This window comes from Hyalella azteca, unplaced genomic scaffold (genome assembly GCF_000764305.2).
Source record: "Hyalella azteca isolate HAZT.00-mixed unplaced genomic scaffold, Hazt_2.0.2 contig9787, whole genome shotgun sequence".
NCBI lineage: Eukaryota > Metazoa > Arthropoda > Malacostraca > Amphipoda > Hyalellidae > Hyalella > Hyalella azteca.
The window spans coordinates 1-103,628 of record NW_025939847.1 but is presented as its reverse complement, the minus strand read 5'-3'; the positions used below and the strand labels follow the sequence as shown (position 1 = coordinate 103,628).

Here is a 103,628-nt window from a genome sequence, read left to right as displayed (position 1 = left end):
ACTGTTTCATCTGCACTGTCTGATAACACTCCACTTATTATTGAGTCGGCATCGTTTTCCTCCATGGAGTGGGTGTTTGCCACTAGTCCTGGGGCTATGGCAGCATGCTTGCTTGTTGCAGTCAGGCATAGATCTGGCGCTGATTTTTTCTTTATGTTGGGAGTGGCAGTAGGAAAAGCCATCCTTCTTTTTCGCGATTGGCTTGGTTCGTTCTTGCTTGTCGATGATGGTAATGGTGTAGGCGTTTTTCTGCTGCTTCCGCGCCTTCCAATAGTGGCGGAGTCTTTGGGTCTCCCTTCTGCGGAAGGGTTGTCATTTTCATGACGACCCTCCATTTAGGAGGTATCCTCTCTTGTCTTCTGGGTGGCGGTTTAGATTCACTTCTCAAGGGTATAAGAGACAAAAGTTTTCAGTTAGTTAAATTTAACGAACACACACCGTTTGCGCGTTTGGAAGCCGGCAGATTTGGTCTCAATAGAATTAGCACCACCTTTCACTGTGAACTCTCGATTGAAACTGACGTCTGGCCAGCTGTGAGGACTGAGACTGAGTCAGCACTCAGCATCACTCTCATTGTTGGAACCTAATGAGGGCAAGAACCCTTCAAAGTTTGCATCTTCATCATGGTGCATATTCAACTGCGCCTCTTGATCTTGAACAGTTGTTCTCACTATTGTCTCAGAACCTAGCCACAAATCAGAGCCTTCACAATCCACAGTGTTAAGGTTGTTACATGTCCCATTCGTTAACTGGGTCTGTGAGTCAGAATGGATGCTCTGGTTTGCTGCATGTTTTATCGCTAAGCCTGACGGGCCGGACATGAGTATTGACTGACTCTGAGACATGTCTGAGTCTGCATCGTCATCAGTCGATCCAGATGAATGGCTATTACTTTTTTTTCTACGTTTCCCCTTCCCCATCTTCCTATTCCTAAGTTAAGTGAAAGTAACCTACAAACTATCGAATCAGATACAAGATTGATTAGTTTAAAGAGAGCTACTCACGTACGTCCGTCTTCGACGAAGTCCGTTTTTTCAACTTCAGGAGTTAAACTTCACTTTAGCTGGTCGTACCATGGCATCCGCCGGCTCAACGCCTCGGAGCGGGACAGTACGGCATTTTCAAAGTTCGAGAAAGATGACGTAGCAGCAGGCCGAAGACGGCTACCGTCACGGGAGCTCAGCACAAGGTACCTCTTGCCTCAACGGTTTGAACAGAACTCCCGACCCAAACACGCGGCAAACAGGCCAAAGTCGCCAAAGTCAACATTACCTGAAAATCTAGTTTCGGACATAATAGTAATAATCCGGGCCGAAAAACACAAAAAAATACTCACACAAATTCATGCATATATCAATAATAATATCATCAACCAAAACTATGTATCAGATGCATCATATCACTTATATTACAATTTTTGTAAGTGTTATTTTCAATTTAATTTCATTTAATTTTCAATCCAGTGAGTCAAATGAAATTGAAATTAATAGCCTAACACAACTAGCGACGGAGTACTTGATAGAAATCGAACCAAAGTAATTGAATGCCTCCCTAGTCTACATCAATTTGCTGAACAAATCATTTTTCAAGAACACGATCAAATGATAGAGGAGACTTAGATATATATTATACCTTAGAATATATAAAAAGTTACTGAGCATGTTACTACAATCTTAAACGAACACAAGCGATAGCTGCTTGTGAACACGATCAAACGATAGTATCTTGAATATATTACAGCTTAGAATATATAAAAATTCACTGAGCATATTACTGACATCTCAAACTGTACACAAGCGATATCTGCTTGTGAACACGATCAAACGAAGGGAACTTGAATATATTATATATTATACATTATAATATACAAAAAGTTACTGAGTATATTACTTGCATCTTAAATAAACACATGCGATATCTGCTTGTAACACGATCAAACGATGAGAGACTTAAATATATAATACCTTAGAATATACAAATATTAACGGAGAATATAACTATAATCTTAAACTGAACACAAGTGATATCTGCTGGTGAAAATGGTCAAACAATAGGAGACTCGGATATTACTGAATAGGAATATGAATAGGATATGACAAATAGACTAGGATATGCACTTATGCAAGGTGGCCCAGGGGTTAAAGTTCAGAGTACTAGAATTGGCGCAGAGAGGCGCGGGTTCGATCCCAGGTCTGTGCGACAGTTTCTGGTCAGAATCGGCGTGTGATCTCGAACTCGCGTTGCGAGTTCGAGACCACAAAATGCGGTGAGTGTTCTGCAATGTTATGAATCGGCGACAGGCCTACAGCCTACTAAACGCTGAAACCGCTATTATTATTATTAGGTTTTACCACAGAACATATAATCATTAACTGAACATATTACTATAATATTAAACTGAACACAAGCGATATCGGCTTTCGAACACGATAAAACGATAGGAGTCTTAGATATGTATTACACATTTGAATGTACAAAAAATTACTGAGCATATTACTGTAATTTTAAACTGATTACAAGCGATATCTGCTTGTGAACACGATCAAACAATAGGAGACATATATGTTATATCTTAGAATGTTAAAGCATCCACATTTCTTAAGTCCGACCACTCTAAAGTAGAAATTGTTGTATTCGCTGTCTGTATTCGATTAACGAGTCGTCTATCTGCTGAGATTTATTTATGCCATTGCTCCAGTAATTTGGTGAGAACTCATTAGTACTTGGTATAGATGTGATTCATGATTTAGTTGTATTTGGAATATGAATTGAGACGCTATGTAAAGGTGTTCATTAGAGGATTTTTTTAATTCTTTCAGAAACTGGTAAATAAGTACTAAGGCATCAGCCCACCATTCTCAACATAGCATATAGAAAAATTTACTAAGCATAATACTATAATCTTGAAAACAACATTAGTGATATCTGCTTGTAAACACGATCAAACGACAGGAAATATCAATATATTACATCATATAATATCCTAAAATTTACTGAGCATATTACTATGAGCATAAACTGAACACGAGGAATATCTGCAGGCTTCCGAAAACGAGCATACGATAGGAGACTTACATATATTATCCCATAGAGCATACATAATCCTAAATTGAACATAAGCCATATCTGCTTGTGAACACGATCAAACAATAGGAAACTTGAATAAATTATGTCTTAAATATAGTATGTTTAAGCATCCTCATTTCTTTAGGCCACCCTGGACCACTCTGGAGGTCGAGGACCACTCTGGAGTATAAAGCTTTCTTGTATCCCCCAACTAATTTACGAGTCGTCTGTCAGCTGAGATTTATTCACGCCATAGCTCCAGAAATGGGTAGAATTCATTAGTAATTGGTTCATAAATGATTCATGATTTCCTTGTATTTGAAATATGAATTAAGGCGTTATGTAAATGCGTTCATTGTAGGAATTTTTTAATTATTTCAGAAAGCGGCAAATAAGTACTAAACCACGAAACCGCGTTTTCAATACTGTACCCCGCGAATACCTTAGAATATACAAAAAGTTACTGAGCATACTACTATAATCTTAAACAGAAAACAAGCAATATCTGCTTGTGAAAACGATCAAACAATAGGAGGCTTGAATATATTATATCTTAGAATGTTAAAGCATCCTCATTTCTTTAGGCCGACCACTCTAGACTAGAAGCGTTCTTGTATTCGCCAACTCATTACTACGAGTCGTCTGTCAGCTGGGATTTATTTATGCCATAGCTCCAGTTATTTGGTGAGAACTCATTAGGAATTGGTTTATATATGATTCATGATTTACTTGTATTCGGAATATGAATTAAGGCATTATGTAAATGTGTTCATTATAAGATTTTTGAATTATTTTCGAATCCGGTTACTAAGTAATAAACCACGAAACCGTGTTTTCAATACTATACCCCGCAAACCTCAAACCTAAGGAATCAACCCACAATTCTTTACACGGAATATAGAAAAAATTACTCAGCATAATACCATAATCTTAAGCACAACACAAGCGATATCTGCTTGTGAACGCGATCAACGATAGGAAACTTAACTATATTATACCATAGAATATCCAGGAATTTACTGAGCATTTTACTATAAGCATACACTGAACACAAGAGACATTTGCTTCAGAACACGAGCAGGCGACGGTAAACTTAGATGTATTATACATTAGAGTATACATAAGGTTAAACTAAACACAAGCGATATCTTCTTGTGATCACGGTTGAACGATAGGAGAATTATACATATTATACTTTAGAACATACAAAAGGTTACTGAGAATACTAATATAATCTTGAACTGAACACAAGCGATATCTGCTTGTGAACACGATCAAACGTCAGGAAACTTTAATATATTATACCATAGAATATACAAAAATATCCCAAGCATATTATTCTGATTTTGAACTGAACACATGCGATATCTGCTTGTGAAAGCGATCTAACGATAGGAGACTTATATACATCATACCTAAGAATATAAAAAAAATTTACTGATCATATTATAATAATCTTGAACTGAACACAAGAGATATCTGCTTATGAACACTGTCGCGTTTATAAAATAAGTATTATCGCGAAAGTACAGAAAAAGAAAGCTTCTCGCCAACTCCGATGATTTTTCCTGCGAGTCGGAAACAGAACCGACGCTAACATTCAAAACTGAACGTGCTCTACCGCAGGAGAACGCTGCAGCTTTTCGTGCCATATTTTGTGACGAAATTTTTGTTTTTTGTGTAAAAAATTATACAAATTTTACCTAAAACTCTTGTACTTGACATCCAGTAGGAACGAGAACATTTATTTGTGAGATTAGCTAAAATGTGTTGGATTAAAGCGAAAGCTTGTGGGTGACTGTGGCAGCCATTTGCAAAACGCGAATCTAAGCTTGTCTGAGCCTGGCGGAATTCAAGTGTAAAAAACAGTGCCTGATTGTTCTGTACTACGAGATTATCATTTATTTCGGTCAAATTAATTAGCTAACAGTTTATCTGCCTGATTCATCATACTCGCCTGACATGTTTTTCCCTTAGTTGAGTTGGAGCCTGCTTGATCAGGTCATCAATTAGTTATGAGTGTCCGAGGCAGATTTGTGCAGCTGATATTAATTATTTCAAATGGCTTATTTAACTAATTTGGGTTTAATTAACTCGCCATTTAATTTAGCTGTGTTTAATGATCTCGCCGTTTAATTTAGCTTTAACATACTGATTCTGAGTGACTCATGTTTCTCTAAGAGGAGTTTGAATCTCCTTGATTGAATGATGAATCATCCAAGTGGTCTGAGTGCCAATGAAGCACATAATGTGTAGTAGACCATAATTCAATAAGTATTAGTTGCATAAATCCAGTCTGAATAGCTAGTATGAATTATGTTCGAATTTTCAGTAAAATGACTGGGAAGTAAAATTGAAGGATTCCAGAATTTTAAATTGCTTGTCTTGATATCTTGTATTTTACAACGTATGACGAACTCTGTGTTTTTTGCGCATGTATTGAAAAATAAAAAGAAAATGTTCAGTAGTTAAGCGCAAATTTTTGGCAACCCCAGAGCAACGTGAATAATCAGTGTTTGACTAGGGCGTATTTTCATTGCAAGATGTAATACAGCGGCTAGTTTCGTGTTCAATTTTAAGCCAACCTGTGGCCAGTATGGAACTCCATATTACTAGGATTTAAAATATCTTAAGAAACTGATTTGCTTTGGAGCATGGTATGTTTAGAACTAGCCTGCACTGCTAGTTATCACGGCGTTTACCACCTTTGGTGCCTTAGATTTCACCTTATTCGGCTAATATGAGTACCGAGAATGTTCCGGCTCACGTTTATTGTTATCAAGACTTGTCTCACCTGTCTTCATGTTTAGATTTCAAGCGATGAGAATTTTTGAATCAAGCTGTGGAATGCTCACCTTTCTTATATATGAGAGGTGGCGAAATTTTCAATTTATATTAAAATTGATTTCGGGTGGAAGCAAAATAGTAAACCATGTCATTTGAACTTCCATAGTAATAAATCTAATATCTGATTTCATTTCTATTTGGACTATTTCTAATTAAATTCTGATTGTGCAGGATTTACGGTGGTTTTAAGAACGTTCATGAAGTATCAACCTTTCCTTGGACATTACACAATTTACCCCCGCCGTTAGGTGCCTATAGACCGCCTCTATATCCTGGAGACCCGGGCTAAGCATGACAAACACAATCAAAAAATAGGAGACTTAAATATATTATACCTTGGAATATACAAAAGTTACTGAGCATATTACCAAGATCTTAAACTGAACACATGCGATATCTGCTTGTGAAAACGATCAATTGATAAGAGACTTAAATATATTATACCTCAGAATATACAAAAAGTTACTGAGCATATTACAAATGTTCTTAAACTAAACACAAGCGATACCTGATTATGAACACGATCAAACAATAGGAGACTTGAATATATTATATATTAGAATTTTATGCATCCTCATTTCTTCAGGCCGACTAATCTGGAGTAGAAGCTTTTGTGTATTCGCAAACTCATTTACGATTCGTCTGCCAGCAGAGTTTTATTTATGCAATAGCTGAATTAAACTGGTGAAAACTCATTATTAATTGGTTTGTAAATGAATCATGATTTACTTGTATTTGGAATATGAATTAAGGCATTATGTAAATGTGTTTATTGTAGGATTTTTAATTTGTTTCAGTAACCGGTAAATAAGTACTAAACCACGAAACCGCGTTTTCATTACTGTACCCCGCAAACCTCGAACCTAAGGAATCAACCCACAATTCTTTACATGGAATATAGAAAAGTTATAGAGCATAATACCATAATCTTAAATACAACACTAGCGATATCTGATTTGAATGCGCTCAAACGATAGGAAAATTAAATATATTATACCATGCAATATCCAGGAATATACTGGGCATATGACTATAAGCATAAACTGAACACATGGGACATTTGTTCCTGAACACGAGAAAACGACGGAAAACTTACATGTATTAAACGTTACAATATACGTAAGCTTAAACTAAACACAAGCGATATCTGCTTGTGATCACGATTAAACGATAGAAGTATTAAATATATTATACCTTAGAACATACAAAAAAGTTAATGAGAATATTAATATAATCTTGAACTGAACACATGCGATATCTGCTTGTGAAAGCGACCAAACGACAGAAATTTTAAATATATTATACCATAGAATATACACAAATTTACTGAGCATATTATTATAATTTTAAACTGAACACATGCGAAATCTGCTTGTGAACACGATCAAACGACAGCAGACTAATATATGTTATACCTTAGTATATAAAAAATTACTGAGCATATTACTATAATCTTGAACTGAACACAAGCGATATCTGCTTGTTAACACTATCAAATAATAGGAGACTTGAATATATTTTACCTTAGAATTATAAAGCATCCTCATTTCTTTAGGCCGACTAATCTGGAATAGAAGCTTTCATGTATTCGCCAATTCATTTACGATTCGTCTGTCAGCAGGCCTTTTTTTATGCAATAGCTCCAGTAATTTGGTGAGAACTCATTATTAATTGGTTTATTCATGATTTACTTGTATTTGGAATATGAATTAAGACATTATGTATATGTGTTTATTGTGGGATTTTTAATTGTTTCAGAAACCGGTAAATAAGTACTAAACCACGAAACAGCGTTTTAATTACTGTACCCCGCAAACCTCAAACCTAAGGAATCAACCCACAATTCTTTACATATAATATAGAAAAAGTTACAGATCATAATACCATAATCTAAAACACAACACAAGCGATATCTTCTTATGAACGCACTCAAACGATAGGAAATTTAGATATATTATACCATAGAATATTGAGGAATATACTGAGCATATTACCATAAGCATAAACTGAACACAAGGGACATTTGCTTCTGAACACGAGCAAACGAAGGGAAACTTACATGTATTATACGTTACAGTAAACGTAAACATAAACTGAACACAAGCGATATCTGCTAGTGATCACGGTTCAGCGGTAGGAGTATTAAATATATTATACCTTAGAACATACAGGGTGCGGCGTGGGAACTTACTCTTTTAAAAAAATCACAAAGTAAAAAGTATTAAAGATAGCGTTTTAATTCTTTCTTTTTTACAAAGAGCTACATTTAAAGTTTCGTTGGGTTTACTTACAAGTTTAATTCTTGAATATTACATCTTGTAGGTCCATATTGCGCATGGCGCCACCTTCCTAGGACTAATGGCCGCCACGTGGCGCGCAATTCAAATAAGTAAGTTCCCGCGCCGCACCCTGTACAAAAGAGTTACTGAAAATATTAATATAATCTTGAACTGAACACAAGCAATATCTGCTTGTTAACACGATCAAACGACAGGAAACCTAAATATATTATACCATAAAATTTACATAAATTTACTGATCATATTATTATAATTTTGAACTGAACACATGCGTTATCTGCTTGTGAACGCAATCAAACGATGGGAGACTGGACATTATACCTAATAATGTACAAATTAATTTATATTAAATTATATTAAATAATAAATATTATAAATTATATTAATTTATATTATATTATATTAAACGATGGACATTATACCTAATAATGTACAAATTAATTTATATTAAATTATATTAAATAATAAATATTATAAATTATATTAATTTATATTATATTATATTAAACGATGGACATTATACCTAATAATGTACAAAAATTTACTGAGCATATTATTATAATCTTGTACTGCTTGTGAACACGATCAAAAGATAGGAGACTCAAATATATTATACCTTAGAATATACAAAAAGTTACTGAGCATATTACTAAGATCTTAACTGAACACAAGCAATATCTACTTGTGAACACGATCAAACAATAGGAGGCTTGAATATGTGTATCTTAGAATGTTAAAGCATCCTCATTTCTTTAGGCCGACTAATCTGGAGCAGAAGTTTTCATGTATTCGCCAACTCATTTAACATTCGTCTGTCAGCAGAGTTTTATTCATGCAATAGCTCCAGTAATTTGGTGAGAACTCATTATTAATTGGTTTATGTATGATTCATGATTTACTTGTATTTGAAATATGAATTAAGGCATTATGTGAATGTGTTCGTTGTAGGATTTTTTTTATTGTTTCAGTGTTACGGGACCACCTTTAGATATAATTTCATAGACAGTTAGGCTATGGGTTTCGTCATTTTGCTTTTTGAGTCAACTATTACGTCACCTCGTGTAGATCCGTCATGTAACTTGTCAAATTGCTAAGTTATCCACCACAGAGGTTAGTGCTTGCATTGTTTATCGTGTTCATCTTCAGTGTTGATATAGTGGTGGCCTTTCTCGTGATATTGTATATTGTTATTTATGTTGTTTATTATTTATGTGTGCTATATTCATTTGTTAGGTTGCGTTCATTCAAGTCCTTAGTTTGTATTTATTTGTGTTTTTTCAGCAGGGCTCCGATCCTAGGATATGATAAGGTCATAAGGAAATAATAGGCAAGGGCCAGAAAGAGACACGGTTTATAGTTTTATATTTTTTGTTTTCATGGATTTATCTTTTATTTATTATAGTTCTTTATTCCTCATTTTTTTATTCATCCTTTATTCTCGATCATTGGCCAAGTGTTCGGGGTCAGAGAATGCTTATTTATTGATTAGTCCCCAACATCAGAAACCGGTAAATAAATACTAAACCACGAAATCGCGTTTTCATTACTGTACCCCGCAAACCTCGAACCTAAGGAATCAACCCACAATTCTTTACATGGAATATAGAAAAAGTAACAGAGAATAATATAATACTGCCATAATCATAAACACAACTCAAGAGATATCTGCTTGTAAACACGCTCAAATGATAGGAAACCTAAATATATTATACCAAAGAATATCCAGGAATATACTGAGCATATTACTATACCTATAAGCATAAACTGAACACAAGCGATATCTGCTTTTGATAAAGAATAAACGATAGGATAAATAAATATATTATACCTTAGATTCATGCAAAAAAGTTACTGAGAATATTCATATAATCTTGAACTGAACACAAGCGATATCTGCTTCTGATTACGATCAAACGACAGGAGACTTAAATATATTATACTTCAGAATTTACAAAAATTTACTGAGCATATAATTATAACTTTAAACTAAACACATGCGATATCTGCTCGTGAACGCGATCAAATGATAGGAGACTTATTTACATTATAACTAAGAATATACAAAAATTTACTGTCATATTACTATGATCTTAAACAGAACACATGCGATATCTGCTTGTGAACGCGATCAAACGACAGGAGACTAATATATATTAAACCTTAAATTTGTAATAAAAAATAATTTACTGAGCATATTACAATAATTTTGAACTGAAAACAAGCGATATCTGCTTGTGAACACGATCAAACGATAGTAGACAAACATATATTATACCTTAGAATATACAAAAAGTTATTGACCATATTACTAATATCTTAAACTGAAAACAAGCAATATCTTCTTGTGAACACTGTCAAACAATAGGAGACTTGAATATATTATATCTTAGAATGTTAAAGCATCCTCATTTCTTTAGGCCGACTGATCTGGAGTAGAAGCTTTCGTGTATTCGCCAACTCATTTACGATTCGTCGGTCAGCAGAGTTTTATTCATGCAATAGCTCCAGTAATTTGGTGAGAACTCATTATTAATTTGTTTATATATGATTCATGATTTACTTTTATTTGGAATATGAAATATGGCATAATGTAAATGTATTCATTGTAGGATTTTTCGAATTGTTTCAGAAACCGGTAAATAAGTACTAAACCACGAAACCGCGTTTTCAATACTGTACCCCGCAAACCTCGAACCTAAGGAATCAACCCACACTTCTTTACATGGAATATAGGAAATTTCACAGGCTGTAAATTACCACAAACTATGATATTAAGCTCTACCTGAGGATCGGATTGCGTTGACTAAGGTAGTGAGGGATAAGTAAGACACATCAGTCCAGATAACGTATCTTGTATATGGGGTGGTAATACAAGTTGCGATACAGAGGAATAAGCTAAGGAGAGCAATAAGCTCTCCGACCGTAAGGTCGGAGAACTCTACCGACACGCTACATCGCGGAGTGCTCATCAGCTACTGGGGGGTTTGCTTAAGGTTTCTAGACTTTTTATTAGCTCCGCTTCCGCCCACTACTGAGGTCTTGATCGCGTGATCTATCACGTGTCTATCAGATGTTGACTCGTGGACTCAATAACTAACTAGATCTGTTGGTAAACAATTAGGACTTGTTTCCGCGACCTACTCTCGGACAAAGATGAGCAAGTTCGCCTCTTCAAAGCTCTTTCGAACGTGTCATTGCGACGACGACTAAGGATGATCGACGGAGAAATACTGACTTGGAGCAATGTGCGCTTACATCTATTACGACAAGGGAGTACTGAGGAGAGGAACCAGGCTCGACGTAGACTGAGTCAGCGCACTTGGGGTCCCAAAGAAGAATTGATGGACTTTGCCTCCGATTGCTGTAGCTTAGCGCGCAAGGCGTGGCCGGGCGACAGAAGAGGGGCAGAGGCGATGACGATTGACGCTTTTGTTGGGGGACTCCCCCCGGAACTTAGAGATAGGGCAGAGCAGCGAGACTCAGCCGACCTCTGGGAGCTAATTCAATATGTCACCGACCAGTATGAGAAAATGTGCACGAGGTGGAGAAATTTGAAGCCGACTGAGGATACCACTCGGTTCTCAAGAGTCGAACCTGCAGCATTTCAGCAGAAACCTGCCGAAGTCCCTTACGGGGGAAATTCGATTTGTCAGTCGTGTGGCAGACAAGGTCACTTGGCTCGAGATTGCAGAAGGACGGCACGTAATCACGAAAATAGCGCGCAGGGACGACGTCCCTCGAACAATGTGGGGTCCTGTTTCAGATGCGGGGAACCAGGAAACTTCGCACGACAGTGCAATGCTCCCCCACCACATCGTGACTCGTCCAATCCAGAACTGAGAAGGCTCGGACATAGTCCCGCTGCAGGGGGAGGCCGTCAAAAGAAGTTGGTTGAGGCTACTCCAGAATCGTCTGTCACAAGCGGAATTTCTCCGATGGAAACAATGCAAGACCCACCGCTTTTGACCCGTGAGGCTATCACTGAAATTATAGTAGAAGTCGTCCGTCAACAAATAAAGACTCACTTGGGGCAAGAGGCCTCCAACTCCGAGGAACCAAAAACTTTGGCGCCTGACGAAGTGTCTAGCCAGATTGAGGTTTCATGTCCCTTAGTGGGCAAGACGTGTCCTGTATCGTCGACACTGGCGCGATGGTATCATTAATGCCGCCGTCGGTCTACCAGTCCCTGCGCGATGGGCTGCCCAGACTAGAGCCTTGAAGTGTTCGTCTCTACGGCGTGTCCGGGGAAGCGGTAGTGACACAGGGGGTTTTGCGTGACATTGTCACAAAATATGGCACCGGCACGTGCTAGGCTGACTGGTACGTCATCGAGGGACGCCGTGAAACTCTTCTCGGAATGAACGCCCTCAACGCACTGGGGTTGGTGATTAACGTGGGGGCCAAGTCCGTGAAAGTTAGAACAGACCTTCTGCCCCTCAAGGAAAGCAATAGAAAAGGGAAAACTGAGGAAGAAAACGGCGGAAGGAGGAAAGGTTTCTCGCTAGGATCAGCCGAAACCTCGGGAAGATGGCGGAGGCGTGTCTGCAAAAAAGGGTCGTAGCAACGGTGAACCCGATGGACGTGGAGGTGATAGAGGCGGAGAAGAACCCGGTGGATGTGGAGGTGATGGAGGTGGAGAAGAACCCGGTTGATGTGGAGGTGATGAAGGTGGAGAATCTTGGCGAGCCAGTTTCTTAAGGCCCTTGGGTACTGCTCCCTATTGATTGCCCTAAAGAAACCGCGAGTGTGGGAACGCAAACCGACCCTTCGAGTTTCCCGTTAATGTTCGGGTTCCCCTCAATCCCTAAGGAATGCCCCAAACTAAGTGAAGAAGAGAAAGCCCGGCAGAGGCAGCGCACCGCAAACTTAGCAGCTAGAGGACGACGAGAACAGAGAATCCAAACTCCTCAAAGTAGCGTGCTGCAAGCGGTTTCGGATAGGATCCGGAATCGCGTTCTTTATCAAGCGTGGACGCTTGACGCTTGAGTGGGGAGCCATGTGACGGAATACATATTATGTGATATTTTTTTAGGAGTACTGTATGATCACGTGTTATTTTGACAATGTTCTTTTGGTAGATTAATGACTCAATGTGATTGCATATATTTTTATGACTAGAATATGGAATCTCGTTACTGTGATATTATTTTCTATGACTAATGAATGTGTAAGCATATTTTTATTTCGTGACTGAAACAAGGAATCTCCTTTGTTGTGATATCATCTGTCTGTAGCGTTGCGTGCCATCGTCTGCTTGACGCCATGCGTCGTCTGCATGCTAGCCCTGACACGTTTAGACTTACTCTATGAAATGTTAATGGTAAAATATTACTTGACCTAAGATTAAGTCGCTTTAATGTGCCATTATTTTGTCAAAGGACGCGATATTTTTTGCCATAATCGTAATGATATACTGTTATACTGTACGAGGATAAGTGTTGTTAATAGACGATACAATCATTAAGTAAAGATGGTTACGGCGCCATCTTGCGTAAGGAAGCTAGACATCTTAGAGGTAGATGTTTAAAAGTGAATTATGACTTATAGTCATGTTGCCGAAAGGATAAACTTTTTATTAATATGAATTTATTAGGTGATAATACCTCTTATGGTATTTGACAATGCTTAGTTAATGTTCAATTGTCTAGTCTATTGACGAACTGGTATCGACTCACGCGCTCGCGAGTTAATTATCCGCGAGATTTATTCTATCATGTATCGACTTTCACTTATCATTATTTGACCAAAAGGTTATATTATGATTCTATTTTATGGTAATATACTATATTATTTATATTTTTTGCATATAGAGGAATTTAGTAGCCCATTTTTTTGTACATTGTAGACGGGGAGTTAAGGCAAGCTCATTTTGACTGAGTTACCCCCTCGTTGTGTGCGCTCAGAAGTTGTGTGTGCTCAGTGTTACTGGGTTGGGGTGACACGGTTTCGACTCGAAATAGGCAGAGCCAAATTTGGGCTTGCTAGAATAAACTCCACCTCAGTTCTGGGCATAACTCTTAATGAGTTCCACTAATAGGCTAATAACGGCATAGGTGGAGTTTTTGGATAGTTCCAGATTTTGGCTGAGTTGGGCGGTTAACAGCCGTTCAATTTGCACCCTCGTGGTAGAGGTTAATGACCTCTGCGCTCGAGCAAATTGTCAGCCGCTTATTGGAGGCTCGTACTCTTGAATAGTCGTGCTTTTGAGGCGTAACTGCCACCCCGGTTCTGTGTTCTTGGCAGTGTATTAGGGTTAGAACCCCTAGTCTCTGCGGCTGGTCGTTGGCTTCTTGGTGCGGTTAGTTCCCGTATCATTTGCTATCCGTTTGTTGATTTGGCAGTGTATTAGGGCTAGAACCCCTAGTCTCTGCGGATGGTCGTTGGCATCTTGGTGCGGTTAGTTCTCGTATAATTTGCTATCCGTTCTGTGATTTGGCGGTGTATTAGGGCTATAATCCCTAGTCTCTGCGGCTGGTCGTTGGCATCTTGGTGCGGTTAGTTCCCGTATCATTTGCTATCCGTTGGTGATTTGGCAGTGTATTAGGGCTAGAACCCCCAGTCTCTGAGGCTGGTCGTTGTTATCTTGGTGCGGTTAGTTCCCACATCATTTGCTATCCGTTTGGTGATTTGGCAGTGTATTAGGGCTAGAACCCCTACTGCTGCTGGTCGTTGGCATCTCGGTGCGGTTAGTTCCCGTACCATTTGCTATCCATTTTGTCATTCTCAGCTGTGTATTGGAGCTCATACTGTGTAGTTTCTCGGCTGTTTGTACTCCTGGAGTGTCAAGCCTTCTTCAATGAACTTTTGGTCTAAGAAGGATAATAAATTGTGCGCCTCGTATGAAGAAACTTGTAATTTGCCCGAAGATTACCAGTATACTACGGAAAGTTCCTTGTGTTTATTCTTCCTCTCTCCAACGCAAGGGAATTTAGAGCCGGACCAAAGAGCGACTCTTTAGCCCTTGTGTTTTTAAGATCAGTGCGAAAGTCTACACTAAGTCGGCACGCTACCCGTAAATATTTCAACTTCGCGGCGTTGTTTCCGGTTACACACGGGACGTCCATGTCTGACGACGCTCTAACGATGGGGGGCTTGACTAATGTATCATATCTTTTGAAATGTAAAAAATTCCGTATATAAAAATTGCGTCTGTATACAGACGACCGAACGATGAGGACTTCAACATTATATTACACCATATAGAAGAGAAATATACTACCGATATTACTATCACACACAGAATACAAACTATGTCTACGTCTGAAGACGAACAAAGGATCGGCGTACCATATAATACGAAAAAAGTAATTGAACAACCCAGCGTCTCATACTGATCAAAAGCGATAGCTACGCATGATGCCGAACAAGGAATGAAAGAATCAAGTAATAATCATATCATATATCCAAGAAATAACCATTGAACATAATATCGTGACAAACTGAACACGAGCACTGCCTATGTCTGTAAAGAATAACAAACAATGGAGGACTCATGTAAGATATCACAGAGCACAACAGGAAGAAAAATTAACATCATATCATCATGAACTGAACACAAATAATGTGCGTTTATAAGTTACTTTTTAAAGACAACACTTCTGAAGAATACAGTGTCTTGGATGTTACACATGAACAATTAATTTCTAATTTTATTTTCAAATATTAAAAAAGGTACTTTTACAGAACTTTTTTTAATATATAAAAGTTTTGTAAATTTTCAAAATTATTTATTCTGTCAACTGATTCATGCATTGTGTCTGACTTGATGCAAGTGTGCAAAATTTCAGATCGATTGGACAGGTACAAGTGTGTCAAATTTGGATTATAAGATTTGTTACAGACAAAATTATTTAATTTTTTTAATATATAATTTTTTTATTTATAAATTTATTTATTCTGTCAATTGATTCATGCATTGTCTCCAATTTTAAACATGTGTGTAAAATTTCAGATCGATTGGACAAGTAGAAGTGTGTCAAATATTGATTATAAGATTTGCAGCAGACAAAATTATTTTTACATTTTTAATATTGGAAAAAAAATTCTATTTCTAAAATTGTTTATTCTGTCAATTGATTCATGCATTGTCTCCAATTTTACGCAATTGTGCAAAATTTCAGATCCATTGAACAGGTTGAAGTGTGTTAAATATCGATTATGAGATTTGTAGCAGACAAACAAACAAACAAGTTGAAACAACAAGAAGCAAAGTTAAAGAGAAGTCAGAAGTGTTGTAAAAATAACAAAGCCCCAAAGACGATGAGGACTCTAGTATCATACCTATGAACAGTGCATATTGCCTGCACATATGCAGCAACACGGCCTGTGGATGCAATGTCCCTCGATTTTGCCAAAGCATTTGACAGTGTTCTGCATGAGCGGCTGTTGCGTAATGTGAAGTCTTTGGGAATTGAGGGAAACGTACTACAACGTACAAACGTTTCAGAGGAATTACCATTAAGACTAATATAAGTTCTGCCTTCTTACGGTACTCTGTTTTGCAGAGCACGTCATGTGAAGATGGACTGAAAATAAGAAGCACAGTAAGATTAAGAAAATCTGTGTATTTCATTCACCTAACCATCTGCGGCCTCTGGCAATGAGGCCATTTTAATCAATAGTGGATAGCAAATGAGGAGGAGGGGAAATAACACAAATTAATCCATATCAAATCCATATCAAATGTCCGATTACATGTTTATTAAGATTTTTATATAGCTATTTGACTCCATGCGTATCTCGCTTTAACACTGCTGTTTTACTCCAGCATAAGTCATACCATTTCCTGAGCGGTACAATTTTTTAGTAAATGGTGTTGCAACGCAAGGCGGTACTAATCAATGGTCGTCTGACAGAAGTTGAAAAATCAGCCAGTTTTATCTTCCCTCTCAACTTCCCTCTCACTAATTTAATCAATAATTTCTTTCGATATGAGTAAATTTAATTACTCTGGTCAGTCTGGTTTATTTGCCTATTTGCATGGTAATAACTTCACACCTACTTAATCAAACTTTATTTAAATTTCACGAAATAAGACTCAAGTTCAGAGAGTTGAAAAAAGAGGAACTTAAATAGAATAATATGCATTTACAAATTATTTTTTTTATGACAACCCTTTTAAAGGGGCCGTGTCTCCGATGTTACACGTGTACAATGAATTTCTTATATTGTGTTTGTAGGTATGTCAATGATATCTTCGATGTCGTTCGAGACGAAGAACAACTGAGGAATCTACGAATGACCTTCGAAATAAATTCTGGCTTGGAGTTTACCTATGAGCTCGGACAATATCTTACATTATCTTTTTTAGATATTCATCGTCCAAGCTAAAAATAATTCAATCGTAAGCAATGTATACCAGAAATCGGCAAATGTCGGGAGAGTCCTGAACGCCTCCAGCGAACGCCCAGAGCGCTACATAAGAAGCGCAATTCATGCTCTCATCCAACGAGCTCTCAAAACCTGCTCATCTGAAGATGACTTAAATACGGAGTTGGGAAATTGCAAAAGAATCTTAGTCTATAATGGATTTACCAATAGAACAGTCGACGCAAAAATCTCAAACTTCGATCGAACCAAAACTGACTAAACAAAGAACCAGAGTCTAAACGCGATCGTCACAACCATCTACTACAAGAATCACATGACCAGCGGTTGTAGAGGAGATGAACGAATCCTCCAATCCAACGTTCACAACAACATCGTGAGCGTGAATAACAATAAAATTAAACTACTGATCTATTATAAAAACAAGAAACTACAGAATCCTTTTATGACCAATAACCCCTGCAAAAAAGCGGGAGTTTTCCAAGAGACCAATGTAGTCTATAAGTTTTCCTGCATTAGAGAAGGTTGTTGACTTCTCCCTAATATGGAATGGACTACATCGGGCTCACAACTACGACATTAAGCCGACGTTTCACGTGCGTGACACCTTCAGCCTGGTGGAGCAAGAAACCACCTGATGGAAGCTCACATCACTCGTACTGTACTGGAAGAATACGCCAGCGTCGTCATGCGATGCCCCGACGCCAACCGACTCACGATAGTTGATGCCCTCATCATTGGATGGGACTCCAGCCATCAACCTACAAACTACTGGATTTGTCAGAACCTTGAGACTGTTTTCGGATTAATTTTTGGTCTTTTGATTTATGTTCATCTTAATATTTTCATGACTAGGCATTATATCTAACCAATTCTGTTTTTAGTAGCATCCTATTTACAAGGTTTTGTACCTATGTCGATCCAAATGTCATCAATCGATGCATCTTTAAACTCGATAATAAATGATTGACACATTCGAAACCTCGTTAACGAAATAAAAATGTCGATCGGTACCCTTATTTTCGATTTACCAGTGCGAAAGAATCATATTATTCGATATACTGAAAAAAAAACTATTTAAAAAATTGCCAATAGCCAAATTCTTCACTGAAACCTACGTAAAGGAACATATTCTGCCAACCTATCTATACCATTTTTCATACATTACTTTTTATACTAACTAAGAAACAAAAAATTTCCTGTTTTATGCAACGGCAAGCGATATTTTATATGGAAATTTTTTCGATTGTTGGTAAGTGCGTGACTGATAGAACAAACAGATGTTACAGACTCATTTTACCCAACGAAGATTTCTGGCAACATTTTGGCCTTGTCCGTAGTTTTCGTATATTGGTGTTGTGGAAGGTGAGATACTTTTGTCCTTTTTATCAAATAAAAGTAGTCTAGGCACATTATTTTGAGGATTTATTTTGTTAAAATATTATAAATAATCTTTTATTTTTATCAGTTAGAATAATTTCTGTGCAGTAACGTGCTGTACTAATGCAATATTTATTTGTGATGCCAGTTTCGCGTTATTCTTGCTGTATGTGGTGGATAATAATTAGGTATGCTGCTTGACAAAGGGTTTGTTTCCCGTCGTACATTATGCATTTTGTGGTTTGGAATTGTAAATTCAAATGTTTTATTTTAAAAGACTAAGGACTTGCTCCCAGACTCCCAATTATGAATACCTATTTCAAGTTGGAAACTGCCAAGAAATTGCAAGAATTTATGGGAGTGCGTTGCTTGCTGACACAAATGACATCCTAGGCCAGTGGTTCCCAAACTTTTTCAGGCTGGCGCCCCCTTTGGCTCCCCAGTGAATTTCTAGCGCCCCCCACAGACATAGGCCACGCCACTTTCTTGAAAGTTAGTACGCTGCAATTTTAAAAGATATATGTTAAACACAAATGTGTATTTCACAAATAGAACCCCATTTAGTGAACCAATATGTTTTTCAGCTGTTTTAACTGTTTCACCACTAGAAGCCAACCAAAGATGTTGCAGGCAAATTTATGGCCGGACTCGTGGCCGGTCTTACAACCAATCTCCAAATTCAATTAGCAAGTAATATCTCCCAAACTAATGGACGCAGCTCTTAAGAAAACTTGGAAGTTTGGAACATGTATTCATCAGAACCTAACAGTGATGTTTAGCTTGTAAATTTTTTTAAATTTCGCCTTCATTCGTGAATTGGGGTAAACGCGGTATATACCGATATCGTAGGTAATTCCGTCACCTCTCCAGCTTTTCCTTTATATTAAGCTTTGTTTTAGTTCCATGCGTTTGTTGATGGTTGAAACTTGAAATGGTGACGTCATGCATTTGCGAGTCAAAATACTGCCAAAACACTAGGTCTTGGCCATCTAGTGGGAAAATATGGATTTGGTAGGTTTCCATTCTAAAGGCTTTTTAATAAATATGGCAACATTTTGTGACGTTTCATCGTTGCTGACGCGTAGTGAAGTGTTTTGAGTCATGTGAAGGCAACAGAACTTACGTAACGCATACGTTTTTTTTCTAGTTTTTCATTTCTCGATGCGTCCTTAATGTGTCGGAATATACCGCGTTTACCCACGATGATGACGATGATGGACGAACGCGATGATGATGATGAAGACGATGATGCCTGCGCATATATTGCAAAACAGGCCGAAATTAGCATTGATCAAAGAATTTCTTCCAAACTATTGAACTGATTTGATTTTGAACAAAATTACATTCCCAATATTCCATTCCATTGATGACTAGGCCTACTAAGCGGTGATTTTTTAGCTTATAAATTTTTCTTATTTTACCTTCGTTTGGGAGCTTTTCTTTCATTTCACCATCATTCTTCAAAATTCACCATCACGGTGTCACTGCCCGGCGCCCTTATTGCCGGGTAATTTGTCACTTAATTCGCGGTGATCAAGAAATTTCTTCTAAACTACAGAACAGATTTCAATGAAACTTTGTATATAAATACATAACCACTCGATGGTGATGTTTAGCTTGTGACAATTTTTCTATTTTGATTTTGTTTGTGAGTTACTATGCAGATAAAGTAGGAACGACCGACTCTTCTACCGGCCGGTTTAACCAAAATCCTTATACATACAGCCGTATAACTTGCAAATGAAGGCAAAAAGAACAAATTGTAAACCTCACCATTGCTGAGGTTAGGTATTTGAATACAAAGTTTTGTTCAAATCTGTTCAGTAGTTTCTTGATTACAGATTATTTCTCAAAGTTTCTTGATTACTGCGAATTTAAGCACGGATTGCTGATTTAATCACAAATGAAGGTGAACTTCAAAAAAAAACTTGTGAGCAAAGGCACAATCGAAAAATTTTTCACGAGCTAAACATTACCGCTTGCCCTTAGTAGTTAGGACTGTAAATTCAAAATTTTGTTCAAATCTGTTTGGTAGTTTGGAATAAATTACTTGATCACTGTGAATTTTGGCCCGTATTGCCATATAACTATGGCAAAAACAACGATGACAAAATTCAAACAATTTTCACAAGCAAAACATTATTTTAGGTCCTAATGAATACGTGTACCAAGTTTCATCGAGTTGAGTTCATTAGTTTGAGAGATATTCCTTGATCATTGAATTTGGAAATAGGCCATGAGACCGGCCACAAGTTTGGCTGTTAATTTGTCTGAGACATAAACCCAGCCTCCCAGGAGAGGTTAAAAAACAGATCTGGGTGAAAAAACCATCGCTTGCAGTCATGTGCTGCATGTGTTGTGTACAAATCATCAAACTAACGTTCGAACTTCTGACATTGACTTCTGACTACCTCTCCACTATCGCCCCCCTACCGCCCTTTTCTTCCTTATCACCCCCCAAAATCTTTCCACTGCCCCTAGGGGGGTGATATTGTCCACTTTGGGAACCACTGTCCTAGGCCTACCTAGGTAGCTAGCTGGGACCTGACTGACTTGGAGACTAAATTGACTATGCCTCACACTTTTGATCATGAGTGTTATCATGATATGTGATATTTTACAAGCCATTAGGTTGTTCAGTAAGGCAGATGATAGTGGCTAACCTATTAATATTCTTCAATTCTCACTTCTTAATGTTGAGTCTTTGAAGAATAAAAATTTTCAATAACGAACAAATTTATTATCCTTTGAAAAGTGAGGAAACCTAAAAATGTTATATACCTATACTTATTTGGATTTTGAAAACTAGTTAGCCTAAGTATGATAAATTTTTAATCTTCAGTGAAGACTTGAAGTTTAGAAAGCGAGTAGGGCTTAGACCAAAATTTTCCAATCCTGCTGAGTGCAGTGCATCTCGTAGACCCAAGAGACTGGTATATTGGGCAAAGTTTTCTGAGAAGCATGGTTTAGATTGTTGATTTTGTAGGGTGAATGCACCATATTCTGACACTGTGGGTAATTTTGACACCCCTCAACTTTTTCCTTTACCTATAGGGTAAATGTGGTATATTCTGACACTTTGAGCCCGTTTCCAACACGATTACTGAGTGTTGGAAAGGCGAACTCCAGCCTCAAACATGCAGAAGACAATTAGAAATAAGGACATAGCAAAAAAATGAATGGCTATAAAAAATACACCGTACGCGCAACCCAAGTTCTGGTTACTTTACGTTACTCTAAAACACCGCACTACGTGCCAGCAACGATGAAACTTCACAAAATGTTGCCATATTTATTTAAAAGCCTTTAGAATGCAAACCTAATCAATCCATATATTCTGACACTGTGATTTGTGAGACTAATTCTGGCTGCGCTTCAAACTCTACTAATTTGTAATGCCAACACTCTTGTGTTCGAATTCCGATTGCTGTGTGAGCTGTATTGGAATATGACACAGCTAGGAATTAGAACAGTATTGAATATTGAACACTACTTAATTAGGCTTTTAATTAAGAGCTATTGAGCTTTTAATTAAGAAAATTATAATTTTTGCACACAGCTTGGAAGAGCTGTGTGTGTCTAATTTCAAGCTGTGTCAGAATTAGTTTTTGTGTCTAAAACCGTCTCTTAACTTGATCATCAATTAATTTTTTTATCACTTGGAATCAGCAAATACAAGTATACTTAAGGGATTCCTTATATATTCAGATGTATTTAAGTCTCAAACCATAATATTCTTTCTACACAAACAGTTTATCACTATTTGGTAGAGCAAGGTCAACTATCAACTTTGACACATTTTTTTGATGTTCTCACTGGGTGACGTGCACTCTCTCTTTGGATCTCAACATTTTCCTGCCAGATGGCCCAGACCTAGTGTTTTGGCAATAGTATGGCGCGCAAAAGTATGACGTCACTTTCAACCATCAATGAATGCATGGAACTAAGAAAAAGCTTAATATAAAGAAAAAAAGTCAAGAAGTGTCGGAATTACCCACGATGTTGGAATGTACCGCATTTACCCTATTAGGAATCCTTTGAGTATACTTGTATTTGCTGATACTTGTATTACCATTTACCATTACTGATACTTGTTGTAAGTGGTAAATAAATTAATAGATGATTGATTTAATAGACAGTTTTAGACACATGAAAACTAATTCTGACACAGGGTGTCCGAATCACGATTTTTGAAGCAGTCGGAATTAGTCTAAAAAGATGCATATAGTCACACAATGTCGGAATACAGCGATTTTGTAAATTAGAATTTTAAAGGCTTTTAAATAAATATGGCACATAGGTGCGACACTTTTTTTACAGGGTGCATACTGGTCATAGAAAACCTGGAAAGTCATGGAATTTGATTTTTCATTTTCCAGGCCTGGAAAGTCATGGGATTTCATTTCAGGTTTTGGAAAGTCATGGAATTTGCAAATAAATGAAGAAGAAAGGAAGTGTTTTTGTTTTTCTGTGCTGCGTGTGTTAACCCATTAATGCCAAGTGGTTCCAGAGAAAAATGGATGCATCATAAAATTGTCAAATCAAATAAATCTACAAGTGGATGTGTAGGTTTCATACACATCTTGTACATGTTCTGGCAAAGTTTGGTTCTGCTGCACTGACTACTTTTTTTTAAATACCGGTATGCACCCTGTTTTTAGAATGTTTATTTTTAATTTCCTCGTTTACTTGAAATTTCAATTAATTTTTTATGTATGATAATGCTGGTATCCACGATATTTTACTGGTCTACTTAGAGGACTCAAAAATGAACTTAAGCCAGTCCAAGAGATACTCTAGTTTGCCACTGTGCATGAATTGAACTAAAACGCCTGTAAATCTGGCCAATTTCACCCATTCCCATGGCTTTTTTTCAATTTCTTCGGTGAAAATAAGATAAATGGCCTATTTTCACCTCCAATTTGGAAATGATAGTATTTAACCCTGATTTAAGAATTTCTGGCCAATATTCCAAGTAGGCACTCTGGCATAAAACTTGATAGAAGTGAATAAAGTATTTGCCTGACTTGATATGATACTAAATAAAACTTGCTAGCTGGATGATTACTGTTATATAGTACATAGTGGCCTGTGGCAAATGGGTTTTTTGTTGAGCTCTTGGATCCTTCCCCAAGACTAATTAAGTCACTTTGAATAAAATATTTAGGCTTCTGAATTGCTTGGAAAACTATGGCATGCTAATAGGCCTTTCCAAGGGTATTGAATTTCCAGCTTTCTCTATTACACTCCCACTGAATGTCAAGCAAGTCTTAGAGGGAATGTATATACAACCCTTGGCAAAAATTGATGAAATCACCGGCCTTGGAGGATGTTCATTCAGTTGTTCGATTTTGTAGAAAAAAAGCAGATCACAGACATGACACAAAACTAAAGTCATTTCAAATGGCAACTTTCTGGCTTTAAGAAACACTATAAGAAATCAAGAAAAAAAATTGTGCAGTCAGTTACAGTTATTTTTTTAGACCAAGCAGAGGGAAAAAAATATGGAATCCTCAATTCTGAGGGAAACCTAATGAGTGACAAACAGTACTCTTCATCAATCTGCCACCAACTTTCTCTGATTGCTGTTGCCAGATCAGCTTTGCAGGATGGAACCTTGGCATGGACCATTTTCTTCAACTTCACAAAAGATTTTCTAGTGGATTGAGATCCAGACGATTTGCATGCCATGACATTGACCTTATGTGTCTTTTTTCAAGGAATGTTTTCAGTTTTTGCTCTATGACAAGATGCATTATCATCTTGTAAAATGATTTCATCATCCCCAAGCATCTTTTTAATTTATGGGATAAGAAAAGTGTCCAAATTATCAATGTAAACTTGTGCATTTATTGAAGATGTAATGTAATGACAGCCATCTTCCCAGTGCCTTTACCTGACATGCAGCCCCATATAATCAATGACTGTGGAAAGTTGCATGTTCTCTTAAGGCAGTCATATCTATAAATCTCATTGAAACAGCACCAAATGAAAGTTCCAGCATCATCACCTTGCCCAATGCAGATTCAAGATTCATCACTGAATATGACTTTCATCCAGTCATCCACAGTTCATGATTGCTTTTCCTTAGCCCATTGTAACCTTGTTTTTTTCTGTTTTTGTGTTAATGATGGCATTCGTTTAGCTTTTCTGTTTGTAAATCATATTTCTGTTAGGCAGTTTCTTACAGTTTGGTCACAGACATTATTAACTCCAGTTTCCTCCCATTTGTTCCTCATTTATTTTGTTGTGCATTTTCGGTTTTTGAGACATACAGTGGGGGGAAATAAATATTCGTACACTTGAAAAATCGTATTTTAATGTATGTAAGTACACAAACTTAACAGGAAAAGTGATTTAAATTATGTTGCAGAAATCTTCCTAGGAGCACCTGATCGTCTTTGGTTTTCAACGCTGTCACGGGTCTTGAAGCGTCCAATGAACGAAGCAACTGTACTAAAAGGAACATTCAAGTGGCTAGCAATCTTCCTATAACTTTCTCCTTCCTCCCAACGCGATAGAATTAGTTGTTTGTGTGGCGGTATTCGAAGATTCAAATTAAGAAAAGGTCCCCAACAAACATTGAGAATCTTAAGGTGGTGTGCCAAGAAGAATGGTATAAAATACCAGTCAGCATCTGCAAATCATTGGTCGAGACATATAGAAATAGACTGGTGTCTGTTGAGCTGAATAAAGGGTATTCAACCAAGTATTAAATTAAAATAATGCGGATTTATTGTTTTGTACGAATACTTTTTTCACCCCGAAAAGTGAACATGTTGCATTGTTTTTTGTTGCATTGAGATTTAATTTCTTTTGATAGTATTTTTGAATACTATGCGTCTCTATACATAATTTAAATCACTTTTACTGTTAAGTTTGTGTACTTACATACATTAAAATACGATTTTTCAAGTGTACGAATATTTATTTCCCCCCACTTTATTGCTTTAGGTTTTCTGTCTTGATGCTTTGATGTCTTCCTTGGTCTACCAGTATGTTTGCCTTTAACAACCTTCCCATATTGTTTGTATTTGGTCCAGATTTTAGACACAGCTGACTGTGAACGATATTTTTTGCAACATTGCGTGATGATTTACCCTCTTTTAAGAGTTTGAAAATCCTCTCCTTTGTTTCAATTGAAATCTCTTGTTTTGGAGCCATGATTCATGTCAGTCCACTTGGTGCAGCAGCTCTCCAAGGTGTGATCACTCCTTTGTAGATGCAGACTAACGAGCTGTTCTAATTTGATGCAGGTGTTAGTTTTGGGGATGAAAATTTACAGGGTGATTCCATAATTTTTTCCTCAGAATTGAGTGATTCCATATTTTTTTTCCGTCCGCTTGGTCTAAAAAAATAACCATTACTGACCACAATTTTTTTTTTCTAGATTTCTTATAGTGTTTCTTAAAGCCAGAAAGTTGCCATTTGAAATTTCTTGTAATTTTGTGTCATGTCTGTGATCTCCTTTTTTTCTACTAAGTTAAACAACTGAATGATTGCCATGATTTTTGCCAAGGGTTGTATTGCTTCAGTTATCTCCTTTCAATGTGTGTGCCTGTTCATTTATAATTTCCTCCTTTCAAATCACATCCTGTCAGGCACTTGCCTGATAATCAATGAAGATTAGGCAAAATTGTTCATTATCACATGCAATACATGGAGACTGCCTGTAGAGATAATTAGTTAGAATTTCCTAGTATACCTATTCTGTGTGTAGATAGGGTTACAACCTGAATGTAGTTGAATATCCTTAATAATCCCAAATAATTGTCCAATTTTCTTGAAGTGTGAAGAAGTAGATCAATTTTAGTAAATTTTTCTCTATGGATTCATTTCAGTCAAGGAATTCAGTTATTATTATACAACAGGAAGCTGTAGGAACTTATTATACAACAGTTATTTTATTGGGGGTGAAAAATATAAAATTTAATTTCTCCATTATTCAGGTTATATATACTTGTTATCAATTTAATGCAAGAGGATCTAACTGACCTTCAAAAAAATGAGTTATGAAAAATTAAGGCATAAAAAACTTCAAAATATTAATTTTTGCTAATTAGCTAGTATGGAATCAAAATATCCATATATGTAGCTATGTAAGTTAATCCAACTGATCAATATATCAATTTATTTTTAACTTGTGTAATATGAACTAATGGGTGCTTTGTATTGTTGCAGAAAGGCATCATGGGGCGGAGACCTGCAAGATGGTGAGTTTAACACTGATCTTGGTGTGCTGCTGGTTTGAGGCTCTTTTAATTAAATCTTTAATGTTTTGTTGTGTAAAATATGATTAAATTTAATGTATGATATTTGATATGACATTATCAATCAAGATGCTTTAGTTTATTGAAAATAGATTTTCTATCAAATTGAAGTACACTCTTCACAATCTGGTTTTAAACTCTGAAATAATTGAGATTCTTATGAACAGGCTAATGCTTTTGATTGTCATATGAAGTTAACTTGTCTTTTATTCAAGTTTCTTATTCCCATTCTTATTGTCTTTCAGCTATCGCTACTGCAAGAACAAGCCGTACCCCAAAAGTCGGTTCTGTCGTGGTGTGCCTGACCCCAAAATTAGGATTTTTGACTTGGGCCGCAAGAAAGCTGACGTCACTGAGTTCCCGCTCTGTGTCCATCTTGTGTCGGATGAATATGAACAGCTGAGCTCAGAAGCTCTTGAGGCTGCTCGTATCTGTGCCAACAAGGTAATTTTTTTTTGTTGATGTAGATACATTTTGAACATTTCTATTTGTTCTTGAAATTTGGGTGCTATTTCATATTTTACTTTTTAAGAACTTTGCTAATGATAACTAGTAAAATTTCTCTTTAAAATAGAGTTCTGAGTGGCTGCAGGCAAACTTTTAACTTTGAATGTCATTTCAGTATTTGGTGAAGTACACCGGCAAAGATCAGTTCCACATCAGGATTAGAGTCCACCCCTTCCACGTGATCCGCATCAACAAGATGTTATCGTGCGCTGGGGCTGATAGGTGAGTACTTGTCTCTGTAGTGCTGCATTTCTATTTTATTTTTGATACTGTGATTTTAGTGTCAAAATTCGATGGTAACAAAAATCTATCCCAAGAATTTTTCGATTTTTAACCTAATTATAGAACAATTAGTTCCGAAGCCGAACTAATTAAAATAAAGTTGTTTTGATTTTACGAGACGAGTGATGTTGCAGGCTCCAGACTGGAATGAGAGGCGCTTTTGGCAAGCCGCAGGGCACAGTTGCTCGTGTCAACATCGGACAGCCCATCATCAGCGTGCGCTCCTACGATAAACATAAGGCTCATGTTGTCGAGGCTCTCAGGAGGGCCAAGTTCAAGTTCCCCGGCCGTCAAAAGGTGAACAAATCAATTCCTTAATTAAACGTGCGTAAAAGTTGCCGTGATATATGAAGTGTTTTTTCGAGATTAAACGTGTCTTTTACGGTAATATGCTGTCATATCAAAGTCTTAAATGAGATTGAAATCACGCTGTATTTGCGTTTGTAATTAAGTGTGATTCCAAAATTTGCCAGGCAACGTTATTTTAATTTGAGCAGTTGGCTGTTACCAAATATGCTTCTGATTTGCAGGTATTTTCTCCATTTTAGCACCAATTGCCGGCAATGTTGTCGATTTTGATTCAACCCAAGATTGGCTACTTGTATGCCAAATGCAATAGATTATAAAGAGGGAAATCTTGAATATTTATTGTTGATGTAAATTTTGCAGATTTTCGTTTCTGGGAAGTGGGGCTTCACGAAGTACGAACGCCCCGACTACGAGAAGATGCTAGCGTCAGGCCATATCAAGTCTGATGGTGTCAATGTCAAGTATATCCCTGAGCACGGTCCACTAATTAAGTGGAAGCGTACGCAGCTCCAGCTTGCTGGCATGGCCTAATGTGCATCCGCGGAAATTTCTGAATAAAGATCACCCGCGCCGTAATGTGTTATCCTTGTGTTCCGTAGTTGTAATCAATTTTTTTTTCTACCAAACGAAACTTGTTTATAGTTTTCATGGGAATGAACTATATGCAGCCAAGCATATTAGCTCGTGTAATATTCATGTGCATATGACCAACTTGACTCTAATCCACGACTAATTACGGTTTCTGTGCTGGAGGTAGAATTAATGCGGCGGCAAACGCGCTCGACGAATCTCGAACCCTACTGGTATATAATACTTTAATCCAAAATATGCTTATCACGACAGCACGCATATCACGCTCTGGCAATAGCTTGACCTTGACAATAAGATGTTGAAGGTCTTACGGTCCCTGCTCATTGGTCAATAGCTTTAATAAGCGCGTGGTGTTGCAAAAGACTGCTTTGTTTGTTGGATTTTTTTTCGGGTACACTGCTTGGCCGTCCTGTCAGAAACTGTCACCTGCTCGCGAAGCTGTTTATCGAGGGTGTGTCGACCGACGAAGGCAGAATATTCCAAGAGTTGATAATTCGTTACGAAAGACGTACGTATCGATAAGGTTACCTCGTACCGGCCTGTGCTGAAGGCAGAGGAGGTGCAGTGCTGTTAGGCTTGGGTCGCCTACCAAAGACCACCACTGCCCTGGATATAATGGACCATCATGATTCCTGCCTTCCGGAACGTAGCCTTCAACACTGCAAGCCGTCCGTATCTAGGCCGTGGGTCGAACCAGCCCTCGGTCGAAGGACGATATATTTTGGAACAGAACTATGCTATATGAAACCTAACCTCAGATGCGGTGAACGTAAAATTACGTAATTTAACGATGCCCGAAAGTCGTATTCGATCCGGGGCCTGATGGTGCACGGCAGGTGGTGGTCAAGACCGGAAGAGGACAAAGCCGAGTAGTGCACGGCTGATTGGTGGATATCCGGAGAGATCCAAGGCGTTCGATTCAGGGCTTATTGGTGCACAAAATTTGTGTTGCACGGCTGCGCTCCCTTAGGCTTTAGAAGTATGGCAAGATGGTGAGGAGTTTGGTGGCTCGTCTCTGAACGCCTTCAATGTCAGCACGTTGTGAAGCCGTTACCAGGCTGAATGTCCGTATTCGAGTGCGGGCTTCATAAGAACTGCACAGGTGAACAAGCAGATTTGCGTCGAGAAAGTCAAAACCGCGCCGTATCACCCCTACTACCTAGTTTGCCCTAATCGTCGACTTTGACACCTGATCGTCAAACTTTAAGTTGCTACCTAGCAAGACCCCTAGAAGTAGAACCTTTTCGACTTCGTTCTCCGTAAGCTGTACCGTGTACGACTTTCCATTGTATTCTGCTTCTGATTTCTTATTGCCTAATTTCAGAACGTGACATTTTCCGGGATGAAATCTGAGTAACGATTTAACATAACATAGTGATGTCGGCGCTAAAGAGTAGATCTGATGTGGCCTGTTGCCGATTCTTGTACTTTTCGTGACTTGTTCACAGAAGATCTAAAATGGTGTCATAGTTTGCAATAGCTACTAGACATCCACCGGGTTCGATATGGTGCTAGGCAATTCACGCGTTCATACTCAGCAGAGCGCCAACGATGTAATCAGGTAGGTCGGTGATTCGAAGCGAGAAGAAATGTTATTGTGTGGACAAGTTGCAGCGCAGTTATTTAGTTTATAGCCGTGACCCCTGTTGTTGGTTCTTGTTTCAAATTCTAGTAGTCCTTCGGGACCTTGTATAAATCATGAGTATACTTGTATACTACAATGAGGTCCCCACGCAGACGTCGATAACTGAGGCTTGAAAGCTTCATAATCTTTCTTCATAAGACTTGCCCTTCATGCTTGGGATTATCCTCGTAGCACGTCTTTGAACATTCTCTTATAAATTTTTGTCCTTTTAAAATCTGGGTGGCCACACAACGTTTCCAAACTTTAGATTCAGGCGCACGACAGCAACAAACACTTCTTTATCGCTTCTGCATCTAGGAATTTGTAAGAGTGTCTGATTAGACCAAGAAGTTTGTTAGATGTATTAGCTTTCGTTTCAACATGCTTAGAAAATTTCAGCTCTTTGTCGACATAAACTCCGGGATCTTTTTCCACACTAGACTTTTCAATCCTGACTCTCGTAATCATGTCTTCTCATACTGTAATCTTGCTGCTGTTCATTGTTCTTCCCAACTCCCAAGGTGAAGTACTTAACACCTGTCGGCATTAAACCGCAGCTGCCACGAATTGTCTTGACCACTCCTGCATTTTGTGAATAAAGTTCTGCAGCGTTTGAACAGCATCTCCTCTAAATTTGGGCATACACCTTCGTGTCATCGGCGAAGAGTTTGGTCGTATTTGTGCATTAGTTCGTCAGATCATTGATAAAAACGATTAAATGTACACCTTGTAAAAACGGTTAAATTTGAAAATTTTACATAAAAAATATCGGACTATATTAGGTTTAGGGTTAAGAAAAATCTATAAAGGAGCAGTCATTTATTGCTGCTACTTAAAAGACCAATTATTTTTCTACTTAAATTACAATGTTTAAGGTAGTGATTCGAGCGCAGTGAAACATGGCTTTCGTCTCAGTTGTGGATGTGGTCTAAACTAAATGAATCTACTCTTTATAAATTGCAACCTTGATTGAAACAAATCATTATAACTTATAAGAATAGGCACATGAATCAAACCTAATTAATCCATGTCATATTCTAAATTAGATTAAACTTATCGAAATGCTCATATCAAGGAATAGATTTGTATTTCAAATATTTCACTTTTAGTTAAATTTAAAATATTTTTATTAAGTCTGTACCAGAGACTCACTATATGAGCGATCGATTTCGAGCCTTTTACCGTCCACAACCGAGCGATAGTGGACTCATCAAAGACTCACTCTATTTATATATAAATTGAGGGAGTCAGTACGCTATTTCGTTTCAATTAGCATGAAAATTTGGAAGTCTGAATACGTTTTCAAGTAAGTTTTTTTTTATGTAGACCTCGTGACTTGTGATTCCTTAAAAAGGCTGAAATTGTTCATTATCACTCCTCGGAAAATATTTACCCAGTCCCAGGTACTTCCTGATCCTGGTTAGAATTTGTGCTTTGGAAAATATTTCGCAATAGTGCACAGAGTCGCTGTCAGCTGTGTAGAAAGTTTTATTGTTTAGCTTATGACAAGTTTAATCATTATGCTTGGTGCAAATTGAAATTCCAGATCCAAGAACTATTATTGCAGTCTTGCAGGAATGCTTGGAATTTGGAATGGTAGGGTAAACGCGGTATATTCCGACATCGTAGGTAATTCCGTCACCTCTCCAGCTTTTCCTTTATATTAAGCTTTGTTTTAGTTCCATGAGTTCATTGATGGTTGAAATGGTGACGTCATACATTTGCGTGTTGAAATACTGCAAAAACACTAGGTCTTGGCCATCTAGTGGGAAAATATTGAGATCCAAAGAGAGACAATGCATGCCACGTGGTGAGANCTGACGTCCCACTAATTATACAAAAAAAGATCAGTAGTGGAACAGTGAAAATATTGATATATTTCCCCACATGTAGCGTGGGGAACATTGCGAGCGTTATAAGCACTGTTAGAAAATGGAAACAGCACAACAAATTGTCAGAGACAATAAAGGTATATATAATAGTAAGATTACGAAGAGGCACGGTTATATTGGCAGATATCTTCACTGCCTGAAATTCTCTACTTATCTAACGATGGTTATGAGATATTGGATTGCTACGGTATCATTATGACAAGCAGGGGCTGTCTCTTATACACATCTAGATGTGTATAAGAGACAGGTGTAGTGAAGTGTTTTGAGAGTCATGTGAAGGCAACAGAACTTACGTAACGCATACGGTTTTTTTTATAGTTTTTCATTTCTCGATGCGTCCTTAATGTGTCGGAATATACCGCGTTTACCCTACCTATTGTTTTTTTAAGTTAAATTTTAAGGAATCATGGCTCCAAAACAAGAGATTTCAATTGAAACAAAGGAAAGGATTATCAAACTCTTAAAAGAGAGTAAATCATCACGCAATGTTGCAAAAGATATCGGTTGTTCAGTCAGCTGTGTCTAAAATCTGGACCAAATGCAAACAATATGGGAAGGTTGTTAAAGGTAAACGTTAAAGCTGAGAGTAACAAAATGGATAGTAAATGATATGGGAACTAGCCGCAACAAGATGCCACAGAGACTAGGGGTTCTAGCTCTAGTACACTGCCAACTGCCAAGAATCACAAAATGGACAGCAAACAGTACGAGAACTAACTGCTGTTCTCGCTGTGTGGTTTAATAAACCGCACCAATATGCCAAGTGCCAACAACCAGCCGCAGAGACTAGGGGTTCTAGCCCTAATGCACTGCAAACTGAGTGCAAAGAATCAAAGATGCACAGCAAATGGTACAGGAACTAACCTCACCAAGATGCCAACAATCAACTGCAGAGACTAGGGGTTCTAGCCAGGATGGAATTCTAATATTGACGGTTCATATATTATTCCCGATACACCTACACCAGTTTTTCGATACATTATTTGAGGCAAAAAGATGAACTTCTTATAGGCTTAAAACACGTATGGGTATGCTAATTGGTAAGTTTCTATAAGGTAATTCACTGGAAATGTTGCGTGCCAGCAAGGCTGCAGGCGCAGCTTTCACTCAACAATTAAAATTATACAAAGTATTAGTTCGTTAAAGATTTGTCTCTTAATATGACTACAAAGAAGTAAACTTGATAAAGTAATTACAGCTACCGTGACTACGCTGTCAAGCAGACTTTTTGATGATGCATACACTAAACACGCAATTCATGGGAGCGAGAGTGCGAGACTACATAGAACAACAAAACAAGGCGCCCGGCATGCAATTGCAAAAACAAATGACGATCGCGGCAGTGGTGGCACGAATCATAATGTTAATATAGTCAATGCAAGAGAATGATTAATTATGATATTTCTGATAGAGATTTGAAATATTTTCGGAAGCCTAAAACTATAACAAATTATTTCGTTACTTTGACATGGTTGATTTCAAAATAAATATTTTAATGCAAATTCATGAAAAACATTTAAAATAAATTGAATAATGTTTGAAATTATTTGAACATGGTTTGACTTATGGGAGCTGGGGTGGGAGAGGGAAAAATGTAGAAAAATGGAATGAAGCACATAAAAGAAAAACAATGGGGAAAATTGAAAGTCAGGGCTCTAGAGCCACTAGATAATTTTGTTATGTATTGAATGAAATGTGTCTTGATAATGTAGCATGATTTACAAAAGTTAAAAATTTATACATTTTCAAATTAGCCCCTTTTTTCTGCCATTTTCTATCAATTTCACATTTTCTTTCATTGATTTAAAAAAATCATATGAGCAAATTGTTTTTTATTTGTTCTTTTACGTATGTGTGTGAAATTTCAGAGAGACTGGATGATAAAGTTTTCCCATCCTCTTAAATCAAACCTCAGATAATTTACTCTCGGCTTTATTTCCTTTCTAATTATTTTTAGGTAAGAAATATTTTTAGGTTAAATTTTTGTTTGAGGTCATTGATTATTATTTATTTATGTAAGTTATATTCTTCTATTTAGGTCTGATGCTCCATTTTCTCAAGTGTATATATAGGTATTCATGTAGCTTCATTAAGTGAATAAATTTTTGTGATTAGATATAAAATGATTTTTTTGGACAGTGTTTGTAAGAAGAAAAGTTGCTGTCAACATGAAAAGCTTTACATTACATTCAACTAGAAATAATGACCTTATTTGTAGACCCTTAATGTAATATTTTTGGCTAGTGCCTTTCAACCTTTTTTTTCTAAGTAGCCTACTAATGATTTATCTTTTATCTATGTTTTATCATGCCACTTAACATGTATCAGTGATTGACCTAATTAATTATTTGAAATATTTCATTTTAGTCACCCATGGGAGACAGTGTCTGAGGCTGTATGGCGGAAGTACCCAAATCCTCACAAGCCCGAAATAATGGGGACAGACATTCTTGACAGACAAATTGATTCTGGAGTTCTTCGTTCACAGCGTCTCATTGCATCTCGCTTTGGTCTGCCAGTTTGGTCCAGAAAGGTAAGCCCCTATATTTCTGGATTCCAGATCTTTTTATTTTTACTTTAATTACTCTCATTTGGAAGCTGAGCCTCAACAATCAAGCTGTAATAAACAATTCTTTGAAAATGACAAAAATTCAGAGGTTGCATAACAAAATAACCTCTTAGAAAACATTCAAAATCTTTAGGTAATATTCCACAAACTGTAGAATCTATCAAACAGTTAAAAAATACAACTCAGGACTCACTGCAGTGAGTGACAGAGAGTGCATTTTATTGTTGACAAAAATGTGAAGTCACGGACAGACAGACAGATGGACAGACAGACATGGCGAGCACAATAGTGCATTTATTCCATGAATGAGAAAATACGCTAAAAATACTTTATATTTCGTTATTATAACTGCTAAACTAACATTTGATAACTAAGTTACTTTAATTTTCACTGCTCATCAACTAATAATTCAATCCTGTTCATGTCTAGACAATCTGTATTTTGTCCCTTGTAATTTGTGAATTGACTTCTTTATAAATTGATGATGAATTTTGTTCTTTTACTTATTATTTTATCATTAAAATTGCATCTAAATTTAATACAATTTCCACCTGAATTATTGATTACTGTTTATGCTTTTACAATGTTTCAGCTACTTATGTTGACATTGTTTGCCCAAGTACCGGTACCTGTTATTTATTATTATTCCTGGCTGCACTCAGGAAGGATCACAAGCACATGAAAAGCCAAAGAACATAGAAAATAAAGCAGTTTTTTGGTCACAACGTTGCACTAATTACTACCTATTACTGCAAGCCAACTTCCTGTGTCTCTTTCCAGCTTGCGCTCAGAATCTGTATTGACGGACCTAAACCTATTCTTCATAACTGCTCATACTGAATAAAAACGCTAGTGATATCCATGTAGATTTCACTAAATGCTAATAAAGGCATCAAATGTATTATTGGATTCAGCTATTGATACAACAGATCAAAAATGAGGATCATTCACTGAAGCATTGAGATGTGAAACCTGGCCAATAAAAGTACATTCTTATGAAATGAACAGGAACTTGAATATTACTTTTTTTTCATGAAGACTTTAATTGGTTTTCTATTACAACATTCTTGCTTAGTTTGGTTCTATTTATAGTACCTAAAAGGAAAAACTGCTTGTTTCCTATTTGCTAATGAGTTAGGTATTTTTTTAGATTAGGTTCACCGTTCACCCAAATTTGTTGTCTTCTAAATCAAGTTTGAGCTTTGTTTTGTAGATCTTGGGCACTGAGGACATATGCTATGGCTTCGAAACATCAGAAGTAAACCCTGGGAAGCAGATGATGTCCTGTACTACTAAAAATGTGAGTGCTCTTATCTACTATTTCTGAGTGCTTATATATACTTCTTATATCATGTACTTCAGATATGCTCTATTGAGTTTTTCTATGAGATTTATTTTACTGAAATTTTTAAATTTGTAATTGTAGATCCTATTTTTGATGACCAATAGCTTAAGCAATTGGATAATAATTCATAATTTTTGTATCATTCAGTTGACATTCACTAATAATTCATACTTTTTGTATTTAATAATACATACTTTTTTGTATCATTCAGTTGACATTTAGCCACACGGTGACGATGTTGGAGCGCATGGTATACAGAGCTGCCCCTCCAGCCCCTGGCAGCACCCAGCCCCGCACTGTGATGGAGCAAGAGTTCACCGTGACAGTGCATGGCATCCCACTTGCCAGCTACCTCGAGGACACCATACTTGGCAGCTTGGCTAGAAACGCATTCAAGGTAGACTATTATGCATTGAGGATATTGTGTGTGATATCAAACAGTAAGCTAATAGCTCTGCATGTAATTTTATTACATTTTTGAACTCCCTCAACTACTGTCCTTGATGACATGCATGTAATGATTCTGCGCAACCTCGGAGACACACTGCTGGTGGTGCTTGGTTAAACTAGCTATTCAATTTGTCTGCAGGGTCGTGAAGCAATGGAATGGACAATAGATAACATCAAGAAGGGTTGGCCCAGCTCTGCTTCAACGACTCAAGAAACTTCCTGTAGTGAGATCAATGCCAGCAAAGTATTCAACTTGGCCATGGTAGATGAAATGTCAGACATAGCCAAGAAATCTGTGGATGAATTCAGCGAGTTGGCAATCAAATCTGTGGATGAGCTCAGTGGCAAAGCTCTCAAATCTGTGGATGAGCTTAGTGGCAAAGCTCTCAAATCTGTGGACGAGTTCAGTGGCAAAGCTCTCAAATCTGTGGACGAGTTCAGTGGCAAAGCTCTCAAATCTGTGGACGAGTTCAGTGGCAAAGCTCTCAAATCTGTGGATGAGTTCAGTGGTAAAGCGCTGAAGTCAGTGAGGCATGAACGTCATTTTGATGAACTTTTTAATTTATTTTTATGATTTGAAGCCATTACTTAGGTAGGTAATTTGTTATTATTAGATTCAAATTATCTTGATGGCTGATGATTGAGGGAAGTTATGCTTTCAGGTATTAACAGTATTGGCGAATTACCAATTTGATATTCTTCATCTAAACTATTCTAAAGTAACAGTTATTGAAACTGTTTTGGGGGATATACTTGATATGAGGATATACTTAATTTGGGGATATACCAAACTGTATTTGTGGGATATGTTTTGGGGGATATACTGTATTTGGGGGATATTCTTAATTTTTGTGTATAATTTTTTCATTGGTCAGATTATTTCGGAATTCGGTACGATTAGCTTCCAGTAATTGTTGCAATTGAGGTCTAGTTTGTAAAATTATATGCTGAACACTTAAGACTCCTCTCTGGGCGTATACGTGATGTTCGCGACCGTTTCAATGCAATTCATTAAGTTTGTAGTACCGTATATGTGCTGGTCGAAATTGTACTTTGCTGTAAGATATTTCTGTGCTGGCAGTTGTGACTGGTGCTGTTTCTGTGAGATTTTTGAGTTGCCTGACACTCGACGTGCCATTCCTTAAACATGAACCTAAGGTAGTGTGAACTAAGAAAATAAAGGAGCTGGCTCTCCTTGCTAGGTTCATGCCGAGGATAATTTTGAATCGTACAAATTATGTCTACCTAAGAGGAGGCTTACGGCATCAAGCTTGTATTTATTATATTTTTTATAGACATGATTTCCTCCATCAATTAACGTCAACTTCAAGAACTCGATTGTGAAAATCCTTGATTGCTAAACCAATTCAAATACCTTGATAGAATGTGCATATTTTAACTCAATATTTATGAGCACAATGTATATTTTATGTTTAACTATAATGATCTAAATGGTTTTAATGTAAATTCCTTGATATGAACCTGTCACCTTCATGTTTTGTCGTTTCTTCAAAGCATCTTCACTCCACCTGCAAAGACTATACTTGAGTATTGTGCAACTCCTAAAATGGCATCACTAAACTCCCTTTCCAACGCTTCGCCTATTTTGATTGCAAAATTGGGCTAAACCTGAGCTCGTCAGTCTCAGTTCTCGTCCGTGCAATGTAAAGCCAGTGGTTTTTGGTCAGGGTTTAAGTCTTCCAGAAGTGTACCTAAGTTTCCCTGCCCATTGACACACCATCTATCGCTTGTATTTTCCCCACAAAATATTTGTTTAGCATTCCTAAGCTGTAATCTGAACTGCCATATCACTAACACTACAAGTGGGGCGTGCATGACGTAATTTGTTGATAAGAAATGTTCAAGAGGCGTTCAATTGATTGTAAACGGTCAGTTCAACTTGGTCTTACCGTCAAACTTTGAATAGAGTTTTCAGTCTGAAGAGACATTTTCTTTTTAACAATTCGAACTAATTACCTATTCACATTTGATTCATACCTTGACCAGGTCATGTATGTACCAGCATTTAATTTCACATGCATTTGTTGTTAGGGTATATTTAATCCAGTACTATCAAGAAGGTTGTTTTGTTTCTGAAATCGTGGGATAATTTTATTCGTGTACGGAAGTGAGAATCTTATGTGAATAATGTGGCAATTGACGTGTGTCCTAGTGAGGCTATGAATTTGTATCGCTAAGTATGTTCAGCGCTGCAACGCGCACCTCAATTATTTGTACTATAAAACAACTAACCGCTTTACGAATCCGCGCGTATAATAATTACTGGTTATTTCATGGCTTTCAGATTACGTGAATATAGCTAATGTATATATAAATTATGCATCGATATGCAGTTTTAAAACCCATATCGCAGAAAGTCCGAGACTGCTAGAATAGGTGTCCATGACATTGTACGACATCAGGGCGTGGGTTGTAAACTAGCTACCGCGAGTAAAGTAGTTGGCAGTTTAGATGTAACATTCTGCCCACTGTCGACTGGCAGTAATTCGGCGATAAGCAAACGAGCGCAGCATCAGGGCATGAAAAGACTTGTTATTTGTAACAGATATTGCGGAGTCTTTGACATCAATTATTCATAGTGAGAGCTTAAACTAAGAAATGTTCGATCATTTCTTTGATATAGACCTTAAATCGAAAGATTGATAAATGGGTAAGTTCTATCAACAATAAACTCTGTTGCACCTTTTGAACAGATTGATTACATGACGGCAAGGAATGCACCGTTTTTGTTGACACACGAGTATTAATTTAATACCTGCGAAGGTCATTAGTACCAGCAGTTGGAATTAGTTATGAACCTGACGAAAGTGGGAAGTAATAATTCCGTAATGCTACCATGTGCAACCAATGACTTGACTCATGAAGCTATACGGAGCAACGAATGAAACCGTTCACTACAGGCGATGTAAGCTCTTTCCTTCTGGTTTTGCTAATTATTAATTTAATACTGAAGATGCAGCACCACTTGTGTGCATGGAGTTCAGAAGCTTTATAACATTTTCTGAGGCATCGATAAAATTTCTTATACTTAACTGACGTCCCACTAATTATACAAAAAAAGATCAGTAGTGGAACAGTGAAAATATTGATATATTTCCCCACATGTAGCGTGGGGAACATTGCGAGCGTTATAAGCACTGTTAGAAAATGGAAACAGCACAACAAATTGTCAGAGACAATAAAGGTATATATAATAGTAAGATTACGAAGAGGCACGGTTATATTGGCAGATATCTTCACTGCCTGAAATTCTCTACTTATCTAACGATGGTTATGAGATATTGGATTGCTACGGTATCATTATGACAAGCAGGGGCGGTCTAGACTCTTGATGTAAAGTCGCGGATTTTTTATTCAAAGTTGCACCATAGAACCAGCCCGCAGGAATAATTTGATCTGTTATTGCTTACTGTGCTCGTCTTTCATATCGTGCGCACGTAGTTCAGCTACATACACATCGAAAGCGGTTCGTATCGTAGAGCGACTTAAGTGCTTGTAGGCAGTCTGCAATGGCGGGACTTCAGTCACGAGAAGTTGTAGCAGCGATAAAGAGGCTATTCATTAATAGGGTACGAAACTTTTCATTCAACTTCCCACGTGTCGCTGTAATAGATATTTCCACCAGCTGGCTAATTTAGTATTGAGAAGAAACGATCTCGCTTGCATGAACTGTGCTCCACATACGGTGAGAGGATCCAGGCAGCATCTCGGCTCCTTTGATAAATATACTGGAAAATACTTCAGGGCTGAATCCGAATGCTGAATGGATTATAATCTAGAATTAAGGCTAATTTGCTCGGGAAAACATTCCATATATCAAGGATATTGCAGCGAAGGGAAACATCGGATACAAGTGAGACCTTAGTATTTAAGTCGATTATGCCTTAATAAGGAACTTCGAGAAACATTTGAAGTGTAAATATGAAGAGTAATTCCAACGAAAAGTAACCAAGATATACGCTAATGTCAAGTGATGAAGCATTAGAACATTGAAAATTCTTCAGAGCGTTGAAACTTTACTAAGAAATTAAAACTACCCGCAGAGCTGAAAACATGACTTTTTCTCCACAAATAAATATTCAAAATAAGGCCTTATTGCGACACAGTTACATGTTAAATCGTTATCATAAAAAGTTGATCTCGTTACAATGGTTGCACGTCCAATAAGGAACTACATAAGCACATCAAGATGCAACACAGCCCTTACAATATGAGATTCGGTTCGAGACGGAAAAGTTCATCCTCACTTCCTGTATTGAAGATCGACTTCATCGTAAAAAACATGCCAAGTGTTCTTTAATCGTTTACACTGTCCGGCAAGTAACTTCGAGTGAAGGTGAAAGTAGCACGTAAGTAAATTTAGCTGTGACAATTCATAAGAATGCATTACATTATTAATCGGATCCAGAATTTGATGAATGGCAGAGAACTATTAAATATTAAAGCAGCGGTTGTTGCACAAAAACAATGTGCCAAGCCACCAACGCCGAGAAGTACGTTTTTATTGCAGAATAGTAATCCTGATATGGATCATTGAAGATTTTAAATAAATATTTGAAAAAATAAAATTTGTGAAGCTTTGAACACGAAAACAATGCAAAACATTACATTAGTCTATTTTCAGCATTGTAGTTGTACGTCAATATTCACGAAACTGCGAGACAACGTATTAGAAGATAAAAACGTTCTCCACGACAGATCTGTGAGAATAAACTTTCCAACTTACTAACCCTCGGAGGGTCACTATTTTAACTTTTTACCAGCAAATATTTTTTGTCGGTTCTAAGAGTTCAAGTGGCATTGTTTATAAGAATGAACTAACAACCGCTCTTGTCTAAAACTAAGCAATACTGCTGTCGAGGATGGTTACATTGTAATGGATGTCGGACTCGTGTTAGCGCGCACAGCAATCCCAAGCCGAACTCTAATGCATTTAGATATGAATTGCATGAGGCCTCCTAAGAAGACAGAAAGCGGTAGTCAACATACAAGGAATCAATGTAAACATAAAACAATACATTTTTAGACAATTGATTATGGGCAATAAATTATTGGCGACAACAGAGAAACACGACCAAGGAGCACGCAGAGTAGAGGGTATAAAAATAAAAACGTCTTCTAGATCTACACCTACTAACTACTACAACAGTCATGATAGGCGTTAAATAACTACTTGATATTAGACAATAAATATATTACGGGCTAAGATAATGGAAATATAAGAGTTCAGCAAATAACAGATTGCTAACAAAATTAGCACACGAAGAGCTGGTAAATATTTCAAGCAAGATCCTCACAAATATAACAATAAGAAGTAAATCCAGCGAGTCAAAAACACATATTAAAGCATATATTATTTTTGTTAACGTCACGTGGTATTTACAAATACTTTTAATATCATATTTATTTATATTTTCGTCACGTATTTCTTAAATAGTCACGTTAAGAAAACACTGAAGGAATATGCACAGCTTGCAGGAATAAATAGCTCGGACAAACCTTCAGTTTGAACCGAAGCGTCACTTACAAATGGTGGCAGGCAACCAAACTAAAGTCGACAATTACTAAGAAAACCTGGCAATAATGATAATTGTTCATGGCGTACATGTATAGATGAACCTAACGAAGCAAGTGAAAATGGCGTAAAGCGATAAAAAATAGACAAGGTCTAAAATATAAGCTGAAGATAATAAAAGAACGACAACACGGCAGACACCAAACCTAAATAACAGACTAAGCTAAGATACAAATTTTGTAGACGCTTCAGATGGTCTATACATAAGACTAACACCGTATAGACATAAATTAGGTGAGCAAGAAGCCAAATAGTTTACAGAGATTCTCGTGATATGTCTACAGCAACATCGATATCGCCATAAAAAGCCTTCATGTTGAAAATACAGAATATTAGTGAAACCGCAAAATGAAGACCATATTTGTGCATCCTAAACTACGGTTTCGGCCTACGACGCTTCACCAACAGTCAGTCAAAGAAACAGAAAGCAATGGCAATAAAAACATGCTTCTATGTCGTCTTCTAAGTGAAGCCAAAATTGCTCATTGAACCGAGCGATGAAATTTTTAACGCGACATTCAAGGCAACTGGTTGATGTGATGAAAATGCCAAGAAATTTAAGCCATTCAGTCACTAGATTCTTTATTGCAACTGGAATGCTGCTGAGTAATCCAGAGGACGGTGAACTCTTGCGTGAACCTGATATTCACTTTAAAGAATAGAGACAAAGTACCACCGAGACACGAGTGCAGCATAGCAGGAGTATCTTTAGTACAAACTAATTGAGTGTACACCTACATGATGTTGAGCTTAACTTCCTCGTACTTAGACTATAGAATCAGCAAGATAAATGTGAAAAAAAAACTACTTTCAACTTAAACCTTTACAACGTACATCAGAATTCTTCAAGGAACTAACTCATTCACCTGGAACATTGGTATATAATGCAGTTAACTATGAATAACATGCGGTTAGTTCGCAATTATGCGTATATTGCTAACGAATGAAACGTCACATAGAAGTTTACCAACATTTATATAACCGAGATAAGGTAAGATGAGAAAAAATCGGTGGCAGGCACAATACCGAACAACGCCCATGGAGTAAAATAAGATCCACTTGCGAGCAGTGAAACCAGCTGGGGAGCAGAAGCATTAAGATCAGACGCAGCTGGTGGTGTTGGCGTCGGTCTCGTGCTTGGCCAGCAGGGATGAAAACGACCGCTTGCCCGAGGGCCGTGGCAGTCGCGCAATGGCGGTGAACAGGCGTTGCTGGCAGGTGCTGGCGGGCAACCGCGTCAGGAACTGCGCTGCGGTGGTCGTACACTCCAGGGACAGCAGCTCACACTCGTAGAGCTTCAGGACTCCTGCAGCAGATGTGCACAAGTCAGTGGGGCGAGCCAAATAAAGTTAAGTGAAGGCGGAGAAGGGCTACGGTAGTGAAGTTTAGGCAAAACCGGGCACCAGAGCTACCGTAGTGATGTGTAGGCAGAACAGAGCTACTGTAGTGATGTGTAAGCAGAACAGAGCTACTGTAGTGAAGTATAGGCAGAACAGAGCTACTGTATTGAAGTGTAGGCAGAACAGAGCTACTGTATTGAAGTGTAGGCAGAACAGAGCTACTGTATTGAAGTGTAGGCAGAACAGAGCTACTGTAGTGATGTGTAAGCAGAACAGAGCTACTGTAGTGAAGTATAGGCAGAACAGAGCTACTGTAGTGAAGTATAGGCAGAACAGAGCTACTGTAGTGAAGTGTAGGCAGAACAGAGCTACTGTATTGAAGTGTAGGCAGAAGAGAGCTACTGTATTGAAGTGTAGGCAGAACAGAGCTACTGTATTGATGTGTAAGCAGAACAGAGCTACTATAGTGAAGTGTAGGCAGAACAGAGCTACTGTATTGAAGTGTAGGCAGAACAGAACTACTGTAGTGAAGTGTAGGCAGAACAGAGCTACTGTATTGAAGTGTAGGCAGAACAGAACTACTGTAGTGAAGTGTAGGCAGAACAGAGCTACTGTAGTGAAGTGTAGGCAGAACAGAGCCACTGTAGTGAAGTGTAGGCAGAACAGAGCTACTGTAGTGAAGTGTAGGTAAAATAGGGCTGGCTACTGATACAGAAATTTGACATTCCAGTTGGGCTAGACGGCAATCACCCATAAAATAAACAATTAAACTGCACCAATTTGAAAACATGACTACTAAACTTGCCACTTGTGATAGTGAATAATGACACGTGAACTCAACACTATAATAGTTGTGTCGAATTGAAGACTCATGACCTAGACAAGCTGATAGCAATATTGAGTAAAGCTAAGTGAACCAGACACGCTAGTTGTTAGTGAGTTATGACATGTAAACTAGACATGTTGGACACTCGATAAGTGAACCAGACACGCTAGTTGCTAGTGAGTGATGACATGTGAACTAGACATGTTGTAGACTTGATAAGTGAACCAGACACGCTAACGCCGTACTTGCAGCCCCGCCACCGCCGATCACATCAGTGGAGACCTCACTCCCCCGCCCCTACCGCTCAGCTCAACAAACAACAACAACAACCATGACATGTGAACTAGACATGTTGTAGACGTGATAAGTAAACCAGACACGCTAGTCGCGCTGGTGACGTCATCTCACCACAGGCGGCGCGGAAGAAAAACTCGTCGCCGTCGCGGATGAAGACGTCCCAGATGCGGGAGGCGGCGTCCAGGGGCAGGGAGCGAGTGAAGAGCGACAGCACCCAGTCCAGCAGGTACAAGTCCGGCGTCACCTGCAACCATACCAGCTTCTCGTCATGTATTATGGCACAAACGATATAACATCAATTTTCCCGGATTTTGTAAACCTGCACGAATGCATAACTATCTACAAGAAATGTGCACTAAATTCGAACACAATTGAAATACTCATGTTAAAAAAATATCGTGAAAATGGAGGTAGATGATGAAATAATATAGGTTTAAAAATTACTTTTTAAAGACAACACTTCTAAAGAATCCAGTTTCTCCAATGTTAAAGATACACAATGAACTTCTCATTTTATTTTCGAATATTAAAAAAAATTATTGTTCAATTTTTTTAATTTATAAAAAAAAATTTCAAAATTATTTATTCTGTCAATTGATTCATGCATTGCCTCCGACTTCACACAAGTGTGCAAAAGTTCAGATCAATTGGACAGGTAAAAGTGTGTCAAATATCAGTTATAAGATTTGTAGCTGACAAAATTATTTTTTAAATTTTTTTAAAATTGAATTTTTTTTTTATTTTTAAAATCATCTAATTTGTCATTGGATTCTTGCATTGTCTCCAACTTTACGCAAGTGTGCAAAATTTCAGATCGCTAGGATAAGTAAAAGTGTGTTAAATTTCGATTATAAGATTTGTAGCAGACAAACAGACAAACAAGAAGTGAAGTTAAAGAGAAGTGTTGTAAAAAATTAAATATTATGTCAATTCAACGTGTTACTGTGACATCTCCCAAGACGACTCTCTACGTAGATCACTCTCCTCAGCATCTTCAATGCTCAATGATCAGTAGCTCAGTCCTCTAATGCTATAAATACGACATCTTCCAAAATACAAATAATCACTCGCGCAAAAATGGCAAGTGCCATTGTGCAATAATTATTTCGCGAATTGTGCAACAAAAATATGAAACATAATCTGTGGTGCGACAAAAATGTAACAAATAATTCTATGTAAAAAAAATATCAAGCAGCAGTCAGTAAGGCTAAATCTCAAGACCGGGATTTCGAATGGAACGTGCAAATAAAGTAGGGACGCGTCAAAAGGAGAAATTGTGACGTGTCAAAAAGAGAAGTAGTGACGTGTCAAAAAGAGAAATAGTGAAGTGTCAAAGAGAAATAGTGGCATTTCATGAGGAATTTAATGCAGCAGGTCATAATGACTGCACGGCAGCTGTCAGCAGCAGCGCCAGAGAAGACAAAACGCCAGAGTCTGCCGTCAGAACTTCAGAACTGAGTGTTGAGTAGCTCAAAATCAAGGCCGTCAGTATAACAGTAGCAGTGGTACCGTAGACAGTTTGTATGAGCTTCACAAAGACGTTAATCTGCATCGAAGGCACAATCTTAGGTTCTTTGGAATTATTAAGCCTCTTTTGTAGCTCAGATTGCAGAGCTGAACCATCGAGCCGGAAGAGTTCGGTGCCAGATTATTGGTTCTCAGAGCGGTAGTGTGGCATTGGTGGTCTCGGTTTGATGCGCCAGACAAACTGTTGAAACTGTTTGACAAACTGTCACGGAAGTGATTTTGTCCGGCACTCAACTCGGGAAATTTCATGTGAAGGCATGTGAAGTTTCTCTGGCAAATGGTGAAGAGGAAATACCGGCAAGTTATCATGCTATATATCCAGTAGCAGATGGCATTCAGTTATCGTTTGATTTTAATTGAGTGTCATCAACCATGATGTCATTAGTCTCCTTACATCACCTTCTGTCATGCCACTGTGGTGGATATCACTCTATATAAGCTCTTCAAGCTGACCACCAGTCAGTCATAGGCAGGCACAGCCAGTCATAGACTGGCTATGGACCAGTCATAGAACAGAAGTCATAGCTGCAGTCATTCGCAGCTAACCCTAGACGCGTCAACTAGGGCTATCGACTAAGGCACTCGCTACCATCTCGTAGTGTCATTAACTTTACCTTCTCAGTTATATTGTATAAAACTCATCGTGCCTTATCCTGTGATCCTATATATAATAATATATACTAAACAAGTACGTACACATTTCATCATTCATCCCTGCCTCATTTGTAATGTGGACGATAAATAAGAACTCTGTAACCCTCAGGAAAGAACTATATTATAAGATGATCTGGACTGATCAATCTATCAAAGCAATATCAGGTCTTCGCTGTAAAATGGCGACCAGACATATATGTAATCAACTTGTAATCAACTCGTTCAAAGCCCTGGCGAGCATTTCGTCTAGCTGTGTTAGGATAGCAGTTTTGTTGAATATCAGTGGGTCTGGGACATTCTTGCAGTACGTGCAGTAGTCAGAAGGACCTGACAGTCGTCATATTATAGCAGGAGGTCGCTGTGTGTACGGCGCATGTGACCTATCCTCACTTTACACGTGCCACTCTCATTCGTTGGTCGATGATGTATGTTTCACAACTGTGCCCTGTCATAAATATATCTGAGCTTGGTTTTTCTCGCGTTAAATTTAGGGTAATGTAACCGGAATGCGAATTTCCGTCTCAACGATATCTGATGAAGCAGCGCCCATTGCCGCCATGAACATCCTGTCTGTGGTTTACTCATACTTACATATCTAAGTAATCAGAGCCCAGCGGCGTGTCACAGACAATAACTCGCCACGTATTACTGCCACCAAATTAACACGCACATCACACTCAGCCATAGAAGATCACCTGGAGTTTCTGGAGGTGGGCATGGAGAACGGGCAGCAGGGAGGCGACGAGGCTGCTGTGCGTGCGGTAGTACGCCAGCATCTGCTGGCATATGTCATTATTAGAATGCTTTATTCAACCTCTTCATTTACATTCTATTTACTGACTTTGGTAGGCCATTGGGTTTGGCAGACTTCACAACGAATCCATAAGCATACCATTAAATGTTAAGAATTACTACACACTAGAGTCTGCCTTTAGCTATTAATTTTCAAACTAGCGCTATGTATGTAGTAGTAATAGTCCAAAATCATCTACATTAACGATCAACATGTCAACGATTCAGCTAATTAAATATTTTAAATTTCGTTATTGTGGTTGTACGTGAAGGTGATGTTGTCTGGCTATCAAGCATTTGCATGACGATTGCATTAGTAAATACATAACATGTATGACATCAAAAACGCACTTCTTTTAAAGCTCATGTTTCGTAGTCTTTTTTTTAAAGATTTTTTAATAATAATTGAGAAATGGGTTACATCACAAATCATATCACATATAAATAAGTATAAATAAATGAAGCGACCATAAAAAGCAGCATTGATAATTTGATTAATAAATAACCAACAAAATTATAGAATCGGAAGCGTATTATGTAGATATTGGAAACTAAATGCAAATGAATTCACTTTTTTCTCGTGGAGAGAGAAGAAGGCCTGGAGCAACGGCTTGCTGAGGAGGTTCGCGAAGGCGATGAAGGCGTCACTCTCGGGCATGTTGAGCAGCAGCGTCGCCGCCAGGAAGCTCATGCCCTGCACGTACCCGATGTCGGGACGACACCTCACGTAGCTCTGCAGCACGCGGTCCAAGCTCGCGTGGTATGGCCCTCCCTGACAACACAAGCACTATAGTCAGACCACTTCTGACGAGGTATCAAGTCTTAATTTTAATGTGACAAGCAACAGAGTAAAGCCGAATTTTAGATCAACACAGAGCTATGGAACTATTTGGGATGATCTTAGTTGTATTTATAAGCAAACTAAGGCAGGATACAAGTTAATTGGAATAACAGCGTACATGTAATTCTTTTCTGAGTTTGTTGCTTTATAGGATGCTAGTAAGTCAAATCTTTTCTTTAACATGAGAAAAACTTGAAACAGTATATTTTTATCACCTGCTGAAAGATCCCAAGCTGTGGAAATGTACGTGAAACATCAAGGGAGATGCAGTCAGCACTCTGAGCCACCTGTAACCAACTGGTGCCAGCCAAGCCACAGCTGTTATCACTGCTGCTAGCATTGCTGTAGCCGCTGTCCTCGTGGTCTTGAAAACAATCGGCACAATCATCAGTTATTCGGCAACGCACCAGAGGAGAGGGCGGCACGACGTGAGGCTCAAACGGGCCTGATAAAACATGGAACTGAGAAGCCGCCATGGAAGAGCTTGTGCCGGTGGTCGTGTATTGAGACACAGCTGAGGTATCGCTGGGGCCAGAAGTGACGTGGTATTGAGGTACCACTGATGACTCATTGATACCAGGCGTAATGTGGTACTGAGGTCCCATTGAGACCTCGCTGGTGCCAGGCGCTATACGATACTGAGGCATGAATGTCTGACAAGGAGATCTCCTCCAGCCAGCCACCTCCCGGTGGTCTGGGACGCAGCAATGATTGACCTGATGACCCACCGACACACCTGAGCTTGCCGACAACCTGCTCACTTCTCGCTGTAAATGCTCTTCATTGCTTCTGTAGACAATGTACATCAGAATTAAAGGGAGCTCAAAATCCTAACACGACCCACTTTTATAAAAACCAAAGGCATTAGAGAATAAATAACAGCAAAAAAATAACACGAGCACAAAAGAACCACAATTCACACTTTGTTGACAAGCTTAGAGGGCAAAATGCATATGATGGAAAAGGGATAAATTAATACAAGTATACTAGACTAGGTACATTGAAGAAGAAAAGGTATGGCATATCAAACTAACCTTTCTTGCAGCAATTCATAGAGATGAGGGGACACATTGAGGGCATTACCGATAGCCAGGCTCCAAACCTTGCCTCTGATGCTAGGGGGCAGCCCCTGCCACCACAACTCTCTGCATTTTTTAGTGTCTCGCTTGGCCGCAAAATCAGGTAGTATTTCATCAGTCCAGACGGCAGCAGCTTCTGCCATTTGCGCTTCCTGCTGTAGTTTGAGGTGCTGTAGACGTTGATGCTGTTGTTGCATGTGCATCTCTTTACGTCTGCTCTGCTGTAACAGCTGTTGGTGCTGCTGTTCGTGCATGATTCGCTCTTGGTCACTCTTGGCTGGCAGATGTGCAGGGCGGGACTCCATGATGAGACCTGCCGTGCCTGCCAGAGGCTGGCTTGTGACGAGGCTCTGCAATCAGAAAGCAAGTAAGTTTGGCTGAAAATGAATGCAGGATAAATTGAACTCGTTTGAAGACATCTTGGAGTTAGCTAGTGCTAAGATGAAATATTTCAAGTTACCACACATGGTAAACCAACTGCAAAAGGATCAAACTCAACTTAATTCTTTACATAATGAGCGTGAGAAGTAGCCAAGTTAGCACAAAAATACTTCCATTTCACTTCAATATGTCAGGTTATTTGTGAGCTACACTGGCATATTGTACCTGCTCCTGTGAAGAGGATAAATATATTGTTGCGATTTCTTCTGAGATTTGTTCTACTTTAGAATGGATTATATTTCTGAATGTGTTGTAAAATTGTCTTCAATTCAAAATTTGATTCAACTCACAACTGGTTACAATTTAAAGTAAAGTCAACTTGAAAATTGATGCCTACTTTAAAATTTTTTTATTTTACACAACTTTAATATTATGATTATTTGGATGACAGGAAAAACAATAATTAATAATAGCCATGAGTGGAAATATATAGATTCTTCAAGAGCATTTGCACATGACATGACTGGAAAATATAACTCAACATCAAATTTCATTCAACTCGTACTGAAAATCATGCAATGAATAATTGAAACCATCTACTCAATTATAAGTGAATATAAATGAAGAATAGCTAGCAAAAATTCCTTACCTTCTGTGAATTTTTAAAGCCTAACTTTTCTAGTAGCCACCAGCCTGATGAATTTTTATTATTTGCCTCATGTGACGGTGAGGTGTTGACAGAGGAGTTAGCATCACTCTTTACACCGTTAGCATGGCCTGATTTACCAGCATCATACACTCTCCAAGGAGAGTTGGGAGTAGACCTTGTAGAAGAAGGAGCGTTTTTGCTCAGTGTGGAATATGATGCGGATCTTTGGCTGTCACACAATTTAGGGTTTCTAGAGTAAGTAGAGGCTTCACTTGTGTTCTGGGCAGTCGATTTGCCATTGTTCACAGAAGAGCCAGCAACTTTTGTAGTTGAAGGAGTTTGATGAGGAACAGTACACTTCTCAATAGAAGATGAATTTTGCACTTTAGTAGCTTGGGAGACTGGAGTTGACTCAATAAGCTTATCTCCATCACAGTCTTGCTTTCTCCAAGTGAATAGTTGCCTGTGAATATGAGAAGAATTAACAATAAGATCTAAAAAATACGTCACTAATGGATTTAAAGTGGTAGCTTGCTAAAATGAAAGCAAACAAACAATGGAAACAAAGAGTGTAGGCATTAAAAACCTGGCTATAAGATTCAATATCAATGTACATTGAAATCACCTTGAAATGAAGTTGGCAAATCCATGCTTTTCTTCAACTGATGAATCTGCTACACTTCCCTCAGACCCAAACATTGATGTGTGCTGCATTTTAGAGCGGATTTCACTCCTGAGTATTTGTGCATCTGAAGTGCTTGACAAACTTCTTGATCTTGAGAGGAGGACATCCTTCTGGGTTTTATTGCCTGTTGGTTCAAATAATTTGGAAGAAGACTCAGGCTTTGCATTGAAGAAGGGCTTTTCAAAACTCCTGGAACTCGAATCTTTCCACCCATATCCTCTTTTCATCAAGCTCTTGGATTTCTGCCCTAGCTGTGCATGTGAAATGCCGACCTTGAAACTTGTATTACCATCAATATCTGTGATACATGGTGAGCTTTCATTGCCAGATTTTTGAAAATTTTTATGGCCAGCAGGAAGTTTATCCGTGTTCTTGATTTTTTGTGACTCTAAAGCAGAACTCTTGAACATATAATCAGAGTAACTATCAAAATGAGCAAGTAAGTTGGCTTGGATATTCGTCTGCTCATCTATGCATTGATTTTGAAGATCAAATGCTTCAGTCAATTTTTTTGATTCAGTTGAAGGTTCATTGAAATTAAAAGACTCAGAATTGGAAGAAGAAGATAGGAGGTCACCAGCACAGATTTGAGAATCATCTGATTCTTCAATTGGAAAACACTTGCTTGAGGCACTGAAGGAATGAGAAGACTGCATCTCAAAATCATTTCGTGATGACTTATCATATTCTGATGTTATTGGATCAGAATCAATACCATTTCCAGAGTATGAACCTGCTTGAAAACTACTGGACTTGTTGAAGATTTCCTGGTTATTTTGTAACAAAGATGCATGGCTAGGCCCCATTCCTGGACACTCTGCAACACTTAGTTGATCAACTTGTGTTTCCAAATCAAAACTCAGATGAGCATCATCAAGCAACTTCACTTCAGGTTCTTCTTTGGTTAGCCTTGGAGAGTCCAACTCAGATACAGGATTCTCTATGATAGAAAAATCTGTACTAGACCTTGAATGTGGCTTTCCATCAGTCTTCCTTCCATCTGGTTTGGGTTGCAAATCAGGTGCATTGTTGACAGTGCAAGATTTGTACTTTCCTGCATTGGATGCCAAGCTTCGAGATGAAATCTTAATGCATGAAAGCACCTGACGAGAAGTTCCACTAGCGCTGTTACCAAGGCCATGCTGTGATGGACCATTGTGGCAGGGAGATGCTGCAGTTGCGTCATCTGTATCATCATTTGCAGTAATTTCATCAGCGTGAGTGCTGAGCTGCTCATACCTGCCACTCATATCCGAGGGGAGTCAGAGCAACACGCGCACTACAAATGAATGAACAATATAGTCTAGCCTAGGCACCTCCATGGCTATGTTTTTTGTAGCAATATCTGCAATGAAAATTTGGTAAATTTAAATGTCAAGTAACACATCAAGTTAAATACAAGATCAAATTTAGAAAAATCGCTCTAGGTTAAATTTTATACATTTCATTCATTAAAATTTCTATGATGTGATGCAGGTGCACTTAAATAGCAATTCAAGTTATGGTGATAGTGTAAATAATATTTCTTTCCTAAAATAAATTTCTAGCAATATAAGTAAAGAAATGTACCGTAAAATGGGGTTACTTTGACTCCTGGGGTAACTTTGACCAATTTTCATTTTTTTAACAAAAACCCCCAAAACTCATAAAATATTTGACATAGAAAAATTTTGTCAATGGCCATTAAAGGCCTAATACTGAGGCTATATAACACAATAGAAAGATGTAAACAGTTTGCATATCTAATAGGTTAAAAAAATTTTAAATGTGACCCATGAAAAAGAGCTATTATTTAAAGCCTGTTGGAATACCCCCTCCAATTTTTTTAGTTTTTGGTAAAATAACTCCAGGTTTTGATGCATTGTATTAGAACTCTTCTAGTTCCATATGCAAATTTTAGGAAAGTGTCATAGTTTGCAAATGGGGGGTCCCGCCCCCCAATGGGGGAACTTTGACCACCTATAATGGCAGCCATGATGGGTAACATTGACCGGCTTGGAAATTAAGTTAAAATTACCATAGGTATACCTATATAACATATTTTATGTTTGATACACCTATTAATGTTTTTTCTTTATGTTTCAGACTCTACAGAGTCTTATATATGGTAATTTTAACTCCAAGCCGGTCAATGTTACCCCATCACAGCTGCCATTAGGAGGTCACATTTTGCCCATTGGGAGGCAGTGCCCCTAATTAGCAAACTATGACACTTTCCTAAAATTTGTCATGTGCATATGTAACTAGAAGAGTTCTACTACAATGCACCAAAACTTGGAGTTATTTTACCAAAAAATATAATTGATTTAACCACCCAGTCAAAGAAACCCCAAGAGCTGGGGTAACAAAGACCATCACTTTTTTTGAAATTACATCAAAACTATGAGAGGTAAGAGCCAGCAATTTAGTATAATTGAAGCTAGATTATAGACCTGTATTTTGCATGTTTCAATTCAAGTTTAACTCATCTAGTAAAAAAATGACATCATTTAAAAAAAAAGTGGTCAAAGTTACCGTCAACCGGGGCTACTCGGGACAGTTTTGAGCTTTTTTTTGTTAATAACTGTTAATAACTTCTTATGATGAAACATTTCATAAACAAGTTTAGGCTCATTTTATAGCTCTTTGCAAGGGCTATCGAATGGCATTGTAAAAAAAATTTCATATGCTATTCGCAAGGTGCCAGAAGCAAAAAAAAGAGTGTCCCGAGTAGCCCCGTCGAACGGGGCTACTCAGGACACTTGCAATCAAACTTCATTTTAAAATATTTGAAGCATGCAGAGTGTACTCATCCATTACTAACAATACTCTGAAATCCTCCTCTTTCATTGTAGATGATGTAGAGGTAGAATGAATAACATTTTCTGTGATTTTTACTTGTTTTTCCATTATTGATATGATATTACCATAAACATTAATTACCCTCAACTGGGGTGACTTGGGCGTAGGGTCGTAAACGAGGTCATAAATGCCTGAGTGACTTTGGCCATCGTTTATGACCCCGCTTTTGTTTGCAAAACAAAATAAAAAATGCGGCCGAAGTCACCCCAGTTGAGGGTACCATATTATTGATGCGATATTACTGTATTATTGATGCAATATTACCGTATCCATGAACATGCCATTGAGCATTTACAACAACCTTGTACACTGCAAGCTTCATGTCAGCAGCCTTATAGCATTTCTTCTGTATATCTGTAAGCTTACAGGACAGCTTGTAATTTCACACCATTTTAATTGGGTTAAGTGAATTTACTATAAAAAATATAACTCAGTACTCACTGCAGTGAGTGACAGAGCGCACATTTTCTCGTGGACGAAAACTCGAGGTCACGGACGGACGGACAGATGGATGGACATGACGAGCACAATAGTGCATTTTTTCCATAAATGAGAAAATGCGCTGATAAGATAGTGAAAAACATACCTGAAACAGGAAGGAATGTTTTAGTGACAACCATCATATGTTTTGGAGAAATAAATCATAGTTTAGGTCAATTACTTTTCATTCTATGATTCCTGGTGCACAATTCTAAATATGACATTCTATGCACAATATTGTGATGACCGATGATGCACTAATTTTTCGATATATGAACTTTTTTTCGCTCAGCAAGGTAAATGTAATTAATATTCGTTGTTTTTAATCAATTTTTTTCTTAACTGGAGCCTTTGCTAATTGAGGTTCTACGGTAAATGCGCTTTTGGGGGTGTCCCGAATAGCCCTGAGGGGGGTTGTCCCGAGTAGCCCCGCAGTGCGGAAATGACCGCCATTTTTTTTTTTTAATGAGATTGGCAAAATCTGTCAATTACGTTTTCAAGCCGACACCTGGGTGCAACTTTTATGTGAGTAAAATTTTTTAATATGGTGAATATTTTTTTTCCTACAGACATTAGCAGAAGTAACTTTTCAAAGCTAGTGAATGTAGTATTTTTGAACTTCCTTTATACTACATAGATAGGAAAAATGTTGAAGTTTACGCCACTATATTTAGTTTTGCAATATTCCAATTAGTTTTGCTACTAAAACAGTTTTACGCCATGTCCAAGGACTGTCCCGAGTTACCTTGCCCGTCCCAAGTAGCCCCGGTTGATGGTACCCCATTTTACGGTATCAATTTTGAAAAATCATGATCAAATTTTGTTCTTTCAAACAATATTCAAAATTCATAATTATCGAAGCTGGAAATTGGTGGATGTGACTGTGTGTGAGCAAGAATAAATAAACATTTGAATTTTGTGATTACTGTGGCATTGCCTATAGTTTGGCAGAGTGTTGCTGAAGGTGCTGCAACTAATAGTGGGGCTCATTTATATGCATGGCTCATTTTGAAACATGGGAAAAGGACTGGGTGAGTATGCTTGAAATTTGAACAATACAATCCACATGAAGAAAGCATGGGAAGTAATGATCACATGTGGAGGTGTGGACACATCAGGTCAGACTTCTGCATCTGTCAGTCAGATAGCTTGTAGTCCAATTTCCACAAAGTAAAAATAGCACACTACTCAGAAGGCTGAATATATATAATTAAAAAATAAAAAGCATTTTCTATGACATCTGAAGGGCCAAAAATATAAAAGCATCCCAAAACAGGTGTTTTGTTATTTGGTAAGGTACTAGGTATTCTAATAATTTTCTTCCATGATCAGGGTTGGCAATGATTAAATCAAAATGATTAAATCATGTGATTAAATCACATGATTTTTTTATAAAAAATCATGATTTTTTTTTATTTTTTCGATTTTTTTCTATTTTTTCATATATTAAAATATATTGAGTGGCAGTCTTTAATTTATATTGAGGTATTGTTATTCATGGTTTTGTATAAATGTACTATAAATGACAAATTGGTATATTAACTTGTTGCCTTTAGTGTGTATTAGGTTCCAATAAATGGTATGTTTTTGGTACAGAGGCATCAAGTGTGCAATACATTGTACATAGCTAGCAGCTTAACTAATTCTTATGAGGCTATAAGTAGTCTTTAACTATTTGACTATTTGTTATATATTGATTACAATATACAATTTAAATGTGTTAGCTAGCTTATACTTAGTCGGTGTGTATAGAGGGTAGAGTCTGATAGATTTTTAGGACATAAAACTAGTGGATCTATTGATAGTGCTGTGCACTGTGCTATCAGCTACCTATCTGTTATGTGACTCTTCAATGTTTAGAAGATTTGCATTCCTGAAGTGTTTTAGTATATTGAAGCCAGTTAAATGGTCAATATTTAGCTTATTACCTTGCTCCATACAAACTTTACAAAGCTAATGAATAGACATAGTACCAATAATTGTTTACCCAAAAATTCCTAAGTGGTAAACACCTCCTTGGCCTGTTGGCCATTATTGAAGGCAATAAGTGCCCTTTTTAGCCATACATTATGATCCATATACTGTTATTGTTAGTAGGCTAATTGCAACATAAAAAATAACACATCAAAAAGACAAAAAAGTTAAAAAAAATCAAAAAATCAAATAAATAAAAGAAATCATTAAAAAATAAAAAAAATCATTGATTTTTGATTTTTTTGATTTTTTTAAAAAAATCACCAACCCTGTCCATGATTCATCTTTACTTCCTTCTTGCCATCCACATCCCTTCTCTTGGCTTCCACAAGCTGCCTAAATGTATTCAGCATCTCCTATCATAGCCACTAATAATCATTCCTATGACCAACCATTACAATCCACTCCTCACATGTTTGGTTCACCCATTCCCCATACCACTCCTCTCACTCCTTCACTCATCTTCCACTCTCTCATTTGACTAGTAATGTACTGTCATGAGCTCCTTTGGTCCTTCCCATCTTGTCACTCATCAAATACTCAATAAACACCCTCATGCAAACTGGGTATGTCAATTCACCCCTCTTGTCATATCTCCACCCAAGCCAAGTACCGGTATGTCCCAGTCCCACCTCAGCAGTCATTATACATTCATGCCTTAGCATCTTGGCAACAATTATAAAAAGAAGTGGATTCAGGAGCAAGTTTAATAAGTGACAAAGCTACATTATTAGGGCACAATATTTTGTGCAACAATTTTTTTGCAAACTGTAGCCTAGTAAAGAGGAACTGTAGGTTAAATATAGAAATAAAGAAATATTCAATTTACATTTGACTTATTCCCACTATATAATCTAAATATTTTTTTTATGCTTTGATACTCATTACCTATATCCCTCTGGTTCTATCTACATATTAACAAATAATATCCTAAAAATCATGTTTGTAATAAATAATAATAAAAGTTCATTTAGATGAATAGCTCATTTAACAGAGTAACTCATTGAGAGGAAACAAGAAAAAATTTCTTGCTAAAAAACCCACATAGGTATCTAATCTAATACTCAGACCATCATGGAAAATGTTTATATTGAGTAACTTGGCTGTGAACTGTGAAGGTTGTAGCTTTATAAAATTATAAGGGCATATCACAGAGGCTCATGCCACATGTAAACTCTGTTAATCAAAACGTTGCTTCAACATCATTCCAGACAATTGACTTCCATATAATAATTCAGCTGGTATAGTAACCCACAAATTTTGTATAGTTGGTACTTGGTTAATGATGTTTATTTCTTAGGTTCTTCAGTTGTTTACCAGTTATCCTCACCTGCCATTAAATCAATTAATGAGAGGCTCATCAGGCAATTATTCTATTTAACAATTCGAGATCTAATCCCATATTAGTTGTCACACCCATGCCCTAACTTGCGCCACACATGAGATCATTATGCTACTAATTGAAGGTCCAGGCCATCCAGCCTGGAGCTTCTTTTGACTTAGCAGCCAAGGCAAGACTCACAAGAGAGAAGAACTTTGCAAAGCAACTAAATAAAACACAATCTCCTGTAGGCAGGGTCATGACTGAGGCTAGGGAAGGCTTGGTAAAGTGATATAAGAATAGCACTCCTCACAAAAGGCAGTCCCTACTTACATAAAGTCATAAACTAGTCATTCCTGAAATCAGTGAATCTATCAAAACTGCATATAGAGTGCTCTTCTTTCCATTAATCAAAGCACTCAGTTGAGACTGTTGAGTGAGGGAAAGAATTTAAATTTTGATTGTTAGTTCCCAACTTCCCACACATCACAAATGTTAGTCAGTTAGTGTTAATTTTGTTTACAGTAGTTGAATTTTTTTTATTAGCTTAGCAAAGAAATGATTATTAGATTGATTTTAAAACATGTGACGAGTAGAGGAACAAGGCTAGAGCTTCAACTATTGCTGACTGAGTCAACAGTGGGATGTGGTCCTCTCCTAGAAAATTTTTCAAGTTGGGGATTACATTAAGTGCTGCAAGTTTATTTAGTATTTAAGCACGGTCTGCACGCAGCACGGCCTGCACGGGCAGCTGTATGATTGGTATACAATCAAGATTCAAGAATGATGAGGTGGTGAACAGTTTCTACTTCACCACACAGGTGCAGAGTGGGTTTGGGGCTAAGCCAAAGCGAGCCAAGTGTGATCGAACAGCAGCATGACCTGTACGTACAATAGAAGTTCAAGAAGAGACTCTAGCCAGCTGGCTCCTGGCTCAGCTACAATAGAGTACTGATCTGTTCTGTTCTGTTCTTCGATGGATTATCGGAGTGCTGCGCCTTGGACGATTCACTCCGGAAGCAGCTGTTTGTTAACGAGGGTCAAAGCGGTGGGTTGAACTGATGAAGTTTTCAATGGCTCTGCAGGTCTGAGGCCAGGTAGGGCTGCTGGTGATATCTCCTTCCAGAAGGGTTTCAAGACTGAGTACAAGTATCCCCTGGGAGTTTATCTGACGTCGCAGTTGGGAGCGGGCTTCAGCGTACTCTGTGCAGACTATGAGATAGTGATGTGCTGTTTCTGGCACTTGGCACGAAGGGCAGAGTGGTGATGGGGCTTGGCGAATCTGGAAGAGAGATTTGTTTAGTGGAGCCGTGCCGAGTCGTAGTCGGGCGAAGAGAGTCTCGGATCTGCGAGTCTGCAGCATGCGATGAGCCCACGGTTGAACTGATGGCTTGCTCATTCCCAGAGCAAACTGTCCGCGGATTGATGTCCACTTCAATTGCCAAAATTTCCAGATGCTACGGTGTACCACTGACTTCAGCTCAGAGAAGTCGAATGGAACTTGCGCTGTCTGGTCTGCTGAAGCTGCTGCCTGCTTGGCCGCTTTGTCTGCTGCCTCGTTTCCCTGCAGACCAGCATGACTTGGCACCCACTGCAAGTGAACTGCTCCTGTTGGCAACTGAAGAAGGTGTGCTTGAATGGCAGCCACGAGGTGAGTGTAGCTGCTGGGAAATGCTTGCTGGAGAAGCTGCAGAGATGAACGGCTATCCGTGCAAATAACAGCAGGCAGTGTACGGTTGGCGGATAAGTATTTCAAGGCTTGGAGGATGCCATAAAGTTCGGCTGCAACGATTGTGTGGCAGGGGTCAAGGCGCCATCCTCTGATATGAGACAAGGATGGGATTACCATTCCCGAGCCTACAGATTGTGTGGGTCCAGTTGATACGGAGCCGTCGGTGAAGATGAGGCAAAACCCCGGGAATCGAGTGGCGCAGATGTCGCTGAAGATAGCTGTTGCTGCTCCATCCACCTCTTGATAGGACCGATTTGAGAAGTCTAGATGTATCACTGGAGTAAGGGCACTCCATGGTGGGAGGTCTGTGATGAGTGGAGAAGGCAAGGAGGCCGGAAGGGCTATATGGAGTCTGGTGAAGATATCCAGAGCTCGTGATAGAAGCGGTAATTTGTGGAGACGGGTGCGAAATGGTGCTATGCGGAGGTATCGGTCCCGGTGGTAGAGGGTGTGCACCGGGTGTCGGCTCAGAAGCTGCAGGTAAAACAAGGCTATGCTGCGACTTCGGTGAATTTCTGGTGGAAGCAACCCTGCTTCGCAATATAGCGAGGGCAGTGGGGTAGATCTCCATGAACCAACGATCAGGCGTGCTGCAGTTGAGTGGATTACATCCAGTCTTGATAGAAGAGTTGGCGATGCTGATGAGTAGATAGAGAGTCCGTAGTCTGTGTACCCTCTGATGTAGGTCTGGTAAAAGCGCAAGAGAGTCATTCGTGAGCCACCAAAGTTGGTCCCGCTCAGGACCTTCAGTATATTCAGACGTTTCTGGCAGCGGGTCAGAAGGCTGTTTATATGCTCCTTCCAAGTCAGAGTAGGAGCATCCAGGGTAAGCCCCAGAAGACGATGGTGACGGGTCATTCGGATGGGTATGTCTGCAATGTGTAGGAGCGGGAGAGGTTGGACATTTCGTTTTCGTGTAAATATTTGGAAAGCTGATTTGGCAGGATTTAGTGTCAGCGACCAGCTGTTCACCCAGGCTACAAATACGTCTATGGCCTGCTGCAGCCTAAGTCCCGCCTCGGTTACAGTGTCAGCCACCACGTACATTGTGATGTCATCCGCGTATACTGCAGTGTTTACGCCCGGGAAAGAGGGGATGTCACTGAGAAGCACATTGAAAAGAAGTGGAGATAGGATGGATCCCTGCGGTACTCCAGATGTAGTGTAATGCAGTGAGGATAGGCATCCGGCGACTGCTACCCGAAAGGAACGTCCTGTCAGGAATGCCCGTATCCATCGCAACATGCGGCCCCTAACTTCATTCTGTGCTAGCTTGTAGAGGATGCCTTCGTGTGATGCTCCGTCAAATGCGCCCTTAACCCATTAATGACGAGAATTATTTACTGAATTTTTTGGGGGTTCCTTGTTAGAATATTATCATTTGTGATGGTAATAAACAAAAAATATGTTCATATATTTATTTTTCGTTGTATGTGAAAAAATATAGCTTGGTTCCATATGGAACCGCTCGGCATTAACGTAACGTTTCTTCAAACAACACTTTTTCTGATAGTAAATCAAGCAAGGTTATTCATAATGGATAATACGTAATATACGTATTCATAATGGACAATACTGATGATGAACCAATCATGGCAGAATACAATTTAATTTTTTGCATAGAATGCTTCCATTCATTCAAAATGAATAGGAAGGTTGCCCATTTTACGAATGTTTGTGGGTGCGTTGTCAACGTTGTTTACGAAGCACTGCATTTGCAGTGCATCTGATGTCTCTTTGCTGGCCAATATTGTTGATTGTTGTATTGCACTTCATCAAGGATCGAAGTAGAAGGGTGCACTATAGACCCTGATTGTTTTATTTAGGGTCTCCTGCATTATTGCATTTCCTAACTGATATTTTTGAAAATTTATTGCAATAGCCATTCTTTTTTTCAAAAGTTTTTTGAGAAGCCAAATGAAACCAGAATAGATATCACATATAATATGTTGGCTTGGGACCAATAGTATCATGTTTGTATCACTGGTCCCACTGGTCCCTTGTGTATCAGCTGCATATTCCTTTGCAGCCATCTCCCGGGAGAGAACTCTAGATGCAACACGAGAGGAGATTGCCATGGCCTTTTGGTAAAAAGGACAACGAGGAGAGGATGCTGGATGCGGGCCCTTACATGAAGCGCAGCATGGGTTGTCGGCATTGCAGTTCTGCACGACATGGTCAGGGGAGGAGCAACGGGCGCAAACTGCTAGTCTTCGACAGGAGATGGAACCGTGGCCAAATCTTTGGCAACCGTAGCAGCGGGGCGGGAGAAGCAAGGTAGGAGTGTACTTTAAGTGAGACATTATGGAAGAATACCTTGTCTGGTACTGCCGAGGAGCATTCTATTGCTATGCGCATCGCTTGAAAACTGCTGTTGTTTGGATCTGCAACTACATGGCTTGGGAATAGCTTTTTAACCGAGAGGATTTTATTTGCATTTTGATTAGCTGGGAGGGAAAGCTCGGCTAGGAGATCATCTGCGGTGTAGCTCAGAAGGTATTTGTCCTCTATATCTGTGAAGTCGAATATTAGGTACTTCCCCTTGGAACATGGGTGGCTCTTTAAGGATACGAATTTTGTATTTAATTCCGTTGTGTTCATAACAGTGATCTGAGTTGGTAAACTCTTTTACTTTGTTGGCCAATACTTCCCCTGTGATTAGGGTGCCCTTCAAATTTCGGCTACGGCTGTCGGGTTTGATGAACTGTAGTGCTGGCAAGCTTTTGGAGATTTGGGCGTAGAAGTTGAACGGTAGGGCCTTTTTATCTTCTCGTAGCAGAAGAAAAGTGGTAGAGGAGTGACTGGCCGGCAGTGTTTCATGCTGGGTGGGGTTGTTTGAGCTTGAGGTAGGTTCTGAAGAAGTTACCGAAAGAACAAGTTTGGTATAACCGTGAAGTCTGGGCTTCTTGATCTTGGCAGGTCTTCCTATCACTGGTGAGTCGGAAGGGGAGCCGGCAAAATCAGAGATGTCCATCACTGCTTCGGCGAAGATGTCTTCTGTCAGGCCAGGGCCTGACGATGATTCAGCCATACTTTTCACCTTTGAGTGTTCTTCACAGTTCACGCTAATTCGGTAATCCCTAGTAAATATAGAATTTGCACTGTGTTTCAGATTTGACTACAGCACCGTGAACTTTGGATGTTGAGCGTAAGCACCATACGTCTTGCCAGTTGCCACCATGAACATACAAACCTTCTCCGATAAAATTCTCCTTTTACAGCACAAAATTATCCGGGACGTTAACTGTCTTTCTACTTGATCTAACTAGTCATCAATAAAAAAAAATGGAACAAAATTTATTTTACAATATTTTGTATTGTGTATTTTCAAAATTTGTGTATTGTATTACCTGGACCTGGAAATTTATTCCGAGTTGGAGACTAGCGAAGCATTTCTAAACTTGAGAGGTTAGACCGAAAATTCAAACAGGATTTGTCAATTGGTATTCATAAATTTAATTTAAATACTGCTATGAAATTGGAGCAGTGAGTTGCATGTTCGAGACAATCAACGAGCTGTGAAAATTTTGCGTTGTTCAAAATAGGCGACAAGCCAAATCAACGACCTGTTGGGATTAAGAGCAGGCGCTTGAGAACCTATTAAATTTTTTTGCATTTCAAACTTGTTAATTTCGAGCTTCCGTAGCTGGAATGTTGTTCAAACCGATTAAAAATAAAGTGAATAAAGTCGCTAGTCTTGCCATCACAGCACAACCTAAAAAATGATGTGGTTGGGTACCTATTAAGTGTAAAGCATTGTAATTAATCAAGTGTAAAACATCGTAATTAAATAATTAAGTGTAAAGCATCATACCGGGCTAATGATCATTTATCATTGTCGGGCTCTGAAGGGACTATCATCAAATATTTATATAAATGGACGTTGTAAAGACCATGATTAAAGAATTCCCTTTGGCTATATTCATTACTGATGATATTCTTCATTATTCAACATCCTTCAACTTAGAAATATTAATTAATTTAGCTAAAAGAACTAGAGTGGACGAAGGGAAATGAAAGACAAATGCACTGGAATAAGATTATTGATAACAATAAGATGTGTAATATATTACGAACAATGGTAGCTATAAAATACAACGCACGACGGTATACTTATGAGAAAAATTCAGTAATTGGAGATGATGTTCTTTTGTGATACGATGAATTTTTCAATTGTTTTCTGGATAATTAAAAGTTAACTAATAGAATAGTTTTCTAGTAACGAAAAAGTTTACTAATAGACTAGGTAACTAGTAACGAAAGAGTTTACTAGAACGCTCGAAGGTGACGTTATACTAGCACACCTAACGTCGCTATACAAGCAACTATACATCGCTATACAAGCAACTATACATCAAATTAATATTTGTGCACTTCGAGTATTGTTTGTTGTATAAATAAAAAATACAATTCCTATAATAGTATTAAGCTCTTAATTTTTAATCAAGCCTGTTTTTCAAATTTTACTAAATTAAATTTAAGTACGCAATTTGACAGTTAGAAATCTTGTGCGCATTAGAAACGAAAGAAAAAATTCTTCAATGATATTCTAATTTTTTTATTATGAATATAAGAAATAAATATTCTGGAATTCGATGAATCGCAAAATATTTCGAAATCTGTCCAGTGAAATGGAAATTGGAAAACGACAGCAGCTATCGAATCACCATAATTTTGTGGATAAATAGAATTAAAAACACTAAATAAACTTAAAAATGCATTATTGAAGTATTGAAAATCAATTCATACAAAATTTTGCAATTACTGCATCTCCATTGAAGATTTTAATTAAAAAAAAAAATTGTGATCAACAATACAAATAATAATGCTGATATCAACGTGTCATCAGTGCGGCAGCATTTTTAAGCCTTTAACAAATTATTAAATTACAATAAGCGTCAATAAATGAAACGAGTGTTTAAACCTGAATATATCAACTTAACTACTCATTTAAATATCAATTCTAAATAAAGGTCTGAATAAAATTTTGATGTGCAGGTGACGTCAAGCGTGTGTGAATTAAACTATTCGCTCTCACTACACAGATAATTAACCCAGGTATACAGCTATATGCTATAACAATATACACTTATTAAGAACTGAGTACACCGAAGACAACTATATATACTAAAAAAATTAACATATACTGTCAAGGAACCCGCGGTCGTAAGTTCATTGACTTAACACACTGAAAGCTGTTTCCGGTTGCCCTTATTGAAGAAAAATGAAGATATTACAAAATTTAGAACGGATCCAAAGCCGATTTTACGAACAAATTCTTTCATATTTGTCATAAAGGTTCACATTTTTAATGCCCACAGATAATTGATACCTAAGTTCCACAGTGGTAATTTTTGACGAGATAATTTAAAGACTTTAACACGTTCATCAACAACATGAAAAGTTCAACTTTAGGCCAAACTTGTCACAAGTTTCAGCCAGAAGTTCAAGTTCCTTCCAGTCAAATCTTACTTCAACTTCTTAATTTTTAGCCAAATCTCAACTTTCCTCCAAAATTCACATCAACTTTAGCAATACTTCACCTTACTTTCTGAACTCTAAGCTAGACGTTAGCACAACTTCATTCTACAGTCAAAATTTCTAACTATAAACTAGCTGAGAATATTCTAGCTACACGAACTATATATTATATGCATCAACCACTATATATTGACTAGATAAAATGACTAGTGGGTTCTCTAGCTAGTCACGATGTGCATCACACTAAATGTGCCTCTAATTAAATGATTAACATCAACATTACTAATGAGATCGCAATGGCCAGCGTAAAGATAAACATTATTTAATGAGATCGCAGTGCAGTTAACACTGAAAAAACTTCTTTTCCTATATTAATTAACCGATAAATTCTCATTAAATAAATTCCAGTAAAGCCAACAAACCATCTAGAAAAATTCAAATGGGGATCTTTTATGAATAGAATTTTGTGCGCATAAACTTGGATAATATGGCTAAAGTTTAATATGAAGCCTAAGCATAGGCCTGAAAAATCGAAGAAAAACTTACAAACAATAGACGATCACAATTAAGGGCTTTTCGTTGTTCTATTTTCATGCGGAAAAACTAATTAATATTAGTAATAAATTGCGTTCGCTAGTGAAAGAGAGCGTTCATGATGCTAGTGAACGAAAGCGTTAATGATGTAAATTAGTGCTAAATAAATTAGCAAAAGCAAATTTGCACTGCCGCTAGATTAATGTTCAAGTAAGTTGGACTGATAGTATATTGATTAAATGCCTGTAATACAGTTCACTATAAATATAAATTTATATTTAAATTGAATAATGAATTTGAAATAAAATGGAATACAATTCATGATAAATTTAACACTATAAGTTATAGAGGATAGGTAACCTAGTAGAGGATAGGGCGGGCGCCGGTGTCCTAATAGAGGATAGGGCGGGCGCCGGTGTCCTAATAGAGGATAGGGCGGGCGCTGATGTCCTGATAGTATATTGATTAAATGCCTGTAATACAGTTCACTATAAATATAAATTTATATTTAAATTGAATAATGAATTTGAAATAAAATGGAATACAATTCATGATAAATTTAACACTATAAGTTATAGAGGATAGGTAACCTAGTAGAGGATAGGGCGGGCGCCGGTGTCCTAATAGAGGATAGGGCGGGCGCCGGTGTCCTAATAGAGGATAGGGCGGGCGCCGGTGTCCTAGTAGAGGATAGGGCGGGCGCTGGTGTCCTAGTAGAGGATAGGGCGGGCGCTGGTGTCCTAGTAGAGGATAGGGCGGGCGCCAAAGGCCGCGTTGGCACCCGCGTTGGGGCGTCCAGCAGCAGCGGGGCGCCCCGTCACGACGAGCTCCAGTTCCGCGCCGGACGTCAGGCGCGACACACACGCGTCGCTCCGCAGCCTCGTGTTCGGCAGCTTCCTGCACGGCATCGAGGATGTTATTGGGATGTTGTTGTGATGATGTTGTTGTTATTATGATGATGTTATTATTATGAAGTTGTTAATATAATTATATTATTGTTCTCATGATGATGATGTTGTTGTTTTTAGGGTCTTATGATGTTGTTATTATGAGGATGTTGTTGTGATGATGTTATTATGATGTTGATATGATGTTGTTGTTATGATGATGTTATGATGCTGTTGTTACTATTATGATGATCTTGTTATTATCTTGTTGTGATGATGTTGCTGTTAAGATGTTGTTATTGTGTTAATATGAAGTTGATTTTATATTTTATGAATATGTTATTACACGTGGTTAAGTAGAGGTGGGTTGAGGAAGAGGTGGGTTGACATGACCCACCTAACACGCTGTACGTGGTGGGGGTTGAGGTAGAGGTGGGTTGACATGACTACACAGTTTTCGAATTTAGTAAACATTATTATTAAATTTATTACTGTTATGATAAGAATTATGAATGAATTATATTAGTATTCTAAAAATAACTATCGTAGTACCCATTATTATTATTAATTACATATAATTATTCTACAAAATAACTATCATAGTACTTATTATTATTGGTAATCATATTATTATCATTATTGTTATTATTAATTATATTATTATTCTACAAAATAATTATCGTGGTACCCATTATTATTAAATTTATTACTGTGATGATTATAATCTCTGCAATCAGTAATATTATTAATTAAATTATAATTAAATATTATAATCCTAAAGGAGTTGAAATGAATCCTAAAGGAATTTAAATTAATCCTAAAGCACTTGAAATTAATCCTAAAGGACTTGAAATTAATCATAAAGGACTTGAAATGAATCCTAAACGTTCCCTGAATTATTAATTAATTAACATTAAATTCTAATTCTCACCCTGATGCTGCTCGGGCGGGACAGGATCCGTAGCAACAGCTCGGTCAATTTTTAATGTAGGTGCAGGAGCTTCAACACTGTCAACATTAATATCAACATCATTCTTGACGCTTGTTTTCACTTCATGATGATTATTATTCCTGCAACAGCAGCAACAACAACAACATTTCCTGTGGTGCCATAGTTCACTCGAGTCTGTGGCTATGTTTTTATTATTAAAAATTATTGGTTCATTTTGGTTGTTGGAATTATTTTGTGTACTGCGTTCATTTCTTTTTTCTTCGTGGTTTTCTTTGTTGTCCAGTTTTTCTAATTTTTCACTGTCCAGCGTTACTGGTTTGTCTTCCAAGTTTTGATCTTTTGAAGCTTGGTTTCCAATGTTATCGGTCTTAGAAATCCCCTTGATTTTAATTTCTTCGTGATTCTCATTGTATGCAGTATCGTGTAATTGTGATTTCTTTTCAAGAAAAGAACCGCAATATATTGGGACTTTGTTAACGTTCTCGAAGAGTGAATTAGGATGAGAATAACCATCCGTACCACCAACATTTTCATGGCGTAGTTCTTCCATGTCTTCGGGTCCAGAAACATCCAGAGTTCTAGGAGATGCAGACTTAGGGCTCTTAATATCCAATTTTTCTTCTATAAGTTCATGAAGATCCATTGTTTTATCAACAGAACTGAGAATCTGCATGTTATCCTCCATCATCGAATCAAACGCCTGCCCTCCCAAACTAATTGTGGACACGGAAGGATTGTCTGCGAGATTATTTAGAGATTGGTTGCTGCTAAAGCGGATAAGATTGGTGGTAGTTACATCGCAATCCTCTTGGGATTTCATGATTGATTCTTCAAAATTGATTGCAGTTTCATCGTTCTTTTCAATAAGTTTGTCACACAATGACTTCTTATGCAAGAGAATTTCCATTTTGCCATCTGTAACAGAAGCTTCAGCTTCCATATTTGAATTACGATCGGATGGATCGAGTGGATCACAATCAGATGCAAGCTCTTCCTTGGTTCCATCACGTGAATTTTCATGAATATTGGAGGAAAATAAATCAATATTCACATCTTGCGTCTCCTCTGGATCTTTCCCAGAGGGGAAAACCAGACTCGAAGAACAAAAAATATCAGAAAAAGCTGACGACTCAACATTATTCATATGAACTTCGACATGATCATGATTTTGGTCATCACTCTTCTGGTGCCCATGATTGATATCGATGATTTCATCTTCCTGTTTGAAATGTGGAATCTCATGAGCTGATGTTCCATGTTGGCGAATTCCGGTATCAGTTTCATCAAGTTGAAAAATGTTGGAGTCAGTTGATGGCAACTGGGAAATATCAGACTCGGGAAATTCTACTTGGTCCATTCCCGAGTTAACATATTCAGGCTGGAAACTTTCAGGCGAAGGTGTGAATGACGCTTGTTCGCCTTGAACAAATTGACCGTACAAATCATCTTCATTGTTTAAGATCCCTGCACTAAACTCTATTCCTCCGAGGTCCTCAGAAATCTCAAAGTTATTGTTTTCAACTGGGATGTCATTGTGGTTAGGACTTTTTTCTGCAAGTCCTAGGGACGAAAAATCTTGTTTTTCCGCAGTAAAATTGGCGTCAAAATCAACCTTCCAGTCGTTGGACTGAACTATATTCTTGTTAAAAACAGATTCGTATTCAGGTTGACTGGGAGAAATTTGTTCCTTTTCTTCAATAAAAGAATAAGCTTTCGGATCATCAAGCTGCTTGAGATTCAAATTAATCTGGCGATCCTGCCAATTACAAGGATGATGTAGAGGGGAATGGATCCCATTTGAGTGGTGATTTCCAATATCCAAAGCCTCAGCCCCTAAGTCCATCTCTGAAGGAGACTTGGGGAGCGGAGGGGGAGTACATCGAGCAGACCCACTAACTTCCCCTAAACCAGTGGGGATATTCCCGCGAACAAACGGTAGATGGGGAGGAGGAGATGGGGAAGAAGGTGGTGACGCAAGAAAAGGGGGTGGCGATGCCCTGAAAGATGGGGGAAATGGGGGAGGAGAATGAATAGAGCCAGACGCCTGACGTGGATCACAGAATTTCTTGTCTTCGCCATTGGAGAAATGGGATAAAATTTCAGAGCCCCTGCTACTGCGGCTTGCATTGCATGCACCACTTACATCTTTATGGTTAACAATGCCTTGGTTCATCACACTGTGCTTAGTCTTGCTATTAATACCATGGTTTCCGGTAATACTTTGTTGGCTTTGGTTTCCAGTGCTGTGATGGCTTTGGTTTCCAGTGCTGTGTTGGCTTTGGTTTCCACTGCTGTGGTGGCTTTGGTTTCCAGTGCTGTGGTGGCTTTGGTTTCCAGTGCTGTGCTGACTATGGTTTCCAGTGCTGTGGTTGCTGGTGATGGATGACTGTGTGCTGAGAGAGCGACTGCTGGTCCCAGTTCTGGTGCTGCCTCCACCATATATGGAGTCGCTGCTGCTGGTCCCTTCATTCTCACAGCCGTCATTAATATCTCTAATGTTTCTATTAACATGGTCAGTGGATGAGGTGTTGTTGACATAACCATTAGTAATTGGTGAATTTGCAGCAGAATTAACATTGTAGTGGTGAGATGGTGAATTTGTTGGAGAAGATGGCGTGAGAGCTGAGGCACAAAAGCCTGAAAAATACTTGAGTCAAAATTTGATTGGAATACAAGTTGGATATTGTTCATAAATTCGGGGTAAGAGTCCAATAAATGATAAATTTTAATCTATAAGTGATACCTGAACATAATACAGTTTTTGATAAGCAAATCAGGTTGTAATTCAATGGCATAGGTTTTGCCAGGAGGGTTTCCAGTGATTTGGTCAAGTTTAGTCACTTATTATTGGGACCAAAAATATAGTACCTGAATGTAATTAAATAAAGGTAATTGTAACCTAAAGTAGCAAGTTCAGCAAATGAATTGGATCAAATAAATTTTTCTCAACATATTACAGCCAGCAAGCTAGACTGGGAGAATGACTACAGACCTTTGGAGATGAAAATATTTGATAGATAGTTAAGCAAGGCAATGGAGATGTTACTGAGCCTTTTTTGTCTTCCAGAGTTCAGTCCTGATACCTAACATAGAATTTTGTAATCCAGCTAGACACATAAAATGTACTTAATCCCTTGAATCTTATAGAGGATTTAAAAATGCAGTAAAATCTATCAATCTTTATCCTTAAATCTTACCAAGGAATTTAGAACCTAGCAAAAATTTTTGTCTCTAAATCTCACCTTAGAATTAAGAACCCAGTAAAACACATAAAATTTTGTTAGTGAATCGCACTTTGGATTTCATATCCCAGTTAAACATAGTAAGTTTAGTCCTTAAATTGCATTTACAATTTAAAATGCAGCGAAACATACCATGTTTGGTTTTTAAATTGCATCTAAGATTTTAAAATGAAGCTAAACATAGTAAATTATGTCCTTAAATTGCATTTCAAGATTTTAAAATGATGCTAAACATACCAAGTTAGCTCCTTAAATTGCATCTAGGATTTAAAATGCAGAAAACGTAGTAAATTTGGACCTTAAATGTCATCCAAGATTTTAAAATGCAGCAAAACATACCAAGTTTGGTCCTGATATGCGGCAAGGTGGTGAGCTGAGCTGGAGTTTGGTTGCGGTGGTTGGCTAAGCTCGGGTCAGCTCCTGAGCGCAACAGGAACTCTACTGCACTGCTGTGCCCTCGTTGGCAAGCCCAATGAAGTGCAGTCCTGAAAAAGAATGAAAATTATATACATGATACATTAGACAATTATTGATAAGGAAAATTTTGAGAAGTGCACAAAATGTGCACACTAGTCATTAGAACTAGCAGAAAAGAGATGGATCTGAAGGGAAGGTACAGTATATTTACTTATTTAAAAAAAAATTTAGTATAATTGTAGCTAGTAGTATTTATATACTTTAGTTCCAAACTATGATGACAATTTCAGATAAAATTTGAGATCAATGACTTGTATCATTAAAAATGGGAAGCTTCATTTTTCTCAACAAGAATGATTATAGGTGCCACACGCTGTATATAAACAAATTATGTTGAACTTGAATGCCCACTAAGCATAAGCTTAAAAAGAAATTTAATATTATTTAATACTCCTATCTGCACAAAGCAACGCACCAGCCGTTCACGGCGTTTGCGCTGTTGACATCAACTCCCTTACGAACAAGTTCAGCCAGGGTATAAACATCACCATAACACGCAGCCTCACGCAGCTTCTCTTCATCCAAGTTCAAAAGTTCTCCTAGGGTGGAGTCTGACATTGGGCCTGGTGTTTATAAATCTGCAAAAAATAAGAAACTTGTTTATTGAAGAAGGTATATAATAAAGGTTATTATGAATCACACATTACTCTATCCATTTTATGTTCTCAAGAGTAAATAAGTCTACAGTATACCTGGAATTTCAAGACTATTCAGCAGCATTAGGTTTCAAAATTTGATTAAAATAAAAAAGGACTTACTTTCAAGTGAAAGTTGTTGAAAACATGAATAAACCTGCATAAAATAGCAAATTTAAAAAGATCTATAATTTGTTTTGTTAATTTAAACATCAAAAACACTAAAAATTTAGATCTGAAAATTAAAATAAAAATTGTAGAAAAAATATATAATTTTACAGGAAATTCCCATGAATTGTAGATAAAAATTAGCCAATTTCATTTTTTATGAAAAAATTGAACATGGGCTATAAAAATGGGTGATTCATTTGATTTGACTGCAAGCATGGGTGTTTTTGTCCCATTTGTGAGTCACTTCTTCCTGATTTCCTAAAATTCATTATATAGCTAAGCCACTAACGAATTAGCCAAAAATACTAATGCTCATAGAAAATTTTACCTACCTATTCATGGAATCTTTAAAAATTTCTACTTATTAATAAAATTTCACCTCTCTAAAGCAACATATTTTCAATGATTTTGGAATCTTATGGCCTGATCATGCAATTTTGTTATCCTAAATTTAGTTAAGTAGGTCTTAAATAAGAAGAGTCTATAAGAAGTCCCTGCTTTGAATAAATCATGAATGCGGGCTTTTGCAATTCAATCAATTGTATACTGTAATCTTCTGCATATTGAATTTAAATTGCACCAGACTATTGCATCAATCAGTCTCAATTATTCAACTGCAGTCATCAGGCTAAGTCGCGAAGTGGATCACCGACAAACACCGTCCTAAGCTAATAATTTAATAAATAACTGCACCCCGATGCATGATATTCATTCATGAGATTAAGATCGATCATTATACATGATTACTTACATATGATCAAAAAAATTACAGCTGCAAACTTCTGCCGCTTAAATAATAGGGTTTCAAATCGAATCAAACGACAAATGTAACTTATGGGACAACGGACAATTACACGCAGCGAATGCTCATCGACTAGCGTGGTGAACAATTAATCCATTGAATGCTACGGCAGAGATCCATTCCGCAAAATCAATGGTCAGTGGCTTCTCGTTAATGAATATGTGTATGCATCATGGTTGATATATGATATATCAACCATGTGTATGTATATCATGCTTGAAATAGTATGTAGTTCAACCATGTACATATCTGTCTGAACGTGTAAAAATTTATTGTGCACAGCAAATAGATATAGCAGATCAAATATTTATTCATTGTGAATAGCAGCTCTAAGTATAATTTCAACTCGTAATGCTTGCTAACAGTAATTGTTTAAACTAAACTAATTATCCATTTGTCATAATTTACGTTACAATTACCGCCTCTTTACAGCCGCTGCGTTTCGTGTCAAAAATGTTTTCACTCTGAGCGCATGTCATGTCAGGTGGCAATTTGTTTCTGTCATTCGACCTTTGATATTTCCCAATTAATAACTTCCTTCCTCATCTATGCTCTCTCCCTATTTACCCGGTAGCGACTCACGTCATTGCAACGTCAGCTAAGTATAAGCTAGGTACATAGCGTTACACTTAATTAACCAAGAAGTGCAGTCGGGAGTAGAGGACGAAAGGCGTATATCAGACTCGTCCCAATTTCAAATGCGAGTCGAAAACAATAGTGCTTAAGCTCCGACATATAGAATAGAATAAAAGTAACGGGACAAGAAATAGGCCCATGGCCTATTGCCGGTTCTTATACTTTTCTTCGTGACTTGATTCACAAGGGATCCGGCCTTTGGAACCCGATCTTTCCATAACTGACGATTGATTGAGATAGCTGCTGGACTTATTGCCTGGTCCGTAATTTGCTAGGCATTTTAAGACTGAACATATGCTCCGGCATAGCTTCGTCTGGACTTATTGCCTGGTCCGTAATTTGCTAGGCATTTTAAGACTGAACATATGCTCCTGCATAGTTTCGTCTAGTCTGTTCTTGAAGGCGTTCATACTCGCAGCGTCTACGATGCTATCATGGAGGCTGTTCCACATGTCGGTGACTCGAAGCGAGAGGAAATATTGTCGCATGGATGTGTTACAACGCACTTTTTTGTTTATAGCCGTGGCCCCTGGTGTTGGTTATTTTTTCAAATTCTAGGACTCCTTCCAGGTCCATGCATATACCGTGGGTATTTGTATATTTCAATGAGATCACCACGCAGACGTCGGTAACAGAGGCTTGGAAGCTTCATAATCTTTAATCTTTCTTCATAAGACTTATGCTTGTTTGTTCCCATAAACTGCAAGCCTCATATAATCAGTAAATAATACTCTCTAAATCGTTACGCTGTACCACACCACATTAATCCTCGGTATCATTATCACATACTGAAGCAGCCTCAGGACATTTATATAAATATTAAGTGAAGGTGCGACATAAAACGCACACCCTACTTACAGTGGGCACGAACTAAATAAAGTGATTCATGAATGACTCCAAACTTGACAAAGTAAAAAATCGAGGCCAGTGAGAACTAAACGGGTACCAGTACGAGTCCCGAATCAATAAAGAGTGGCAATAAAACGAGAAGAGATGGATGGATGCAACGCCCACGGCTACAGCGACTACGTAACAGAGGAGGGATGATTCCATCTCATGGATTCGTTGACTGGTACAGGCAGGACTCCTATCCAACCAAGCAGGATTCCTATCCTATCTGTACAATTTTCCTCAAACTTAGATCTCCCATTTCACCTTACTTTCCTCTCTATTGGTGCAATCTCGAGTGAAGGCAGAGCTCACATAATGATAGTTCGTATAGTTCTCTTTTATTCGACTAACAAATAAACCCACAATTTTTTTTCAACATTTATTCTGGAACCACGATGAAAGGCCATTGGTGGAATATTTATAACACATGAAACTCTACAAAGCAAAAGATTTTCAACAATCTTATCAAGCAGCGCATAGTATTGTCTCATGATGCTTTCCTCTTGTGGAAGTTAATGCTCAATCTGAATTGGTTTAACCTGATCAGTTTCACATTAAAACTAACTATTCTACGCACGAAATGAATTTATTGTCACAAAGGACCTAAAATACTAAGTAAAATTACTTCAGAACTACGCGTGAACAAAACAACGCGTCATCTTGATATATCCAAGTCATGGGGACAAGATGAACATGTTTACTAAGAGTACCTAAGTCGTGGTCCTATAGTCCAATGTCACCACACGTGATATTACACATACATTTACTCATCTGCATCATATCTGATACATTTACTCATCTACATCATATCAGATACATTTGTAAAAAAAATCTAGAACTAAAACTAATCTATCGAAGATATATTGAAACAAGTCCGCTTTTCTACCAAGTACACTTAACTATAATCACAGTCAGGTGAACATTCAATGAAATCAGTTCAAAAACACGTTGATGACATCATTAGATCAACGGTAGAGATTTATTTACGGAGATTATACTTGGAAAAGTTCAGGTACTTTAGTGTACAGATATTTTGTATCACCCGTAAGCAGTATTTGTGAGCTGCAATATCTGCAAGAAAATAAAATCAAGTCGATACCTGACATTACCTATTACGAGAATAAAGCATATCTGTATATGTTCGCAAAAAAAAAAAGATCGAAATTCAAAGAACTTTTTCTAAAAATTCCAACGAAAGCCACAATTTAAAGGAAAAATTTAGAGATGAAAGAATAACTAGATTACTAAATGCAGGGAGTGTTAGTGTTGGAACCAAAGTTATATTTTAATTAAAACTAAGCAATTTATTGAACTATCATCATTTGGATACAGTATTGTTGTGTCAAACACTCAAGAAAATCCTAATCTAAAACAAATGTAATTGGAATAAAAAACGCAAGAACACTTGCAGAAAGGAACAAAAATTTCATGGAGAACTACGTGCAATATTCCAGTAGTCAAACAGAATATACAACACAGTGTAGTAATTGCGAACGATAAAAGCAGAAATATGCAAGATTTGCATAAGACGGGACCTTGAAAAACGGGAGGGATGGCTAAGACAGGACCTTATTAACGGAATGGCAAGACAGGACTCTGAAAAACGGAATGGTTAAAACAAAACCCCGAAAAACAGGATGGATAAGACAACACCCCGAAAAACTGGATGGTAAAGACAGAACCCTGAAAAACGGAATGGCTAATTAAGACAAGACCCCGAAAAACAGGATGGCTAAGACAACACCCTGAAAAACGGGATGTCTAAGACAGGACCCTGAAAAATGTAATGGATGGCTAAGACAGGATCTTAAAAAACGGGATGAAAAGACGACCCTTAAAAACGGAATGGCTAAGACAGAACCCCGAAAAACGGGAGGGATGGCCGAGGCAGGACCATGAAAAACGGGAGGGGTGGCTAAGACAGGACATTAAAAAACGTTATGGCTAAGACAACACCCCGAAAAACAGGATGACTAAGGCAACACCCTGCAAAACGGAATGAATGGCCAAGACAGGACATTAAAAAACGTTTTGGCTAAGACAAGACCATGAAAACATCGCGTTTTTTCTCTCGGTCTGCACGGGACTGAGCTCGAGATGGTTGCAGCGGGCGCTTCTTGTTAGGCTTGCTCTTGTTTTTCTTGTTGTTGTTGTTGTCTTCGGTGTCGCTCACTGGGTGAATCATATCACTGCGGTCTAGGATACGGTCTAGCTCCTTTTTGCTGAACACTGCAATGTAAATAATAATTTAAATAAATAACTGCCATTCATTAATTATCTTGAACACACTTACTCTTAGCTCAAGCTCTTACACTGCCACATAATTAATAATTTAAATAAATGCCGTTAATTAATTATCTTAAACACACTTACTCTTAGCTCAAGCTCTTACACTGCCATGTAATTAATAATTTAAATAAAGGCCGTTAATTAATTATCTTGAACACACTTATTCTTAGCTCAAGCTCTTACACTGTCATGAAATTAATAATTTAAATAAATAACTGCCATTAATGAATTATCTTTAACACGGAGTGCTGTACTTAGCTCAAACACAAAAGATACATTACAGATACTAAATACAACTATCCCGGTCATTTTTTCAGCTGAATAAAAAACGACAGACAAATCAAATGAATCTGTTCAACGTAATTGAAAGTACCTCCTAAAGGAAAAACAGAATAGATGCAGTAAAATATATCACATACAAAGATTTGAAAGGAAGGAACATTAACATTTTCCCCTATTCTCATTTGACTTCTTGTATTTTCATTAACATCAAAATAGCTGTAAATCAGTGTATATTATTATTATTATACTGTTTACAAGAGTCAGAGTCTATGGATACTACCTCATTAACATTAGAATGTATAGGTAGACTCTCAACATTAAAATATATACAGACTCATTAAGGTCATGAAGTTGTTCACCTTGGTTGGTGGCCTTGTCCAGAATGTATAGGTCANCAGTCAATACCTGTCCTTGACTTGCTCTTACACCAAGCAGTCAATACCTGTCCTTGACTTGCTCTTACACCAAGCAGTCAATACCTGTCCTTGACTTGCTCTTACACCATGCAGCCAATACCTGTCCTTGACTTGCTCTTACACCAAGCAGCCAATACCTGTCCTTGACTTGCTCTTACACCAAGCAGCCAATACCTGTCCTTGACTTGTTTGAAGCGCCCAGCTTTCATGATGAGTTTCTCAAGGCATCGCTTGCTGTTGGCTCGCTCCACAATTTTCTCGTCTGAAACACGAGGCGAGAATAATAACAATAATACAAAGCAAAATAGGCAAATACAATGATAATACAAAAATTTAAACACACAGTGGTGAGACGATCAAGAATGAGAACAAGACAGACGAAATGATAGAAAAATACAAGAATAATTGCACATACATCACTGAAAAAAATGTTCAAAAAACGTCAAAGCATACGTCAAAGATTCAATATAATTATAATAGTGCAAATACAAAATAAGTACCTAATCATCGAGAGAAAAAAATATAAATTACTAAACTAAAATATAATAACAATACAAAAACGTATATGCATTTCTAGACAGAAGCGCAAGCAAATATCTAGGGCCATATGGAAATAATATGAATCATCATCTCTTATCAGCAAAAGACCAGAGATTGTGTTCACTACTCCCTTCCTCTGTCTTTAACACATTAGAGAAAATAATTTCATTCTTAATCGTCAGCATTACAATTTGCAAACTAATGACCAACTAATTAAAACTAGTAGTAGTCACTAAGTCACTAATCAGAGCACCAAAATAAGTTTGGTGACAGAAATTATGATGATTCACCAACAGGTATCCAAGAACGGACACTAGCAGCAGTCATGGTAATTCACTATTAGACCACTAACCGACACTAGCAGCAGTCACTAGCCGCAGCACCAGCACCGGTTTGGTCTGGCCTATCCTGTGGCAGCTCACTAACCGATACTAGCAGCAGTCACTAGCCGCAGCACCAGCACCGGTTTGGTCTGGCCTATACTGTGGCAGCGGTCATGGTAATTCACTAACTAGTGACACTAACCGATACTAGCAGCAGTCACTAGTCGCAGCACCAGCACCGGTTTGGTCTGGCCTATCCTGTGGCAGCGGTTCAATGATTCACTAACCGATACTAGCAGCAGTCACTAGCCACAGCACCAGCACAGGTTTGGTCTGGCCTATCCTGTGGCAGCGGTTCAATGATTCACTAACCGATACTAGCAGCAGTCACTAGCCACAGCACCAGCACGGTTTGGTCTGGCCTATCCTGTGGCAGCGGTTCAATGATTCACTAACCGATACTAGCAGCAGTCACTAGCCGCAGCACCAGCACAGGTTTGGTCTGGCCTATCCTGTGGCAGCGGTCCTGCGCCTGCAGGTCCTGCTGAGGGTTCCAGTCGCTGTCGTAGATGATGACCGTGTCGGCCGCCGTCAGGTTGATGCCTGCGGGAGGCGCAGTGAATCTAGCGTGAGCAGTGAAGTCGTATAGCATGAGCAGTGAAGTCATATAGGCTGTTATTGTGCATTATTCTGTCATATAGCACGAGCAGTGATGTCGTATAGCATGAGAAATGAAGTCGTATAGCGTGAGAAGTGAAGTCATATAGTATGAGCAGTAAAGTCATATAGCATGAGAAATGAAGTCGTATAGCATGAGAAATGAAGTCATATAGCATGAGCAGTGAAGTCATATAGGCTGTTATTGTGCATTATTCTGTCATATAGCATGAGCAGTGATGTCGTATAGCATGAGCAGTGATGTCGTATAGCATGAGAAATGAAGTCGTATAGCGTGAGAAGTGAAGTCGTATAGTATGAGCAGTGAAGTCATATAGTATGAGCAGTAAAGTCATATAGCATGAGAAATGAAGTCGTACAGCATGAGAAATGAAGTCATATAGCATGAGAAGTGAAGTCCTATAAGCAGTTATTGTCATATAACATGCGCAGCGAAGTCATATAGCATGAGCAGAGAAGTCACATGAGCAGTGAAGTCACATGAGCAGTGAAGTCGAATAAGCAGTGAAGTCGTATAAGCAGTTATTATGTCATATTACATGTGCAGTGAAGTCATATAAGCAGCTATTCTCTCGTATATCATGAGCAGTGAAGTTATATATCATGAGCAGCGACGTCATACAAGCAATTAATCTCTCATATAGCATGAGCAGTAGTATTAACCGAGCTGCGATATGGCATAGGCAGTAAAATACAACACTAAAATTATTTTAACAGCAGAGGAGTATAATTACTCAGATTTCCAGCATTTGTACAGTACGAATACACAAGAACGTACCCAAGCTCCCGGCCCTGGTACTGAGTAGGAAGAGAAAAACGTCCGAGTCTTTGTTGAAGGAATCAATGTCTGCCTGACGGTCTTCTAGAGACACCTGGAAAGTAATTATTTCCAATATTACAATAGTGCACCAGTTGATGATAATTTTCATTACATATTACGCCATATTGTATTAAGTGCAACTTTATGAAATTTTCACTTATACATAGGTATTGTATACACTTCATACATATTGTGTAAAGCCTAAGGGCTATTTTATGAAATTCGTGTTTGTGAATTTCTACCTGGATCAATTATGTCCTTTTAGTCCAACTTTTATCAAATTTTCTCCCATTCTTTGAAATGCCAGAGACAAGAAAAAAAATATCCTAACGGTCCACGAAAGAATATACAATAAAGTTGATCAGGCAAGTTAAATAAAGCAGTTATAGTAGGATTAAACTAGCAGGCACGTGAAGTTGAACAAATTCTGATTGAACATTACTAATTTATTCATGTAATGTAACGTCATGTGCCTGCAGGGAATAATTAACAATAGTATAACTGCGTCAAACATATTGGTAATGATATTATAAAGTAAACCTAGATATTCAGTAGCAATAACCCATACATCCGTCCAGTCTGAGGTTGTTGTACTGGGGGTGCAAGGTAGAATACTAGATACTAGAATATTAATAGAGTCTAGAGTAATACTAGATACTAGAGTAATACAAGGTATTCAGTAACAGTAAACCACAGATCCGTTGAGTCTGAGGTAGTTGTACTGGGGACGCATGTAAGGCACTTGATACTAGAATAAAACTAGATACTAGACACTAGAGTAATACTAGATATTGAGTAGCAGTAACCCACAGATCCATCGAGCCTGAGGTAGCTGTACTGAGGACGTAGAGTGAGGTAGTCGTGCAGGATGTCGAGCAGTTTAGTCATCTGAGAGAAGAGTAGCACCTTGTGACCGCGACTGTACAGCTCCTGCAGCAGCTGGTCCAACACCTGTAGCTTGCCGCACGAGGATACCAGCTCTTCGTCCACCTGCAATGTGACATAATCATTAATTAAATGCAATACGGTAATATACCATAAACTGACAAGTTCTTTCATGCACTTGTAAAGTTACTTGCTCATTAATTAAATGAAATACAATGCCATAAAGTGACACAAGTTCTTCGTCCACCTGCAAAGTGACTTCCTCATTAATTAAATGCAATAAAATAATACCAGCTCTTTGTATAATCTGCAAAGTGAGTTACTAATTACTAATTAATTAAATGAAATAAAATGCCTCAAAGTGACACAAGCTCTAAGTCCACCTGCAATGTGACTTGCTAGTTAATTAAATGAAATAAAATAACATAATACCAGTACTTTGTCAAACTGCAACATCACTTGCTAGTTAATTAAATGCGATAAAATGCCTTAAACTGCAACAAATTCTTTGTCCACCTGCGAAGTGACTTGCTCATTAATTAAATGAAATCAAATACCATGAATTGATACATGTTCTTTTTCTACCTGTTTGGTGTGTTTATTATTTTAATTAAATTAACTACCATAAAGTGACGCGAGCTGTTAATCATCCTGTGTCACTTCAAGCATTCAATTAGTTATATGTAATCAAGGACTAAAATGTAATCGCAAATTATTCTAAATGAAAGTAAGTTATTATTCAAAATGAATGATTAATATATTCTAAATGAAAGTAATAGTTATAGGTATTAGTCTAAACTAACATCAGCCAAGCTTATATCGTACCTACTGTCAATTAACGGCATACGAGATCATCTGACGTAACGATCATTTGACAAGATAAATGCTTAGTTTTGTACTAAAATGTATGAAAATTAGTTTCAAACTATTAACTATTTCAAAGGGATTTCATTTTTAATTTGAATACTAATTAATGATAATATACTATAGTAATTTAGTATAGTACTACCATAGTTTAGTATAATATACTATAGTAACTTTATATATACTATAAAAGACTATATAATAAATTAATAAAAGGTGTTTACCCTATACTGTCCGTCGGGGGTGAGGGGTAGGAGATGAGGTAGGGGTAGTTCACAACCATTTAATTTTTATTTTGAATAATATAAATAATAAAAAGACTATGTAATAAACTAATAATAGGTGTTCACCCTATACTGTCCGTCGGGGGTGAGGGGGTAGGAGATGAGGGAGGGCTGGTTCACAACCATTTAATTTTTAATTTGAATAATGTATGTAATAAAAAGATTATATAATAAAGTAATAATAGGTGTTTACCTTATACTGTCCGTCGGGGGTGAGGGGGTAGGAGATGAGGTAGGGGTGGTTCACCACTCTCCTGCACTGCATCATGCGGTTCTGCAGTCGAACCCGCAACTTGCTTTTGGTTTCTTTTTCTGGGAGTCTGGAAAATGTACAATAAATAATTCATTAATGTTTCATGAAGAGCGAAGCACACATTTTGAATGAAAAACAGATTTTAAATGAAAGGTAGATACAATACAATATATGTTTCATCAATGTGTAATATGAAGAGTGAGGCAGATATTTTAAATTAAAGGCAGACATTTTAAATGAAAGGCAGGCATTTTAAAATATAACAAGAATTTGAGGGAAGAGGAGAAAATCAAATAAGTATTACTTTATAAATTCCGGAAGGCTGGAGTATACTTTTTTTCAATAGAGAGGTTTGATATGGAATCAATAGTTGGGAAGATTGAGTTAAATTTAATGCAAAAAAAAAAAAAATTTATAAGCCTGAGCTTTGTGGTAGTAACAAGTTTTAAATCCCTGAGTTTATAAATGGTAGTAGCAAGCTCTAAATCCTTGAAAAAAAAATCCTCAATATGCTATCCCTTACTGCTGATGTCTAAATTTACTGCATAATGGCTAAATTTATCATTAAATGGCGGAATTTACCCATTGGATGTGGGCTGGAACATCACAATGAAAAGTTTAAACCCAAAAAAATAAAATTTATGGCTTGATGCCTATAATTTACCCATTCGATGCGGACTGTAACATCACAACGAAAAGTTTCAATCCCCCAAAACTAAAATTTACCCATTGGATGTGGGTTGAAACCTCATCATCATGAAAAGTTTCTTTAAAAAATAAACATTTTATTTTTTTATAAAAAATTAAAAATTATAAATAAAAATAAAATTTATGTCTTAATGCCTAAATATTACCCATCAGAGGTAGGCTGGAAGAGCTGTAGGGCGGTCAAGAACCTGTCCAGACCAGCAAAACTAAAATTCACCACCATTTTTTTTACCCATCGCGATCGGATTTGAGTTGAAACATCACAATGAAAAGTTTTAAACCCCCAAAAATAAAATTTATGTCTTGATGCCCTAAATATTACCCATCAGATGCAGGCTGGAAGAGCTGTAGGGCGGCTAAGAACCTGTCCAGGCCTACGGGACTGTCGAGGTGCATGCCGTCCAGCAGCGCCTTGACGCGTCCTGCACCTTGAGTCGCGCAGCGCCGTATGGGCCGTCCTTTGCTGTCGTACGTTACTTCTTCAACCATACCTTCCTGTAACGGGTTACAACCACGTATTATGATGTAATACGACGTATCATAATATAATATGACGTATCATTACGTATTATAACATATTACCACGACGAATCATCACAACATTAACATGCCACATGCTGTCGTACGTTACTTCTTCAACCATACCTTCCTGTAACGGGTTACAACCACGTATTATAATGTATTAAAACAACGTATCATATTGTCAGGTCGACACTGCATTATACCATAATGCAATAAAAGCCATAGTTTGTAACCATAGCATACAAATATGTACCAAAATGCATTAAAAACGATGTATTGTAATGTATTACAAAGGCGTATCTCATAATGTATTACAACGACATATATCGATGTATTACAACGACGTATCATGATGTATTACAAGTTTACATCGACGTTTCAATGTTTTACAACGACGTATCAATGTTTTACAACAACGTATCATCACAACATAGAGCAGCAACTTTTGAACCACCACATGCTGTTGTACTTCCGTTCCTCCTTCTTCCCCTCCTGAAACGTATCATCACAATTGCATCCTATGTCGTTCTCTTGAAAGGTCTCATCACAACGTATCATTACAATTCTATCTAATAATACTGCACAAGGTCTGGTAATAACTACAACTAGTTAAAGATACAGTGATGAATGAAGAATCTTTCTCGCATGAGGTTTCTTCAACATCCTAAAACAGACAAATTCTCATACTTTCAAATCAGAAGCCTTACAATATTGTTGAGTAACTCCAGCATAACTAGCATTAATAGACAAGATAGTTTTAGAAATTTCAACGGTATAGAAGTGATTTAACCAAAAAACGGTCTAGAACTCTGCTTGTTCATGACTTTCCTCTACCACAAAATAAGAAGTTTTTGATTAAAAAGTAGCTGATAACTTGAAAGCAGAAAAGTTTTTGTCCAGCATAACTTTCATCCAAAATAACTAACCTGTTCCTTGAAGAAAGAAGTCTTAGTCCAGCGTAACTTTCATCCAAAATAACTCACATGTTCCTTGAAGACCGCCAAGTCTTTTTCCAGCATAACTTTTAGATAAAATAACTCACCCATTCCTTGAAGACAGAGAAGTCTTTGTCCAGCGTAACATTTAGCCGAAATAACTTACTTGTTCCTTGAAGACTGAAGTCTTTGTCCAGCATAACTTTTATCCAAAATAACTTCGCCGAGTAGGACGTCCTTTTCCGTCGTACGTTACTTCCTCAACCGTGCCTTCCTGTAACGGGTTACAACGTATTATAATGTATTAGGACGACGTATCATAATGTTTAAGGACGACACTGCATTACCATACCATAATGTCTTAAAATTCATTATACCATAATGCACTAAAAACCATAATTTGTTGCCATACCAAAAAAATATGTACCAAAATGCATTAAAAACGATGTATCATAATGTATTACAACGACATATATCGATGTATTGCAACGACGTATCAATGTTTTACATTTATAAGAAGTTTTTGATTAAAAAGTAGCTGATAACTTGAAAGCAGATAAGTCTTTGTCCAGCGTAACTTTCATCCGAAATAACTCACCTGTTCCTTGAAGACAGAGAAGTCTTAGTCCCGCGTAGCTTTCAGCCAAAATAAGCCATTTATTCCTTGAAGACAGAAAAGTCTTTGTCCAGCATAACTTTTATCCAAAATAACTCGCCTGTAGTTATGTAGTGTAGTTAATTAGTGTATTTGTAGTGTAGTTAAGACAGCTANGACGAAGCAGGAATGGCGACAAAATCTGGAAATCAATTCAAATATCAGTGAATGGTGCTGTGGAAATCAATTCAAATATCAGTAAATGGTGACAAAATCTGGAAATTAATTCAAATATCAGTGAATGGTGCTGTGGAAATTAATTCAAATATCAGTGAATGGTACTGGCAAGAGATAGAAAATATAATAAATAAATTGGAAATGTAATGCAGGAACAAATCAAGAGCATAGTTAAGCCATACAATAAAAAAATATAACTCAGTACTCACTGCAGTGAGTGACAGAAAGCGCATTTTCTCGTCGACGAAAACGTGAAGTCACGGACGGACGGACAGACAGACAGACGGACGGACATGCCGAGCACAATAGTTCATTTTTTCCATAAATGGGAAAATGCGCTAAAAAGCTGCTAGTAAGCGAGGTAATGTTTGTGAAAAGATAATATGAAACTATGGCAAAAAAATTAAATTTTACCAAAACATAAGTTTAATGATACTTTTGACATGGTTAGAATCAATAATGGTACACTGAAAAGTATAGTTAAGATAATGAAGTAAAAAAATTGACCAATTCAAGGTGACCATAACTGTTAATTTGAAATGAAACGAGCAGTAGCCCATATCTTAAAAGCTGTACTGCAGATAATGAAATAATATCACCTGATGAAAGCTGAAGATTCTATTATATATATTTGTGAGAGTTTGTTTGTTTGCAAGTCATCTGAAGGAAAACTGTAAATTTTAATATAGGTATTTTTGAGAGTTAATGTATGTTTGTTTGTAAGTCATCTGAAGGAAAACTGTAAATTTTAATATAGGTATTTGTGAGAGTTAATGTATGTTGTTTGTAGGTTGTAAGCATATCGCTGCAATATATAGGGGCTGTAGTATAGGTATATAATTTATATATAGGGGCTGTTGTATACATAATACATATATATAGGGGCACCTGATGCAGAGTGCTGATGATTCTTGATTCTTCTTCTTGTTTAACGATGCGGAGTTCAGCGTCATCATTCGCCATGTTGGTCACGTCAAACCACGACTCAAACACGTCCAGTGAGTCAAACACCTGTAAAGAAGTGAGTCAAACACATCCAGTGAGTTAAACACCTGTAAAGAAGTGAGTCAAACACCTGTGCACAGAAGTGAGTCAAACACCTGTAAAGAAGTGAGTCAAACACCTGCACCTGTAAAGAAGTGAGTCAAACACCTGTAAAGAAGTGAGTCAAACACCTGTAAAGAAGTGAGTCAAACACCTGTAAAGAAGTGAGTCAAACACTGTACAGAAGTGAGTCAAAAACCCGCACAGAAGTGGGTCAAACACTTGCACAGAAGTGAGTCAAACACCTGTAAAGAAGCGAGTCAAACACTGCACAGAAGTGAGTCAAACACCTGCACAAAAGTGAGTCAAACACCTGTAAAGAAGTGAGTCAAACATGTGCACAGAAGTGAGTCAAACGTGTGCACAGAAGTGAGTCAAACATGTGCACAGAAGTGNACCATAGGTAACAGGAGTTACCATAGGTAACAGGAGTTACCATAGGTATCAGGAGTTACCATAGGTATCAGTAGTTACCATAGGTATCAGGAGTTACCATAGGTAACAGGCGTTACCATAGGTATCAGGAGTTACCACAGGTAACAGGAGTTACCATAGGTAACATGAGTTACCCTAGCTAACAGAAGTTACCACAGGTAACAGGAGTTACCATGGGCAGGAGGAAGTTAAGCAAGGACCACAGCTCAGCCAGGGAGTTCTGCAGCGGCGTGCCGGTGAGCAGCAGACGACTGGGGCACTTGTAGTTCTTCAAACATCTGCGCAAATTATATATGTTACAGTTTTATCAGACATTAATACTTTATAAATATTCATGAATACTTTATATAAGGCTTGGAACCACAGATATATATGTTACACAGATAATATATGTTACTGTTTTATCAGACATCAATACTTTATAACTATCAATGAATACTTTATAAAGACAGATATTAATACTTTATATAAGACTTGGAACCTTCATCTGTGCAGATAATATATGTTACTGTTTTATCAGACATTAATACTTTATAAATGTTCATGAATACTTTATAAAGACAGATATTAATACTTTATATAAGACTTGGAACTTACATCTGTGCAGATAATATATGTTGTCGTTTTATCAGACATGTATACTTTATAACTATTCATGAATACTTTATATAAGGCTTGGAACCACAGATATATATGTTACACAGATAATATATCTTACTGTTTTATCAGACATCAATACTTTAAAGAAGTTAGACATGATTACTTTATATAGGACAGCCATGAATACTTTATACAAGACAGATATGAATACTTTATATAAGGCTTGGAACTTACACCTGCATTAATAATATATGTTAACATTTTAATAGACATCAATATTTTATAAGTATTCATGAAAACTTTATACAAGACTTGGAACCTACACCTGCACAAATAATATATAATACTGTTTTACCAGAAATGAATACTTTACAGTGAATCACACTTGTAAATTATAATTGGTATTACCATAAAACTAAAACTATCTAAAGTGAAACAATTTAATAACTGGCAATTAATTTTGCATGAAATGAACACCGTTTTTAATTAATCATTCAATATATTTACTCAGTAATGCAACATTATTACATTACTTCACATTTTTTGCATGCAAAGGACAAACTCATAATTTTTTTTTCAAAAATGGGGGCAAATTTTCGAAGTTTGACCTGCATGGTGATAAATTTTTGACTATATTCTCCTGGTTAAACCTAATCAAAGTAAAAATTGAAGAGGAAATTGTTGAAATAATATCAAGAGAATCATATGCTAGATAAATAAATTATATGAAGGGGGAAAAAATTACATCATTCTGGCTGAACCTATCCTTCAAATAGTGAAAGGACTGTCAGTCTTGAAAGGTAAACTCACTTGGCAAGAAATGATAAATTAATTTATTTATAAGTAAATGACATAATTGAGATGAATAAATTATATGAAGAGGGTAAAAATCAAATTCTGGTTGAACCTATCCCGAGCAAATAGTGAAAGGTATTACAATCCGCATTGAAAGATAAACTCCTTGGCAAAAAATGATAAATTGATTTATAAGTAAATGAAATGAAGGGGATAAAATCAAATTCTGGTTGAAGCTATCCCGGGAAATAGTGAAAGGATTACACTCAATATTGAAAGGTCAACTCACTTGGCAAGAAATGATAAATTTATTTATTTATAAGTAAATAACATAACATAATTGAGATAAATAAATTATATGAAGAGGGTAAAAATCAAATTCTGGTTGAACCTACCCCGGGCAAATAGTGAAAGGTATTACACGGAGTATTGAAAGATATACTCACTTGGCGAGACGACATTCATAATTTTTTATCCGATGTCCCTCATCCACAGCAAGATAGCGCCATTGGTAGGGGCTCAGGAGACGGTGTGACAAAATTGCAATCTGTGACACAAAATTAAATGTTTAAGTAGGGGCAAAAATCAACCGAATTAATGATAATTTTCGTTACTATGCAGTTAAAAAAAATTCCTTTGCCATGCAGTCAAAAATATGATTGCAACAGAACCAGTACCTATAAAAAATTAATTATGGCAGAATAAACATTCAACTCAATTTGAAAGTTTCAATACAGTACCATATTTATAAAAAACAAAATTATCACTACAACTTGGGTACGTATAGGTGATAATTATTTTAAATTACTCAAATAAAAAAATCAAATTCTAACATACCTCGTAGCTCGTGACAACAATAGGGCATACTATACTCTAGTTATCAAAAACTATAGTAATAGTTATCAATATTTATAAAAAACAAAATTATCACTACAACCCTATCAAAAATTTTAGTTGGTGGCGAGCCTGAATTAGGGACCGCCTAGGACTCGGACCAAACGTAAATCAGCTTCTCTATGTCCGCTTTTTGGTCTACATTCCGGCCCCCGAATCAGACAGCTACCAGAGCCTGGTGAGGGGACTGTGGGGATTCTGCCAACTCTTGCCCTACTCTCAGGAGACCTGGAGACCATAAAGTTGGCCAGAAGGTTCTGACTAGACGCTGATTGCGATCAGTTGGCCAACTGACCCAGAATAACTTTGCGCCGAGTGTAGTGACTATTCGGCTGAAGCCTAGGCGGTCCCCGAATTTTGTTAGGGAACTTGGTATATATGGTAATTATATTAAATTATTCAATAAGGAAAATAACACAAATTGTAACACACCTCGTAGCTGGTGACAACAATAGGGCAGACGTTGTGGGTAACGGAGCTGCCATCAGGTAACGTAACCGTCACGGGCGACGTCTTGTTGAACAGCTTCATCTTCTCACGACGCACGTCCTCATTGCCATGGAACAACACGTACGGCAGCTGCAATTAAAAACTACCATTAGTATTACTTTTCAACTTAATTTCATGAGATGTTCATAATAAAAAAAATTTTAAACATTCATCTTCTCATGCCGTATGCCCTCATTGCCATGGAACAACACGTATGGCAGCTGCAAGTGATATGTGTCTTTATTAATACTTTTCAACATAATTACAAAAACAAAAATTGTTTGCAATTTAAACAAATTATTTTCGAATATTCATTATCTCATGCCGTACACCCTCATTGCCATGGAACAACACATATGGCAGCTGCAAATAGTAAGTGTTTATTATTACTTTTTGATTTAAATTCAGAAGATGTTTGCAATTTAAACAAAATATTTTTAAACATCCATCTTCTCATGCCACACGCTCTCATTGTCATGGAACAACACGTACGGCAGCTGTAATTAATAACTATCTTTATTATTACTTTTTGACTCAATTTCACGAGATGTTTACAATTGAAACAAATTATTTTCAACCGTGTCGAGAGCCTAAAGTACAATAATAGACATAGCCCATTCCTACTACATATAATCAAGAATGTTGGTGCAAATAAAGATCTGTAAAAGAGATGGCTATTAACACAGGTGGGAGATGGGTAACTTTGATCTTTTTTTCATCATTTTTTTTTAAATCCTGCTTTATAAATGAGGTGTAATAAAGGATCCGAATACCTAAATTCCCACATATTGGTCTCACAAGTTGCACAGAGTGTATTATGGTTACATGTAATGTACGGTTATGGTTATGGTTTAGTAATCAGAATGCTCAAATCTCACCTGTGGAGCAAACATCTTGATCTCATTGCACCAGTTGCATAGGGTGCATTATGGTTACATGTAATGTATGGTTATGGTTATGTAATGTATGGTTATGGTTAATTATGTATGGTAATAGTTTAGTAATCAGAATGCTCTAATCTCACCTGCGGAGCAAACATCTTGATCTCGTTGCACCAGTTGCACAGCGTGCTGAGGGGGGCCACCACCAAGAAGGGACCCTTGACACCTTTCTCGACGAGATGACACAGCAGCGCTATTGTCTGCACTGTCTTACCCAACCCCATCTCGTCTGCCAGCATCCCATTCACTCCATTCTCATATAGCACCTGTAGGTGTACATGACATTGGATTATTTGTTATAAACCACATACAATATAAATTTCTCGACGAGATGGCACAGCAGCGCTATTGTCTGCACTGTCTTACCCAACCCCATCTCGTCTGCCAGCATCCCGTTCACTCCATTCTCATATAGCACCTGTAGGTGTACATGTTTTTGTATCATTTGATATATCAATATAACATACAAATGCCTTTGTATCATTTGGTATTAAACCAACATAACAGAAAACATGGCATGGTATCATTTGTTATCAACCATATATAATATAAAACATACCTTTGTATCATTTGCTATCAAAGCAATATGACACCTAATATGCCTTTGTATCATTGGTTATCAAACATATAGCATACCTTGGGATTATTTGGGGTTGGATCAATATAACATACCACAAGCCTTTGCATCATTTGGTTGAAACCAACATGAAACATTCCTTTGGATCATTTGTTTTCATATCAATATAACATAAAACCTGTCTTTGGATCATTTGTTATCAAATCAATATAACATAAAAATGTCTTTGTATCATTTGTTATCAAATCATCTTCTCCTATAGGTTTTCAATAGAATATTGAATTGTTCACATGACAAATTTCAAACAATCTGCTCCTTCATGCAAGCTTTAATTATGAAAAAAATGTATTTTAGAAAAAAATCATTACATATGAAAAGCAGCAGAGGAAGAATGATTTTTCATGAGATAAAGCTATCATTGTGATTATTTGATTTATTATGATTAATTAAGTTAGAGTAAGAGAATATGAGTTAGAGAATATAAGTGGAGTATATAATACTGATGATTAAAACATTATTAGAGTCTGACTAATTTATTGATGTGAATTTTAGAAAATTCTCAGAAATTAATATTACCCTTAACCATAACCTGTGTTATCTTTAACCATAATTAATGTTACCCTAAACCATTATCCAGGCTCCACTGAACCAAAATCCAGCTTACCCTAAAAAACAATCCATCTTACCCTCAACCAAAATCCATCTTTCCCTAAAAATTCTCCATCAATCCACCTTACCCTAGAAATAATCCATCAATCCACCTTACCCTTAAAAATAATCCATCAATCCGTCTTACCCTAGAAATAATCAATCAAACCACCTTACCCTTAAAAATAATCCATCAATCCACCTTACCCTAGAAAATACTCCANGACCTTACCCTTAAAAACAATCCATCAATCCATCTTACCCTCGACCAAAATCAACCTTACCCTTAAAAACAATCCATCAATCCATCTTACCCTCAACAAAAATCCACCTTACCCTAAAAAACAATCCATCAATCCATCTAACCCTCAACCAAAATCCACCTTACCCTAAAAAATAATCCATCAATCTGCCTTACCCTCAACAAAAATCCACCTTACCCTGAAAAATAATCCATCAATTCTTCTTACCTTCACCCAGTTGAAGCCTTCAAGCTGATATAGATGCATCTCTGCGCCAGAGAGCAGCGGTGGCTGTGGTACGTACGGCTGGCCCAGAAGAGCCTCTCTCTGTAAGTCAACATGAGCAACAGTCAACACGAGCAACAGTCAACACGAGCAACAGTCAACACGAGCAACAGTCAACATTAGCAGCAGTCAACATGAGCAACAGTCAACATGAGCAACAGTCAACACGAGCAACATTCACACAATATTTTGGCTTCAGTACAAGTTTCATGTATGAAAAGTGACAATATTAAGTTAACCTCCTGACATGTGACAGGTAAACAAATTTGGGTTTGATTCTTCTGTGGAACATATACCTTTAGAAATATAAAATTAAAAATAAGTAATATTATTTGACCTGCTGCAATTCTTTGAAATGGTTTGTAGTTTCTTGGTGTTTTCAGCATGGCTATTGTTTAACTGGACAGGATACCTGTTTACCTCAATAATAACCTGTTCACCTTGGCAATTACCTGTTTACTGTAGAACTGAGACTTGCTTAGAAGAGACCAGAGTCGCTCGAGACGCACTTCACGGAGCTTCTTCTTACCCAGTTCCTCTATCTGCTTCTGCAAGATTCTCTCTCGTTTCTGCTTCTTCTTTTCTTCTAAATTATTCAGTTGTTGTGCTTCTATTTCCTCAGCTTCCATGAGTTTTGGGTCCACTTCTAGTAGAGGACTCGTGACGTCACAAGACATGACGTCATTTGACAGAAAATCATGGCCATGATTATTCAAGTTATTATTGCCAAAATTAGACGAGGCTTCAACAAGTTCATTCTTAGATTGTGAACCTTCAGAATTACTGTTATTAGTGTCAACCATTATTGCACACTACTGCAGGTATCTGCACCTGGTGATACTATATTAGATAACAGGAGAAAAAACAGGAGAAATAGATTCAATACAATAAAAACTTGTGCAAATGTGCATATTTTTATGTCATTGTATTTTCTCAAATTATCTTCATAAACCTCAAAATAAAATGAATACCGTCAAACGGGTTAAAAAGGGACGGATTTGAGTTTTTTGTTAATAACTTCTAACCATGAAACATTTCAGAAACAAGTTTAGGCTCATTTTATAGCTCTTTGCAAGGGCTATCCAATGGCATCTTAAAAAAAATCCATATGCTATTTGTAAGGTGCCAGACGCAAAATAAAACCGTCCCGATTTACCCCTCAAAGTGGGGTAATCCGGGACACTTGCAATAAAAGTTAATTTTAAAACGTTTGAAGCATGCAGAGTGTACTCATCCACTACTAACAGTACTTTGAAGTCCTCCTCTTTCATTTTAGATGATGTAGATGTAAAATAAATGACATTTTCTGTGATTTTTACTTGTTTTTCCTTTATTNGTAATCTTTCCAAGACATATGTACGGCACTGGATGTCAGCTCGTTTCAGTGATGCACCGGCCGTGTAAATGATCAGGTGTGCAACTTTTAGCTGTTGTGTTACTTCTAAAGTATTATTTATGCAATTAGATACCACCAATTTCTTTTTATGGATATAACATACTTTCTAATATAGGTATATATAATTTTAAGATTTTTTCACAGAATATTTTTGAGAAATCATGCAATTATTATTTGGCCTATACCATGAGTATAGGTAAAGCTTCACTTACTGATGACCAAATAGCAGCCTTATTAGCAGAAGGTTCTTCAAGTGACTCTGACAGTTCAGGGTTGAGTGATGACTCGGTTGCAGACTATTTTTTCCGACTATAAATAAAGCATGATGGGGGTGTGCATTTAGACCAAACCGGCATGACGTCTATAGACGTCGTCGAGCGTCAATGTGTTAAACCACTTTTAGTTTTTCTAACAAAAACCCCCCAAAACTCAAAAACTATTTGAAATAGAAAAATTTTGTCAATGGGCATTAAAGGCCTAATACTACTGAGGCTACGTCACATAATAGAAAGATAAAAAAATTATGCATATCTAATAGTTTAAAAAATGAAAAATGTGATCCACGAAAAAGAGCTATTATTTAAAGCCTGTGATAGAACCCTGTCCAATTTTTTATTTTTTAGTAAAATAACTCCCGGTTTTGGTGCATTGTAGTAGAACTCTTCTAGTTACATATGCAAATGACAAATTTGAGGAAAGTGTCATAGTTTGCAAATGGGGGGTGCCGCCCCTGAATGGGAGAACTTGGACCACCTAATGTCAGCCCAGACAGGGTAACATAGACCAGCTTGAAAATTAATTTAAAATTACCATATATAACATATTTTATGTTTGATACACCTATGAATGATTATCTTTATGTTTCAGACTCAACAGTCATATATATTTTAACTTAATTTCCAAGCCAGTCAATATTACCCTGTCACGGCAGACATTAGGTGGTCTAAGTTCCCCCATTCGGGAGCAGCACCCCCCATTTGCAAACTATGACACTTTCCTCAAATTTGTCATTTGCATATGTAACTAGAAGAGTTCTACTACAATGCATCAAAACCTGGAGTTATTTTGAGTTATTTTACCAAAGAATATAATTGATTTTATCAACCAGTCTAAGATACCCCACAAGCTGGGGTAACAAAGACCATCACTTTTTTGAGATTACATCAAAACTATGAGAGGCAGGAGCCAGCAATTTATGGTGAGTGAACCTAGAGTATAGACCTGTATTTTGCATGTTTAAATTTCGGTTTAATTCAGATAGTAAAAAAATGGCATCATTTAAAAAAAAGTAGTCTAAGTTATCCCCCTTTACATTATCAAGAATACTAGTATTATCATACTTGGATGTTGAATAAAATTTTTAACAAGATGTGGGAAATAAAAATGAACTGCTTCCCCTGAGGGGAAAAACAAACACAACAGACAAAATATTATTCTTGCAACCAACTGCCACTTCCTATTACAGTATATAATCTTTCACTAATTCTGCCACCACAGGATGAGTAAACTTGTATACCAATGATGATATAATTCCCTAAGGTATTTCAGTGTCAGAAACTAAATTAAGCTCAAAGCAGGTCATTCAAAATTGTATCAGATGAATGCTCAAACAAACCTCATACGACTTGAAACGAGACTTAAGTTATGAGAAAAGCTAACACTGTTTGAAATAAACATGTGCACAATTCAAATATTTTATATCCATTCACTGCATTTAATTATTTTATATATAGTCTTATAATTGTAATTGTTTTGTTTCTAGTTTTAAATTCCCATATTTAAAGATTGCAATTAAATATTTTAATTAGAATACTCGTATTTGGGTGGAAAATTTTTCTAATTGCCTAAAAGGTCAATACAATCTCAACCTCTCAATATACAGGGTGGGGCAGAACTGATTGAGCAGTTTTGTGGCAAAATAAAAGAGTAATGGAGGTACATGAAGAAGAAAGTTTATTTTCCTTGAGGTTAGCATAACATACCATTTAGAATACTTATGTTTTGAAAACAATATCTGGAAGATGGGGGCCGTTAGCTGCAACACATTGTTGGAGTTGTTCTCAGAGTAGGGAGTAACCATAACAGCGAATTCCGGTCGCTATGCTGCAATGTTGCAAAATTCCTTGCAGCCCATGATGGAAAACATTGTTGAAAATGAAGCATTGAGAGACGCGTGGTTCCAGCAGGATGGGGCTACAGCTCACAGAGCCTGAATGTCACTCAAAGTTTTGAAGCGCATGTTCCCAGACTCTGAGGGGTGATTTACAGGGGCCTGCGAGGACACCTGATTTGAGCATTTGCGATTACTTTCTTTGGGGACATCTAAAAGAAAGGGGTTCAGAAGTCGCCCTCACACCCTACCACAGCTAAGGGAATGGATTATTGCAGCATAGGTTATGGCCATACCTCGCCATATGTGTGAACGTGCTGTAGAAAACTTCCGAGAACAACTCCAACAGTGTGATGCAGCTAACAAACCCCATCTTCCTGATATTGTTTTCAAAACATAAGTATTTTAAATGGTATATTATGCTAATCTTGAGGAAAATAAACTTTCATCTTTATGAGTTTATGTACCTCCATTACTCTTTTATTTCACCTCAAAACTGTTCAATCAGTTCTACCCCACCCTGTATAAGCTAGCTAATACATTTAAATTGTATATTGTAATCAATATATAACAAATAGTCAAATAGTTAAAGACTACTTATAGCCTTATAAGAATTAGCTAAGCTGCTAGCTACGTACAATGTATTTCACACTTGATGCCTCTGTACCAAAAACATTTAATTTATTGGAACCTAATACATACTAAAGGCAACAAGTTTATATACCAATTTGTCATTCATAGTACATTTATACTAAACCATGAATAACAATACTTCAATATAAATTAAAGACTGCCACTCAATATATTTAAATATATGAAAAAATCAAATAAGTAAAAAAATCGTGATTTTTTATAAAAAATCGAGTGATTTAATCACATGATTTAATCATTTTGATTTAATCATTGCCAACCCTGGTGACTATCATGCAAATTATGCTAAAGAAATAATGAAACAAATATGCTGTATTGCTCATTGGTTAAGAAAAATTTCAACAAAATGAATGATTGAAGTAGATTTGTCAACTTGTTGAGGCTGTAGCCATGTAGCGTTTCAAAAAAGTTGCTTAACAAGCTATGTTACCTCGCTCACATGGGCCATGCATCAGTTCATTCAATTGCATACAGCTACTTTTTTAGTTTGGTGCAAGTAATGAGTAAATTTTGGAAGAATTACCATATTCTGGGGTTAAACAGAATACTCTTTCCAAATCCATACTCATCAGCAGGAGACCAATTCTGCAGCCCCTGCTACACTGTCATTTTTCAGGATCATGCTGGACAGGTGGAATTCTAGAAAATGATTGGTCATTCAGATCCACCAGACAACCAGAGCGCTGCAGCACTTCCCACTTGAGGAGCAATGGAGCATGAGGGAGGAGTGGGACAGCTGCATGCTCCAATACAAGCAGGCAGGCAGCAGCGGCACAGAGCGCTTGTCCAGTGGTAGTAGGAGCAGGATGAGTGCACTGCCGCTGTTGCCACTTGCCAGCCCGCTCGTATTGCGGCACGTGGCCACCTGGCCTCTGCTGGCAGGCCCACCCCACTCCTCCATTATATAGGCAAGTCATTTAGAATTCATTTAGAACGCCACTATGAATTAATGATTAGACCAGAGTACTCCACAGTTGATGGGGGGATGGGGGGAGGAGGTGCAATCCAAGGTGACTGCAACTGCAAGACTGGCAATTGTTGAGGAAATGGCAGTGATTTTGGGGCTGGAGGCTTGGAGCACTACAGTGCTCTTGTCCAAGGCATCACGCTCCCTTTCCAGGACGTGTGCTCCTACTTTGGTGGTTGGCCACCAGCCCACCACAATCCTAAATTACATAGGTAAAGAATATGGTCATTTAGACGGCATTTCAAATGCTATCCTGAATTTTATTAAATAGGTAAATTATAAATAAATAGGCCTTAGGTATAATACCACTTAAGTCACCACCCAATTTTTATGCCAGGCAAAAAAAATTACAGGTAAAACTTGGCAATTTCTTTTCAATTTCATTATCATCAAAAAAGAAAGCAATGGGCCAATGGTCACATTATGAGGCTGAGCATTGAGCAATAATATTGGCCATTAATGTCCACACAGCACAACTTGCACAAGCACAGGCTTTTTTAATAATATTTATATCATTTACAGGATTACAGCCTTGAAAGTTGGAGCTAGAGGTGAATTTAGCTTGATTTTCTAGTTTGGGTCATCAGAAGTTGTCAAGTCAACAGTCATGTTCCAAGCTTTTAACAGGAGCAATATTTTTTATTAAAATTACAAAAGCTTTACGTTTATACTAGTTTCTTCTTTCTAGTGCAATCATAAAATTAAAGGTATGTCCTATGTAGCTATGTGGAATTAAACCTATGCAGCTGAAAAGTGCAAACTGCTAACTCAGTAGGCTAACTGCAGAGGCCAAATAACTGTTCTGACTTTTGACCAGTATTTTCTATTTTCTTCATAGCACAGAAACTTAATTAAAGGCAGTATATATTTGCTAGTAACTATTGGGTCAAATTTAGCATGAATCCCACTGATAGAATAATCTTAATGGCATTGACAACACGGCTCTAGCCATGGACTCGTGGCTAAAAAAGAAACTTATTTTCTAAAATTCCCACACCTCAGCTATGTTGCGCCATAGTGAGCCATACTGCCATATTTAATGAAGATTTTACCGACACGTTACTCTTTAAATATCTCTGTAGGGTTTTTTTATAGATATTATCTCACTGATAGAATAATCCTAATGGCATTGACAACACAGCTCAAGTCGTGGACTCATGGCTAAAAAAGAAACCTACCTATTTTCTAAAATTCACACACCTCAGCTATGTTGCGCCATACTTAATTACCGAAGATTTTACCGACGTTACTCTTTAAATATCTCTGTAGAAGTTTTTTTTATAGATATCGTCATGATTTAGATAGATCTGGAAACAAATCCTAATTAATACACTGACAAAAATTGTTCAAACTTTTCTTATATAGACCGTGTGGCTTGCACCACTTTAGGCGAGGATTATGTAGGCCGAACAAGCTTCGGAGCCACGATTTGACCTTTCCCGCCATTTTTGCAGCCGCAATTCCCGATAGATAAATTGCCTCCCATCCAATTTTTCAATGAAGTGCACTGCACAACCAAGTCGCATGATTCCGAAGATATCGTAAATTTATCAATTTAAATTCACGCTATTTTAGTAATAAATAGGAATTTTATAAATACTGATGGTGACGTATGCAACAGGGTAAAATAAGTAAAAGGTATTATTTCAGATATAATGTGCATGATCATTATGTAAGCAAATATTTGCAAACAATGTAGCCCGTCAATACTGATTACGTTTTAGAAATTCTCTCTCTTACTGCACTAAACTGACATTGTATTCAATATTCATATACCTTCCCGAGCGTAACGCAGCCGGGCATCTTCACGGCTTTCGCCCCAAAGCGCCCACCACAACAGCGCCGTTCAGTCACAGGCACTTTGTGGTGTCACTTTCAGTCACTTTCTTTGTAAGAAAGTTTATAATAATAATGCTTACATCCTGAAAAGGTATACATGAGAGAGTAAAAAGCATGGTTCAACTGTAAACTTAAAGAAATTCAACTACAACTTCACATCATGGCATAAACCACACATTGTGTGACATGGTTAATAGAGCAAGTTGAAATCTAATACTAGTTAACTTTTCTTATTTACAGACTTGAGAAATAAGAACATGATTGCAGAAAATTGTTTTTATTTACTTTACAATCACGGCGAACTAAACTCTGGCATGAAATAGTGAAAAACCTAGCCAGCAGAATCACCTGCATGCATAATACCGGAATGATATCGAAATTAATATATAGTATGCCTTCATATCTTACTAAAGGTTTTTTCTACGGCATTCAGGCTCCATATAATTAATACAGAGCTGTTTACCTGTCACTCTCCAGTAAAATTAAGTTTTAGGGTAGTTGATCTTCAGTGTCTCTAAGATAGAGAAAATATGACCAAAAAATTAATATTTTATTTCTAAATAGAGCTTATGTGCATTTAAAATAAATAATGATAATATAATAAAATATAATAAAATAATGATAATTCATTTTGATATTTTCAATAGAGCTGAGGGAAATTACGGTATTTTCCATCTGTTATTTATATACATGTCTTGATGGGATTGTTATGCTTGGTTTTTTTAATGCATTAAAGCCAATATGAAATGTTTCTACAGTGAAATAACCACAACATGAAGCCCTCATGACCGACTTAAAGCACCACATTGCCCCGATTATGGCTTCATCTTGTCATTCACCAATATTATCCTGCAACGCGCGTGCCTAACTTATTCGTGTTTGAGCTGAGTCTGCTGAGATTTGTCCGATAAGACTAATGACTTGACTTGAATCTTCGTAAGGACGACACGTATAAACCATCTTGCTCATAGTTTTAAGTTTCACCTATGTAAGATATAACAATAACTCATAAAATAAATCCCGTTCTTGTGAATTCAATAGTTTCCTATTCCAATAATCCAATTAAAGTCACTGATTTAGCGATAACCATTCAGAATTCAGATTCGGTAGCGCGACAAATCGTAAAAAGTAAAGGGTTTACCCTACAGAAATTTTCTACGAGTTTTCAGAAAATGCTTTTGGAGATAAACTGAAATAATGAGATCTTGCAATGGTTCCCCGATTCACTGCTCAGCAATAACGGTAAATTTATTCGAAGTAATTTAGGAATTTGCTTTATTAATTTTTATCAATCCAATTAATTTTATTTTGAAGGTTATCTTATTTTCCAATATCATGTATATCCACAAAATCGTCAACCGTGGAGTTGCTCATATTGAAAGAAATTTTTCTGTGGCGACATCCCGACTTTCCATTTTCGTAACTTATATTCATTAGACCTTTAATAAAAGAGCTGATGAGGTAAAATGAAATTTCAATTTACAATTATTTTACGAGAAATTATAGTAGATCTTCTATGAAGCTCTCACTGCCCCACGCAACGCCGTCATCTGGTAACGCGGGAGACGCGGCAGTGGCAGTTCAAGTTCACCGCGTTTATGAGGCGCTGTTGCTGGACGCTCCGAGTGTGCAGTCGCTGGCTCCATGCGGGGACACGCGACCGATGCTGATTGCTTTCTTTTTCTTTATTTAATAGGAATGTTGTTATCTTAATTAATGGGAGTTAAGTGATATAATTCAACTGTTATTAATTATAACCCGAGTCATTATATACTTAATTAACTGAACTAGTTTATAAGTACAATGAAAATGTTCCAAACAGTGCTTAGGAAATTATGCGTGTGTTACGTTATATATAAATTCATGTTTCAAGTTAGTGACTAAACAAACGACGTCCAACGTAATCAACGCTTTTCTTATAACACTGCTTGTTACCATGATTGTATTATTAATTATCGAATTATCAACGCTTTTCTTATAACACTGCTTGTTACCATGATTGTATTATTGATTATGGAATTCTAGTAGTTTATGGAATTCGTATCTCATTAAAAATATGATTAAATGTATGTCTACTTGTTTAAAAATGAACACATTTTTTCGTGCTCCCAACAAATGCCAGCAGAAAACCCGGAAAAGGTAAGTTAATTGTAGCCGCACATTTATAATCATTTTGGCCGCAATGAAAGCAATATTGAAATTTTGCGTGAATTACATGGGCTGAAACGCCGTCAAAATTCACACGTTGCCATGACACACTACGAGATATAAATGAGTGAAAATTTCTTAAATATTTGTATAAATTTTCACCCAAATTTTTATATCACCGATGGGCTTTTTCAGGCTGAAACCGGGTCACGATGACCTATGGAATGGCAGCAAGGTCTTGGCTAGTGCCATTTATTTATTATATTTATTGCATTTATTTTATATTTATTTATTATAAATATATATATGTTATATTATTTAAATTATATTTATTTGTATTGCCAGGGACGTCGAGCNATAACATGGACATATCAATGATACGTAATTAGATAACATGGACGTATCAATGATACGTAATTAGATAACATGGACGTATCAATGATACGTAATAAGAAAAAGTCCCTGTTTAGACAATATTAGCCATTCATTCTTCTGCGCGTAAAATTCATTTACTAGTTCTTAGTAACTTAATTAATTGCTTCCTGCCTCTTAATTGCGTTAATTGTCTTCCATTACTCATATTTTATTTCTTTAGAATTTAATGAACAATTCAGTTATTGTAATTTTTCATTACATCGACGTATCAATAGCCTTTATTTTTTTTATTGGCAATCACTTTTTAATGATTGCAGTTTTAATTTGCAATTTTTTCATTGCAATCACTTTTCTAATAGTTTGTAATTTGTACACTCAGGAAAAATTTGGCCTTTATGTCCCAATCGCGATACATTTGCTGCTTTAACCTGTGTAGTCAAAAAATGAAACCGTTATTCTTACGTCATTCATTAGGCTCTTGCTGTCATTTATACATGGTAAGTTAAGAAGCGTACGAACATTGTAATATAATATATTATGACTAATAAATTATGTATCTAATCACCTCATAATATATTAATTAATATATTTTAATACAATATATATTATATGTAATCACCTTATAATAAGTTTGTATATTTCATATACATACAACACAGTTGTTATTCATCTATACATTTACCATATACTTATAGTATTATAATACAGTACAATAATTATCAAAAACAAAATTATCAATACAACTTGGCTATAGATGATAATTATATTAAATTACAAAATAAAAAATCAAATTCTGGCATACCTCGTAAAATTATTCAATAAGAAAATAAATCATAGGTATAGTATTAAATGTATAGATGATAATTTTAATATTCAATAAAGAAATAACTCAAATTATAACATACCTCATAGCTCGTGACAACAATAGGGCAGACGTTGCGGGTAACGGAGCTGCCATCAGGCAACGTAACCTTTACAGGCGACGTCTTTTTGAACAACTTCATTTTCTCACACCGTACGCTTTCATTGCCATGGAACAACACATATGGCAGCTGCAATCAATAACTGCCATTAATATTATTTCTCAACTTAATTTCACGAGACATTTGCCATCTTGTAATAAATCCTGCTCTATAAATAAGGTTTAATAAAGGATCCAAATGCTAAAATCTTTACACGTTGGTCTCTCCTGTGAAGCAAATAATCTTTTTCTTTAATCCATTTATTTAATAAATCCTGCTTTATAAATAAGGTTTAATAAAGGATCCAAATGCTCAAATCTTCACACGTTGGTCTCACCTGCGGCGCAAACATCTTTATGTCGTTGCACCAGTTGCACAGGGCGCTGAGGGGAGCGATCACCAAGAAAGGACCCTCCATGCCTTTCTCCACAAGTTGGCACAGCATCGCTATTGTTATTGTTGTTTGCACTGTCTTCCCCAAGCATACTGCCAGTATTGCACTCTCACAATTCAAATAGAGTGCCTGCAGGTGTAAATGCCTTTGGATTATTTCTTATCAAACCAATATAGTATAAAACATGCCCCTGGATCATTCGTTATCAAACCAAATATAACATAAAACATGTCTTTGAATCATTTGTTATCAAAACAATATAGTATAAAACATACCCTTGGAGCATTCATTATCAAACCAATATAATGTAAAACATGCCATTTTGTAATTTTTTATCAAACCAATATAACTGTTATCAGATCAATATAACATAAAACATGCCTTTGGATTATTTGGTATCAGATCTATATAAGATGAAACATGCCTTTGTACCATTTATTATCAAACCTATACAACATAAAACCTGCTTTTGAATCAAACCCTGGACGCGAGGAGACGTCAATGCCGAGTGTTTCTACATGGGGTTGCGAGAAAGATGCACCATTTGTACCAATTTTGAGCAGGTGTATGAGTGTTTTGGACCTCCACTGTTTCCATATTACATAATCTTTCCAAGACATATGTACGGCACTGGATGTCAGCTCGTTTCAGTGATGCACCGGCCGTGTAAATGATCAGGTGTGCGACTTTTAGCTGTGCGACTTTTAGCTGTTGTGTTACTTC

At 37.3% G+C, this 103,628-nt stretch overlaps 6 protein-coding genes across 8 annotated transcripts; 2 read left to right on the top strand and 4 right to left on the bottom strand.

Annotated features, from left to right (window-relative positions):
- The first annotated feature begins 18,853 nt into the window (after nt 1–18,853).
- Nucleotides 18,854–28,859, top strand: LOC108665384 (60S ribosomal protein L10). The gene is made up of 6 exons (XM_018152135.2): nt 18,854–18,905; nt 27,102–27,133; nt 27,436–27,634; nt 27,813–27,919; nt 28,114–28,276; nt 28,649–28,859. Exons 2-6 carry the CDS (start codon nt 27,111–27,113, stop codon nt 28,817–28,819), a joined length of 663 nt encoding a protein of 220 aa, XP_018007624.1. The 5' UTR covers nt 18,854–18,905; nt 27,102–27,110; the 3' UTR covers nt 28,820–28,859.
- Nucleotides 28,860–31,690: 2,831 nt separating this feature from the next.
- On the top strand, nt 31,691–39,106 carry LOC108665383 (protein slowmo). 3 transcript variants are annotated; one of them, XM_018152132.2, is made up of 6 exons: nt 31,691–31,809; nt 34,763–34,928; nt 36,178–36,264; nt 36,521–36,706; nt 36,899–37,116; nt 37,150–39,106. In XM_018152132.2, exons 1-6 carry the CDS (start codon nt 31,778–31,780, stop codon nt 37,331–37,333), a joined length of 873 nt encoding a protein of 290 aa, XP_018007621.1. In that variant the 5' UTR covers nt 31,691–31,777; the 3' UTR covers nt 37,334–39,106. The 3 variants fall into 3 exon arrangements, with proteins under 3 accessions (XP_018007621.1, XP_018007620.1, XP_018007622.1); XM_018152131.2 differs by having other exon boundaries at nt 36,899–39,106; XM_018152133.2 differs by lacking the exon at nt 31,691–31,809 and adding an exon at nt 34,286–34,352 and having other exon boundaries at nt 36,899–39,106.
- Nucleotides 39,107–40,783: 1,677 nt separating this feature from the next.
- Nucleotides 40,784–52,771, bottom strand: LOC108665381. Its single transcript, XM_018152130.2, has 8 exons — nt 51,367–52,771; nt 50,742–51,204; nt 49,667–50,061; nt 48,848–49,421; nt 48,363–48,563; nt 47,695–47,775; nt 44,930–45,062; nt 40,784–43,661 (listed from the first exon to the last, which is right to left on the bottom strand). The coding sequence occupies exons 1-8, from the start codon at nt 52,674–52,676 to the stop codon at nt 43,456–43,458; spliced, it is 3,363 nt and encodes a 1,120-aa protein (XP_018007619.1). The 5' UTR covers nt 52,677–52,771; the 3' UTR covers nt 40,784–43,455.
- Nucleotides 52,772–64,582: 11,811 nt separating this feature from the next.
- LOC108665380 (probable cyclin-dependent serine/threonine-protein kinase DDB_G0292550) lies at nt 64,583–71,919 on the bottom strand. The gene is made up of 6 exons (XM_018152129.2): nt 71,763–71,919; nt 71,210–71,355; nt 67,608–70,265; nt 67,074–67,122; nt 66,380–66,686; nt 64,583–66,239 (listed from the first exon to the last, which is right to left on the bottom strand). Exons 1-5 carry the CDS (start codon nt 71,903–71,905, stop codon nt 66,530–66,532), a joined length of 3,153 nt encoding a protein of 1,050 aa, XP_018007618.2. The 5' UTR covers nt 71,906–71,919; the 3' UTR covers nt 64,583–66,239; nt 66,380–66,529.
- A 5,537-nt stretch (nt 71,920–77,456) lies between these two features.
- LOC108665379 (lymphocyte-specific helicase) lies at nt 77,457–91,025 on the bottom strand. Its single transcript, XM_047882153.1, has 14 exons — nt 90,948–91,025; nt 90,395–90,577; nt 89,314–89,460; nt 88,434–88,534; nt 86,765–86,870; nt 86,002–86,124; nt 85,057–85,078; nt 84,330–84,394; nt 83,147–83,319; nt 82,057–82,183; nt 80,641–80,820; nt 79,789–79,882; nt 78,789–78,935; nt 77,457–77,731 (listed from the first exon to the last, which is right to left on the bottom strand). The coding sequence occupies exons 1-14, from the start codon at nt 91,023–91,025 to the stop codon at nt 77,550–77,552; spliced, it is 1,728 nt and encodes a 575-aa protein (XP_047738109.1). The 3' UTR covers nt 77,457–77,549.
- Nucleotides 91,026–100,622: 9,597 nt separating this feature from the next.
- Nucleotides 100,623–103,007, bottom strand: LOC125178434 (ATP-dependent DNA helicase DDM1-like). The gene is made up of 3 exons (XM_047882152.1): nt 102,849–103,007; nt 102,455–102,601; nt 100,623–100,709 (listed from the first exon to the last, which is right to left on the bottom strand). The coding sequence occupies exons 1-3, from the start codon at nt 102,954–102,956 to the stop codon at nt 100,623–100,625; spliced, it is 342 nt and encodes a 113-aa protein (XP_047738108.1). The 5' UTR covers nt 102,957–103,007.
- Nucleotides 103,008–103,628: the final 621 nt, after the last annotated feature.

Bases quoted from the DNA above. Each gene is read 5' to 3' on its own strand.
- LOC108665384 (XM_018152135.2), top strand. From the start codon at position 27,111: ATGGGGCGGAGACCTGCAAGATG. The intron at 27,920-28,113 runs GTGAGTACTTGT...GTGATGTTGCAG, and splicing joins TCGTGCGCTGGGGCTGATAG to GCTCCAGACTGGAATGAGAG. The intron at 28,277-28,648 runs GTGAACAAATCA...TAAATTTTGCAG, and splicing joins AGTTCCCCGGCCGTCAAAAG to ATTTTCGTTTCTGGGAAGTG.
- LOC108665383 (XM_018152131.2), top strand. From the start codon at position 31,778: ATGAAAATTTGGAAGTCTGAATACGTTTTCAA. The intron at 36,265-36,520 runs GTGAGTGCTCTT...TGTATCATTCAG, and splicing joins TGTCCTGTACTACTAAAAAT to TTGACATTTAGCCACACGGT. The intron at 36,707-36,898 runs GTAGACTATTAT...ATTTGTCTGCAG, and splicing joins TGGCTAGAAACGCATTCAAG to GGTCGTGAAGCAATGGAATG.
- LOC108665381 (XM_018152130.2), bottom strand. From the start codon at position 52,676: ATGAGTGGCAGGTATGAGCAGCTCAGCACTCACGCTGATGAAATTACT. The intron at 47,776-48,362 runs GTGAATTCATTT...ATATGCCAGCAG, and splicing joins TCTCTCTCCACGAGAAAAAA to ATGCTGGCGTACTACCGCAC. The intron at 43,662-44,929 runs GTGAGATGACGT...CATCTGCTGCAG, and splicing joins TTTCTTCCGCGCCGCCTGTG to GAGTCCTGAAGCTCTACGAG.
- LOC108665380 (XM_018152129.2), bottom strand. From the start codon at position 71,905: ATGTCAGACTCCACCCTAGGAGAACTTTTGAACTTGGATGAAGAGAAG. The intron at 70,266-71,209 runs GTATGTTTTGCT...AGTATTTTTCAG, and splicing joins GCATATCAGGACCAAACTTG to GCTTTTGTGCCTCAGCTCTC. The intron at 67,123-67,607 runs GTGAGAATTAGA...AAAACTGTGTAG, and splicing joins CCCGCCCGAGCAGCATCAGG to TCATGTCAACCCACCTCTAC.
- LOC108665379 (XM_047882153.1), bottom strand. From the start codon at position 91,025: ATGTTTCATGTTGGTTTCAACCAAATGATGCAAAGGCTTGTGGTATGT. The intron at 80,821-82,056 runs GTAAACACCTAT...GTCACATTGCAG, and splicing joins CCCCCGACGGACAGTATAAG to GTGGACGAAGAGCTGGTATC. The intron at 77,732-78,788 runs GTTAGTGAATCA...CTCGTGTTTCAG, and splicing joins AGTGACTGCTGCTAGTATCG to ACGAGAAAATTGTGGAGCGA.
- LOC125178434 (XM_047882152.1), bottom strand. From the start codon at position 102,956: ATGCTGTGCCAACTTGTGGAGAAAGGCATGGAGGGTCCTTTCTTGGTG. The intron at 102,602-102,848 runs GTGAGACCAACG...TATTGATTGCAG, and splicing joins TAAAGATGTTTGCGCCGCAG to CTGCCATATGTGTTGTTCCA. The intron at 100,710-102,454 runs GTATGTTATAAT...TATTAAATAAAG, and splicing joins TTGTTGTCACGAGCTATGAG to AAAAAGAAAGCAATCAGCAT.